Below are 144,179 nucleotides of genomic sequence, written 5' to 3'. Positions count from 1 at the left end.
GGCAGCATGTTGGCCATATCATTGTCGTGTTCTTAAAGAGAAGCCAATGGATTGACTACAACTTGAGATGTTCTTTGGAACAATGTTCTTCACAACTTAACTGTAGCACAACACAAACTCATCATAGATGGAACATATATATATAAATATATATATATATATATATATATATATATATATATGTGTATATATATATATGCTTTAAGAAAGATAAGACGTTACTAAGCGCTGTCCCCTCTTAAAGTCATTAGTGTCAACACTACTTGAAGAATATAAATCCTTTCAAATTCCTTGATCTCCAACGTGGTTCTCCACACATGATGAAGTGGATCTGAAAGTGACGGAAGCACTGGTTTATTCCATTACCGCCCATGCTAACAATATAGGAAAATGGAAATTACTGGGGGATCGCAAGGCCAGACCTTTATACGTTAATTTTCTTGGATTTCTGTTGAGAATTAGCAGAAAGCCTTTGTAAAAGGATACCAGGCCATGTAACTGTTCCATTTATTGATGCCACAAGGCACTCAATAATGTGCTAAAATTCCTTTTTAGGTTGCAAAATAGTATAAAGTTTATGATCCTCAAAATGTAGTCTTTTGCATGTAATTTACCTTACATTTCTGGGACTCTCAATTGAATATTTCCTGTAAGTTAGAAGATCATTCCTTCAATATTTAACATCTTTAAACGTACAAATGTATATCCGGGTTTCCTTAGGGAAGTTCTAAGTTGCCCAGCCGTACCGAATGGCTTCGAATGGCTTCTGTTTTGTTGTGAAGTCACACTTTATGTTTCAGTTAGCTGTAATACCCTTTAGCTTTTTGTGTTTGGCGTTAAGTAAAAATGTTGTTGTGTTTTGTTTTTGCCTCGCTTTATATTGTTTATTTAGAATGTGCCGTTCCCCGTCCAATTAGTGATTCCTCTGTGTGTGTGGTTTACATTGTGTTCCATTCTAAAACTGCTGTAAGAGGGATTAGAAAGCTTTTACATCCGCAGCAAAAATAAAATCCTGGAATTTGCATTTTAAATTCTTCTGTGAATCTGTAGTCAACAATTGAATTTCTTTCAGGATCTACTTAACCCTTATCTACTTATCCAGAGCTCAATTTTTGCAGCAGTGTTTCTGTAAGAAAGATCACAGGATAGATTTTGTCTTTAAATGCCAAAACTAGTCCTTTTTTTCCCTGTTCTGAGGAGCAGTGGTGGGTTGTGACGTAATATGGCGCTGAATAGCCCCAGCAGCTATGAGGTAGTTTGGATGGTGTTGACGCTTAGGATTGTGGTGCTATTGTATCTCACAAAGGGGGGCTTCTCAGAAAATGTACCTTCTCCCAAATAAAAGCTCCCTTGTGGCAGCTGGAAAGCCGTACCTGAGAGCGGTTGCGTTGCTTGCTAATGAATGCATACTGTCAAAAGAACAGCACTGTACTAATCCGGCAGTCTGTTACACAGAGGGGACACCATTGTGTCAACCCTCAAGAGCTGGTCACCATTTTCTCCACCTTCGCTCGCCCGCCATGTAATCCCAAGAGGCGATAGACCTTCTGAATGGTCCCCGGGGACATGCAAAAAAGTACACATTAAAGCTCTGCCGAATGGATTTAATAGGGAATTGTTCTCGGTGTCAGACTTTTTAATATAACAATAGCACACCAATTTCCCGTCAATCTCTGTCTGCAGTAACCAGTTGCTTCCACCTGCTAGTGTGTCCCTGTATGTCCCTGACACCGGTTGCTTTCTTTTCTGAAAAAAAGCTTTTTAAGGACTTTCGTCAACGGATAGAAAGAGAGAAAGTTCACAATAATGTACATGAACTTTTAGGTTTGGTTAGAAATATCGTAGCCAGGAAAACAAGAACAGAGTTACATTTCAGTGATTTAACCAAATCATAGCCATCTCATGGGTATTGAATTGACCCCTCTGGGTATCTGTCCAGAGTTTGCATTAATTTAAAGAAGCTGTGCTTAACCAGGTTACTTACTGCATTTTGTTACCTGGATAACAGCATAAAAGCTCTTCAAGGAACACACTTTATGCTTCAGGTACAATTTTGGTAATATAAGAGAATATTTTATTTTTAGCAACAGAGTATTAAAATATTAGATGGGAGTACATAAAATAAGGGTATATGTTAGCGCTTAATACTTGACGTATAAGATAGTGGGTGTATGTTAAGTCTTCCACCATTAATGGTGCAGAACGATTGCACAAAAAAGGTTACAATATTGAAATATATGTATTTGTGATGTCTCTTTCGGAGAGCGAGGCTGCAGAAGGCGTCTCTGGTATCACCGTGGAAAGCCTTCCTCCTAATTCCTGCAATCTTTCTTATCAGCTCTATGCAGGGTGAAGCCAGATCACAGTAAGCAAGTTAGAATACATTCATTGACAGCTCATCCACACCCCACCACCAAAAGGTGGGCAACCAGCACGGGGGAAATGCTGGGCAATCTCAATATAGATTGTTTACAGGGCCAAACACTGACTCGTTATTACTCCTTCTCTCTCTCCCGATTACTGACAAACAAAGGCTTCGGTGTTACCATTCATCCATGCCGAAGCCTGGCAGAAGTAGGTTTCATTCAGCGGCAAACCGCAGGTGCGGCTCCCGCATTCTGCCGGGAAATGACTGATCGCAGATAGAAGTTAGATACTTATTATTCTGCATTCTAAATGGCGTTGAGGAGGCTGGATGGAGGTTAGTCTCGGAGACTGATGCATACTGGGTTGATTTATAACCCTGACTGCTGTTAGTGAGCTTCCTCCTCCTGAACACCAACTTTATTTCAAAATATACATATATATTAAAGCGAGAGAATAACATGTAGTAAACGTGGCATATAGTGCTACATAGTGTGGCATAATTGTGTTACAGCATTGATTTTGCCTCTCTAGAAGTCCTGTCTTTGACCAGTAGAGCTGTTGTCGTAAAACCACATCTTTCCACTTGTGATACCATTGCTAGTGAGACGTTGTAAATACCTTTGTCTAAGCCGTATAACTGATCAAGTAATTCATCACAATAGTGAGGATCTCTCTTCCTCAACAAGCGCGCTTATCCCAGTATCATTATTTTTTGAGGCTTTATATCAGAGAGTATTATGGTAGAGCCACATTTCAGTTGTTTAGTTAATTAAGTATTTAATTAATTATTTAACTAATTTAAATGAAGTATTTTTGATGAATTAAGTATTTAATTAAGTATTAAGTATTACTCAAGGTTTAACTGAAAAAGGGAATCTTCACCCATGGTCCTACTATACCATGTAGACGTTGGAATCCAAATGGCTCTAGGCAATGTGCATGGTTCCCCTACCTTTGGAACTACCGCAGGAAACAGGACAATACATTACATTTATTTATAAAGGAGAATATAACAAGAGGTTAAGCCATGAGAGGGTAGAGTTTTTTCAAAGGAACAGATGCGTATGCTATACTGTAGTTAGACTACAATTAGGTATCCCAGAGTCTGCCATTTCTTTAAAAGCCAGTGGAAAATGAACTACAGCGAACAAGTATGTGTTTAAATAATTCATACCATGTGACTCCAAATCCGCTTGATCTCTTGCTTTTTCCCCACTGCTCCTGCTATGTCTGAATATCTGCAGTTTTACCGCGTAGATGGTAAGCTCCATGGGATGTCTCTCTTTTTTTCCACTCGACATTACAATTCATTGTAAACATTTTCTTTCTTTTTTATTGTTATCCCGACTCCGGGTTTCTGTGAAAAAGCCATTTTAAATAAAAATGTCCCTTAGATAAAGGTGGCAAATGGCTCATTAGGCACAGGAAGAAAAGCAGTTAGTGAGGTGGCGGGACCTCGATCCCTTCACACATCCTCGATCTCATGATATATTAAAGAGCCAACTGGGTCAGTGTGTTAACCTGCTGCTATTTAAAGGGCAGCGGATAAAACTCATGACTTTGTAGTTAAATGGAAACTAACCGTTTTAGGTTATGCCCCTTTAAACATGTTGGTATTACTTTTCATAGGGGCTTATATGCCATCAGAAGCTACCATCTAGACCATGGTTTCTCTGGTTTTATTTACTCAAAACTCAAATAGTACCCCAGGGAAGTATATACAGATGATTGTCTGGAACACTGGGCATTTTTATCACAGAAGGGGCAACAGCTTGAAACAGGTATCTAGAGAAACACAGAGAACCCGTAGGGACTCAGCACTAAAGCAACACAGGGTTAACACAATATTATCCATACAGTTCCATCTTTGTTCTCTTGAAACACTTATTGATTTGGAATTCTTGGGTACTTGGATACTAATTTTGTGTTGTTCTCCTTTTAGTCCCCTGCCTAGGGTTAGAGATCTGGCAACAGGGCCGAAGACAGTCCTTGCCAATCTGCACAAGGCAGGGCATTATTGTAGAACACCCCAAAGCCGTTTGTGGACTTTGGAGAATAATCTTCCCTATACGTCAGGGCAGTGTTTGGAACGCTGCTGATGAAGCGGCTTCCATGAACACTGTGCTTCTTCAGTAAACATGGACACTTCTACAGCTATTTACACTTTTTGGATGCCATAAAAAGCCGATCAGTACAATGCTGGACAGAGAGTCACTGAGTCTCCTGTATGCAGGAGCTTTGACAGACTTTTGGCACTGGGAAAGCTTGGCATTTTTTATTTCCATGATGGCCACAGCCGTTTCTACACCAGAGTTGCTCATATCTCCCCCTGGACTCCCAGCAAGGAAGAGACTGCTTCCTCAGCAAGGTCATTACTGACTGAGCCAGCAAGTAGGTCAGCCGGCTGCCAGCCTGTCAATGCGACTACCCTTGCGATGGGTCATTGTTAAAGTCACAGTGTGTCTCTCCATAGAGTTCTGGAGAGCAGCAGTACTGTCATAAAGAGGGGTGTTCTGAAGCCCAACGGAGGGGAGTGTGGCAAAGCCGGAGGGAGCGGAGCAGCATATGGGCGCACAGTGTTCTCACTGGATCATCAGGTCCCAAAAAAAACATGCAAATGTAGAATTGGCATTTCTACTGTAGTTTCCAGTTCCCTCCTCCCACGCTGAATCCGACGGTTCAGACTTTATAAGTCGTTGGCCAGATGGTGGGATGCAGAAAGCTAATCTCCAGTTTTAGTGGTGGCGAGAAATCCCAGCAATTGAGTGCATTTGATCCGTGCAGCACCAGGTTTAATAAGGGGATTACAATTCATATACATTTCTAAATCGCATTATGGCCACATTTGACACCCTTGCTTATGATGCATCTCCGGCACGTCATTCGGCCTGGCGGTGGTAAAGTTAAATACTCCCCCTCTGTACTGGAAGCATAAATAATCTTATACCACCTACTGGTACTGCCAAGAGCTGGATTTCTAATGTTAGTAACTGCCAGACGGTAACAACATTTGCGCACGGTGGGGATTTCCCCTTAATAAACAGTGTGTTCAGCCTTTGATGCTGGTGATGACAGAACTGCTTTTTTTCCTCCATTTTTAACGTAATGTGGATAACTAGATATAAATATACATATATATATATAGAGAGGGGGGGTTATAAATACAACTGTAGTTTGCACTCGTCTTAAGTTCTTTGTAATTAATAAAACTTACTGGCGTTTCAGGTTGTCATAGATAAAGTTTCCTCTAGAAATTGGACCATGTAATTCCGGCCGACTTTAATGTGTGGTTCCTTTCTGGCCAGCTTTGTCTTAAGTGACTTATATGCGCTACAAAATATATTTTTGTCTGGTGGAAGCCACAGAGAAGGCGAGAACCAAGAATCGTGATGTCTTCTAAACACTTCAGATAATTGAACACTACCCCAAAATGTTTTCATCTGATCTTAAGAAACAGTCTAGGTGAAAGAAATAAAATTGCTGAGGTATAATTGATTCTGCTTCGAATGTGCAGGCTTTTTCAGAAAGAACTTAGTTCTGAAACGTTGGAATGTGATGACACCTTCCGGGGGTAAAAGTTCTGTTTTGGTGAGACCCAGTGGAATATATGACCCCTTCCTTCCGGTGGCTGTACGGATACCAAGAAGGCGGCCTACAGCGTTGCCACCTGGTATAGTCAGTATCAAAAAATGTTACAATGTTAAAGATAAATAAGCTACAGTAGGAGTACCTTTACGAGATTACAATGTTTGTTTCCTTTGTTTTAATTCTCCAGTAAGAATTTTGTGTGCGTGGTTTTGAAAGGTAACAGAGAACTACACAGGAGAATCTGGTCCTCTCTCCCCCAAAGAGGGGGATGTTTTGGGGCTGATCTGATCCCTCCAACCAAGCACTCTTAATGCGCATTGCCCCTTATGCACGGGCAAAAACATTATTTCTGTCACTATTTGGAAAAACTGGACTTCCATGTCTCTGGTGCCATATTTCCAAAGAACGGGTCTCAAGCAAAGTTCTAAACTTGAAACAATTATTAGGAACAGTTCATTGGTTTCCACGGCAACTGCTTTACATTTAGAACTTCAGTCTACATGGAATTGCACTGCATATATAAGACCTAATGACCCTGGTTTGCGTTTCTGATGAGTCTGATGTTTATTCTCGGAATAAAAAAACGTTTCAGAGCGGAAGCTATTGGAAGAGTAGAGATAACAGTCTTGTGAACAAATGTCACCTGTTAACTGTTGTTTTGCTCCTTTGTCTTCATGGTTTAGTATAGGATGTTAATCTGCATTAGAAAGCTGGAAATGTGTTTAAAGGGACTAGCCATATGAGATAACATTATCACAGTGTGAGCGGTTAATTGGCGTGAGGAAATGCATTTGTTGTCAGAAGGATTGTAGAACAATTGCAGAGCTCTGTTGTTCTCAGTAGAGAAATGCTGGGGGGCCCCCCCATAATACAGCGCCTCCAGGCTGTCAACATGTAAAGCCATTGGAGTGAAAATCAGCTCTACAGGAAAATAAGCTTCTGGAACTGGTTATACCCAATTGTCCCTTCTACTTCAAGCCTCTGGATATACAGGGAAATACCAACAAGAAAAATCATAGTCCAAATGCCCAACTCTTTGGCTGTCAGACTTCACCATCCCGCACAATTCCTGCCTTACCTCCCCCAATGAATCTCATTTCTGTAGTCTGTGAATATACATTTCCTGAGGGTTATCGGGCTCACAAATGCTTTCTAATTACAATGTGATGGAGGAGGCATGGGAAGCGCACGGTGGATAGCCAGGTTAAAAAAGGCATTTCAGTGTTAGAGCAGGTGCTGTGTGTCTTAAAATGTAGGTGCCAGGGTTATCGAACCTCAGCCCACTGGGCTGCCATATTTACAGGTTAGGTCCATATGCTGAAGCCCTGCTTTCATTGTGTCACCATAAAAACGAGGCCACTGGATCCCCCATCATAACATTACTCCATTAAATGTGTACATTGCATTAATTAGTCTAAATTACCTATAACTGAACCAAGGTTAGAGATCATCCCTCAATGTAGAACTACCCTGCAAGGACCTTTGACGAAAATGACTGGACAGTTTAATCTGCTTATATCCTATTTATTTAGATTTTATATATGCATTATCACATTTATAAATGTAATAGCGCATGCACAGAGGACACTCTGTAGCTATTAGTAACTGTTAGTACAGAGAGCATTATCTGGCTGCCTGACCCTTTCCCTTTAAATAGCTGCCTGTTTGTTGAATCTGTCTCAGTTGATGTGACACTCACTTCTTTGCGAGGAAGGACCTCTCCAGTTGCTTGTTGATCGTGGCTAAAAGTAATTGCTTTCTAACGAGCCCTCGGTTATTGACCTGGTGGAGGATTTAACTAAAGTATCTTAGTTTATGCTCAGTCGGTGCTGGAGGGTTTGTGCAAAAACATTAACACCTTCTTCATTTACGTTTGTGAGCCTACCAGTGTACAAGAACTGTTTAGTGGGCATAACGTTCACGAATACCTATAGGAGGCGGTAGATACTTTTAAAGTAAAAGGGCTTATAGCGACAGGTTGTACATTTAGGTGTGTGTAGGTTGTAACTAGCGCTGCAACAACTAATCGATAAGATTACTTGAATCGATTTTATCGAATATAATATGCTCTGAAAAATACCCCTCGTTTTATAATCCAACCTCAAACAGAGGTCGTATGATAACACTAAGATCCAGATCCCCCGCCGCTACTGTCCTCCACTTCCGCCGGGGCTTATTATATATTTATATATATAGTTATTGTATGTGTGTATATATAAAAAAAACACTGACTCTAACCCAACAGTACAGTACACATACATACACATATATACACACACACCGCTACTTAGTGGAGTAAAAAAGTGCTGGGGTCCCCCGCAAGATGTACGGTTGGGACCCCCAAGCCCCTCCAACACGCACAGTAACTTATGTATACACATGGCAACATACTTACACACACAAACTAACAAATGTACTTACACACAAAATAACATACTAACGCACTTACGAACACACATACAATAACATATTTTCACACACACACAGTAACATACTAACATACTTACACACCTACAGTAACATACTTACACAAACATCCTTACTTACACACACCCACTAACATACACACATACAACGGCATACTTACACACAACCTTAGCTTTGTTGGCTTAGGAGGGGGTAGATCTTCTGCTCCCTCTGGTTTCTCACGCGTTATGTCAGACCTCGCGGGGGGGACCTCGGCCTCCTTGCTCTCTCAGTGCACTGGTACTGGTCGTACCCCCCAGATGGCGGCTGTGGACAGATGACATGTATGATATCAATAAAGGGAGAATCAAAGCTATGTATGCGATAAAGTCCAGTTTTTTATTCCATGATACCCCAGTTGTGTTGATTTGAAGGTAGAAGGTGTGCTGGCGGCAGTCACAACTTTCTGTTACTCCAGTAAACTATCTGCAGCATATTTATATATAGGGATGAAAATCAGGCAGCATTGCTGCTAATTAATATTATAGTCATTAAGTTTAATGAGGGCTTGGCGTTGCTTTTCTGAGTGTCAGTTAAACTGCACAGCGTAGGCTGATAGCTGATCATCTCGAAACTGAACTTGGAAAAAACAAGCAATTGATGGTTATTATCCGAATGAATGATTTCCTCCATTATAAGGGATGATTAGACTAGATAATTTGTTTTGGAAGTCAGAATACAGAAGGCAGGCGTGTATGTATTGCCAGTTTAGTCAGACCCTTTGAATGTATGGCCTGTAAGAAGCGCTGCGTGAATAAAAGTTAATAATAATGACAATAATATAAATATTTGTGTGTAGATATATAATATATGTATATTCTTAGAGTTCAGAAGTTGAATTCTCTTCTGGCTGTACATGAAAGGAACTTTCTTGGTAAAAAGTCGTTCTTGTATTTATAGAAATGTAAAATACCATTGGCAAATAACATGCCCTTTTAACAGTTCATCAAAAGAATGACAGCGAGATTGTGTGTATCTCTGACGTACCCCTGGCGCAACCTGTAATTCTTTTTTTGTCTATTAATAAGGCAAAATACCAACAAGAGGATGATTCAGACTACTGACATTTTTACTGTACCTAATATGTTTTATTCTATTGTGGATGAACTCTGTAATGAGGTAGTCGCTGATACAGAGCTCATGATGACACAAAGAACCCACTGGCCCATCTCCTCAGAACTTTGAGTGAATCATTAATTATTTCTCGAAGCTGTCTTCAATTCCACTGGTTTTTTTTTTGCCAGGCACATCTTTCACAAAATAGATCATTTTGGATTTTTCTTGATTTTTATGGTGTTAGATAATCTTGGATTATGTCCACGGGGGAATCAATTCCATTGAATACTGTTACAGTCGACTGTTGTCGACTAAATAAATCGGTGGCCCGTATTATACAGCATAATTTCTCGAGGAGAGGCTACAAGCAATTTTGCCCCCACCATTTAATTGCAGTGACATGTCGGATGATATGGTAGAAAGGTCCCGGATGGGGTTATTGTTTTTTTTTTTTTAAATCTAATTATCTTATCTAATTGTCTTATTTTCATGCTGTTGTAGCCAACTGTGCTCCAGAATATGCTTCATACTTTTAGTACACAAGTGAGACGGCAAATATGTTATGTTGTGAACCAACCCGCGGCTGGTTCTCGTGATGTTCGCCTGAGAGATAGAGTCCAGGTCATGAAAGCAGGCGGCACTGTAATAAATGATACTTCCCATTTAATTTACAATAATCTTTGAAAATGTATAGAAGATTAAGGATTGTCGTATGTTTCTGTGACTTTGAGTAGGAAACGATCGAACGCTTCTAGCGCTTCGTGGGATGAAATCTGGTGATTACAACAACACACAGATCCATAGATTATGTAGAGAAGAAGTGGAAGGTAAATGAGGATGTGTCACCCTGAAACCATACAAAGTACAATATTCATTATAGGTTTATATAAAATGAACTCTCTCTGAGACAGCTGGAATAAGGACATGTCATGGATATCTCTAAAAAGAATGTTCGTTTTTACTTAAGTATTTTTCCAGTAGACTGAATGTTTAAATGTATTTTTCCAGTAGACCCAAAGCGAAGTTATGTTTTTAAGCTGCCAGATCAGACACCTTGAGATCCAACAGTAGTGCAGGTTCTCCGGCTTCCTGACCTCTTGTCCTAAAGGACCCCCAAGTATCCCTTCAGCCCTCTTTGCATGGATGCCCTGCTCCCTCCAGAGAGACCACCGGTCACTGCCAGCCTCCTGATTTAGTGCCCTAAATGATTCACATTGCATAGCTGTGGAGCTGATCTATAGTGCATGCATTTTATGTATAAAAAAGGCCTTTGCAGTCTTAATATTTTGGTTTTGCTGACATTTTTGGCATTTGAAAGGAGAACGAAACGGTGATATAAATGTTACCGTAAAAGTCACCCAGAAAATGAACATATTCTTTCCCTTAATTTGACATTATTAGTGCACGTGTAAAATGGATAAAAAGTGCAGATAGCTACACAAAGAGACGGAAACCTTAGCAGACTAGAGGACTGTGATCCTGATGGAAGGGGGTAGATCGTAACACAATGTGGAGAGATAAATAATAGAAATGGAGGGCATGTGAGCCCGTGTTTAAAGCTGTCTGCGAAGCTAATAGTAACTGCAAGGCTAATGAGTCGAGGTCTAGGCCAATTAATGATGATTTCCTTTGCCCGTCAGCCAAGTGTGCAGGTTTAAAACGTCTCTGTGCCGTTTGAATCTTTTACAAGTCATCAATGACTAATGCGAGTAATCTCACCATGAGCCTCACATAATGCACAGAAGAACATTCACAAAGAAGCAGATTGGAGGGACCAGGGAGAGAGATGTGCCGACGGAATGATCTAGATTACTTACCGTCCTATTGATAAATAATTATTCCCTGCTGCCGCCACCGTCTGACTTTTTAAAGCTGCTCATTCCGTAGACCAGGAGGTAAAGTGGAGGCGTTAAGTGCAGTCATTTTCAGTTTGTGTATATATACTCACCCTTTCAGAAACCCTTGTTTCCCCGTCAATTCTTGGGTATGATTGAGGTGACTCTCCTTGTATCAATAGCAATTATCTTTGCCAAGCATCCCTGCATTGTCCTCAGCTCTGTGAGTCAGCGATGACTCGAAAACCCTTCAGCTGTTTACAAATTTTAGAAAAGCCTCCATAAAATTAATTTTCTGCTCAAAAGTGGATGACGGATTAACGCCGGAGGCATGCAGCAAATCTGCTAAATCTTCTGCTAGTATTCTTACTTACAGAGACATTCTAAAGCAGCCCGAAAATCAAACACAGTGATCAGAATGGAACTCCTGGAGTATACAGTTCTGTTATTTCATTCATCATCATCATACCATAGGTGTTTGGCGCTACCTATCCTCCCCGATAGCTCAGTGATGGTCCACTGGTGTTTATCTATCCACAACTGCCAGCACCCTGTAGCTTTAAAAGTCAACCTTTTCTGGTGAGTTCCCAGTGAAATAATAATTTTAGATGCTATATTTTCAAAGTGAGTATGGTTACTTTGTTTCTTCTTTGGGGATTTACTCATAGGCTACCCACAAATTGAACTCTGCAATAGAATAGACGGTAGCTTCCCATGATTATGTCATGTGAGAGTTGGAGAGACTACAGCTGCATATCACCAGGAAACACTTTAAACTGCAAAGCTTCTGCCATAACTCCCAAGGACAAACACTTTTACCAGTTAAGCAGCTAATTGGAGTAATTTAGGCAATTAATTTATATAATGAATTGAATGTCCTAAGAAATATGAAGCAGGAAGCAGATGCTCTCAGCATTCCAACCAAAGAGTATTAAAAGCTTGTTACACAAGGGCACTCTCGCTACCTTTTCGAGATACTTTGAATTGCAGTAATTAAAGGAATGCATCTGGATGATACAAAGAAAATTAATTCGGGCTTCAACTCTCTCTCCCCTGTCACTGGCCAACGCAAAACCCTTGTATTCGGATGAATGTGTTACAGGATTAGAATTACCCAGTCATATTGTGTGTTACCCAGCTGATAATTCTCTCTAACAAACAGAGCAAACAGTTTCTCCCAGAAATAGGGGAAATTCTTTTGACTGTAAGAAGAATTCTTCGCTCAACCCCCTTTTATTAATTCAATGAATTCTCTCGGAGCTGGTAGCACAGGCGGAAGCTATAGAAGTGTCCCAACGGTCTACAGGTAAATGACATGTCTGCGCCATTAAAGGCCCTGTGAAAGGGTGGTGATTACCTGATCGCTTCCCATCAATGATCACGATGATGCCCTACGTCAGCAACAGCGGATCAACAGAAATTTAGTTGAGTGAAGCTGCTTGATATGATCAAACAAAATCACTTTTCTTCATCTTGACATCTGTTTCTTGTAAGTGTTTTGTGAAGTTGTAGCACCTATTGTTAAACAAAAAGCCTGTTTGTTTCAAATATCTGTTTTCGTGAGCTAAACTGAAGATCTAAAGCAAGTTAATTATGATTAGCACGAGAGACAGAAGCTCTTCAAGGCCACATTCTATAATTAGATACAGTAATTAAACTCTGTTGTCAATTAGCGTGTGAGGTCACATGGAAATTCTCTGGTGACTTCCAAACAAAGAAGTGGCGCTCGTCGGGGTATTATCTGCCATGTTGTCTGATAAATAGATGCAGAAAAACTTCCTTTAAGGTATAGTTTTGCAATAAATAGTTTGTGGAAATAATTATTGGGACAAGCGGCTGATGATCATGTGAGAAAACAAAACTTTACAGAAAAAGGCAATTGAGACCTGGAACTGTCCAGGAGAACTAGAATGCACAGAATACCCTAAAGAATGTCCGTAAAGCCGTCAGGAACAAGAGAGTAGAAAGCAGTTTTAAAATGGTCTGTGGCGCAACACCTTGAATTTATCCGCCATCTGTATTTTTATCTCTAGTACTTTAATAGGTCTCATAGGTAGGATAAATTGTGGTAAATGGTATTTAAATGCAGCAGGTGATGTATCCATGCCCCAAGGCAAAAACAAATGATATTTTGTGAGGCGTGCTAATTCACAGCCATAGTGTGCTAGATTTTTTGTTTTGTAGTGTGTGGTTAAGCTTTTGGTATCAGTTATTCTAATGTACGTCCATCATAGGGGCTCTAAGCAGAAACCAATACAGGCTGTGTTGCTTTGACAAATGTAACGTGCGGTTTACGGTAACTAAAGGCTTGTCACATAAACTGCTCTGTGGAGTTAGAAATACCCCCCCCTCTCTCCCCTTCTCTCTCTCTCCCCTTCTCTCTCTCTCTCCCCTTCTCTCTCTCTCCCCTTCTCTCTCTCTCCCAAGTTCCACTCCCGTTGGGACTCCAGCTTCTCCCATCACTTTATCCATGACCACCGCTGACATTTAACTCATGCTGAGAGATCCCTCCGGTATATGATGCAATATACCAGCCAGCATCATCTGGGAGCCCTTAAATAGCATCCAGTAACTGGAATGTGTTGGGATTTATGGGTATCCAGGGCCCCTGTGGCTCTTGCAGTGTAGTAGCTATTAAGGAATAATGTTAGGTATGAAGCCAGCAATATGGTATATCGCATTATGTATACAACCAGCTGCTTGGTCGCCAGCCGTTTAAAACCGAGGGCCGTGAGCAGGGAATGGGTTATTATTAAAGATTTCTGGCCTTGAGTAGCTCTAGTGCTGTCTTCAGCTCGCTAAACTCAGAGCGCCATTGAGCATCTCTGCATCTATTACATTTCACACAACACTGAAGGGAATAGCGGCATTGTTAAGATCGCTCTCAAAGTGCTGTGTTTACTAGCCAGTACTAGCAAGGATTACCGCATTCGCTCGACCCCACAAAATTTTAATATTAATTTAGAAAGAAGATTTGGGGGTTTTATTTCCTTTTATTTGCCAACCGGCCCTCCAGTTATGCACATCTGCCCCACGGCTTGCTACTCTGCCCCCCAGATATGCCTTATACCCCCCTATATGCCACTCCTCCTCCCTGATATGCCACTCTGACCCCAGATATGCCTTATTCCACTATTTACCACTCTGCCCCAGATGTGCCTTATTCCCCCTATTTGCCCCCCTGATATGTCTTATACCCCCTATATGCCCCCCCCACTTACTGATGCATCCCTAGACATGTCCCTTGTGCTCCAGACTCCCTGGTGTCAAGTGGGGGCCGCCGGTGGATGTCTGCGTGATGCCGGCAGAAAACCTCCGCTGCTACCCAGGTCTTCCGCTTGCTCTTCTATGAGCCGGGGCTTCTTTGAAGGAGTGTCGGGTAGCAGTGGAGAGTGTCTGCGCTCATCCTGCAGAGGCTCACCAGCTGCCAGAGAGAATGATCCAGGTCTCCTGCACTGCGGGGGGATCCTCCTCTCTGGGAGCTGGTGAACGTCGGCGCGATTTGGGCAGACAACCTCCGTTGCTTCTGCCCGGAACCATTATAGAAGCCCCAGCAGAAGTGCCGGCAGCAGAGGTTATCTGCGTGCATCATGCAGACCTCCACCGGCTGCCAGACAGGGGGATCCGGATCTTAGTCTTGTAGTCAGACCTCTATTTGAGGTCTGATTAGAAGACGACCTCGAATAGAAGACAAGGGGTATTTTTCAGAGCATTTGCTCTGGAATAAACCTTGTCTTATAATTATAAACACTTCTGGAATGTAAAAGAGCCCCTCAAAAGTCATCTGATATTGTTACTTCTGCCATCATAATAAAGAAAAAGAACACACGTTGTTCTAATTGTTTAGGAAATTATTTTCTTCTTTTGTTTTATTGCTTAGCATTGAAAAACACAGTCCCCATCTGTTCTGTAGCCCTCCGATCCTCCCTCTCTCTGCCGTGCCAGCTCCTAAAGTGATCCTCTCCATCCAGCCCCAGTATTCCAGGTGGATCCCCCGCTAGATCTCTGCCTTCTCTGTCTGCCTTCTCTGTCTGCCTTCTCTGTCTGCCTTCTCTGTCTGCCTTCTCTGTCTGCCGCCTCTTAGGACCACAGTGCTTTCCATAGTGTTGCTAGCAGCTGGTGCTGTCCGTGGTGCTGAAATTGGCATTTCCATAGAGCAAGAAAACACCACCTAAAATATAACCTCTAAAACACCAGATGCGCATAGAAATCTGATCATGTCATGATATTTAATGTATATGAAAAGTAATAAGAATTGTTTATTGGCAAACATATTAAAACAACAGGTTTTCTAGCTCCCAAAGGAAAACTTTTTTATGGGGGGGGTGACTTTGGACAATAGCTTTTGCATTAAAGCAAAGTCCCCTCTGCACTGTTAGGCAAGTTAGAACTGATTTGCCCCCAGCCTGTGCCAAAGCAGTTTGGGGTAAGAAAGGTAATTAGGCTAGTATTCTCGGCTAGAAGACCTGGAAAAACCATTAAACTGTTATTTACAATTGCAAACAAAGAAATCATTGTTCTCCGCAATGACCCCACTCATCTAGACAAGTGAGATTTAAAAACAGAGCCTCGAATGACGTTGGTCCAGTGAAAGGTATCATCAACCGAGCAGACAGTAATGTGTTGCCGGCACTCAGTCATTACCATTAGAAAGCGTTTATTCATCCATTTATTTAATAAGGTTGTCGTTTAGACTATTGAATAAAGCAGCGGCGTGTTCTCAGAATTTCCCTTTACAAAAAAACACGCATGTATCATTTTTGTGGAGGGACAATGGGATACAACATGTCAAGAAAGCAATTCCCTCCAAGACCAAAGTACAACTAAAATTCTGTAGCCACGGCAACAAGACAATGTAATTAAGCTGCAGTAAAGAATTCCTCTTTGACTGTTGTTGCACAAAACAAACTGATATCTATCAATAGGAACCTGGCTACCGTGGATCATAGGTGTAGAACGAGACAGACATTGACTGGGTGGTGTTAGGGTGCAGGTTACATTCCCCGGGAGTCTAGGAATTATGCAAAAAGCCCATTGAGTGTGAAATAACTATGAATACGCTTACACAGGCTAGTAGTCACGCGTAAGCCTTGTATAGGCGTTGGAAAGACATTCAAATGTGTATTCTATGACACAGGAGGACAGAACATCAAAAGAGATCTACATCTTTAACGCCGTACAAAGCCGTTCTTTCACTCGGGAAATGTGTTACTTGTATTCTGACATATAATATGTGATGCATTGTGACGATGTGAAAGGTCATTTATATTTATGTAGGCCCTTACAGATTGCACGAACAGAAAATCAATGGTAAATATTACTTTTAATAACATGTTATGGCTGTTCTCATTTTCCATCATCATGTGGGTGATGTGACCTGATTATTTAGAGGCACATGCTGTATGAAATATCTATCCATACATTAGAGTCTGATGAGACATTCCCAGCGCCTTGAATGTGCCCACCACAAATAATATCTTTTTATCAAACTGGACACATGCCAAAGTCCTGATGGAAGGATTAGTGTTTCTTTGTTCTCATCTTAAGATAAAATAATAAGGAGTTTGAAGTGTTGATCCCTGCGGGAATGAGGATTAGGAAGATTTTGTTGGCATCTCATCTAACAATGAAATAACACAGTTTTAGGGATAGAAGAAGTGAGTTCTACATCGTAACATTCCCGCACAATCGCATTGCTTGCCGTTATACTTCATTTACCATATCACCCCAAATAAATATTTATTTATTTATTCTAGGTGAAATGGTAAATATATAACGTATGTTATAACGTATGTTATAACGTATATAATATAATGTGGCAGATGCTGACAACATTCTATCAGTCATTGCCTCATGTTAAGGAATGACAGTTTTATGAAGTTTGACAGCTTCTGAAATAAATTGTGTTGTTGTGATAAGAAACTCCACACCCGGGGTATTGCATCGTTCCCACAGCAGGGGACGTGCATTATCCTAACATGTATCCCCGCTTCAGCGATTACATACTGTTAGTATACTCAATATATTATTCTTTGTTACTGCCCCGAAACAGCCAACGTTTAGAACATAGCCCTACAGATGCACAGTGAATACGTTCCTTCTACATTACATTTTATTTATAGAGCGACGGCCGTTCCTGTAGAGAGAAAATGAACAATAACATTAAAATAGACAGTGACATTCACACACATTAGACTATACTGTGCAGAGGGAGAAGTGGATCCTGCTCCTATGAGCTTACACTTTTCTCACAGCAAGTCGCATTTAAGATGTCTGTAGACTGTAGACTGTTCTGTTAGCGTAACGCTGTGTTCTCGCTTATAATTCAAGGACTGAAGGCAAATGTATACTTTCATTTAGTCACATTTTTCAGACATTCAGTGAGCGGAGCATTTAATGCAGGAAAATGCATAATGATGGCTTCTGGCAGCTGCTAAAATTGCACTCGTGTGACTCAGCCGGCCACGAAGAATCCCAAACATTTCTGCTAAAATAAAGCACTCAGATGTGTGATTTCAGATCAGGAAAAGTGGATAGAAATTTGTAGGTGCTCCTGAAATATGCCGGAATGCATAATTAAGCTTGTCACAGCCACCTTGTTACAGCTGGCTTCTAATATACAGCTTCTAGAGGTATTGTTTGCCTGAAAGCTTTAACCCTTTCCAATGTATCTCTGTGGGACTTAAAGCGTTAGCAACAAGTGTCAGTTATCAAGGAGCCGAGGTCCCTGACACATTGGTGGAAACGGGCAGATGGTGCCAGATGTGCTAATCAACTCCTTGGCAGAGGTGAAGAGTCCAGTCACAGCCACCAGGAATAATATTTCCCGAGCCGTTGACCCTCCTCTAATTCCCAATTATCGTGTCGCTGTTCAGCAGCTGAGCCTCGCTGCGTTGGTGACAGAACTGATCTACTAGGATTCTAACGTGGAATCTTCAGTCTCGCTCACCCACTGTGGACACCGACCCAAACCGAAGCACAGGGCAATCCGGCCTCTGTGTGTAAAAGCAGTTGTTATGGCCATGGTACTCAAATTTTCCCTCTGAAATCCATTTAAAGGGCTGCGATAACACAAACACATCAGTATTACAACTAGGATAGTCACCATCACCTGCCCCACCAGGGATCTCCACATTGTTAGAAGCAGACACTGTGTGGGTTTATGTTACTTAGGGAAGGAGACAACCCAGAGACCCTAGACAGAGGTGAGCTAGGTACTGAGAATGGGTCCCATCTGTTGGTGGGTTACAGTGTATATACTGAGAATGGATCCTATCTGTTGGTGGGTTACAGTGTATATACTGAGAATGGGTCCCATCTGTTGGTGGGTTACAGTGTATATACTGAGAATGGATCCCATCTGTTGGTGGGTTACAGTGTATATACTGGGAATGGATCCCATCTGTTGGTGGGTTACAGTGTATATGCTGAGAATGGATCCCATCTGTTGGTGGGTTACAGTGTATGTACCGAGAATGGATCCCATCTGTTGGTGGGTTACAGTGTATATACTGGGAATGGATCCCATCTGTTGGTGGGTTACAGTGTATATGCTGAGAATGGATCCCATCTGTTGGTGGGTTACAGTGTATATGCTGAGAATGGATCCCATCTGTTGGTGGGTTACAGTGTATATACTGAGAATGGATCCCATCTGTTGGTGGGTTACAGTGTATATACTGAGAATGGATCCCATCTGTTGGTGGGTTACAGTGTATATACTGGGAATGGATCCCATCTGTTGGTGGGTTACAGTGTATATGCTGAGAATGGATCCCATCTGTTGGTGGGTTACAGTGTATATACTGGGAGTAGATCCATCTGTTGGTGGGTTACATTGTATATGCTGAGAATGGATCCCATCTGTTGGTGGGTTACAGTGTATATACTGAGAATGGATCCCATCTGTTGGTGGGTTACAGTGTATATACTGAGAATGGATCCCATCTGTTGGTGGGTTACAGTGTATATACTGAGAATGGATCCCATCTGTTGGTGGGTTACAGTGTATATACTGGGAATGGATCCCATCTGTTGGTGGGTTACAGTGTATATGCTGAGAATGGATCCCATCTGTTGGTGGGTTACAGTGTATATACTGGGAGTAGATCCATCTGTTGGTGGGTTACAGTGTATATACTGAGAATGGATCCCATCTGTTGGTGGGTTACAGTGTATATACTGGGAATGGATCCCATCTGTTGGTGGGTTACAGTGTATATGCTGAGAATGGATCCCATCTGTTGGTGGGTTACAGCGTATATACTGGGAATGGATCCCATCTGTTGGTGGGTTACAGTGTATATACTGAGAATGGATCCCATCTGTTGGTGGGTTACAGTGCATATGCTGAGAATGGATCCCATCTGTTGGTGGGTTACAGCGTATATACTGGGAATGGATCCCATCTGTTGGTGGGTTACAGTGTATATACTGAGAATGGATCCCATCTGTTGGTGGGTTACAGTATATATGCTGAGAATGGATCCCATCTGTTGGTGGGTTACAGTGTATGTACCGAGAATGGATCCCATCTGTTGGTGGGTTACAGTGTATATACTGGGAATGGATCCCATCTGTTGGTGGGTTACAGTGTATATGCTGAGAATGGATCCCATCTGTTGGTGGGTTACAGTGTATATGCTGAGAATGGATCCCATCTGTTGGTGGGTTACAGTGTATATACTGAGAATGGATCCCATCTGTTGGTGGGTTACAGTGTATATACTGAGAATGGATCCCATCTGTTGGTGGGTTACAGTATATATGCTGAGAATGGATCCCATCTGTTGGTGGGTTACAGTGTATGTACCGAGAATGGATCCCATCTGTTGGTGGGTTACAGTGTATATACTGGGAATGGATCCCATCTGTTGGTGGGTTACAGTGTATATGCTGAGAATGGATCCCATCTGTTGGTGGGTTACAGTGTATATGCTGAGAATGGATCCCATCTGTTGGTGGGTTACAGTGTATATACTGAGAATGGATCCCATCTGTTGGTGGGTTACAGTGTATATACTGAGAATGGATCCCATCTGTTGGTGGGTTACAGTGTATATACTGAGAATGGATCCCATCTGTTGGTGGGTTACAGTGTATATACTGAGAATGGATCCCATCTGTTGGTGGGTTACAGTGTATATACTGGGAATGGATCCCATCTGTTGGTGGGTTACAGTGTATATGCTGAGAATGGATCCCATCTGTTGGTGGGTTACAGTGTATATGCTGAGAATGGATCCCATCTGTTGGTGGGTTACAGTGTATATACTGGGAGTAGATCCATCTGTTGGTGGGTTACAGTGTATATACTGAGAATGGATCCCATCTGTTGGTGGGTTACAGTGTATATACTGGGAATGGATCCCATCTGTTGGTGGGTTACAGTGTATATGCTGAGAATGGATCCCATCTGTTGGTGGGTTACAGTGTATATGCTGAGAATGGATCCCATCTGTTGGTGGGTTACAGTGTATATACTGGGAGTAGATCCATCTGTTGGTGGGTTACAGTGTATATGCTGAGAATGGATCCCATCTGTTGGTGGGTTACAGTGTATATGCTGAGAATGGATCCCATCTGTTGGTGGGTTACAGTGTATATACTGGGAGTAGATCCATCTGTTGGTGGGTTACAGTGTATATGCTGAGAATGGATCCCATCTGTTGGTGGGTTACAGTGTATATGCTGAGAATGGATCCCATCTGTTGGTGGGTTACAGTGTATATGCTGAGAATGGATCCCATCTGTTGGTGGGTTACAGTGTATATACTGAGAATGGATCCCATCTGTTGGTGGGTTACAGTGTATATACTGAGAATGGATCCCATCTGTTGGTGGGTTACAGTGTATATGCTGAGAATGGATCCCATCTGTTGGTGGGTTACAGTGTATATACTGAGAATGGATCCCATCTGTTGGTGGGTTACAGTGTATATACTGGGAATGGATCCCATCTGTTGGTGGGTTACAGTGTATATACTGAGAATGGATCCCATCTGTTGGTGGGTTACAGTGTATATGCTGAGAATGGATCCCATCTGTTGGTGGGTTACAGTGTATATACTGGGAATGGATCCCATCTGTTGGTGGGTTACAGTGTATATACTGAGAATGGATCCCATCTGTTGGTGGGTTACAGTGTATATGCTGAGAATGGATCCCATCTGTTGGTGGGTTACAGTGTATATACTGGGAATGGATCCCATCTGTTGGTGGGTTACAGTGTATATGCTGAGAATGGATCCCATCTGTTGGTGGGTTACAGTGTATATGCTGAGAATGGATCCCATCTGTTGGTGGGTTACAGTGTATATACTGGGAGTAGATCCATCTGTTGGTGGGTTACAGTGTATATACTGAGAATGGATCCCATCTGTTGGTGGGTTACAGTGTATATACTGGGAATGGATCCCATCTGTTGGTGGGTTACAGTGTATATACTGGGAATGGATCCCATCTATTGGTGGGTTACAGTGTATATACTGAGAATGGATCCCATCTGTTGGTGGGTTACAGTGTATATGCTGAGAATGGATTCCAGCTGTCTGGGTTATAGTGTTATCCATTTGAAAGGATCCCAGCTATCAGTGGGCACACTTTGTAACAGCCACTAATGCCCTGCTGGTCACATGAGCTGTATTTGTTCATTCACATGGAGGTGACGGGCACCGACAAACACAAAAAGATACAAGCGCTGTGCATGCTGCCTACATTTCATTAATACGGGTGCCACAAAGAGCAGGGGTACTGAGGATCACAGATCACTGGGGCCACTGGCCTTTATTATTATTGTTTAAAATATCATATATTGCTAGCTAGTGGCTTTCCATTATCCATTAACTCATGCCTCTCTCTTGCCCTTGTATTACACAGCATGCGGTAGGGTTTGGTGCTGCGTGTGCAGTTAGCAGATCTGCCCCATGGCAAGGTAATAGTGCTGCCTGAGCTGTATAGTAATGGCTCTATAATGTGAGGACATGCTGCGGACATCTGCTGCAGTGTAACTGGCATGGTGTCACGGTGCGGGATGAACGCCGTGGGCTGGCACTATCCCTGCAATGAGATAACGCTGTAGGTGGGCATCGTGCTGCTTCAGTAGACTGGCACTCTCTTCGCACAAAAGGATGGCGTCAATGCATCCACCAACCGATGTAATATACACCATCTTGCAGTATTTCAGTCTAAGAGCATGTATATTTTTTATTGTCGCAGACTAATGTGGGTCTGGAGTTAAAGTTCCCTTTGTGCACTAACGCTATGTAAGCGGCATTTAGGTCCAGCTCTACGCGGCCTTTTAGGTATTTCCCGCTTTGGCACATTGCTGTGATGTTTCTTCCACAGTCTCTTTAAAACGCTGGCTTGTTCTTGATTTAGAAACACAATGCACACAATGTCCTGTTTTCAGGAACAATGATTCTTTTGTTATAAAAGCAGCTCCGTTTGAAAAAGTTGCAATAATTTACAGCAATCAGAAATCCTCTTGTTTTCATGTTTCACCTTTTTGTTAATACCGGGTATAAGAGTGCGGACACCAGCAGGACGCGAACGTTCCGTACAGCTATGAGTGCACCGGTACATTATTGACAATGGTTCCGATTATCTGACAGCAGTCCATTCTCCCATTCAATGCTGGATTATCCAGTAGGAGCGCGCCTGGGTGCCCTGATCTCTGCACCCCCCAGTGCGCCAATTGACAATGTGCCAACGCAACGCCACCATTGGGACACCTTACGTTAATTTGCATTTCAAATGCATGTGCGTGCCTAGGTGCCCCAAAGGGTCTTAATCTGGTACTGGTCCCATTGTAAGGACACTTAAATCTCTTGAGGATAGAGCCCTCTCTGGTGGTAAGATTATAGGTGGAAGAAGGTATGTTAAGCTGTTTCAAGATGATGGAAGGAGTTGGCCTCCTAATAGTGTCTGTACATCACAAGTATTCATCAGGATTACACAGGGAGAGGGTTTAACGAAAGCCAAATACTCCTCAAACGTTATATTAATTTGATAATTATGTCAAGTTAGAGTGTTTGCAGTTTTCAGAGTGGTGTTAACGTCTTGTGATGCCAAGGCTTTTGCCAAAGGTCAGTCCGGAGTGCTGAAGTCACAGTGGATGTTATGGGACATCTATGCCTGCCTACTATACGTCGTCTCCTGACGGCAGACACACAGAAAGGGGCTGGGGTGAGCTGGAGAGCCGATAAAAGTAGGCTGTGTTTCGCTTTAGAAGGGATATACAGGATGATTTGGCGAGTCAAGTTTGTCCCTGCGGCATCCTACGCCTTTGATTTTCCCCTCGCTTCTCCGTCAGATTCATATCTGGATGAACTCCAGTGAAAAAGGGATGAGGATGAATAATTTTCTATTCTTCAGTGTTTTCCCTGATGTCCTTGGGTTTTACAGCGAGTTTAAATGTATGCGTTGAGGGAGAGGATGGCGCTGCTGATGGTGGAGTTCCACCGCTTGCCTCTCATCTCTCAGATCCTCTCATCTCTCGGACAAGAAGCTGATAAGAAAAAGCAGCGCTAGGGAAAAAATCCCTGCAGGGGGGTTTTAAGTAACAAATTGTCTCTTTCTAAAGTAAATACATATTATAATGTTTGCTCTGTCCCTCTTTTCACTTTCTTTGTGTGTTCGTATCTGCCCTGCTTTGCGTATCCCTTTGTGCTATTTTAATGTAAAACCGTGTATTCCTGTTCACGCTTGGATATCCCAGGGAATTTGCCTATAGATTCTATAACGCCCTCCAAAACGTCCCTTTAAATTTGCTCTGTATAAGGAGCACTTTGCTTTGGGGTCTCCTCTTTGGGTCCATTGTAAGCCCTTGTGTTTAGCTCGCTAAAACGTTGGAAACTTGGTCATAGATCACCAGGCTAAATTACCGGCCCTTCACTGGCCCTTCACTGGTTTGGGGTTCTCTTGCTGCAGGCTCCGTAGTGTTCGCACTTTGATTTAGGGTCAGACTTTCTATGCAGAATGTGTCTGGGTTCCGCTACCTTTAACATCGAACGTTGCAACGTCTTGATTCTTTTTTTGGATCTATTAATAAAGGCCGCTTATTAAAAACATTGTAAATGTTGCTTTATTGTTAATATACGATGTGGAAAAGTAGTTTGATGAAACAAAATGATTATATGTTTATGCATGTATATTGTTAAAGTGGCAAATCCGCGCGTTATAATAACTTTCTCTGCTTTCTGAATAATAGGAAGGCTGGTGATGTGTTCTAAAAATGAAACAAATGACTTTATGTTTTGAAAATATAAATGTATGATGCATTGTAATCGCTTTGTAAGCTGCACTGAATAAAGCAGTCATTGTACCCGCGTTCACTAGACTTTCCTACCGATCTGCGGAGTTAAAGGGTTCAGAAGCAATATGCAGTATTTTGCCGTTCGCTTGTCAGAGGGACTCTGTCGTGTTATCTATTCTCGTTGAAGATGAACTTGTGTCAAAAAGTGACATTTGAAAGTCCTGTTTCACTAAATGATCCAGACCTGCCCTTTTGTCCATTTATGTGCAATATTTCTTATTAATTAGCCTGCAAAACGTCTTTGCAAATCATTAACAAAATGTCATTACATTTCTAGGTGTTTCAGAGCTACCAGAGATTCCAATTAAGAGCAAACTTTAGAGTAAGGGGGGGATCCGGCTGCTGAGAGAAAGGGATTGAGGAGAGGGGACGTAAGCGATGGGCGAAGATGCAGATTAAATGGAGACTGTGGCCATTTCTCATCTCGCTTTCGGTAGAACCTTGAACGTGCCCCAGGGGGGTCCCAGCTGATGGTCGTAGATACATCGACCAGTAAGCAAACCCAGTCTCGCGGGTCCCCATGCCCCGGGCTGACACGGTGGCTGATGTGCCAGTGATGCCAGTCAGGGCTTTGAATGTCTGCTGCCAGTCAGGGCTTTGAATGTCTGCTGCCCGCCAGTTGAGTACTTTTTAATTAGCAATTTGAGGACAATCTTGTTTCATTATCCTGATCAAGGTAATTCACTTTTGCTGAAGTAGTCGTTACCACATTTCTTCCATATAATTCTCCTCTCAGTACACAAAATGGTAACAATTATTTTGCCCGGGTGTTCTGTTTATTGTCTTAATTGGTTTGAAAAGATTAAATGTGGTAGATGGCTCTTGTCACATGGCCTTTGACCTCCCTTCCCCGCAGCGGCTGTTTTTACTGGATTTTGGAGCACAGAACCTGATGATTAATGTTTCTAAGGCTACATTTTTTATGTTTAAACAAGCCGGTGTTACAGAAAATTGTAGATAATACAGTTTATTGTGCAAGTAAAAAAAATACAAATCAGTATTATTTGGGCCAACTGAACAGCTTATTAGAATTTATATAATACCAAGTTTCCTTATTATGATTAGGACAGAGGGTCACTGTCACCACATGCAAATTAACTAGTGGCATCACAAATGACATTGTAAAAGTAATATCATATATCTATACACTGGAGTTTTTTGGCTTGCTTAGAGAATATCCATAAGGATGCTGTGAATATAGTTTGGAGATTTTTGGGGACATTTGTCTAGATGTCTGAGTTCCATAATATGTTACATTTTAGTTGTTACATGGCATATGCGTGTTGTGTTTTCCAAACAATGTAGCATATTGTATACAAGTTAGACCTTAAGTTTTTTTGCTTAGATCCCCCAAAACCCTAGAGCCACTGCTACTCAGGGGTGCATGTCGGGAGACCCCTGTTCTTGTTGCTATAGTGCTGGTGGGGCAAACTGCCTGCCCTGGGGATTATCTGGAAGCCAACACCAGATGATTGGCTGCCACAAAGATCTATGACTGGCCACAGGGTCACGTAATCTGGTGCCACATGTCCAAGGGGCCATAATCCAGAGAGAAGGAGTGCAGAGAGTGGGAAGCTGCTTTAAGAGCAGTGTGTGTGCAATTCTTTCTCCTTTCTATGTGATAGGAGGGGGATACCACAGCTCGGTATTAATTCATGAAGCGATGAGGGAGCAGCCCACACCTGGCCATGAAAAAGCTTCTCGGTCAATTGTCCGCTTACTTTGTGTCCCTGGAAAGGAGGGCACTACATATAACAAGTGCTGTAATTCCTTAACTGTTCACCCAGTATGGATGTAAATTCCCTCAAATTAAAGCTGAAAGTCTGCACTTTAATCTCATCCTTTAATTTCAAATCCACCGTGGTGGCACACAGAGCCTGAATTACCAAAGTGTCACTGTCCAAATATTTATGGACCTGCATATAATCTCTGGAGAATTATTTCCTACATGCCTTCAGAGGGAATGTCGTCACCTATTAATTTCCAGAAAGGTGACTCAGGCAGCCTGTGGCTCTTAATGAATCCAGTGTGAGATGGCTACAGTTGTAACTTCAATAATTACTACATTATTGGATGTTAATACAGTATAATTGCATTTTTATCACAATTCATGCACATGTACGTTATCACCTGCTGGTAAATTGAAATGTGTGCAGTAACTTAATTAGCAAGTTTGTTTCCAAGGGGAATTCTATGGGCTTGATGTGTTATTTGGAATACGGAACACGGAATGTGTTATATTTGTAGTTTAGAACATGCATTGTTGTCTGCAGTGTGAAACCAGAATGACTTCTCATGTGTAGCGCTGTGCTGACCCCATCTGGTCCTGCTAGGCAAATACACTAAGCCTAATTTTTATCCACATTGCACCTTGAAGCTGTAAGAGTCGTGAGTTTGAGGTTTGGTACACTGTGGGGTACACTTTTTAAAGATCATCTGTCTGCAGAGGTCAACAAATCAGTGGGTGCTTTGTAGGTACTGGGTTTCCATTAACAATAGTATTCATTTATTGATGTATGGTGTTGGTGGATGGTGATGCTATTCCACAGGCCGTTGGCTACCAGCATATTTCAGTAAATCTGGCAGAGATGAGGGCTGAAAGCCTCAGCGGACTCTGTGATCCCTATTCAGCTGAAACTAACCCACAAACTCGCTCTAACACCCACCCAGACACCAGACACACACGCACCCTCCCACCACTAACCATAGGCCGACCCCTGACATTCTACCACCGTAAGCTGACATACACACTCACACTAACACCATACACCAACACCCAAAGGCTCAAATGCCACATGCTCACACACATGCTGACACAATACACTAACACATGCACACTGTACTTCTATACAGTAACACAATACACTAACAAATACAGTCTACTGCTATATATAGCAACACAAACTCAGTCTTACACCATATGCATACACACATACTCCCTCACCCCAGCACCGCACACTTATTATACACGCACTCTCTCCGTCCCATCATCCATGCAGACCTCTCTCCCTCCCCTCACTAAGCCGGGATATACTTCTGCTCATACTCTGTGTGCAAGCAGCTGCTCATACTCTGTTACGTCAGCGAGCACCTGGTGTCTTCGATAATTATGCGATTTCTATCTCATAAGCATCCACTTAAGTTTTCATTAATGCAAGCATCAGAAAAGACGCAGAGAAAGAAATGACTCCAATAGACAAGGACGGTTAATATACACAGGCTTTTATTTATGTACAGAATTTTACACACTGTTAGTCGCCAGAAATGTGTGTTTTATTTGTGAATCAGTGCTCTTGGTATCTATAATAATATATAAATATACTTTTGGACTATCATAACACAACTTTTTTGTTTTCCAGTTTCGGTTATATTTAATAACATGTAAAAATACAACCTTAAAAAATTCTGTCAAGGGATCAGTAGATAAAGATAAGTTTGCAACTTGTTGCTTTTGTATAGTGCTATAGAGACTATCCCAACCCCATGTCCCAGACATGTCTGTGCCCTGCTACTCGTAGGACCATTACATTGTTCTGAAAAGCAGAACTCCTATTGGCTGCAGCGAGCTGACTTGTCACGTAGCACCGGACCAGTCAGGTTCTACTTGAACACAGTATGTAGGGGGTGGGAAAGCAAACTTTTTTGTTTTGCTTTTCTTCCGAAACCTTTTTTTCGGCTTAGTGCAAATTAGAGTAATGCACAACTTCAGCAAAGCATTATGTCAAAGAAGACCTAACTCTTCTTCAAATTGTATAAAAAAGAACTAACAGATGCAGTTGCTTTACACTCGGCCACTGTCAGTGTAAAGCATTGGAGTTGGACTTGCTAAAACCTGCCCCTCATAACTCCTTAGTTCATGGCTGTACCCTTCAACTGGCAACATCCATCCACACTAGAAAAAACAAGCAAGGTATAGAAAAGAACATCAATGCTGTTCATTAAAATTAGCATGGATGGTTAACGAGTTAGACGGCAACTGAGGTTCCACTGTTCCACCTCTTGGGGGCGATGTTCCATCCCTACCAGGGAAGATCCTTTACTATTGGACACTCTGGGTAAGCCACGCATGCCTTCTCCTGCCTAGCGGGTCATGGTCTTCAGCCCTGAGTTGAATGCATGTCTCTGTCCGATAGGGCTGTTTGATTGCGTGATTTTGGGGCACTGGAAAATGTAAAAGACTTTCCCAAAACGAGAACAAGGCGTTTGTAGAAATACTATGGGCTGCCTCATATCCCGCTTATATCCGCAAACAGCTTTACATTATAAAAAGTTTTTTTTTTCAGCTTTGTTTTAAATACATCTCAAAAATAACTTACTAGAAAAAAAGTGATTCCCCCTTTCCCCTGCCCTGTAACAAAGATACGCACGCCTCGATTTGCTTTCCTCTGTAACAGTTTTTTTTTGTGCTTAACAATTGGGAGGCAATTATGAAAACAGTTAAGAGTTTTTGAGTTTATTGTCCTCTTGTTTTGCAGCAAGCAGTGCAAATCATGAAGCATCTGGAACGTATTTTTTTCTTATTGTTAGGGGTGGAGTGGGTTTAACAGAGAAATGTTGTCCATATTGTGTTCATGTGAACAGTCCTTACACTGTAGGCAGGTGAGATCTGATGTACCTCCAAACAGTCTCTGAACCAAGAGTTTCTTTTGTAAGAAGAGTTGGCCAGTCGCCAGTGGACATGTCCTTCCTCAGGCCTATTCTGTCTTCCAGAGACTACACTGGCATGGTGCAGAACATACCTGAAAAGGCATTTAGGCCATGCAACATCATTCTAGTTGGTTATTTCACGGCTGGTTTCCAGGCTGGGCGGCCGCTGTGTGTTATTTCACGTGCTCGGCTGCATGAGACGAACAGTAATATTTTTTGTGAGCGATAAATGTTGAGAGGCTGCTGAACTTTATGTTGCAGAGACGGCAGTATCGGTGGTTCCCGTTGGGGAGAGTAGAAGTCAGACCTGCCTTGGGTGGCTGCATGGCTTTATCCCCAGGAAGCAAGGCGTTTGTGGCAACTCTGAGTCCATCGTCCCTCCTGGGCTCAGCCAAAGGCAATGAGTTCACAGGGAGGGCTGGTGAACTTGGTAAGAGTGGCCTGGGTGTACTCGTTAAGACTGGGCTACCATTGGCTGATGAGGATGATGACGATGTAGGATCTTTACTGCCGAGATTATCCTTTCTAAGGCTGGGCAGCTGAAGAGGAGAAGCTGACGATAAAGGTGGACTTGGCAAGCTACTCTCTGAAGCACTGCTAGGTTGCACACGTGCAGGCAGTAAAACCTCCATGATTGTACCCTGAAGTCGATGGCCTGGGGTAGGTTTCGCCAACAGCAGTCCATGGATACTTCTAAAATGTTCAAGGAGGTCTCCCCTGATAACAGCATTAAGAGGACAATAGGGACACGAAGCTGTACCAGAGGGGGATACCTCGGACACAGAGGAGTGCTGCTGAAGTAACTTAGAGTCGGGAGTGGCAGCAAACACCAGTGGCTGGATGGTATCGCTTGCGGATGCAGGACTTAGACTTGCTCTTCTCTCAACTTTAACTCTCACACTTTCCTCCCCTGACTTCCCAACAGCAGTTAAAGGGGATTTTATCTTCTGGAGCTGCTGCAGTGCCTTTTGTTGTAAAGGGGCAGCAGGACAGGAGTACTTCTTATGTGCTAGGTAGGTTTCTAACGTGTTGAAGCTAATCCGACATGCAGTGCATTCATGGTAATCAGTCAATGGAACAACTGCAGCTGCTGCAGGCGGTATCGGTGTTTCAACAACCAGGCGTGGTTTCTTACTTAGGTCGATGGGGCCATCGCTGACATCTGGGCTGGAACTAGGAGAGGGCACAGCAGAAGCTGGTATCAGGCCTGGCATGAGAGGCAGTGCTTCTATCCTGGTGAGCTGGTGTAATGAAGGGGGCGCTACCTCTGCTGGTGTTACCCCATGGATTTCATATAACTTGCGGCGTTTTCGCGTTCGAGGAGTTGGCTGAGGAGCATATGGTGGTCCAGGCTTGGCAGCTGCACTACGGCGTAAAGGGGGATCATGCCGAGAAGCACAGTAGTATCGTTTATGCACCACGTAAGTATCATGACGGCTAAAGCGAATGTTGCAAGCTCCGCACACTGTTCGGGTTGGGTCTTCGTCTGGATCCTCCAAAGAGCTGGGGCTTTGGCTACCTTCACTCACATGTCCACTTCCTGCTCCTTCACCTTCCGCACCAGTACCCTCTTCTAGTTTGATGGCAACTGTAGTGCTGGTACTCTCTGCTTCTGCCTCTGCTTCCTGTGGTGGTGATGACCTCTGCTCCTCAACTGGGGGTGCAGCAGAAGCTCCAGAAGTGCCCGATGCCCTTGCTGCTACTACTTTCACTTTGCGGCTGCTGGCTGGACTCTCGTCTGTCGCATGTCTCCCGGAGCAGTACAGCCTTTTGTGTACGTAATAGTTATTGATGTTATTAAAGGTGATCTCGCACTCAAAGCAAGTAGCACCCTTTGGTGAATGTGTCCCTGAAAAGCCAGCTGATGTTATAGCCTGGCCCTGTTTCAAACGACTGTGTACCAGTTCCGACATCTTGGCGAGGATCTCCGAGGCCTGAGGAACTATGGCTGGAGCAGCCTCATGTCCAAAGACGTAGTGTGGTATGAGAACTGTCCCCCCACCTGGTGCTATTCCAACTTCAGATGGGACTGGGCTGGACCCGGGTGTAGGACTGGAGTTTTCAGTCTTCACTTTTACAGCTGGAGATGGCACCAACACAGCTCCATCTCCTGCCTCGCTATTGGCAACTTTTGACTCACTGATGCTTCTTTGCCCCTCTGGTTCCTCTTTGATGTGAATTTTCAGAGGTGGTTCCTCCCTGCTGGAGGTGGGGGAAGATGATGAAGAAACGGGTGACTTGGCATCACCGTTCTCAAAGTGATCGTTCTTTTGTTCAATGTGAGAACCAGATGGTGAATTTGCAGAGAGAGGAGTCAACGGCGCTGAAGGAGCTGCGTGCAGGAGTGTGTGCTGCTGGAGACCGGGAAGGCTTTCGGCCAGGAACCCACACAGACCACATTTCAGGAGATTCGATGATGTAATCTGGCCCATAACTAAAGAAACGAGAGAGAAAGCTGTGAATCAGGGGGTCACGCTTGTGTACAGTCTGAATAATAAGTAATCGATTTGATGAGTAATGAGTAGTACAATTTGCTGCCCCTCCTTCCAATGTGATGCAATGTGGTTCTCCCAAAACTATCTGAGGACATATTTAACCCTTTAGATTTTTCTCATCAATTACATGTTGTGTTTTAACTTTCCACCTGGAACTTCTGTTCTTTAGTGGCATTTAGCAGCCTGTCTACTTATGTTTGTCAGGTTTTGACTCCTATTGATACCATAGTATTACTGCATCAATAATGCCTCTTGCTCTCCCCTTTAAGTACACTCCTAATGGTGGTATGGGGACCAAACCAGTAGCTAAATTTCTGTTCGCCGACCGTTGGTCTTTAGGTGGCTGAGTGTGTTTCGTTCTTTCAGCCTCAGGCCGAGTCTGCTTAGAAGACTTGAAGAGTCTCACCATATCCAGATCATGATGAACTACTTGGTCAGAGATCACTGCACTTTGTAAGGTGTATACTAGGGCTGCAACTAACGATTATTTTAATAATCGATTAGTTGGCCGATTATTTTGTCGATTAATCGATTAATCGGATAAAAAAATACATTATTTTAAATTGAAGAAAAATTGCAATAAAAAACGTACAATTTACACTTTCATCTCTTTATTGCAATGGCCTCTCTCTGTTCACCTTCTTATTTTACTGACATAATAAAAGCTACAAGAACCCAAACACAGTGTTTCTCAAACTAGGTTTTAATACAAAGTTATTAGTAAATATTAATTCATATGTTAACTATTTTTCATATTTAATAAAAACTGAGAAAAAAGCCTTGTTTAAATTTTTTTATTTACCAAACTGCCCCCAGTTATGCACATCTGACCCCCAGCTTGCCACTCTGCCCCCATATATGCCTTATACCTCTTATATGCCAGATTCCACTGTGCCCCCTGATATGCCACTGTGCCCCTGATATGCCTTATACTCCTTATATGCCAGTGGTATGCAACTGAGCCCCCTGATATACCTTTTACCCCCAGATTTGTTTTATGCCCCCCTGATATACCTAATATCCATATGCCTTATACCCCCTATATGCCCTAAAAATTCATAATACCACCCATACACCACTATAACTCACCCATACACCACTCTGGCTCCTCCCCCTCCCATACATTACTCTGGCTCCTCCCCTCCCATACACCACTCTGGCTCCTCCCCTCCCAAACACCACTCTGGCTCCTCCCCCCTCTCATACTCCATTCTGCCTCCTCCCCCCTCCCATATACCACTCTGCCTCCTCCCCCACCCATATACCACTCTGCCTCCTCCCCCGCCCATACATCACTTTGGCTCCTCCCCTCCCATACATCACTTTGCCTCCTCCTCCTCCCATATACCACTCTGCCTCCTCCCCTCCTATACATCACTTTGGCTCCTCCCCCTCCCATACTCCACTCTGCCTCCTCCCATACACCACTCTGGCTCCTCCCATACACCACTCTGGCTCCTCCCCCTCCCATACTCCACTCTGGCTCCTCCCATACATCACGTTGGCTCCTCCCATACATCACGTTGGCTCCTCCCCCTCCCATACATCACTTTGCCTCCTCCCCCCTCCCATACTCCACTCTGCCTCCTGTGAACCTCCGTTTCTGACAAGACACCAGGGAGCCGGGTAGAGAGGCAGAGTGGCGTATGAGAGGGGGAGGAGCCAGAGTGGTGTATCGGAGGGTGGCTCCCATACACCCCTCTGACTCCTCCCCCCTCCCATACACCGCTCTGCCTCTCTACCCGGCTCCGTTACTGAAGGCACTTTCATTGCAGCTTCATAGAAGCCACAGTGTAAGTGAAGGGCAGTAACGGAGTCTGTCTGTGCGATGCAGACCCTCACCGGCTATCAGAGAGGATGATTCTCTGTCAGCCGGTGGGGGTCTGCATCGCACAGACAGACTCCGTTACTGCCCTTCACTTACACTGAGGCTTCTATGAAGCTGCAGGGAAAGTGCCTGTCAGTAACAGTGCCGGGTAGAGAGGCAGATGATGTATGGGAGGGGGGAGGAGGCAGATGGGAGGGGGAGAGAGACGGAAGTGAGAGACCGGCCGACAGTGAGGGGAATCCAGGTCTCCTGCAGCGTTGCGGGGGATCTGGATTCCGGTGTTATAATCCGATCTCTGTTTGAGGTCGGATTATATAAGGAGAGGAGTTTTTCAGAGCATTTGCTCTGAAAAAAACCTCTTTTTATAATCGATAAAAATCGATCCGATTAATCGATGATGAAATTCGTTGACAACGATTTTCATTATCGATTATTATCGATTTTATCGATTAGTTGTTTCAGCCCTAGTGTATACATTGATCAAGGATTCGTATCTAGTCCAGTTGTGGAGTTATAGTTACAGTTACAGTTCTCAGGTCAACTCGCGACATACCTGGGTTTGCTGGCTTCACGACGGGAAGTGCTTTTATTGCTGGGAATACGTCTAACTTGGATCCTGGTTGGCAAACCATGTGGTTAGTGACTAGATGGCTGTACAGGATGTCTCGAGTGGTAGAAATGAACCCACAGCCGTGGCAAACGCCTGCGACAGAGAAAACAAGATGACACTAAGTAGTCTGTTTATTTACCGCATCAGAGGTGTAACTATCCACAATTACCTCTTCTACAGACTCTACAGTAGGTAGCTGGGCTCTATTAGCATGCATGGGCTTGGCGCATGCATGGTCTTGGCGCATTCACTAGTAAGGAACCATGAGGGATTGTTGCCAATCCACTCACAGTACTGCAAAATATCTTTTGGTCTCTGCATATGTCGGCAATTTGGTACAATTAATACATTTTCTTTTCAATCGGACACAAAGCAGCCGTAAGGGAATCAATGCATATGTGGGTATACAAACCCGTACGTGTATGAACAGCATTAAGATTACTTCCTAGTTGGTTTGTAATCCTAGGAGTGCCGTTTGAGTAACAGTGTATCGTACATCAATTTTAAATATACTGAGGTTTTAATTATCTGCTTTTACTGGAAAGTAATTTACAAAACAAAACTTATATTGATGTTGGTAACTATAATGAACTTTGGACGTGCTGTATGATCTTGGTGGTAGGGTTCTGGGTAACTTGACATAGCAGGAGTCAGGGTATCTTAGTATATGGGCTGTAAAGGTTAGACACAAGGATGATGTTACCGTTCAGGGTGTCCGTGTGGACTTTAAGATGGCGCTCACAGTTGGCTTTGGTGGTGAAGGCAGACAGACAGATCAGGCACACAAACGGTCTTTCGCCTGCAGAAGATAAGAGGCTACGTTATTAAGTTCCTCCCAAAACATCTCAACAGTAACACCCTGGGCACCCCTCTTATCACCAAAGCAATACTCGCCACATCTAGTAATGGAGGAGTGTGCTGCGCTATGATTAAGATTGTAAGATAATGTCCCGTAATACTATTAATCTGAAGAGGACACTTTGTAGGTACGGATTGCTGTATTCAGTAAAAATGGATGTTTGCAGATGAAAAGTACATCTTAAAAAGGCAAATACTCTGCATTCTCAAGAGGCTGATAATCTGTCTTGGTTTAATGCTCTTGGTGTGGTGTGTAGGCTGTGGTGTTTTACTAGGAAATCTGTGTTGGACAATCACGTGTGTGCGTGACATATCAGTGTTAAGTTTACTGAAGCGAGGCGTGATACAATGTGGTAGGTGGCTGGGAGAATTGAGCTTTGATAAGGCATTATTCCTTCTATCCGATGGATAGCTAAGGCTAATAGTGTTGTAGTTTAAGACTGGTGTCAGAGTTATACAGTAATAAGAGAAATTATTACGTACAAGTTACTTCTGTGAACCCAGACAAATAAACTTGCATGACCCAAAGTGGGCCATGAGGTGACATGAGGTCATCCCTCCCATCCCTTTAGCCAAACTATGGTATGCAGCTGCTGGGACTTCCATGTCGATGCCGGCTACTGCAAGCCCTTGTGTTACACAGTGCACTCACCACTATGGCTCCGCATATGGATCTCCAGAGAGCTGGCGCTAGGGCAGCTCTTCTTGCATTGTGGAAAGGGGCAAATTCGCTCATTGGGGTAGGTGTCCTTCGGTTTATCCTCTATGGCTGGGGAGCTAGAGCTTTGCCTACTGGCGCAGTAATACATAAGATGAGCCTGCAGGTTTCGTTCGCTGCGGTACCAGATGCCGCAGTCCTTGCACGGAAAGACATCCTCTGTAACAGACAAACATCTCATCAGCGAATCCCTTTAGGTCTTAACAATACGAGATAGAAGGGAGCTGAGAAGAATTAGAAAATGGGGATTTCGATCATGTTTTGCAGGTGGGGGATTCTCCGCTTACTGTTCACGATGGCTGTAGCGAGTATGGCTGCCATGCCTGCCTGCTGGGGTAGCAGCTGGAACTCTGGAAGGGTGGAGGAGCTCTGAGATGTCTCTCCTGGCTCTTCTTTCACAGGGTAATTGGGAATGGCTTGAGGCTCGGCCATCAGGAAAGCCCGGATCACTTCTCCTTGCTCTATATCCTGCAGTGTTCTACACCAGATATGGTCACCTGTATCATGGGCAAAATAGAGATGAAAATCATCTGACACATTCTAGATGAGTAATCAGGATATGTTCTAACGAAGCCTGAAGGTGTTAAATCCTCTGCTAATTAGTATGTTGATAATGAGGAGAGCTGCTCACCTTTCCTGTACAGTACACAGTTAGCGTCCGCTTCGCAGGAAACCTGTGTAACATGTTTCAACCAACAGTCATCATCAACATCCAATGATAGAGCGGAACTCTGTGGATAGAGAGGACACGTATGTTCACCTATCGTGTTACATGTTCTCCAGCGGGAAAAAAAATCATGGCGTCAATGTCGGCTTAAAAACAGCTAAACCGTTAAAAAGCACAGATATAAATGTAATCACACCCTGCTTAGGATATTAAGAGATCTCTCAGCCTAAAGTGCTTTTTCTATGAGGCTCTGTCCACACAAAGTAACTATCGTGAGGAGGGGTGAAAAGACTGACATGCCTGCCGACCGCCACAAGGTAGCGCCAGCCTCCCATTGGATCCAGACTGCGTGGCGCTGCCTGTGACTTATCAGCAGGATCAGGTGTTGTTGTGTAAAATGTCACAATGTTGTACTTTGTTAGGTTTGCAAACTGCCCACCACACACCTAAGAGTTCAGTTAGGGGCAACTATGCGCCTGCCGGCCGCCGATGCTTTCTTGCTGCTTCCAGCATTGCGTGAGCCACAAAGTTTTCTTAAAAAGCAGATTTATGGCTCTTGAGGACAGGGGTATAATGCCCTAGCAATGCCAGCAGCGTATTCACTAAACAGTGGGACATGAGACCTCTGCGTGGGTATGTACGATGCACTAAACCTTTTCTGCAGCAAAACTGCTGCCACGTTTCCCAAAGAACCTGGCTCTAGAGCCAGACGCAAACATCCCGAGAGCTAGAGATATAAATGGAAGCTTTTTAAATGGCAGTCATTATGGTAATAGTAATATGGCAATAATGACGCTCCTGTAAGAGTGCCACTAGCCATTATCGCAGCCCTTCCCGCACCGGACAGAGAGGCAGTGTTTGTTACATTGTAGCATTCTCTACCGGTCAGATAAGTAACATAGGAAATGCAAATATGTATATTAAGGCATTTCCGAGATCCCTTCCCTTTCAGGCTGGATGCTGCGTGTCCGCGTAGAAAAACCCCTCAGCCCAGGGCCCTGGAAGGATTGTGTCTTTCCCCGTCTCTAATGAATATTAATGGGCGCAGAGAAAAGAGAAATTAATCTGGCTGATCCTCTGATGGCTGCGTTGGTGACGATATGAAATCTAATTATTCCTTCCAATATTTCTAAGACCTTCGAACCGGGAGCGATGGCGCTAGTCTGCGCTGGCTTATCACCACAATGGGCCGCGTGTTCGCTGCACGATAAAGAGCCGGGCGCTGCTGATGGTGCAGAAAGTGTTCGCATTGTCGAGCGCTCGCCGACGGCATTCATAAAGGCAGTGGGGCTGTGCAAAATGTTACAGATTGATTCAAGACAATATAAAAGTGGAACAGCGGCCAATCATTACCATAGAAGAATAGTAGAATAGAAAAATAAATCCGATCATTTTATTGCAGCCAATATATACCGTATATATATATATATATATATATATATATATATATATATAATGCAAAAGACTAAAACATAATTGTGACTTTTTTCCTCTCTCATCTTAAACTGGCATAATAACTGCATTTGGGGTTATGCATAAAGAGCAACTCTGGTGGAAGCAGTAGAAGTGGAGCAGTCCCCATAGCGACCGATAGTCTGAATGCTCTGTATTCATAACCCTTGTTGTTACAAGTGATTCTCCAGTGTTCTAGAGAGACCCGTGGAATAGTTACTTGGCTCCGTAACCCAAGGACTCTAGCTCACTCCCTGAGAAAACTCCTTTCCCGCAGACTATGAAACTCTTCCCTACGAGAGCACCCTTTGGTGGCTCCAAGGTCTAATGTAGACCTGGAATAAGCAGTGCCCTTCGTTTCACACCCTTCTGGCAGCTAAGAGGTTAAACGCTCCCTCCATTCTGTGTCTGTGAGGAGATATGTTGTTTTCTCCTTCAACAAAGAGGTCAGTGTCTCTGTTCTGAACTTTGCTTGATAACCATCAGAAACTCTATCTAGACTGCATCCGCTGCTAGGCTTATCCTGGGGAGAGACGGCTCCAAAATCTGGCTGAACTTCCACTGGAATGAGCCGAGGACAAAATGGAGGAGAGGAGCGGGGCCCCTGAGCCGACATCTCAGAACAAGCCCCTTGGTTGTGTCTGTAGCGCTTCACATGGACGAGCATTGGGCTCCTCAGACGGCCATTTACAAGTTTCATGGATTCGTCAGCGAGTTTTGTTTTTTATGAGACATGTTGGAGAAATCCCGTGTGTTCTGTTTGTTTAAACTGAATCGTAACCTTGAGTATGGTTTCCCTGAATACCCAGCACCCCTGTAATGATGTTTTTTGGGCTATGATAGAAAGTTTTTTTCTTCTATGAATACGATCTCCCCAAGCGGCCATGAAAACAGAAGACAGGGAAGGCAGGAGAGCTCCCAGGGGCCGGCAGATGCCCGGATTATGCGGGTTCTAAAATAAATGCCCGTGATTGTGCAGAACCTCTGAATTCTAAGAACCTTTCCCGTTCCAGGACAGAGAATGTGAAACCAAAGCTGTCTTTATGTTTCTTATGTGATATATTATTACCAGTCAAGTGAAAGGGTTAACTCGGGACATCTTCCCTCTGTAAAAGTATTACGTTCTTTTACAAAACTGGACGGTCCAAGGGGGGAAGACGTAAGGCATTTGGGGAAATGAGGGGCGGAAAAACAGCAGGATAGATTTATTTTCCTCAGCCAAGTGAGAGACAGAAGGAGGAGGAATGAAAAGGATGCTTAATGTGTCAAAGGATGACCCATTTCCATCCTGCCCCTCCTAGGGCTTTACTGATAGCAGGGGAGAGGGAGGCAGAGAAGAGCAGGGCTGCAAAACATCAAGACAGCCGATAAGGGCAGGGCGAGCGCTGAAACGTTAGCGAAAATATTTAGACAATAAATGAAGTATCGGGAAGGCAGGCCACTATCTGCGTGGAATCAATCATTTAGCTGTCCTATGTCTGGGCTATTGGCGCCACGAGATCATAGCACCCCAAACGGTGGAGATAAGGGGTTAATCAAGGATTTCATTCTGCAGAGATAACGGGCTCTATCGCTATCACAAACCCAGCTTGCTCTCGTCTTATATATCCAGCTTTAACCTTAAAGCAGAGGAGATAACAACCCTGCCCCCCCCCTTCTCTATGCAAAGATAGAGAAGCTGAGATTTTGGGTTATTTTACCCTCCTCGCTCCTTCCTCCTATTTTTTCTGTAAAGAGTAACTGGTGATAGTGTGTAGCGTGGCTAGAAAACCACCATTGTATTTACTTTACTAAAATGTCAACTGGGGCTAAAATGATGCCGCGCCACCACCCGCCAGGCCAGGATTTCACGATCTCTACACTTTAACGCAGTAAATGGAACAATCAAGTAGGAAAATACTTTGTTAGCCGGTCATCGGCCTGAATTTGCCCGCCAGACAGTGGTAAAACGCTTCACGGACTTACCGTTTCTGTTGGTTCTGGGGAAGACGAGGATCCGCTAAAGTTTCCTCTGTAGGGTCCCCAGGAAAAGCCGTTGGGCAGCTGAGTTTGGGCGCGAACTTGTCCGACCCCGTCTGGGGATGGGATTTCTAAAACCAGCTCGTCTGCGGAAAGACCGAAAAGACTCTTAATTGGAACGCCTGGCAGTAGCAGCATTAACGCTGAAATAACGTGTGAGAGCAGAGAAGTAATACCGAGTAGCAGGCGGAAGGTCGTTTTGTGCGTCCGTTTGAGTTACGTGTTAACAGAGAACGCTTCTGCGTGGCCCTCCCTGACTAATGCGGTAGACCCCAAGGGACAGCCATGAAGTCTAGGATACATACAGTCTCTGGGGCAGATTCATGTGCTAAGAGTTAAGGCACTAGGGGCACTCTTGGTCCACGGCGACTTAAGGGCAGCACCTTTTACTTGAGCGGCTTGTTGATTTTTTAAGGAATATGAAAGGGTTGTTTGTGTTCAGCAGGATAACTTGTAAGAGCGGAGGGGTCAGGGCAACCATGTCGAACAGATAAAAGCTCTTGGGTTGATACTTTCCATGTCATAACATCCATCTATCTTCCTTGTATCAAACCCCACCAAGGAAAACACACAGAGCCGCTGATAAGGACGGCAGGGCAGGTTGGAAGGACAAACTAACAAACACGGCACAGTAGCAATAACCCCAGCAGTTACGTTCCCAGGAGACTGAACTGACTTTAACAGGAGACCGTGCTGGATCCCTGGCGGGGACCACTGCATTCACATCCCTGGTGGCTCTGGGGGGATATGTGTGGCTAGCGGGGCTCTGTAAATACCCCATGGCACATGAAGAGTAGTGTCAGCTAAAACGGGGTGCAATTATAGAAGTCATAGCCTGCACCAGTCTCCTATTTTGATGCAGTAACTACTTAAAGCCCCCAATTGTGCTGCATTTTAACTACTTTCATGTATGTTACATTACATGCCCAGTGTGGTAACACAAGGACACAATAAACACCGTGCCGGGGAGAGATCACTTTGATTTTGCGTCGGGCGCCACACCTGCTACCAGGTACAAACACTGGCTAATCCCATTCTCACCTTAGCTCGTGACAATGAATTGGCACAGGGGTCGAGAACCCGGAAGAGCATGGAGGGAACAGACGCAGGGCTTGTTGATCACTAGCAGTCCTCCTCGCCAGCATGTTATTCTCACGCTGATCCCAAACAAACAATGATAAGGACTGACCTTGCCGTCATTAATATTAAGTGCACTCAGTGTGCTAATAGTTAAAACTAATCTTTCCTTTTTTCCCCCGATTATCACAGAAGGCAAAGTCCACTCTGAATCCTATCTCTGTATCAATAGTGTTGGTTCTCCGTGTCACCACACTGCAACTAATACAGTTTCCCCCGTTATCTAATCTTCCATCGCAGGCCAGCATCTGATTGGCTGACGCCAGCCAGCTGGTCTGCGTATTATCAGAATATTTCCTATCACTGGGATCATTAAGTAAATGTTGCAGGTAACTGGGCCTGTTTGCTCCTGATAAAACCTCCGAGAAATAAAATAATAAATAACAGGCTCCAACTATTAGAGGGATCCGGGAGAGGCAGGCGAAAACATTAGGTCATCACAAGCGCTATCATGAGCTAATGTTTCCTCATACTCCGCACAGACAATAACATCCCATAGCCAATAGAAAGCTGCCATGTCATCTCTCAGTGACGGCCTGGGCCTGATGGGAAGCCATATTTGATCTGTTATATGGTTGTGCTAGACTGGTACTGGCGTTTGATGATTTCCGGTTGCTTTTGGCTTGATGGATGTCGGGCCTGAAGATGGGCAGTAGAAGCGTGAATGTCTGTAGGATTGTGTTGAGGGACAGTCTGCGATGGCTTTGTAACACATCCCTGTTAATAAATGCGACAAAAATTCCCAAGTGCCTTGTTTTTGGATGCTCTCTGAGCACCGTCATCTCCCTGGGGATGTTTATGTGTCCTGTTTAAAGAGTTCGGTACTCCCCATCATGTAATTAACTAGTAGAGGCCGCTAGAGGACCAACAGCCCAATCACACCTCCATGGAGCTGCGGTTAAAGAGTTAATACTTGGACTCATTAGGCTGTGACAATGATCGTCGCTCCCCTGGCAGGGCCGCGGGGTGGATGAGTACACCCCACCTGTGACAATAATGCCGCACAATCTCACTTCACATTTATTGATTTTTTTTGACACAGCACAAACTCAAACCTTTATCACCAACGAACTGTGACCCGCACTAATAGCTCACAGATCTCACCTCCCTGGGAATCGAGCGTACAGATATTAGCAGCGGCCTCCAGCGAACACAAGCGCACCCCACCTTCACACCGCAACGCGCCGCACAAAACATCAGCAACCCCAACACACACAATCCTGCCACAATGGAGCTAAATGATGGCCATGCTCAGGTAGCCCTGTCAGTGGCCGGCGTCCATTCCTGTATTGCCCACAGAGGGACACTCAACCAACTTCACCCCGATGAATGGCGTTTTCCATATACGTTCTTTAGGATAGGATCATGTACATCCGTAGGGTTGTAGTACTTCCACTGGTAGTCTGTTACAGGAGTCTACTACTCTCTTTGTACAGCCCACCAAGTGATACATTTTAGAACTGTAAGTGTAATTAAACTATTTGGGGTCTCCGTCAATGGAATCCCACCTCTGCAGAAGGCCCACTTAGTTATGCTAAGCAATGTCTTCAAATAACTTTTAAAGGTGTCTACTTCTGGGTCTGCCTCCCTTTCAAGGGTTAAACATTGCTGGACTATTCGGACCCCTGGCATCTGTGCCCAGCGCGTGGAATGGATGTTGAAAGCCTTATTTTTCTGCTATAGATCAGTAATAGCCAAAAGCTCTTAATTGTAACCGTTTTACAGATGCGCCCGTGTAACGCAGACACCAGTGGTGCTGGGTGACCGGGCTGTGTGTCTTCGTAATAACGCAGACATCTCATGGCCCTTGGTGAAGGAGAAGCGTAGCATTCAGCTGTGGGCTGGCCTTCCAAGGATAGCGAAACCTCCATTCCCAGGAAACCGGGGCAGGAGAAGGAAGCTGAGTGCCGAGTGATTAGCTCCCTGCGAGATATGATGAGCCGGCCTGATATCCTGTGCCGGAAAAGGGGGAACCACATCTCTGATGTCACCCCAGTCGCTGATAGCCAGAGGAAGCCTGTGAAAAATGGTGCTTCAGCCTGTCGGGGACGGCTGTCAGCAGCTGCCCAGAGACGCCGGGGGGGGGGATGCAAAAGGCAGGCTGGCCATTGGAACGGGAGAAGGCAGTTTAGGGGCATTAGGGGAGAGCGTGACCCAAAATGACTTTTGTCAAGTGGGTAACCAACACTATCAACAACCAAGTGCAAAAGTAACAAGGTATCGGCCACATTGGACCAGAGCAAATCTACCCAAAGTGTAATTTTTCTGCATTAAAAAGCATGAATTTGATTGTGTTTTTGCACACAACACACTTCTTAAAACGGTCTTTGTCCCTTCAAAGTTTTTTCCAACGGCAGAAATCCTCCCTCATTTTTTGGATACGGAGTGTTAATCTAAAACAAATAGTTCTATCTGCCGTCAAAGTAAGTTCTGTATGATAAGGGGAAAATAACTTAAATTATTTCACCCACCCACACATACCAAAAAAAGGCCCTTTATCAAGGCAATCTCTCCCTCCCCTGTCCATCAGAACAGCCTGTGCTGCGGTACACACTACTGCTCCCCTGATAATGAAACCTTGAGGTTTTCACCAAAACTCCAGGCATTTGGAGATTAAGGAGGCAGGAGTCGAGAGGGAGATAAAAATAACTGAAACGGGTTTTCATCATCTTTAATGAGATACTTTTTAAATAAAATTCTGACACCGAGGACATTTTATCGTCTGTCCGGAGGGGCCTTGGGCAACGTACACCTGCGTGTCAGCGTTCATTGTAGCCGTACAAAGTCTGAAAGCCTATCAAAAAGGCTCAGCGTGGTAAGATAAAACGTATCCATGGTGGTGGGACACTATGACCCAATCAAGGTCACAAACTGCAATACACAAGATGTCTAGAGAGAGAGAGAGACGGGGACCTGACCCAAGTGCATCTAGCAAAAGCACGTTGGGCCACATGAGACTCCTGGCTCCTCAGATGGTGCCCCTTGCCGTAACATTTCGGGGGACTGAAATCTCAGGAAAGTTGGTCACTGTTTAAATATCTCTTAGATGGGCTGAGACCAACGCCATGCTCCAAATACCAGTTTATAGACTGCACCTAGAACCCAGTTCCAGAACCTCTCAGTCTCTCATATCCAGTGATTAACCAGCTTTGCCCGGATGCCCAATAACTATTTGACTTGTTTAAGTATCCGGTGGGAATGGCTATTGTGAAGCTGCTTAAACCACTGCTGTCCTACTAAGAATGTCCAGAAAGATTTATGTATTTTTAAGGCTGTGAATAGCGCGTGTTGTATGATAAATATTATGGAAACCTGGTAGCCTAGCGAATAAATCTGGCAGAACAACATACATGCCAACGGCACGGCCCCTGCCAACTTATCTGCAGCCGTTCGCGGCTTCGCTGCCAATGGAAACACGTTCAGACTGCCCCTTACACAATAATGGACTCCTAATGTCTGCGTTTCCAGGCAAAACAACAGAGAGCCCATAGAAAGGGACAGGCAGGGCACACACTACTAAGTGCAGCCGCTCAGAACCTCAGCAAATGAATCTACAGGCAGCAGGAATGGGCTATTCGCAGCATATAAAGCGTTTTATGTGTCGGTTGATACACAAGGCTTGTAACACATGGTTTAGAATAGCGTTAATCAGACAATGCCTGATCAGAGTATTACTGTCAATGCATAATGAAATGGATCGGGAGATTAAAGTGGCCTTGATCGGGACAGCTGTCTGCGTTAAAGAGTTTGTGCAGCGTCGGCAGAAAGTGTGTTGTAACTCATCGTGAGTCTGTACACCGGCGGCCCGTGGGCTGGGAATGAATGCAGGACGCCTGCAGATGTTTGTAACAGCGATCCATGAATACAGCCCGAGCTAACCCTGCAGGCAGCTTCCATCGGAGAAGGAGCTCGTAGTCTAAACACTGCAACCAAATCCAGCAGGAGTTCCTATGGGACTAAGTCTTATTGGAGCCTGTAACAGAGCGCCGTCGGCTTATGTGACCCGTTGGTCTTGGCTGGCAGCATCTTCTTTGCCCCCCCCCTTTAGGTCTTGATTCTTGGAGCGGGGCGACAGGTTGGCACTGACCCTCCCTTCTCGGGCACACTTGTGATAAACGGCCTCTTTGGGCCCCTGGGTAGCCTTCTCTCCTGGGGGGGGCAGCAAGTACACACCGTGGGGGTCCGTCAAAGACAAGAAATCTAACTCTCCCTGTACCGGACTTTAAAGATAGCCGTTTATATGTCACGTGTTAAGAGTGAATTTCATACGTCAGGGCAGCGTCGTTCATCCACAGATCTTTCCTGATCCAGGAGATGACAAGATAACATTTACACAGCGGAAAAGAATGTCCCATTAATGATCCCGCTGGATCTTCTTTTATCCAACTCAGCCAGAATTGTGTGGAAAACGGATTGTTAATGGTTTCAAAGTCAATTCAGCCAAATATTATTATTAGATGAAGGGAAACGGAGTGAAGAAACCTCACATACATTTGCTTTATTAACTGTTTATGAGTGAAATGTGTGAAAAAACTGCCCCCTTTAGATACAAAACCTGGTTACCCCCCTATTAGCAGCAATCATTACGATCAATCGCTCCCCGTAGTCCTCGATCGGTTTGTCACAGAGCATCGGCCAAGAATTCGGTCCCACGTTTCCTTGCGGAACTTTTCGGTTCTTTCCACAACAATTCCAAACAATCAGAGAATGTGAATCGGTAAAGACGAACTGATGCCTTTTAAAGCTGGGATTTACAGCGATTCTGGCCCGAGTTTAACCAATACTCTACAGCCTAGGATATCATCTACTCCGCTCAGGAACTGAAACAGATGCCACTGAAGGAGTTAAAAGCCTCCTGGCACATAATACCCCATTACCCACCGGTGTCACCCAAGTGGCCGTCCTTTGAGCCCATGGGCTTGTTTTACAAGCCGCTCAGTGAAAACACAGGGGATCCAGTGCCTTTTCGTGAGCAGAGAACACTATGGAACCGAGATAGCGATCAGAGCCTAAATGATTCAGCGCGGGCTCCATGCGAGGAGACAAAGGAGAGGGCAGCTTGTAACATTTCTGCCGCCTGTGAAAGGGAACCCACTATATGGTGACGATAACTCCCGACAGAAACAGCCAACGATCCCTCGGCTGAATGCCGCATTTCTGCTCCCGTTACAGAAAATCATGTTTTTTATGTTTTTTTGTCTTTGCCTAGATGCCCCTCTAATGAAATCGCTAACCCAACGCAATCTGTGTAAGCAAATTGGGCTCTCGGGAACTCCGTCGTCTTCACACTGATCTGGAGCAAAATATAGAGTACAAATCTGCTGAACTACGCAGACGGCGACACTTCAGAGCCGTATACGGCAACCATGACATCTCAAATGTTTTACGCACGCCGTTAACTGGTGATGTTTATAAAAGATGATTTGGACATATCCCTGCAGTATACATTGTAAATATATATGTTCCCTGCCAAAGGGTAAATCAGCCGGCCCCCTATACATACGAAGAAAGGGGGGTTTATCACATTATGTAATTGTTCCAGACCACAGTTTTCGAGGAGAGGTAAGTTTAACCTCGTCCATGTTTATTGGCTCTCTGTCTAGTTATCAGGATATTTCATCTAATCTACAATATCTTGGTTTTTTTTCTTCAAAGGTTGTGAAATCAAATTTATACCCAGAGCTGACGGAGAGAAACTGCGCGCAAGTCCGACATGCCAAGCAGCCGCAAAGCCAATGCCAGTGGCATATTTTGGCCAAGTCAGCAGAGACTTAGGATGGGGAACAAGGCAGCCACAAAAACAAAGGGCAGATCACCTTAATAGATGATCAGACTCCCCGGTGGGCTTCTGCTTTCCGAGAAAGATATCTGATGCCCCCACCTAGCCCATTTACACTATAGAGGACTGTGCCAAAACGACACTAGAATGGAGCAGCGAGACCCCAATGATACCTAATTAACATGTTGTTTGTTTTTACCAAAAGGACCCGAACACTTTATCATCATCACCATCATCATCTATCGCGACACAGTCGCAGAAATCCTGCATTGTGTACATTGATATGACATCACCCAGGGTGCACTCGAAGGCGAGGCTGCGGTGGAAGTGAATGTTTCCTACAAGCAGGAAGCCTTTACTGTTGTTTTCTTTTAATAACGGTTTCAGTGCAGCCTACTGTGTGTCTTTATGGCTTATGAGCTCACACCTGAGGACTATTGGTGGACAGCTGGTGGCAGGTGTGGCGGTAACACAGAGGCGTCCAGCGGGGTCACTTAACTTTACATGACCCAGCGCAAGTAGAGCGCTAGATTGCATAGAGAGCGCGAGCGCAGTGTAGACAGGGATCTGCACGAGGTAAGAGAGCTGCCAGTGATGATAGAGGGTTTGTATCTGTATGTGTGTCACTGTATTACCATAGTGTTAATATATAGTGTTACCGTGAGTGTGTTACTGTAGGAAATACAGAATGTGCATATGTGCGACTGTATGGTGTTAGCATGTTAGAGTGTTACAGTATAATGATAGCATGTCTGTGGGTTTACGGTAACACACACACTAACTCTGAACAATATGAGTGTATGTTGGGCAAGCGGGCGTCAGATATCATGCCATGCGGTGGCGTAGCAGTTACATGCGTTGATTAACATATGAATGGTTGTTGGTTGTAATCCCTGTGGCTGCGGTATATAAGTGTTATAGCTGCTGTGTGTACTTCTAATGCTTTTATAGCGGCTGCATGTGAGTATATGTGGGGCAGGAGGGCACCGCGTATCGTGTATCGCTGTATCGATTCTCTGGGGGCATATACTGCGGCGGTGCGTACATGTATTATTATATAGCGGGTGCATGTGAGTATATGTGGGGCAGGAGGGCACCACATGTCGTGTAATGCTGTGGTATAATGGTTAGGTGAGTTACCCGCGGTATAACGCATCGCTGGCTCGATTCCCTGCGCCGGTGCGTATATGTATTATTTTATGGCGGGTGCATGTGAGTATATGTGGGGCAGGAGGGCACTGCGTGTCATGTAATGCTGTGGTGTAACGGTTAGGTGTGTTACCCGCGGTATAACGCATCGCTGGCTCGATTCCCTGCGGCGGTGCGTATATGTATTATTAGATAGCGGGTGCATGTGAGTATATGTGGGGCAGGAGGGCACCGCGTGTCATATAATTCTGTGGTGTAACGGTTAGGTGTGTTACCCGCGGTATGACGCATCGCTGGCTCGATTCCCTGCGGCGGTGCGTATGTGTATTATTATATAGCGGGTGCATGTGAGTATATGTGGGGCAGGAGGGCACCGCGTGTCATGTAATGCTGTGGTGTAATGGTTAGGTTTGTTACCCGCAGTATAACGCATCGCTGGCTCGATTCCCTGCGGCGGTGCGTGTATGTTTTATGTTATAGCGGGTGTTTGTGAGTATATGTGGGGCAGGCAGGCTCCGGATCTCCAGTTGTGCCGGTGGTGTAGACGTTAGGTGCGTTGCCTGCCGTGCGAGAGTTTGCTGGTTCTGATCTCCCCGGAGCCGATGTTCGGGCGCGTGGCCGTGAGTGATTATTATGTTTTCAGGGTAGGTGAATTTGAGTTTATCTATTACGGACGAGCTCATTCTGGGAGCCACAACCATGGTGCGTGCGGTAGGCGATGTTCCTATGATGCAGAAGGTTCCTGGTTCTATCCCCGTGATTACTGACTCACAATTACTGACTCATGTGTGGTGTGGCATATGCAGTGTGGTATGTTCGGTGTGGTGTGCTCGGTGTGTATGTGTGTGGTGTGCAATTGAGTCAGTAATCAAGGGGAAAGAACCAGGCAGTGGCCTTTTGCGTTTTTACGCGTTAATAATAATAAAAAAAATTATATAAAGTTATCACATATATTTTTAAAGACTTGTAATTAAACACCAGAGCATGCGGGTAGAGCGAGTGCCTGCATAACGCATCTCATTCAGTAAGCGGCGTCAGCCACAACGCTCCATTTGCCCACACCACACCGAACCACCAGGACTCGCACCTAACCGCTAGGCCAACGAGATAGCTAGAAAGTGATGCTTCCGGTGGATATATGAGGCCTGCATGCTCCTAACACACATATATACACCCCACCCTCTAAACACTATACAGGATCTGATTGGGCGTGAACCAGCGATTATAAGTAATACATGTTTCCTTTACGCCTCCTGACAGCTAGACTCTCAGCCCCCCCTATGGATATATGATGCTTTACTCACATACTCATACACACCCCCTTAGGTGCATATGAGTAAACACTATATGGTAAAAAGTATTGGGACAGCGGACCATTACACCAACAGGCAGGTCAAGTTCTTCCACCCCAGACTCATTCCACCGTGTCTTTATGGAGCTCGCTTTGTGTGCCGGGCGCAGTCACGCTGGAATGGAAAGGGTTTTCCCCAAACAATCCCCACAGACTTGGAAGCGGAGAATTGTCCAAAATGTCTTGGTATTCTGAAGCATTAAGATCTCCCTTCAGGGGAAGTAAGAGGCCCAAACCCTGAAAAACAGCCCCAGACCATTATCCCTCCCCACCAAACTTTACAGTTGGCACAATGCAGTCAGACAGGTAACGTTCTCCAAACACAGAAAGGAATCCCAGCGCTCCGATCAGCTTTCGATCCTTATGTTACTTTATTCAGAGAAAAAACAAAAAAAGCAACGAGCCCAGATAAAGCGCTGCCCTGCAGTATGGAGAGTGTATAACCAACTGGTTCCCTTCCTTTAGTCTAGAAAAATCCTGCATGCTGCAGGGCAGAAATATCAAAAACTTATCCTGTCACAGTGCCTCCCCCGCGTCCCTACCACCTCAGTGACTCCCCCGCGTCCCTACCACGCGACCCCACCACCGCAGTGTCTCCCCCGCGTCCCTACCGCAGCAGTGACTCCCCCGCGTCCCTACCACTGCAGTGCCTGCCACGCGACCCCACCACCGCAGTGTCCCCCCGCGTCCCTACCACCGCAGTGTCCCCCCGCGTCCCTACCACCGCAGTGCCTCCCCGCAACCCTACAACCGCAGTGCCTCCCCCGCGTCCCTACCACCGCAGTGACTCCCCCGCGTCTCTACAACGCAACCCCACCACTTCAGTGACTCCCCCGCGTCCCTACCACCGCAGTGCCTGCCACGCGACCCCACCACCGCAGCGTCTCCCCCGCGTCCCTACAACCGCAGTGCCTGCCACGCGACCCCACCACCGCAGTGTCTCCCCTCGTCACCTACCACCGCAGTGACTCCCCTGCATCCCTACAACCGCAGTGCCTGCCACGCGACCCCACCAACACAGTGACTCTTCCGCGTCCCTACCACGTGATCCCACCAACACAGTGACTCCTCAGCGTCCCTATCACCGCAGTGCCTGCTGCACGACCCCACCAACACAGTGACTCCTCCGCATCCCTACCACCGCAGTGCCTGCTGCACAACCCCACCAACGCAGTAACTTCCTCACGAACCCATCAACACATCCCCCGTGTCCCTACAACTGCAGTGACTCCCCTGCATCCCTACCACCGCAGTGCCTGCCGCGCGACCCCACCAACACAGCGCATCCCCCGTGTCCCCACCATCACAGTACCATGCTTGAATTCACTGAGCTCCTCTGAACAACCTGTGTGTGTTACAAATGTTTGTAAATGCCAGCTGAACAGCGAGGTTCTTGATCTTATACACCTATGGAAATGGGTCTGATTGGAACACCTGAATTCAATAAGTAAGAGGTGTGTCCTAATACCTGATTGCTCCAAACTCACACATACTTATATGCACCGCCGTGGGTATTTGATGTCATCATGTTAAAGTGACGGCATGTATGTATGTATGTATGTATGTATGTATGTATGTACACAGTATGGTGATAATATGTGGGAGTTAGTATTTGATTGATGTGTAAATCTCTGAATGTTCAGTCATAGCCGGGGCTGTGTTAATAAATGGAGTAAAAGTGAGTCTGGAAATGACTACGTGATGACCCCAAATAAAGCCCAGATTCAGAATAAATGGATACGTTCAGACAGACTCAACACTTTCACTAATTACACTCCATTTACTAAGAACATAGTACTCAAAGACCCCCATGCTGTATCACAACATAAAGACAATCGATCATCTCTCATTGTCTGCGTGCAAACTGTCCATAAATGGGCAAATCCATCAGAAGCTGCCCCTGCCAGCGCATGCCGCTGATAACAAAGAGAAGAATAAAATAGTGAATAATATTTTGTCGCTTGAGTTGTGTTTTTTTTTAAACTCTCTCCCCTTTTCTCCGGGGCCGTCCCTGATAAGTGAGAGTCTGCAGAGGAGCTGATAGAAGGGCTATCAGAAGGCGCTGTGTGAGAGGAGAAGCCTATCGCTGCTCTATCACAAGGCCCGCGACGTACTCCCTGCCACATAGAAATTAATATCGCTCCAATTACCAGAATGCAGCCGGGCTGGATACAGCCGATAGGGAAATATCTTCTTACCGAGAGGATGTGGAGACGGCAAAAAATAAAACGGGGGCAGAGACGGCTCGCAATGCGATAAATTATATGTTAGGTCACTCCGGAGACCCACTGGGATCAGATGCTACTTTGTATCACAACTAGAACAGCCACCAAACGCAAGCTTCTATACACCACGTATGTTACATGCATTTAACCAGATCCTCGCAGTCCTATGGCCACGGTGCAGAACACGTCTCCGCCATAGCAACCGACAGAATGGGGCAAACATTCCGGTGGTTGCTGCGGTGATAAGACTATTCACAACGAACCCAAGGGTGTTAAGGAGCTCTATTCCGCTCCATGCCAATAAGTGGGACCCTTTTAACAGCTATTATGTGATCAATGGCAATCTCTTAGTGGTTGAGTTATTAACGCACTAAGTGCCAGAACTTTCTGGCTCCATCCCTCATCAACAATGAATAGAGTGATGTGATTAGCTTATCTAATCAGCAGCAGCGTGGCCCCAAGGAGTGAACTTTGCATGTGTCAGTTTTGATCTTCATGAGAGTCCACGGGGTGATCCTAACGAGCCAGTAAAGGACGTGTGAAGTCTACTCGAGGCAAAGGTGTGAACTTTAGCACAAGGATGGCTATTAGCTTATTCTTTCCAGTCCAAGAAGGTTTGTAGACCAGAGTTCACATAATGTGAAGCGGGATCGCTTTCGAGACCCTGAAGCCGTTGGCATAAACGCTGGCCCACTAGGAGGTCCAAATCTACTTAGACAGCAAAATACTAGTTAAATGACAAGTTTCTAACAGAAGCACAAACCCTGCTGGCAGATAAGAGTCATTTGGCCACCAAGTCTGTCCATACTTCTTCCTGCTGTCACACGTTACTTGCTCCTGGACCATGTACTATTGTTTGTTTTTATCAAAAGGACCCGAACACTTTATCATCATCACCATCATCATCACCATCATCATCTATCGAGACACAGTCGCAGAAATCCTGCATTGTGTACATTGATATGACATCACCCAGGGTGCACTCGAAGGCGAGGCTGCGGTGGAAGTGAATGTTTCCTACAAGCAGGAAGCCTTTACTGCTGTTTTCTTTTAATAACGGTTTCAGTGCAGCCTACTGTGTGTCTTTATGGCTTATGAGCTCACACCTGAGGACTATTGGTGGACAGCTGGTGGCAGGTGCGGCCGTGAGTGTGTTACTGTATGACATACAGAATGTGCGACTGTATGGTGTTAGGATGTTAGAGTGTTACAGTATAATGATAGCATGTCATAGTGGGTGCATGTGAGTGCATGTGGGGCAGGAGGGCACCACATGTCATGTAATGCTGTGGTGTAACGGTTAGGTGTGTTACCCGCGGTATAACGCATCGCTGGCTCGATTCCCTGCGGCGGTGCGTATATGTATTATTTTATGGCGGGTGCATGTGAGTATATCTGGGGCAGGAGGGCACCGTGTGTCATGTGATGCTGTGGTGTAATGGTTAGGTGCGTTATCCATGATATAACGTATCGCTGGCACGATTCCCTGGGGGCATATACTGCGCCGGTGCGTATATGTATTATTATTATATAGCGGGTGCATGTGAGTATATGTGGGGCAGTAGGGCACCACATGTCATGTAATGCTGTGGTGTAATGGTTAGGTGTGTTACCCGTGGTATAACGCATCGCTGGCTCGATTCCCTGCGGCGGTGCGTATATGTATTATTATATAGCGGGTGCATGTGAGTATATGTGGGGCAGGAGGGCACTGCGTGTCATGTAATGCTGTGGTGTGATGCTTAGGTGTGTTACCCGCGTTATAATGCATCGCTGGCTCGATTCCCTGCGGCGGTGCGTATGTGTATTATTATTATATAGCGGGTGCATGTGAGTATATGTGGGGCAGGAGGGCACCGGGTGTCATGTAATGCTGTGGTGTAACGGTTAGGTGTGTTACCCGCGGTATAACGCATCGCTGGCTCGATTCCCTGCGGCGGTGCGTATATGTATTATGTTATAGCGGGTGTTTGTGAGTATATGTGGGGCAGGCAGGCTCTAGATTTCCAGTTGCGCCGGTGGTGTAGACGTTAGGTGCGTTGCCTGCCGTGCGAGCGGTTGCTGGTTCTGATCTCCCCGGAGCCGGTGTTTGGGCGCGTGGCCGTGAGTGACTATTATGTTTTCAGGGTAGGTGAATTTGAGTTTATCTATTACGGACGAGCTCATTCTGGGAGCCACAACCATGGTGCATGCAGTAGGCGACGTTCCTACGATGCAGAAGGTTCCTGGTTCTATCCCCGTGATTACTGACTCACGATTACTGACTCATGTTTGGTGAGGCATATGCAGTGTGGTATGTTCGGTGTGGTGTGCTCGGTGTGTGTGTGTATGTGTGTGGTGTGCAATTGAGTCAGTAATCAAGGGGAAAGAACCAGGCAGTGGCCTTTTGCGTTTTAACGCGTTAATAAAAAAAAATATATTTTTATGTAAAGTATAAAGTTATCACATATATTTTTAAAGACTTGTAATTAAACACCAGAGCATGCGGGTAGAGCGAGTGCCTGCATAACGCATCTCATTCAGTAAGCGGAGTCAGCGGGACTCAAACCCACAACGCTCCAATCACCAGGCACCGCACCGAACCACCAGGACTCGCACCTAACCGCTAGGCCAACGAGATAGTTAGAAAGTGATGCTTCCGGTGGATATATGAGGCCTGCATGCTCCTAACACACACACATATTCACCCCACCCTCTAAACACTATACAGGATCTGATTGGGCGTGAACCAGCGATTATAAGTAATACATGTTTCCTTTACGCCTCCTGAGAGCTAGACTCTCAGCCCCCCCTATGGATATATGATGCTTTACTCACATACTCATACACACCCCCTTAGGTGCATATGAGTAAACACTATAGGGTAAAAAGTATTGGGACAGCGGACCATTACACCAACAGGCAGGTCAAGTTCTTCCACCCCAGACTCATTCCACCGTGTCTTTATGGAGCTCGCTTTGTGTGCCGGACACAGTCACGCTGGAATGGAAAGGGTTTTCCCCAAACAATCCCCACAGACTTGGAAGCGGAGAATTGTCCAAAATGTCTTGGTATTCTGAAGCATTAAGATCTCCCTTCAGGGGAAGTAAGAGGCCCAAACCCTGAAAAACAGCCCCAGACCATTATCCCTCCCCACCAAACTTTACAGTTGGCACAATGCAGTCAGACAGGTAACGTTCTCCAAACACAGAAAGGAATCCCAGCGCTCCGATCAGCTTTCGATCCTTATGTTACTTTATTCAGAGAAAACAAAACAAAAAAAAAGCAACGAGCCCAGATAAAGTGCTGCCCTGCAGTATGGAGAGTGTATAACCAACTGGTTCCCTTCCTTTAGTCTAGAAAAATCCTGCATACTGCAGGGCAGAAATATCAAAAACTTATCCTGTCACAGTGCCTACCACGCGACCCCACCACCGCAGTGACTCCCCTGCGTCCCTACCACGCGACCCCACCACCGTAGTGTCTCCCCCGCATCCCTACAACCGCAGTGACTCCCCCGCGTCCCTACCACGCGACCCCACCACCGCAGTGACTCCCCCGCGTCCCTACCACGCGACCCCACCACCGCAGTGACTCCCCCGCGTCCCTACCACGCGACCCCACCACCGCAGTGACTCCCCCGCGTCCCTACCACGCGACCCCACCACCGCAGTGACTCCCCCGCGTCCCTACCACGCGACCCCACCACCGCAGTGTCTCCCCCGCGTCCCTACCACCGCAGTGCCTGCCACGCGACCCCACACCGCAGTGCCTGCCACGCGACCCCACCACCGCAGTGCCTGCCACGCGACCCCACCACCGCAGTGTCTGCCACGCGACCCCACCACCGCAGTGTCTCCCCGCAACCCTACAACCGCAGTGCCTCCCCCGTGTCCCTACTACGCGACCCCACCACCGCAGTGCATGCCACGCGACCCCACCACCGCAGTGTCTCCCCACGTCCCTACAACCGCAGTGCCTCCCCCGCGACCCCACCACCGCAGTGACTCCCCCGCGACCCCACCACCGCAGTGACTCCCCCGCGACCCCACCACCGCAGTGACTCCCCCACGTCCCTACCATCGCAGTGCCTGCCACGCAACCCCACCACCGCAGTGTCTCCCCCGCGTCCCTACCATCGCAGTGACTCCCCCGCGTCCCTACCACCGCAGTGACTCCCCTGCGTCCCTACCACGCGACCCCACCACCGCAGTGTCTCCCCACAACCCTACAACCGCAGTGCCTCCCCACAACCCTACAACCGCAGTGCCTCCCCCGTGTCCCTACCACGCGACCCCACCACCGCAGTGTCTCCCCACGTCCCTACAACCGCAGTGCCTCCCCCGCGTCCCTACCATCGCAGTGCCTGCCACGCGACCCCACCACCGCAGTGTCTCCCCCGCGTCCCTACCATCGCAGTGCCTGCCACGCGACCCCACCACCGCAGTGACTCCCCCGTGTCCCTACCATCGCAGTGCCTGCCACGCGACCCCACCACTGCAGTGACTCCCTCGCGTCCCTACCATCGCAGTGCCTGCCACGCGACCCCACCACCGCAGTGCCTGCCACGCGACCCCACCACCGCAGTGACTCCCCCGCATCCCTACCACCGCAGTGCCTGCCACGCGACCCCACCACCGCAGTGTCTCCCCGCAACCCTACAACCACAGTGCCTCCCCCGTGTCCCTACAACCGCAGTGACTCCCCCGCGTCCCAACCATCGCAGTGCCTGCCATGCGACCCCACCACCGCAGTGTCTCCCGGCGTCTCTACAACTGCAGTGCCTCCCCCGCGTCCCTACCACGTGACCCCACCACCGCAGTGACTCCCCCGCGTCCTTACCACGCGACCCCACCACCGCAGTGCCTGCCACACGACCCCACCACCGCAGTGTCTCCTCTCGTCCCTACAACCGCAGTGACTCCCTCATGTCCCAACAACCACAGTGCCTGCCACGCGACCCCACCAACGCAGTGACTCCCCCACGTCTCTACCACGCTACCCCACGAACGCATTAACTCCCCCGCAAACCTATCAATGCAGCGCCTCCCCCGCGACCCCACGAACGCAATGACTCCCCTGCGTCCCTACCACTGCAGCGCCTCCCCCACGTCCCTACAACCGCAGTGATTCCCCCGCGTCCCCACCAAAGCAGCGCCTCCCCCAGGTCCCCTGAACAACCTGTGTGTGTGTTACAAATGTTAGTGAATGCCGGCTGAACAGCGAGGTTCTTGATCTTGTACACGTGTGGAAATGGGTCTGATTGGAACACCTGAATTCAATAAGAGGTGTGTCCTAATACTTGATTACTCCAAACTCACACATACTTATATGCACCGCCGTGGGTATTTGATGTCACTATGTTAAAGTGACGGCATTAATGGATGGATGTATGTATGTATGTATGTATATATATATATATATATATATATATACACAGTATGGTGATAATATGTGGGAGTTAGTATTTGATTGATGTGTAAATCTCTGAATGTTCAGTCATAGCCGGGGCTGTGTTAATAAATGTGTCAGGGTTCAGCCCCAGCCTTGGAAACTGCCACGCGCGGCTGCCCCTTTAAGAGGTCTGTCTGGAGTTAAACTCCTCTCCACAGCTTGCTGTCCTGTTTATTTCTGTCTGTATTTTATGTACATTTGCCCTCTTCCCCTTATACATCTCAGCTCCTCACTCCATCCTGTGTTCTTTGCCTTGTTGCCTGTTCTTTGTGGCATCCTGTACCATGTATGCATATCTTGCTATGTATATAATTGAATGTGCTGTGTATTTATGTTCAGCTGTGTTTTGTTATACCATTACCTTGCCTCCCTCACCTGAAGCCTAGACGACTCACACCTGATCTGACGAACAGGCTTTATATCCCTGCCTCCCAGTAACAGAGGTGTGAGTTCATTAAGTTCTTTGGAGCCACAGTTCATGCCAGACGCTGGATCTGCCTGCCTGCCTGCCGGGTTTCCCCTTTTTTGCTTGCTACCTGTCCCAGACCCTTTTGAATACTTGCCTGGACTTTTCTACCCTCATATGCATGATATGCCTCCTACTCTGCTGCTTCTGGTGAGATGCCTTGCTTTGCTTTTGTAATATAACCTACAACCAAACATTCTGCTTGTGTCCTTTGTGAAGTTTATTTAAATCACTGCGCTCTGGACTCCAACATCCAGTTAAGGGCTGCAATATAATGAGCCTGACAGAATGAACTCGCCATTATGGAGTCCGCAGAGTTACGTAAGATGCTCGGTACCCTTACCCTGCAGGTGTCGCAGCTATCCCAATCTCTTCATGAATTGCAGCGGGACTTTGCTTTATTTAAAGAGACAGTACACCATACACAGGAACCTGTATATCCTGAACCTGATGTTGCTCTACCTGAGAAATTCTCTGGCACTCGCTCTAAATACAGCACCTTTAAGATGAATTGCGAGTTACTCTTCTCCTTAAAACCACGCACCTATGCTACAGATTTTGTTAAAGTGTGTACTGCTATCACCCTGTTGTCAGGGCAACTGAAAACCTGGGCACACAAACTGCTAACCACCAAAAGCCCTGTTTTGGACACCTGGGACTCCTTTTTGAAGGCTGTGGACTCTGTTAGCAGGTTCCCACCATCCCTCTGTTCCTTGTCCTTCTACTCGCTCCCGCAAACAGCGCATTTGCAAGGACTACATTGCTGATCATGAGAGCTCAAAAAGACATAAGCGTGACCTAGGTTTGCCCTACTATATTGACCCGTATGAGGTGTCTATGGATACAGAAGTTCCTACAAGTACTCCTATCATCCCAGAGGATCCTATAGGCACACCTACCTTGGACACTGAGGAGCCCATGGAAATTGGGGTACTCCGAACTACACTGTCCCTTGAAGAAAAGGCTAGAAGACGGAATAATAGCTTATGCTTTTATTGTGGTAAGAAGGGGCACTTAATCACATACTGCCCTACACGTCCACCTCGGCCTCAAGCTCTTCATATTGGGACTGTGTTTGTCCACCCTGCCGCCTCTTCGCATCATGTCCTAGAGGCAACTTCTTTGCTCCCATCTGAGAAGCCTGTGTCTAATACCCTCACTGGAACTACTGTGGCAAGTACCAGCAATACTTCTTGTTGTGCTAATGAAGCCTTGCCACCTGACTGTATTTATGCCTCCAAAGGCACCATAGTGCGCAAGCACCATCTGGAGGTATTCGAAAAGGCACTGAGGGCCAGGAGTACCACATGTGTAGACCTCCCCAATGCAAAAGAGGGAACTGCTGGGGGGATAGTGGTTATTGTTAACGGTGATGAGCACCCTCCAGCTGTGCCAGAGACTGATGCAGTGGATTCCTACGATGAATGGGACTCCCTAACTAGTAGTGAATCTGACTTGGAGGATTATATCACACCAGGTTATTCTGTATGCGCCCAGAGGGTGCTTTGAGGAGGGGGTACTGTCAGGGTTCAGCCCCAGCCTTGGAAACTACCAGGCGTGGCTGCCCCTTTAAGAGGTCTGCCTGGAGTTAAACTCCTCTCCACAGCTTGCTGTCCTGTTTATTTCTGTCTGTATTTTATGTACATTTGCCCTCTTCCCCTTATACATCTCAGCTCCTCACTCCATCCCGTGTTCTTTGCCTTGTTACCTGTTCTTTGTGGCATCCTGTACCATGTATGCATATCTTGCTATGTATATAATTGAATGTGCTGTGTATTTATGTTCAGCTGTGTTTTGTTATACCATTACCTTGCCTCCCTCACCTGAAGCCTAGACGACTCACACCTGATCTGACGAACAGGCTTTATATCCCTGCCTCCCAGTAACAGAGGTGTGAGTTCATTAAGTTCTTTGGAGCCATAGTTCATGCCAGACGCTGGATCTGCCTGCCTGCCTACTTACCTACTTACCTACCTACCTACCTACCTACCTACCGCTTTCACCCGGACTGCCTACTGGATTTCCCCTTTTTTTGCTTGCTACCTGTCCCAGACCCTTTTGATTACTTGCCTGGACTTTTCTACCCTCATATGCATGATATGCCTCCTACTCTGCTGCTTCTGGTGAGATGCCTTGCTTTGCTTTTGTAATAAAACATATAACCAAACATTCTGCTTGTGTCCTTCGTGAAGTTTATTTAAATCACTGCTTTCTTACACTCCTGCGCTCTGGACTCCAACATCCAGTTAAGGGCTGCAATATAATGAGCCTGACAAAATGCCACCAAGTCTGTCCATACTTCTTCCTGCTGTCGAATGTTACTTGCTCCTGGACCATGTACTATGTTCAAGCAATACATGCTGTATAAACTTCTACCACATCTGCTGGCAGTCTACTCAAATGCATCCACTGCATACATATCTTAAGGACGTCATGCCTTGACAAAAGAGCTCTGAATTCCATCATGGAAGTTCCACCAACAGTTAGTGAGCTGAAGTTTAGCTGAATGTACCCGATGTAATTTGCGTCATAAATCCCAAATAAATGGTTAGAAAACATCGCCGCTGAACTATGCGTTTCTAGCACTGCTTCATCCAAGAAGACGTCGCGCTTGGCAGAAGTCATTGTGTCTGATGCTCGGCATTCCCAGAATAAACAGGGAGCGATTAATAAATTGCGCTACGAATGGTGTTGGTGGTTATGGTTGCATCAGAAACGGCAGCCTCTAATGCTGCAACCTAATATCCAGGATAAAAATATATCTCTCACTCATCATAGTGTCAAGGAGTTGCCCTCATCCTCACTAGGACGCCAATAAGGGGGTGCAAGATTCTAGTCGCCACCATGTGATCGGAGAAGATGACAAAAGCCACTATCACCCCCAAAACACACAAGCACAATACAAATAGCCGGTCCATCGGCTCGCAGCCGGCTGCTGTTTCCTATCAAACACTTGACTTCCTGTTTATGTCATCTCGCAGAATTCCAGAACATTCCAGTATGAACGGCATCCCCTTCATGCTCACTGCCAGAAAATGCACGGCCATTTCCTAACACCAGGGTCTGCGACCTCGCTCCGACTAACTCTGCGACACGTGAACATAATGCCGACGGAAACATACGTTACAACAAACAAACACGCACAAAAGCATCTCGCGGGGCGCAAAGCTCATCAGCGACAGGGATTATTACGATTGAAATGAACGTCTCATAACATGAAATCTCTGCTAGTTTAGTGCACCCGGTGTGTGCCGCCCAGCAGAGGTGGTCAGATCCGATCTGTCCAGAATTTCCCGTTTTGTGCGCTGTGCGGACGTCTGTCGTGTGTACGACGCCATCGGGTGAGGAACCTTGTTTTTCTCTTCAACACATAAATACTCTAATAAATGTCCATGCACGGCACGGGGACCTGGCGAAGCGGTGTGGCCCCAAACAGCACCTTGTTGTTGTGCGTTGATGACATTCCATGTTACAATTATAATTTAACATCACGTGTGTTTTTAGATCACTCCGTGTAGTGGACATTGTGTGCAAGAATAGATCCCTACCTGGCCATGCCTCACCCATAGTGCTCGGCTGTGAATCCCCCCCCCCCCCGCCCCCCGCATGTACTGGGAACCAGTAAGAGAGAACGGTTTAACAGACTATGACCCTACCTGGTCCATTCCATCTCTGCGGCTCCCCGGCATCCTCGTTACTGAATGGGCTCCCAGGAGCTTTCAGATCCTCCTCTTCCCCCAGAGACTCGGCCTCTACAGGAGCGGAGAGAACATTAAACAGAGCGATCATCATCAGCCCTTCCTCCTCACACACAGAACGATAAATAACAACAAATAAACTGAAATCGTACGCTTAGCGCACCCACTTTGTGTTCCTCATATCAGCTTCGCGTGTTACTGGGACCTACTGGAACCCCTGGGCGACTCTTTGGGACATCGGTTCCTACAGAACGCTTTCTTTCAAATATCAGCCAGAATCACCATTTTTCTACAGAAAGCGGACGGAAAGAATGAAGATTTCCTGCCCAAAAACCCAAAGTAGCCATTGAATGAATGATCAGCGTAGCGTCTGCTCCGCACCTATCGATGTTTTGCCCCACATTTCCAGACAGGAGGTCTTTAGTCTCTCTGTATCTCCGGCATCCGGAGGCCAAATGACTATTAGCGGGACGGAGAAGTCTTCTCCATGACGGCAGCCCACGGGTTAACAAGGTGTTTTTGCCTCCGATTCCCTCCTCGGCCCATTCCTAGCAACGGGCTGATAATAATTTTCCCCATTAGCTGCGTTTAAAGATGGAGCGATTAAGTTATCTGCATATGACAGCGCTGCTGATTAGTGCACAAAGGGCATGTTTGCATACCAGCCGGCAACGATAACCAAACCAGCCCAGATCGATACGGCCCATAAAGGCCGACGTCAGGATTATTAATAGCAGCCGCGGCAGCGTGATTAACATCGGATCGATACGAATTAAAACTCCCCACCCAAAACGTTTCCGACGACGAAAACAGCGGCAAAGAATTTCACTCGCGGCACCGGGATCAGAAAAGGCCGTTTCCAGAGTTTCTCCTGAAATCCTGACCGTTACGGCCGTTTGCATTGCTCTGATACTGAGTTTCCCAGTATAAAGACCCCATGTGACCCCCGTATTATAATAATTCTTCATGGTATTACAATTCACTTTCCGACCTCATTCCTGATTGGTTGCTCGCTAGTTGTTTTATAACTAGTGCAGGACTCAAGAACAAGGAGGTATTCACAGAGAATAGAGCAGCCACGCATTAGGGGATGTACTCGCACCGATCATACACATGGAGAGTTGTGGGGACGAGCTGGCGAGACACGGTTATTCTATGGATTTGGAGGATACGGGGGGGACGGGGCTCTCCAGCCCCTCCGGTGAGTTATCAGACACCTGCCAGGCCACTGCCTGATTGTTAGGAACCCCGGCAAAGGCCGGCTCCGTATCACATGAGATCAGGCAATCAATCTACGTCAGCGGGGTGGGCAACCAGCACGTGAAGAACACACTGGGACAACTACTGGGGGATGGCTGGGGAGGAAATATATTTTAATAAGAGATTTCATCCTCCCTGGCACTTCTTAACCTAACCTGATTCCTGCACCAGTTATATACCAACTACTTAGGCAGAATGGAAAATATTATAATTTTACAGCATTTACAGTAAAAAGTTGGGATTACTTTCAGATTCCCCTCACCCCCAGAGCTTGCAATCTAGTGTAGGTACCTGAAATACGAGGGGATGAAGAGGCTTCAACAAGTTCACATCCCGATGGTCCTGGGGCAGCATCTCCGGACTCTTCGTCCACAAGTTGTGTCACTGAGCTGCTTCTGTCTCCTTAAAGCAATAAAAAAGTCATGAGCAATAAAGCTGACGCGGTGTCGATGCGACGATATCGTGCCGTCAAATCAGTGAAATAAACACATGATGAGTATGTGATCCGCACAAGAAATTCCCAGGCGCCCGGAAAACCCCGGATCCAGGGTCTAAAAGGCAGGAACGACGGGTAATATTACGATATTATTATTATTATTATAAGCAGGGTTCTGGGACTGTATCCACTCATAAATCACGAGCCTCTAAACAGACGCGGCAACACGTTGACGATTTATTGTGTTTTCTTTACGCGGGGCGAGGATATCGCCCACCGTTCTGCGCTTGCAGCGCCTTTCTCTTGTGCTGCATCCAGAGCGTTAAGTCCTCCCGACTTGCTGCCCACTTTGTACTTTTTTAGACTACTTTACCGAGAGGGCAGCAGATAAGTGGAACATCCTCCTGGCAGAAGCGGTAGAGGGTAATACAGTGAGGGGATTTAAACATGCATGGGATAGGCGTACGGCTCCTGAAGACGAGGTTAACGAATCATTGAAGTCTAGCTGGGGCCGATGTGCCGACAGGTTCTGTGTCTCTAAATGAATATTTCATTGTTATAAGGAGGTTATCGGATTACCTTCATGACTGTCGCTGTAGGATGGGCTGGACGATCCGCCATCAGCTGACATCTCCTGGTCAGAGGTGGCCCCGTCTTTTTCGGAAAGGCTGGTCTCCTCTGTGAAGTTGCCTTCTGTGTCTTCCATGTCGCCGAGGGAACCTGGAAATACAGAGCTGGTTACTGGAAGTCTGACCCGGCACATCGGAAAAGCAGAGGTGGTCGGTCCCAACGGGAGACAAAGGAGCTTTCAGCCGCGGAAAGCCAATTAGCACCCGGTGAAAGGAAAGGCTCAGCGGGAGTTTTCACTCATCGGTGCTGCGCATTCGTATGCAAACAGGTTAATAAACAAGAGAAGAAATATTATTATCATGCTGTTTCACTCGTCTTTATTTTTATTTTGTAAACAAAACCCTCCCTGACGTCTGTGAGAATCTAGAAGCTCCTAATCTCATCATCACAACGCTATCGAATCGGTTCACTTGGCAGAATCACGGGGGCTCCGCCGTCACAATGCGTGTCCCGCCACGTCTTCACCCGCGGTAAGGGAGCCGAGGCGCGCGTCTATGGAGAGGACCGGGTGGTGGTGGTTGTGCCGTTTGTGCCGAGGGACGGGGCGGCATTTACCCCGCAACCGGTAATATTTCTTTACATAAAATGAACATTTCATTCTTTAACAAACACGGCCCTGACATAAGAGCGAGAAGAAATACGATGGAGCCATCTCTCCAAAGAAAGGAATCTTGCGCGTTACGAGCGTACGGCTCCTGGAGGGGCATTTTAAGCTCTTCATTTAAAGAGAGGGGGCAGTTTTTCAAAGTGGTCATCAAGCTGCCTGTGGCGCGACTGCAGGTCCCAATATCCTCACCCGGAGTCCAACCCGAACAAGAAGCGGACAGTCTATCCGACAGAAGACGCTGTCGGTGCAGCATCCAACGTATAAGGGGCTCGGGGTTATCGGGCGCCTGGCTGCCCCTCCGTTACCCCGTTTAATGGGGATGTTTTGGGGAATTACGGCTCTCTGCGGAGGCAGCAGTCAGACCTCAGAGATTGTAACACTGCAGGCATATATATTTACTGGCACAGAACAAAGGCTGCTTAATCTATACATAGCACACAACAATAAGCGTGGAGAAAGGCACCGCCAGACCCGGCGCAGGCAATTTCTCTAATTCTGCTAATTTCAGTTCCAGCACAATTAAAGCCATCGCTGATAATACTCCGAAACAATCAGCAGCCAACAAATCACTTCTCTCTTCTTGTAAATGTAATGTCGTTAAGCTAATTTCTATGTTCACGGCTGCACGGCTCCTGGGTGTCTGATAAAATTAACCCTTGGCTTCCTGGTCACATGATCTCAAGACTTCTTCTCCTAGGGCGAGAACCGTACTGTATGCTAAAACACTGGCCGCGTGTGTCACTGCCTATAGCATCACCTCATACTAAAAGCATCAGCTATAATACTATTACTACCAATACTACTACTAGTCATAATACTACTACTAGTAATAATGATAATAATAAGGCAAGCCAAAGAAAATAGATTTTAACATCACTTTTTGACATCACAATGATGCCATCAACAGATAATGACTTCATGATGTCAAGTGGCGACACCGTGATGTCAAAGGAAGTGAATTAAAAAAAAAATCTCCCCTTTTTTGTTTTTTCTAGACATCCGCTTCCCAATGAATTCATTTTTCTAGCTATATGGCCGCGTTGGGGATTATTCACAAAAGACAATACCTTTTATCCATGCATTATAAAGAATCAACACGTCTTTCACCTCACCCAAAACTCACACCTTAGGGAATAAACCCCTTTTGTTTCACCGTTTTACAGGATATACAAGATAACAAAATGCATCAGATTAAAAAAAAAAAGATTGTTCTAATGATCAAAAAATGCAGAAATCAAAGACAAAAGCGATATTAACCCTTTGTACTGCCTGGTATAACTCTAGCCGCGGAGGAGGTTAAGTACCATTTTATAAAGCAATATTTTGTCGCCCCTTTGGAATTCCTGCTCAGTAAGCAGGCTGTAAGAAAACCGCTGGGGAGATTTAATGTGGGATCCCGACTAGGGGAACAAAGGACCTTTTCAGTGGACTTTAAATTCACTCCTGATTAAGATCTGAGATCAAACGGCTGGCGTTCAGGCCCCAGATCAATGCAATGAATTTAGTCTTCTGGCAGACGCAAAAAAAAGATTAAAAAAAAGAGAAAATTGTGATATCTGACCCAAATTTCATCCACTTTTGCTTCCCCGGCTTTCTTAACTTGCTGAAGCTATAGGATTCCCTTCCCAATATCAAAAACAAAGAACTATGCCAGCAGCTCCAAGAGCCCTTCGCTAGGTTTTGGGTCCCTGGAGGTTATCTTTACGCACCGTGAAGGTGTCCCTATAAAATCTAGTATATATATATTTCTGGATTCAAAGAGCATCCTACAAAGTCGCTAGCTTTACCCTCGCACCTCGTGGATGATAACTTCTGTCCCTCGGTGTCTGGGGATTGTGATGACAGTCAGAGGACACTGAGTGACAATCGCTCCACATTTACTGAACACACGAGGCTTGTCTGAGTCCTGGCTACAGTCAGATTTACAGATACAGAGGCGACCGTGGGCCATCACTGGACCAATGGGAAAATAATCGGCCCCATTTACTGATGGCCCGTGATAGAGAGTTGAGGGCAATGCCCTACCAACTAAATGAATACAAGATAGACAACACTCGGCATTAGCTCCCTGACCCTGCTTTTTCTATGTGTGGCCCTCTAGGGCCCTTTATGCCTGTATGGCTGTGCTGCAAAAACCTAGTCTTGTGCTAAGTGGAGTAGTCACAGTACTGATGGTCGCCCTCACACCCCATGCCAAGGGCAGCTGTGATGTTTAAAGCAGCCCATCTGCGGGTGTTTGGGGCGAATAAGACGCCGGGGCTGTTGGCGGGGTGACGAGGACAGGGCTGTGAGTCTGCCGGGTAGCTGGGAGACAGGCACACTTATCACCTCGCCCAGGCATCCTCAGACACACTGATCTGTCTATTCTTCATTAAGCAAATACGCTGAAATGGAAATGAAAACATAATAGCTATTTGATTTGCAGGGAGATATTTTGCATATTGGTTTGTCGCTGATAGCGGAATTTCATCAGCTCCGTTTTTCATGCTTTAAAAATCTAAATTACTCGGCTGGTCACTGAAATGTGGTGGGGGGGGGCTTTACAGCAGAGCTCGAACCATTAAACTGGGTATATTCAAACCATTATTATTTTATAATAGCAAAATCTTCCCATCCTCCCCTGTGCATAGTGACAGCACCCAGGGATTTCATAAAAGGAGATGAAGCTTCATTAATCCCTAGAACAGCATCCGGGAAAATTAAAGCGCAAGCTCTGTGGCACAGAAGACGTCTTTCCCACTAACATGCCTTCCCGAGTCATAGCCCTTAAGTGGCTTTGTATGTTGTCATATGTTACAATACATACTATACACCGATATACCGGAACGTGCACTCAGTTCCAGGCAAAGAGGATTATGTAGGGAGGTTAAATGGCCTGTGGGTCTTAAAGTGGATCGATGGGCTTAGGCTGTGCGTCTGATACACAGAAGAGGCACGGAGGGTTTACTGGCTCAGCCCCATAATTATACGGAAGTCGGTGCTAACAGACGGATATAGCTGCTAACCGTTCTATTAAAACTCCAACAGGAGATGGGTCCCAGGTCGTGGATCAGCGCATAGGGTTTCTACATTGTATTTGCTGCAGCGGTCACTTTAAAAGCCCAGGCCTGTTTGCTCCCGGTGTACAGCGAGTTAAGGGGACAGGAAAGATAGCAAGAAGAAAATGGGGGCAGCCACGGTTCAGAGGACAAAGGGATTCCAAGCGATTGTCTGAGCGCTTCACTCAAATTAAAGTCACATTAACTTCTTTCAACACTGAAATAATAAACCGTTTCTGAAATGCTCCTCGTTTATCCACTAAATTAAAAAAAAAAAAAAGTTGTTGGTTAAAGGAGAGAAAGAAAGAATTCCAGGCTGCCAAGTGAAAGACCCTGGAGTATCAGAGCCCAGGCATGCAGACAAGAGCAGGCCGATAAGGGAGGCCGATAACAGATAGAAAATAGTAACACATGAAAACTTTCCCACCAGCTTTCAGATCATGGGAGGATGGAACAGAGGGACTGATAGCAATAACCTCCACCCGCTCCCACCACCTTGTGTCCACGTCTATCTTCTCAAGTTCATCCCTGCGGCTCCCCTGCACCTTTACCGCCCGAGCATGCTTCACGTGGCCGTGGTCACTGTGTTCAAGGGAAAGTTTCAATCCCTCTACAGAATTTACCATGCCTATGATAGGATGTTTTTCCTTACAGCTCTTTACCGTGTCTAACAGCAGCTTTTGGGTCCAGTGGGTAGGTCCAAGGTGACCTTACCTCTCCTGAAGGCAAGCAATGGAATATCAGACATCTTGAACTCAATCAAGATGTGCAATTGTTAATTTTTTACATGCTTTTGAAGACACGTATATTCAGCAGCAGTGTCCCTTTGTGCTCAAAGTAAAGGGAAGAGATGAAACGAAAACTGAAGTTGATAAAAGTCTTAGAAGCCGGACACAAACAGTCAGGAGCCACCCCAGTTATCATGGTTTGTAGCATCCGAAACCCATCGCCACAAACAGCCAGATCGGCTTAACTTACAAACAATATGGCAGCCACTTCAGCTTCCCCAAAACCATTCTAAGAGGATGAAAACAATTACAGCTTAATGGCTTTTTGGTTCGATGACCCCATATAACCCCGAGACTCCAACACGTGATCAGCATCACCAAGAAAACATGTCGGGCAAAGGAGGCTGCCAAATGGCTCTCCTGGAAGGGACTTTGATGTCTTACCCCTCTGCCCCTCTGGGTGGGTATAAGAGCCTTTATTTATTACCCACTAAGGGAATACAGTTTGAAAATGGCTTCGAATCTCATTGTAATTTATTTATATTTGCGTGTAAAAACATTTGGGAACTGATAAAAAAAGCTTTACTTAAGAAAGATAACTAAAATCATCTCTAATATCACCAAAATGCCATCGCTGTGATTTTCTATTTTATTTTTTAGGCGCAGACAGGAACACGACGCAGGGATTGGTTTACTGATTTCAACGAAGATGAGCACATCTTTTACTGAAATAAATAAGTAATTACGGCTTTCAATTATTTTTAAGCCACTAAAAGTCAGTTTTTAACCATATTCAGTCCATCTCTCTTGTGATAAGCAACCCGAGCAATTTAAAGGAAATATCAAAATACGAAACAATGCTGCATACGAATAATTCAGAATAAATGAGGAGTCAGACGGAACAGAGGAAGAAAACGTGAGCCAAACACAAAACTGAACGACAAATATCCAGGAACTGTATAAAAAGAAACCATATATAGCTTTACATTATGTATACTGCCTGACGAGTTTGGCGTGTAAGCATGAAGGTATCCTGCAATGCACGGAGAACCCGCGCTGCGTCATGCGTGTACGTGAGACTTTTTACAGGTCACAGTATAGTACAGACTACCACAGCAATGCTATAGATAGAGATGGGCAGAGTGCCCTTACCCGGACACCGGTGCCTGTGACAAGGCATTGGTTATGGGGCATTAAGGCAAATGTCCTTTACAAAGAATGTTGCCATCTACCCCTGGGATGCAGGTTATAAATGCCCCTGTATGAGGACATTTTGAACTATGGATGTAGTTTGGCTGGAAGAATACGTAGATGAAATGGTTCTCCGTACGCTGCCTCTTCACTTCTGCTCTATTAATAAGGACGGAACGGAACATTCCGTAGAACTTTCACTCATCAGTAAAGAAATCCGAAAAATCCCATATTAGTTCTCGGAGGTTGACCCTGAAGCAGCAGGAGGACAGACCTTCTTAAAATGATGTCTAAAAAAATGAAAATACCTCCTCCCCCTTCATGCTTCCTCACATCCCCTGTCACTTGATAGAAAACAGATAACGGCCCTTTCTCTTAGGAAACCTTCAGTTCTTTCTTTGGGCCAAGACCCTGAATTCATCTTCAGTGTATTAAGTCAGGGAGTGCGGAGATTCAGCGGGCAGATGCTTCCCATCAAACCCTTGGGAGCTTAAATAGGAGTTTGCTGCTTGTAAAACAAGGGTCTGATGTTTATCAATCACTTTGCAATTAAAGAGCTGGGGGAGAGCGTATTATCTGCCTTCTCAAACCACTCTTCCCAATCCAAGTACTAAGGAAAGCTTTTGAAAAGCTCAGGAGTCTTCTTAACAAAAAGATGATTAAAGGGCACCTCCCCCGGCCGGAGACTTATTCCACCAAAAACCTGAAGGTTTGGAGAGGTTATAGTGATCATGGTCCGACGTTAAAGGGGGACCAGGCATTGTATCTTTCTGGTATAGACCTGAACTGTACGCAGAAAAAGGGCACATGTGGTGACGATGATACCTTTGTTGGCTAACTGAAGTATAACAGAGTGCAAGCTTTTAAGACTATCTAGGTCTCTTCTTCAGGCATATTATACACCTGAAGAAGAGACCCGGACAGCCTCGAGAGCTTTAACTCTGTACTAAAGGCTCCGTAGAGTTTATTGAGTGGACGTCGCAGACCGTTGCCCGGTGGAGAAAGGTGGGCAGGTGTCATTATGTTTAGGCACATTTTCTCCCAATATTTTCTATCCTTATGGTCTAGGTATTCTTTGAGATTTGTTAACGAGGAAGGTGACAGATACGCAGGCTTCACGGCGAGTGCTTCGCACCCAATGGCCCCACTTTTACCTTCATAAGTCACCTCCTGATTGAGCATTTCGTTTTTGCTCCTGTGGCTTTATGTTGCAGCGTCTACAACGTTGGATTTGGTGTTTCAGAAGCACAAAGAGTTAACGCGTTTTCCAGCAGCGTGCGGCGGCAGACAATTTATTTAGATATTCTGAGATCCCATGATTGCCGGGACACTAACTGGGTAATAACCGTGTCCCTTCTGCTGCCTAGAGTTATCTGCCAAGAGATCTGGTTACGGCCTCATAAAGCAGAGAGCCGGTTTAGTTATCTAAGAAAGACCACAGCTCAGACCTAATCTCTCCCAGACACAGAGCGCCTGGCACAAGTGCGAGAGTTACAAGGCTTTCCTCACCAGCAGAATAAACACTCCATTACTAAGGCTATAAACGATCACTTCCACCTAAACAGCTTAAAACAAACACACTTTCCTTCACGTTCCTACAGGAGCTGCCTCTCCGAGAGGACAATTAATGGTCTTACAAGCAGAACGACGGAGCTAATCCCGGCCTTACCCTGCGGCACCGTCTACAGATCCATAACAATTAGCCGTACATGTGTCGGACACGCTGTAGCAGAATGCTTAGCAGAGTGCGCGGGTCAATGCCGAATACCGCTCAGTGCTCCCTCTGAGGCGAGCGCACCAGCACTCAACATGCATCGTGTAACTGTTTGCACGCCTGGCGCCTCGGAGGGAGCGCTGACAATATAGCGCAAGGGATAAGGGCAGCCCGTATTCACCTGAGAGAGGCTGTTAACATGACGCCAAATCAACGCATCTAGGAATGGAAGAGAAGGGAAAAAATGCTATTTCTTACGCTTTCTTTTAAATGGTAGAATTTCCATTCGCCGGAGACAGTCTGGAGTTACGTACTGCGCGAGGGTGAGATACATGCGCATCCGAGGGTGAGATACGTGCGCATCAAAGCTGCCAGGCGGTATTAGGAGGGGTATTAGTGGCGTTGGGGGGAGGTCATCAAAATGTCATCAATGCTTTCTGCCCACGGAAGCTCCCAAAATAATCATAATAATTAAAAAAAGTCAGTTGCGGTCTTTTTGTCATGTGACGTCACATCATCATGTTGCCTTATGACATCATGTTGCCTTATGACATCATGTTGCCTTATTCCCACAATTACTTTTTTCACATATCGACCAATCGCTTCTCAGTCTATAACTAGGGTTTAGGAGCTCTGATGCCATGCTTGAGAGGGTGGTGGGTAATTGGAATTGTCTTCCAGAGCGAGTGGTAGATGTTTACATTCTGAGAAATGAAATATTTGCAAAACAAATAATGTTTTAAACAACATTTTAAAAACCCCAAAACATTTCAAAACAAACCTAAATATTATCAGATGTAATAATCATGAAATGATTATCCGGGTGCCAAATATTAATTGGTCGGGGGCTCTCCACTCGTGATGCCTCCCCTCCCCCCGCATTACGCATCTGCTGTGGCAGGCTGATAATGGAGGACTGGCCGAGCTGCCTAACTGGGAACAGTACCTATCTCTAATTAGTAACCCTTTTCTATCCAGATAAGATAAACTCCAGCTGACCTTTCCTTTTGGTTGCCATAGGGACACCATTACCCTCTTGTCATTAATAATTTTAGAGATTAAAACAGTAAACGGCGGTGGAGGGGAAAGGGGAAGGAGGGACGGCGGAGAAGGTGAGGGGGGGAGAACCGCGCACTTCCCTTCTCTGTACCCTAGAAAGAACACGTGATTGGGGAACACGTGAGACACCAGGCAGGTGCTGTCTTTCACACGAGGTGATGCTACTAAATGTGGGTGCAAAGAAACATGAAGGCTCGGTGGGGGAGAGACTTTCTGGACGAACTATGTTCTAGATCTCTACACATCACCGTTCACTAAAAGCTATGGGTCGTGCTCTTTAGAATGTTTCATCTCTCATATTCTAGTGTTAGGGCCCCGGATACCAAGTTAAGGTGACAAATATCCAGCTGAACCCTCCAAAACTCAACACAACCGAGTCAGACATTATTCCAGACTCATCATCTCAGCACACGATGGCTTTCCATTGAATTCTGCCGCCTCGCGGGGCCCTATTTGCTTTAGAACTTGCTAATTTAAGTCTGCGTTGCCCTCAGGCCACACTGGAACCAGTTTATTTTTGTAACCCAAGTAGACAGTCTAATGGTGTTACTGGTAAAATATTACCTATGATGAGTTGACTTGGCCCTATCCATCCATCTCATTTGTGCGTATCCAAATATACAAGTACTGCGCACCCTTTGTCTATTGTGGACAGCAGTAGAGCGACCCCCTTGACCCGGATCCTATTGAAACCAATCCTTCTTTGCTGGCCCTACATCATTACCTTCCCACCTTGAACTTGAACCACTATGATCCAGAGCCAGTTTCTCCAATGGCGGCACACCACCGTGAATAACTTTCAAACAGCTTTAAAAGCCAGACTCTGCCTGAAATTCTGCGCATGTATTCAGAATCACTTTAATTCCAAAAAAAATGTTCCGTTCCCTGAAAGGAACGTTCACGTTAAACATACAGAGAAAGCCGAAGGAGAAAGAGTGTACAGAGAGACGAAAACCGAGCGCAGAAAGAGACTGCGAGCGAAGACAGAGGAGACGACACTAAACAATGGGGAGAGAGACGCACTGACGGAGCAGGGAGATAGGGCAAGGAAGAGATAACAGAAAAAAAACGCTACTGAAAAGAAGGGAGACGCAGAAAGGCAAGATAGAGAGACAGAGGTAGGACGACAGAGAGGGAGCCTGAGAAAAAACAGCTCCAATGATATCTGGGAGATTGGTTACAGACGAAAACGCTCCTTCTGCCAAGTCTATCTCCATGTAACTGGTGTAGTCACTTAACATTCATCACTGGCTGAACTCTGTAACTTTATCAGCTCTGGAGCATGGCGCCATCACTAGGCCTGACCATTCTCGGCTCTCTGATAAAGCAGATAAAGCTCTGATAGATTACAGCAGATTGCTACACTTCACGGGACACAATTACTAATACTAATAGGGAGCAGGAGGAGGCGGGGGCGGAAGGAAGAGATAGGAATGAGTGAATGTGAGCCGCCGTGGAAAGCAAAATAAGTGGAGGGGACCAAAGAAAGTTAGGGGTATCTCAGTAGTCCGAATTTTCGGAAAGAGGGCTTTCTTTTATATAAGATTGCCCTAAATGTGTTAAGTAGATGTTCTTTCGGGGTGAGCTGCTTCGGGGTGGATCACTCAGCCTGAGTCACTTTGACCCAACCACCTGTGCTTAGTCAGGATGATCTACCTTCCTGGTATGCCTTAGATACGTGGGATCGGAGATAATCGTAATGATTCCATTTTTAAAAAGCCAGTTAGTAAACAGACCTATTACAACACATTCTGAATCCTGAAGGCCGTCATCTACCGTCCATCCATCAAACATAACTGCACAGCAACAATCTCTCACCCTCCGACCCTCGGCCGCGTCCTCAATGGGTTACGATCAGGTGGCAGTACTTCAGTGTCTTACAAACGGTCTTGGATATAACCAGCGGCTACTTAATCACAGGGGGTCACATGCGTGGCCGGGAGAGGCGCATGCGGAGCCCCATAATGGGAGGGCACGCTATGCCTGTGGACACACAGGGTGGGTATTTACCCCCGTTGAGACAGAGAGACATGGACTGAAAACCAAAACAAACAGCTCTGCGGAACATCATGTAACGAAGTCAGTCACATATAACACAGAGGGCAGTCTGTCTGTCCGAACGTATATGACACAGATATTAAACGTTTGTATCGGCCTCTGATACATCGTATACGTATTACACACAAGCGTTATATACACAGTAACGACACACAGAACCCTGCCATAGTTACAATGTATGAGTGTTTGTGTTTATAGAACTTTAAAAGCCTCAATCTTCTGAATGTGAATTTGTTTGCGAACAAAGAAGAAAATACTGCAAAAACAGCAGTGCTTTTCTTAATTTATTGTTAACATTTTATCGCTGGGTCCATGAATTATCAAAGTAGCGCTATTCTCTGTTCCTGGCATTTTGGTGAAGCGAGATAAGGGTAAAAACAACAGCGTGTACTGGGAGAGTGAGAGCCGGCAGATAGATAACATTGATAGAAGTCCTACTCCAAACAGCCCCAATGCTTATCAGGGCTTTTTATCGCTCCCTTCCCTTTCCCTCCTCTCCTTTCCCCCCTAAACGCCCCACCAGGAATGGACCAGCGCTTAGAAACTGAACTTTACTCTGTTTGTAGAACCGAGGTGTAAATAACAAGCCCCGATTGCCCTGTGATAAGTGCGAGATTAATTGTAATGGGCCAAGATAACCCGAGAAGGACTTCTCTGTAATGTGCTTTGGTCTGTTGGCCAAGACAGAAGCGTGCACTCCAACCGGCATGGATAGTGTTAAAAGTCATAGATTACAATCGCATTCATGTTGGGAACGGACAGATATCACAATGTTACACTGTAGAGGACTAACCCGACACGGGCCGTGGCCTGAGAAACACCACATTCTGGAACCTATTCAACATTGGCCAGTGTGGTTGATCTCATAAGTATCATGGGAGTTGTAGTCGAAACGTACTGGAGCAACAAATTAGGCCCATTCCTGCCGTGGGGACAAATTCCAACCCTAAACAAGCCTGCACAGGGGCCGCCAGATGACCCATAGGGGACACCAAACCCCTGACAGTGACCCATTGGTGACACCAAACCCCTGACAGTGACCCATTGGTGACACCAAACCCCTGACATTAGTCCTGTACATTGTCTTAGGGTCTGGTGCAGTCACAGTCAGGACTACTTGCCAAGCAAATCCTGCCTGTCTCAACCCACCCCGGGCAAACAACAGATATATATATACTTTAGAAATTAGTAAATAACAATTTGGTAACGTGATCCTCTTTTAGGGTTCGTGGATAACAATACTAGAACCCAAAGACAGACTTGGATTATGAATATTTTAATAACAAAAAGACAAATGTTACACAGTGCTACAACTACAAAAAACAAGACATACAAAATAAAAACAAAACGGCAACAGTTCTTAAAACGATGGGACTTAAACACAGGACCCTCACTCACGAGTTTCTCCAATACACAGGACCCTCACTCACGAGTTTCTCCAATACGCAGGACCCTCACTCACGAGTTTCTCCAATAAGTAGGCCTGTGGGAACTCCTTAAGTCCAGACGGTTTCTTATGATGTTGTTCCGATCAGAGTATATCATGGAGTTCTGCTTTGAGGTCGCTGCATTGCCCCTAAATCAGGCTCTTTTGCAAGAAAACGCCCCTCTGACCACATGACCAATTATATGACAACTTTCCCAAAAAATTGGTTCCCATCTTTGATGTGCCGATAAGTTATGGTGGGGTGAAGGTGATGGAAACCCCTCCACTTAAGATAGGAATGGAATTCCTATAACTAAGGATCCTTATCAGCTGGGCCATGAATCTCCACAGGGGTCCTCTGAGAAGATGACACCTCCAGCCAGAACAGTGCATCATATGAGTTATAATCATGGCAGGGGCCACTAGCCAACAAATATGCACAAGCAAGGACATAAATAATGAGGCCAAAGGGGGCTGTTGGTGCTGAAGGCATCTGTCATTTCAGTCCCCATGACTGTGGTGTCGACTTAATACGAGTCATCGGTGAGATTAGCGGCGACTGAACTCAGGACACATCAGGCTGTTTGGCCTCAACAGTTATTGTTTTTGAGAGAACAGAAAGGACTGGAGCGTAAACCGGTGAATAAACCACTTAGCGTGAACCAAGTTTCAGAAATCTCCGATTTACTTAAAAACAAACAAGAAGACGACACATGGGTTGTTAAGAATGAAGCGCTAATGTGTGATGTCACGCAATGAAGAAGCTGAACGCGAGACAATATGGTGTCACGCCATTTTATCTCATGGCGCCGATTCATTAAACTGGAAGATAATGGAGACACTGATGGAATAACACAGTATTAAATAATACTCTTATCACGCAGGCGACAGATGATGAATTCACCTCCATGCATTCTTCTTATGTCAATGGGAGCGACTGACTATATTAACCGTTCGCATGCTACAGAGGGGGATCAAACCCAACCGTTTTCATATAATGGATCATCATAGAAAAATCTAAAGCAATTCGTACGCTTACACAAAACATTCCATGGTATCTAATATTCATATTTCGCATGTCACTGGATCTACAAATTAGTCGGGTAACCTAACCAAGCTGGGGCGGTTTTAGCTTCCATCATCCTTACGCATGCTGTGCTTTCAGATGGGAGTAGTAGTCCGACACTGAATTAAGGTGACCGTTCCAAATTCACAGAAAACAAAGGTAAGATGTATTTAAACTGTCTGCACAGACGGCAAGAATTTCTATATAGGCCAGCGACAAATACCAGTCTCAGCAGACACTGTGTTCTTGTGTAGACATTACTGCTCAGCAGTCAGGCACGGCTCCTACTACTCTGTAAGGCCGTGATTAGTCTGAACAACCACAAAGGTAGCAAATCAGCCCCCGTGCAAAGAGAGGAAACAAGCAAGTTCCACGTTACACAACAGCAGTAATGGCCCCGGAGACCGGCGAGCCTGAGAACACTGGGACAAAGCTGCAGGAGCCAAGCGCTTTGATGGAACTTGCGCAGGCGCTCATGTATCTTCTGCCGGGGTTTTGAAATCACTGCCTGGAGATGTTGCAACCCTCAGTGATTCAACGGGAAAGCACTGACCACCGCAATGTCTGATACCGTCAACAGGAGACGCATTGTGATGCCAGGCAGAGGTTACCATGACCCGTAGCGATCACAAACACAACAAGAGCCTTTATACACTAACCCTCTGCGCATGAACCAAAGCCTCGCTCACCGCTCCTGCTGACCAAAAATCCCCCCCCTCACCTTCCACCCCGTAAAGCAATCTGTGACCTGCAAGCACTACATTACAGCAAGTCCCTAATAACTTCATTCTCTGCTGGAAATACATGGAGGCCAAATGAGGTGTGACCGAGACAAAGAAAGCGTTCACAGGTGACGAGACTCACATCTACCGGGAGAGAAGCCTCTACCCGACCAGCACGCGCGAAAAGTACGAGCTGCGACCAACGTCAAAAGCAGACGTGTTAGCCGGCCGAGGCTGCCCAGAATGATGGCAAAAGACACACGTTTGGGACAGAACATTCACTGGAGCCCACGATACAAATACACGGCATGGAAGCCCGGAAGCCCCTAACAGCTCTGACCGGCGACATTGCTACTAATGCATGGACTTTAGTAAAAATGATTGCACCGTATTTCATAGCCCTCTCCTTCGGTGTGCATTTAACGAATGAATACAATTGTAGAGCCGATGAAGCTCGCGCAGGGCATGGGTTTCCCACCAAGTTCACAATCGCTGTATTTTTCCTGTACCACGCACGTCATTTGGGGATCCAGTTTATATGTGAATGAAAATCGTTATTGGAAAGATCTGTATATATTACGCCTATGGGTCTTATAATTAAAAAAATCGCAGCGCAAAAAACCCCCGCATTTGATTCGATGCAATTGTTCCAGCGGCGGTCACAAACCAGCCGTGTGAGGAGGGTATATATGGAAATTACAGAATGATAAAAAAAATCCCTTTATTTTATTTCACTCCCTTTCCCCTACCTCTCTTTGAAAAACATAATTTATCTGTGTATTATCAAGAAAGCCAGACACTTTAATCAGTGAGCTATGAAGCCAGAGTTTCCATTGTTATCTGGTGGAGGAGTGGAAATGGGGAACAGATAGGCAGCTCCCAGTCCATCACTGGTGGAGAATGTTAATGGGAGAAGCGGCAATAAGATTGGCTACAGCAGGACGCCTATCGCCCCCATTATCAATCCCTTATCAAGTCAACCATCGCAGCTCAGTAATGGGGCCAGTTCAACTTTCGGCTTTATCAGAGACTCTGATTCGAGCCAGAGGGACGCAGGCAGCCGGGAGAGAGAGAGAGAGAGAGAGAGTCAGCATCTGGCTTCTAGTGTATTTAGAGAGGAATATTCTATTCCTGTACACCGTGATCCTGCGCGTTAAACCCATTCACTCCCACAGAGAGAAAGACACTGTATATGCCGGGGCAAGGTCATGCCAAGCAAATGCTCCGTGCTTACTGGGATTTAGGAAACCAGGACACGTGACACATGTTTTAACACTAGGTCAAAACCCACTTAATGTCCCAGGCCGAGCCGAGCCAGGCTGATAGTTTAATGTTAAGGGTTTAGAACATTTTGCTTAAAGACACCGAAAAAAAGGGTATTTAGAATATATATATATTTATCTGAAAAAAATGGTGTAACGGGGAAAAGCAAAAGAACGTCAGCAAATAATATTACGAGGGGTGATTTTGTGGAAATGGGGTGGAACTTATTGTTTTTCAGAGATCGACATAAGATATTTATAATAGTAGAAGCAATAAGGAGATGACAGTGTGATTTTGTGATATGGCTGATAGATATCCAGCAGCATTTTTAAGGCTTATTTGTAACGAAGGTAATTATGATGATATAAAAAATAATATAGATAATACTGTGTCAGTTAAATATCTGATGTTCCCTTAATGATTGCCGGCTGATTCCCAAAGACATTAAACATATTGGACACCAAAGCACAAAGCAGAGCCTTAGGTTTGGAGGATTCCAAATATCTTTCTATATGCTAAGGATATTTGAGCGCGAGCGCATAGGAAAGAAGAACAGAACCAGGGGGATGGGGACACGCCAGAGACCACCGAGGGCAAGAAGAGAGAAAAGGTTCACTTTGCCGATTCCATCCAGGAAAGGGTTAACAATGAGCGGCGTGCGGAAACTCTGCAGCTGAAAGACAACACACAAGGAACCCATGAAACACACATGCAGCAGAAACATGAAAAGAATGGCTCGGTGTATCGCCGGCAGAGAGGAGAAAGCTTTGTATTAATCATGGTCAGGCAGTGACCCGCTCAGGAGCCCTTTCGTCTTTTGACTTTTTTTTTTACTGTTTGTTATTGTAGTTCAATCCTTCCCCAGCCTGTTTGCTGGAGATAAGGGCGCTTTATCTGGCTCTGAAATCTTTATCACGGCACAGATCAGCCGTATGACTTATCAGAGGTTTACATCTACTGGAAAGCCAAGAGGAGAGGAAAAACAGGCCAGCCAACTCCTGTACACAGACCTAACGACGTTGTTTCCTATTTTCTTTTATTTGTAGCCGAGTTCAAACCGTTCAGGGTTGATCACAACGGATTTGTGGCTTTTCTCCCCCAACCTAAATGACTGTGTTACTATTTAGCTAGAAGCATGTTTTTGGGTTGACTTAAACTTCATCCAGACCCAACGGCTCCCCTTGCAGATTGTAAGGTTTTGCTTTGGCGCAATCTATCCTAGAAGCCCATTTCTACCCCAAAGACGTCCAGCTGCACCGCTTCATACCCCGTTTCATACCCCACACACTGTCACACATGGCAGGTAAATCATCGAGACAGATAATCGGGAGGAAATGTCTCGCCTGTCTGTGATCAGTAGCTATGATCTTGAAATTAACTTGCATAGAAGAACAGCAGAGACAGCTGGATGATGGGTACGTTGTAGATGTGGAGATATAAACTCACATTAGACTTACAGAAATTAAAGAAGGAACGAGGCCAGTGGCAGCGATGAGTGAGTGTTGGGGCTAAGTGCCCTCTCCTAGCGCATGGCTTTTAACACAATGAAGGCTTCTCAGTCTACATGCCCAATTGTTAGGCAATGAAACTCGACACGGTATAAGGAGCCAGGATCGGGTTTCACGGCCAGTTCCAAAACTAATGAAGCAGCTCCAAGCCAAAAAGTGAAGGTCTGTGATCCAGGGAGCACCAAACCAGCATCACTGTTATACCCGAGCTGGGGATGGAGGGTTTTCAACTGGACTATACTGGGGTATCAATCACGAAACCATTTGCCGAAATCGCGAACATCGGCACTTGGGGCAGAGAGGACCCAGAACTACCGGCTAAGGGATGACTTAGAGGCATGCTATTGTCTTGTTGCTAAATACTGGGGATTCCGTCTCAGAACATGTTCCAAAAATATACAATGCCAGATTCCCCGTGTGACACGTTAACACCTGACATGATTCCAAACATAAAGAATAACAACTAAAAACAATGTTAGCAATACTGGGGTTCACATGGAGCGATGTAGGTGGGCAGAAGGAAGCAAACGATATCATTGTAGCAGATCTAGCAGATTACAGTTAAACACATTTTTAATGTCACTCTTCGTACCTAAGGGTATGTCTCATTATTTATTTGGTATACGACGCCTGGAATGGGTTAAAGCCCTTGATATATAAAGGTTGAGTGCACCCCCCCCATCGCTATCTGCCATCTGATCATCCTGCGGCTCTAATCTGCACAATCTAACTGAAAAGCCATGACACCAAGCCCCTCCCCTATTCTCCATCAGCCAATCAACACACAGAACGGGCCTCCACAAATAAACGTGTTTATACCCCAAGATCAAACAAGGCAAGTATGCAATAACACGCGCGTATGTTTCATACGATACGTGTGGGGCAGATCAAAGGCATGATGTCTACAGAAATAGGTTCTGTTTAGTTCACATGACACAAGAATGGGCTAAACCCACGGAAAAGTGCAAACAATAAAAGAAAGATTTTACCACGCGTTGTTCAATAGCAGTTGTTTTTTAAACTACATTATTGCTACTGTCACGCAATCAAGGCTTTTTTCTCCCCGCAAGCACTTAATCATTAAGACGACTTCAGCATACAAGCAAGAGCCGGGTCACAGACAAGCCCAAGAGCCCATGTATTTATTTAAACAGCAATGGAGAAAAGAGCTATTTCGGCATAAACATTCCACTGGTTTCCATGGTGATTGTCCCATATTTATCACCTTGGACCAGTGTTTCTCAGGTTTTGCCGCGATAACCCAACGGTCCACCATCCCTACCATGTGCCGGCAAGGACCCTGCGGTACAGAGGTGACGGGACACGCTGGGATACATTAAAAATTCCCCCAAAAATGTTAAAAGAGAGAGAAATGATGGCTTTTTGCTGCGTCCGATCACAGAATGGGTTACTTGAAGCGTCAGGAGCTGGTGCCGTCTCAACATAGGAAACTAGAAACAAAAGTTGAATATCTGGATGATTTTTGACAATTTTGCTAGGTTTTAAGTTTCGACAGCCTTGTTGGCTGCTATCGCGATAAGATAAACAGATATAGGAGCGCTGTCTGCAGCGTTAATTAGAAACACTGACAGCGATATGCCAGAGATAGCGAGAAATGACGGACGTTGAACTCCTGCTCGCTATTAAAGTGCTGTTTGCACACAATAGAGAGAGCTCTGGGCCGCATCCTAGAATCCTCGCGCCGCCGGCTCTGTGCAGACTGGGGGGGGCTACTGAACAGAAAACTAGCTTTAGGTGGAATTCTAGAAAATACATTGCGATGAACGCACCATAAAGGTGTGTATATATATATATATATATATATATATACAGACACACGCACTCGGGTGAAAACATTACTCACGGTTCAAATAAAGGCCCTTATCCGCTGTAAGATCAGAGGCATTCTCCTTTAATCACATTGCCCTGTAAAGGCTACTGACTCCCATCACGCTCTTCTACACCACGAAGCGTCCGGTCAGTTTCATATCCCGCCTACAGCCCCGCGCAGCTCCGGGGAGATTCACGCAAACCTCAGCAGTTCTGTGTTCAAAATACAAATCTCTTGTGCAATGTGTACGATAAAAACACGAGTGGCTTCTAGGATTTCACGTTTGCTAAACGGTGGAATGATACGCCTGGGACACATGTATAAAAAGTGTTTTTGGTGCAAAGTTTGGAAAAAAAAGTGTAATCTCCATAGTAACCAGTGGAATGTGGCAATAAACATGTTATTGGTTGGCACAGTGAGAAGACCAATACATTCAGGAATTGCATGCCAAAGGGCATGGTATACTAAACGGGAGCCCGAGTATGTGCTGGGTACAGCGAGCAGCGTCTCGAGTTACACGGCACGTGTATATACAGTGCTCTATATGTATAGATTTTATATGCAAAGAACTAGATGTTTTTATAATCAAACACAAAATGTAACAATTTAATATATCTAGTAAGAATGTTTCGGATAAATATTATGCTTACTCCGCAGTAAGGTCGGAACCGGTGGAAAGCGATGTAAGAGTAACCAGCACTGAATTATTTCCGCACTGCCGGACCAGGCAGACATTAAATTCACATACAGATCCGCGCATGCGCAGAAATGTATATGTAATACGGCTGGAACGGGTTTAATAAATGCAAAGTAGAACAAGTCTGCAGAACGCTCGCGGCCTTATCAGCTTCGCTAATCACATTATTCGCGGATCTGCCCTCGGAGGCTCTACGCGAATTTCATGTCAAGTAAAGGGTGGAAGACCAGAAGTAAAAAAAAAATAGGAAATAATTATTACGGCTAATAATTATCTGAAAGAGAAGCCACAGCGCCTGCCAGAGACAGAGCACAATGTACAGCTTCTAATTATTATTAACGCCGAGCACATCGTGAAGCCTCTGGGCGAGATCGGCTGGGCTGCTTCTTCTGCTAGACCCAAAAGTTGGAGGAGAAGAAAGAGTTTGGGGCGCGTAGGAAGTCTGCGTATGACATCACACAACGAGAGAGCAGAGTATGATTATCATGAAGCCTACGGGGCGTATGGAAACCCATGCCAGCCATGCCAGCCTCACCCAATCTCCACCGGGCTGCCCCCAGGAGCCATTCGCACCCAAACAGCATTAAGAAAACACCGACATGCGTTATACGAGACACAGCGCTTATTTACGCATGGAAAGCATGATGGGAACTGCAGTCCGGCTGATGAAGGGTCTCAGCGCCCTGGCCCTGGATAATGCTACGGCTTGCGGTTAGCGTACGTCAGGCTGGCACGGGGTGTCCTGCGTCTCCTAGTGAAGATACCCCAGGAATCAGGATGATGCGCCGGCTGCAGACGGTATGGCTGATGGGCTCACTCGCTGTCCTAGTCCCCTAAACTCACCACACAGGGGCCCGGTTAACACTTTCATGGCTGGCACCTTAAGCATTCTTAGCTGTGCCGTGTAATCTTCCAGGACCGGACGGCCAGACCTCCTCTTTGCAATCATGTATTTTGGGGCCTTTTTGGGCTCCTACATCCATACTGACCTGACCTCGGTACTGCCCAACAAATCTACCCCAGGGAAACTAAGTAGTTAAAGTGAGAGGCAATATACAGAGAAATAGAGCAGAATGGACGGATGTGGGGGGCGGGGGGTGGATGAGGAAGGAGCCAGATACAGATTTATCAGTTTAATAATCGCTCCTGGAAAAACCCAGACAGGTAGATAGAACTTCAGGACTGCAATTACTTCCCCCGTCAGATAAAGCAGTTTTATCAGGCACTTATTTCTGACATTCTTAAATCGGTTTTCTATCTACAGCCGAGATCTAAACCAGCCAAGACTCAGAGGTGCGCATCCAACAATGGCGGAAAGTCCATGGCCCCCGTGCACACGCGGACATGTAACCGGCACCCAATCCGCACCAATCCGCAGCCAAAAGGGGAAAAAACAAACATTTTGACAAATCTGACAAAACATTAGTTTTTTTTCATGTACATGTAAATAAAAAAATATATCTCTCTCCACGGCCATTTCCATGTACATGCCCCGCTTCAGAGTAATATCTAGCGAGGCAGAGATAAGATCGCAGCAGCTGGGAGATCTCAAAAGAAATACTTTGGGATGCACGTGATCCATTCAATACAATGACTGTGAGAGTCACCAGATAAGATCAGCATTCAAGCCTGTCCCGACTCTCTGATTCTATCAGGATGTGAGCGCATAATGGAATATTTTAAGCTTATCTGGCTTCACATCGCAGCTCGCTCTTATCCTGCGCACAATCTGGGTGGGAACCAGGCTTCAGAAGATGCACCTTTCACATTAGTCCTCCCCTCCTCATCCTACGTATAAAAATGATTCGCATGATGGCAAGCCGTGTCCTCCTGGACAACGGGCAGCCTCCGTCTCCGGCAGGGATCTGGCCTGTGGAGATAACATTGCGTGTGACCGTAGGTACAGGCAATATTCCTTCTGAAAAGCAAATGTTCCCAGTGCCGGCGTCACGGTGTCAGCGCCGGTAACCGGCCAGGCAAACCCATCTACCCGAGCAAAAACCTCGATCACCTTTAACCTTTCCAGGGCCAGAGAGGAGAGCAACGCTCCATGCGAACGGTTACTTGCCAATTGTTCCTGATCCAGAACAAAGAGATAAAGAAGGGATCCAAAAAGACCTGAACTCATGCAGACCACCACAAGAAGAAGCAGCGTAAAAGTATAAACCATTAAAGAAAAGCCGACCAAATTAGACTCAGCAGCAATAAATCCCTAAAAAAAGCTACAAACTATTTATGTTTTGCCAAGTTAAGGACCCTTCCTTACTTTAAATAGCTGGAGTATTGTGGAGTATGGAGTGTAACCATAACGGGTATCGTATTTCTAGCGGTCATTGGGGGGGAAGTCATCTTGTGTTCCTAGCAGATTACAAACACAACGGGCAACCCAGAAATAAAGGAGATATTCTGTTTATTGAATATAGTTTAATGAAGAGTATTAAAGGTTGACTGGTTTCTACCAACTCATGGCGTCCGCTGTAAACGCAGAATGCGGGCAACTAGCCAGATGTAACGTGCGCCTATGGCCAGCGGCATGAGATGAAACACGATGGCTTGGGTTTGGTTCCCGGGCTCTGCTTGCACCTGATGTGTTTCATCCATTATTATTATTATTATTATCTTTTATTTATATATCGCCAACAATTTACGCAGCGCTTAACATAATATAACGGCAGATAATGTTCATCACAGGTGAGCTCTGGACTCTGCCAGCCACAGAGGGATGATCCGGTGTGACTCCGGCCACCCACCGGCACTCTGACCAAGACACGGAGGACAACCTACAGCCACCATTACACTATAACCCCCCGGCACGTTGGAAAAAAGACTGTCCAGAACTGGCTACAAGGAAGCCGAGCGGCCAATGAGAGACTGCGCTGCGGGTGCCATGTATATCCACAGTAAAAAACAAAAAACATACAGCGGTTTATTTATCATTCTCAACATGCACAGAACGTACGCATCTCAACAAATGTATCCACGTGCCACATCATAGCATCCAAAACTTATAGGGACACGCCAGTCATTCTCACGTCCGGCTGTCTCTGCCCACGTGGTGTACCCGCCACCTGCCAGCGCCCGCTCTATGCGCATGCACACAAAGTAGCTTTTCTCATATGTATTGGCTGTATTTTGTGATATAAGTTGCAGAATGCCCGGTAAAGTACATGTGGCCCTTTAAGCAAGATTCTGTTCCAGTCCGGCACCTCTGTGTTCTGACAGCTCGGAACCGGTGCATCAGGAGGAATTGAGCTCCGTGACCTCAAAGCCGGTGGGATGAGTTCTAGAAAGTGGTAACAGTGGGCCCACCGGTCCCGCGCCCCCCAGAACACACGCAATACCATTACAAGCAAAATCTGGAGATGCCCCTTTAACACGGCTCACACCAGGCCAATTTATTATTATTTATTATTAATATTAGTAAGCACTGGATTCTTGCTTGGTTTTGCGTATTTATTGGCCGGCCCGGGAATCTGAATGTGTAGATATATTGTGTGCTGTGCGTCTCTTAGCATGGAGCGGCCCCACCTACAGCAGGTGTCTCATTAATGCTCAGGGGAGGTTTGAAATTGCTTGACAGTCTCTTTTGGGTTCAGATGTGAAGCGGTCTCGCTGATACAGCTCCCTGGTAAGCCATAAAGCCGTGAAAAATGAGACCGGACTCGCCAGGTTAGGGTCGGGACTCCGACGTGCCGTCGGCAGAGCGATAGACGGCCTATACCTGTGCGTCAGATATATGAATAGAGTTCACTGGGTGTGCGCTCTCGCTTTATTCTCATCACTCACAGCCCTGGCTGAAGATGGGTTACTGCTCCCGGCCACCGCGGCCCCGGAAGAGCCTGAGGCCTGGCCGTCGGCATGGAATGGAGGTCAAAAAGTGATTTTTCTATAGATCTGTTCTCTCCTGACTCTATTCACGGGGTGATGATAGGACGCGGACATCAGCCAACAGCACATGACTTGGACAGCTGATAGTCTACACAGCCTCACACATGGGACTCTTAATGGTTCACGGCGCAATAAACAAACGCGCAGCGCTCGCCAAAATGCACACGGCGCTCTTAACCCTTTGAGAACCAGATCACTGAATGGTGAATTCAAGTCAAGACTCTGTTCAGCAAACCCCCTGCCTAGCACTTCCCACCAAATAATATAAGCTTAAGCATAGCCCCCCCCCCGGTCTTTTTGCTTCTGTTTGGAGATATTGAAAGTCAACACAATGACCAGCAGCTTCTCGGGAGACGCGATGAAGTCAGCACATGCGCGTAACCCATTTGCTCTTCCTACACTTTTTGAGCACGTGTGTTAATAAGCACACACGTGACGTAAAAAGCCATTTGACCGACAGATCTCTTACTTGCTGATTCGGCGCCCCGTCCAGTATCTAAACGTCTAAACAAACAGCGGCTCAGCGGACACCTGGACTTCAGCAAAGACAATAACTTGTAGAACTCATGGCATGTAGCCCCCTTCAGCAAGGCAGAAAGACCACCCATCACGGGCTCTCAATACTGCCAGCGGCAAATGTTCTTAAAACTTCTAACAAAACGAAAGAGATGGCCAACCTGTACCTAGCCAGATCCAACTCCCACCACGCTCTGCCAGAAAACAAAGGCCTTCGTCTGAAGACGGAAGACGTTACACCTACAGCCCTGGCAACCCTAGAATGCCACACGGGTTCAAGAAAACAAAAATCAACGCACTTCATCATTTAAATGAAAAAAAAAATCAGATTGTTGAGCGGTATGGGTGACCATATGTTTAACCCCTTTGCTGCCAGGTGCTCGAGTGCCACTTACAGAAACGTTATAGCCTCGTTTAAAAGAGGGCAGTGCCAACCCGCAGGGACGCTCTTTTCAGGGCAACAAAGGGTTAAATCAAGCCAGCTGAACGACGGCCTGCAGTCCTGATATAGTCATATCTGGACAGCAGAAATATCGTGGACATACTGTTACACGCCTGGATTGAACGGTTTAGGGCAGATAGGTGCTATTGTGCCCCTGCCGAGTGACGGGCATTGTTTGATTGTGGCACGCCAGGCCGTCTGTCCAAAGCATATGGCAGCAGTGACCACCACAGGGGCAATAGTGACGTCTCTAGATTGTAAGCTCGTTTGAGCCGGGCCCCCCTCAACTGTTGTCTCTGTTAGTCAATTTGTTATATTTCATGCTACTTGTTATGTCCTGTCCACCCACTGTACAGCGCTACGGAATAAGTCTCATAAATCACCCGCCACGAATGCTATGTTCACCAACCCTGTGCTTAATGTACAGCATACTGCACTCTCTGCCACACAAAACCCCAATTTTGAGTTCTTTAGCCACACGGGATGGCAAACTATAGTTTTCAGAAGTTAAGGGGTTAATGTATTATTTGGCCCCTTCAAGCAGCCCACATGAGGCTTACAGATATTTGCACCCGGAGAGGAAGGCAGCATGCGCAGGGAGCCCAAAACTTACCGCTGGCAAAACTCCATGGGGACTGGTAACAGAAGATGCCACCAGTAACTACAGCCTGAAACCCTTTCATTGCCAGAGTGGGTATTAGGAGCAGTAGCCATGCAAACAGGTTATCCCCTGGACCAGAAGAAGGCACAGCTGGCAAACACAAGGCATTAAGGCTGGGGCAGGAGGGGCAGAATGGGCAGGAAGGTAACTTACGTTTGATCTGTCTGGGGTTGCTCTGTTTTCTTCTTGACATCTCTTTTCGGTGTGCAGTCGGGGTGGCCGAGCAGGGGGAGGGCAGTAGGTGGAAGGCAGGCTCAGGCTGTCCTCATGCCCACGCAAGCCCTCTACCCTTGGCACAGACAGGGGTTGGCAGCAGAATCACGGCACAGCGATAAGCCACATGGGAGAGGAGGAAGGGGTCCTGCTTGAAGCCCCGCCGGGGGTTAGATGCCCTCCTGAGAGTCCGGTGCCAGGCTTAGGAACCTGGGCAGTCCTGCGGTGCAGACCCGTGGGTATCCAAGCTTCCAGTATGTTGCCTGCCAGTATCATCCAATAGAGCAGCTTACTGGGAATGAATGGGCACAGCTGGCTGATGTCCCGGGGGCGGCAACACCCCAGACTGCCCCAGCTGCGGAGTATCAGGGGGTCCAGAGGGTGCTTTCCGTTTGACTACTTCTACGTTAACACAGGTGGATCCCGATTCCCCGTTTTTTTCACGGATGCCCTGTCTACCAGTCCTTTAAACGATGCGGGCCAGCTGGGTACAGGCTCGGGGTAGGCTGCTGGCTATGCGTGCCAAGCGATGCCCACCGGGCGGACGCTCCACAATTGTTACTTTCTCAATGGAACCTGATATGTATCGAACCCGAGGAGTGCAACATTCCAAACGGGGCGTGACGAGGGAGGGACGAAGACGCAGGTAGGAGGGGGCTAAGCCTCAGTGCCATCCCACCAGGGCCGCCTAGCTGAATGCGTAATTACGCAAGCACAATGCAAAAAGATAGAGCACTTTCACAATCGCTGCTCACTACGGAAGCCGGGAGGAGTCTGCGCGTTTGTAGCATGAACTCATTTGGCAGCGCATTGTGAAGCGGCCGGTGTAGGCACACTCCTCACTCTTCATTGTTTGATTTGTCTGGCTTGTCCTAAGTACCCTAATCTCTGTGCCCCCTTTTTCTCCCCCTGATGCCCCTCTTTTCTAGGAGCTCAGAATGTCTCAGGGTTCTACAGCCCCCAAAGCCCCAGTGATGTGTATAGAAGCAGTTCTGATTGTTTATATACAATCTTTACATACAATGAATACACTTACACTGAGTGTTGTGTATATAAACAGCAGAGAACGTGTTTCTAAACATGCCAGTAACATAAACAGATAACAAAGCCCTGCCCTCCAGCCACATCTCTATCCTCACCCCTCGGACATGAGTCTCCCTCTTGCCCAAACGAAATACAGACCGGGCAACCCGGGCTAAACTTTACCCTCCGGCCTCGGCCAGTCCTTGAGAAATTAAAAGTAATCTTCGGGGTTTTGAAACCAGCGAGATTTCGATTTGGCAACAAACAGGGTTTGCTTTGGCTGCGGCCCAAATGGTATTAGAAAATATTTTATTGTGTTATATGATATAATGCAATAAAAAATGAATATATAAACGATATATAATTATATGATAATGCTGGGCATGGGGGGAAGGTGCGTTAACATGCTGCACAAAATGAATGGCAGTAGCCAATAGTACAGCGCTGCAGAATAGGATGGCGCTATATAGATCCATAATAATAATAATTATAACGCCTTGTGCCAAAGGGTCCCAAATTCTGGTCTCTCCCTGCCGTCCTGACACACGGCGAGAGTCTTGAGCAGCTCACCCCCTAGTGGTAAAACCATCCGCAGCCCAAGTGACTGCTTCAGCGGGCAATTCCCAAATTTACTAAAGCAATGCGAAGTGGAAAGATAAAGCGTAATGTCGCTGTATTAATAATGCTGGAGGAAGGGTCTCTTGTATCATCTGATAATAACTGGAGATTTGCTCAGCTCGGAGAAACAATTATTTCAGAATTCAAAGAGACTTTTTGCAGAATCGCCGATCGGCCCCATTCGGCCCCTGTCTAGTCACCAGTTTCTCCTGCTGTAACTTTAATCAGTCGTTGGTCTCATCTTAAATTCAGGAGCCATGTGCCTACCCCATGCATGTTTAAATTCCCCCACTGTATTAACCTATACCACTTCTGCTGGGAGGCCGTTCCCCATATCTAGCAAGCTCTCTGACTCTAAGGGCTTGAATGACACCAGAGTTTTTCCTCTGAGAACAGCTAATGATTAGAGATGAAATTTTCTGCTCACCACATGACATCATAGGCGCGCGGGTTTTATGAAATACATTATTACGTCTTTAAAATGGGACTGATTTACGAAGACTCCCAGCCGGCCTTAGCCTTTGGTAATGCGTGGCAATAAAAAGACTTTAATATGTACACAGCGCTTGTTTTTCACACACTGGGCCGTGTTTATCAGGCGCGCGATACGATCTTCTGCGGGATAAGATCTCTGCATTGTGTGGGCTGATTCATCAAGCAATCCACCTCATATATACTAACCAAGCCTGATAGCATCTAGAAGAAGATAATATCGTGCATCTGACGTGTGTACTCAGCCGAGTTCCCACTTCATTAACCCCGCTTGTGCCGACGGCCATTCCAAACCCTACTGTTGGCACCAACAGGTTACCCTTGGCAGCAGGGCTCTGGACCCCCCGTCTCGAGAAGATTTATCAGAGCGTTAGCTCTACTGCACCCCTCTCCGGCACGTTACTGGTAAATACAATAAGAGGCAGCGCAGAACTTCCTCTTTAAGGTGTTATCTCGGAGAAATAACTTGGTGATATTACACGGCACCAGGGAGTCTGATTAGACAGCCCACGGAACGGCCAAATCTATGACATCTCCAAGGCACATGACCTCAGCCCGTATATATATATATATATATGTATATATATATATACCCCCCCCCCGGGCTTCACATATATGTGCACACAGGAGAAGCCGATGCTTCCAATACCATCTTACACCGCAAATAAATAAAATATTTCTCCTGATATCTATATCTATATATATATCTATAAATATATATATGCTGCATGTATTCCGCTTTACATCGGTGTATCTATCACCCAGTCGGTTAATAAACTAATATAACCTAATATATATAAATATATACATGAAGAAAATGTATCGATTACATAAAGTAAATCATTTATCTCTAAATGCCTTATTTAATGGTGTAAATGATTAAAAGTCACATAAAAAGTCTTGGTAAAGCTCTCCTCCTCGGCTCATCCCCTACAATAAATATATCCCTTTCTGAGCGTTTAAAGTATTCGGAGGGTATGTAGAGTTACTGGGGGCAAAACTCCAGGGGTGGCAGAGGGGGCATCTCCTCGGCCCGCTATAAATGCAGCCTCTACTGCCTAGAATATATTTTTTCTAGTGCTTCGTTGTTGGCGTGTGAACCGATCCACTGGAAAAAAAATATTCCCAATATAAAGGTAAATAATAATAATAATAATAATAAGTTCTGTTTTGTTGTTAGTATTATTATGAATAATAATAATAATAACAAAATGGAAGTTTTTATGGAAATGGTTGTTTTCGGCAGTGAAATTTAAGTTGCGGTGTTAGTTGTTCGGGTTTTGAGGTTAAAGTGTGATAATAAGAGGGGTACGATGCCGTCCGCGTCAGCCTTTAATTACCGATGGATGCCCGTCGATAACTCTCCTGCCTTCAGGAACATTAATGTTATCGCGGCATTTACAACGGCCGGGAGAAAGCACGGGGAATTCTCTCAGCCGGCACATCGGATTGTAAATGGCGCAGGGCAGTAGTCGACTCTTCCGTCTGAACATTTTTAATGCAACATCAAAAGAAAATGCCTGCCAATCAAAGCTCCAGAGAACCGGAAAGCTTTAGATACGGGAAAAAAAAGGCAATAAAGATTAGTTTTATTGTGAGTAGCGGGTAGAAAATTAGCTTTCTTCCAAGCACAAAAACAAGATTAATAAGGAAAAATAAAATGGTATTCCCCTCCGTTGTGAGGAGGGCTGCGGATTGGATTTACCTCGCTGGGGCAGATGTGCCGATGAAAGTTTAGCATTATGGAATGACGGGGTATGGAAGAAGCCGGATGATACAGCGAGGTTACGATTTTGCCGCAATCAGACAAGTAAGCTGGTAATCGTGTGGCCCTTGTGCTGTAGATGGAAGGAGAATTTAAGGGTATTTAACCCTTCAAACGCACAACTAGGTTATCATCTCTCCATTAGATATAATGCTCTGAAAGGTCAAGGCGCCATCCTACATATCGCCGAAGACCAAGACTTTCTGTAACACCCTCATTCCAGGGGAAACCATTAATATTGTAATTTCTGCAATAATTCATGGGGTTCTGTTATCAGGACAAAAGGCCAGCGTGCGCAGGTATTTTAGGATATACCGCACCTTCACGTCAGTCTTTAATTCATCGAGTGGTCATGGGGGGCAGGTGTGGGACACGGAGCACAATAACCCTCAGGTCTTCAACGTGTACTCTATTGTCAGGCGTCTATTGTAAGACCGCTATGTATTCCAACTGGCTACATAGGCCTATACTGGACTATACTTACATTTTAGTGCCCGCGGGGAGCCCACTAAGACCACTGGGACCCTCTAGTTTGCATCTGTTACACCAGAGGTAGCCCTTGTCTTGAGAAATAGCTGTCAATCACCAGTGAATGGAGATTTATGACATAGAACTATCTTCAGAATCCAATGACCTCGCGCGGCAGGCTAATGACAGATATATCGTAATAATGGGATATAACTGGCGAGAATGAAAAAAACCTTTCAGATAAGTAAGGAGAGGTGGCCTTTGTGCTCGGTGTTGTGCCAGGAGACAGGGCTAAGGGGCAGAGCTTTACTGAGACTTTTTAGGCGACCTCCTGACCTCGCACCTCCGGCACAGAGCTATGGCTGTTCGGAGCCATTGCGATATATATAGAAATATAACATGCATACCTGCTATACTGCTGTATCTCATACACCTGATATGTACCGTTTCATAAAGTTTCCTATAATTTCCAGTGTCTATCGGTAGACGGTGAATTCTCTTAAACGGGGCCTGGAGGAGAACAGAAAAGAGATCTGACCGGCCGGTACAATACAGAAGCAGAGAGACGAATGTATTAAACGTATAAAAACTGGGGCCGCTGCTGCCGCCTGTTGGCGAGAAAACATTAAGCATGGAAAGGATCACGGGACACGCATGGGTCCTGTTTTCATGTGGCTTTGTGCCACAATTTCCATTTTGGTGCTAAAAGACAATTTATTTGGCAACAAGAGGCCAAAGTCTGGAAGGGGGGGGTATGTGCCGGGGGGGGGTATGTGCCGGGGGGGTGTGTGCCGGGGGGGTGTACATTTTTATGCAAATGCCTATAGGTACACAGCCTTTAATTAACTTGCTTGTCACCGATCCAGTGCATCCATCCAATGATTCAAAGATGGCCCGGGAAAGTTACCCTGCTTGAAAGCAGGTGAGCAATCACAAACTCCTCAACCTAAATTCAAGAAGGACATTAAGCCATACACAACAACGCTGACGACTGCTCACGCTCAGGATGAATTATTCAAAATAACACCTTTTACCATTTTACGTAGAAATTACATCGTTTCAGCTCATATTTTATTTAACAACATTATAAAGAGGCGTTTTGAGTCATACAAAATTACAATATAAAAAAAGGCATTTATGCATTTACTGCTTTTTTGGACAAAAAAATATCAAAATAAAATCTTTTGAATTATGCATTGCACCAAATAACTAGAATTATTATTATTATTTTTTTTATACAATAACAATGTACTTTAATGATACATATTAACAGGTGAAAGCCTTGCGTGTTTCTTTGTTCCTCAGGATCTGTGCAGAGTACTCAGTGCCTTAGAATGGTCATGTTACCGTAGGACCAGCGTAAATGTCCGTTGCACCTGAGTTTGGATTTATCTTGCTGACATAATAATATTACTTAAAATAATAATAACAAAAAATAATAAAAATAATAATAAAATCAGAAAGATTGTGGATTAATTGTAACACTGTACCGGCACCGGACAATTAACATTTCAGTCTTTTTTTTCACATTACTTGTCCTATGAACAAATAGCACCATGGATTTTTGTTTTTAAAGCAAAGGATTCTGGGAGTGAGTTACAGTAAGACCGACAAGCATATGGTAGTGTTAAAAAAAAGCATGTTACGTCCTACTAATGCTATGGGCGCTATTACGCGTTAACGGGTTAACCGATCATCTGCTGGTGGCTTTTTTTTTTAGGGTTTTGGCTTCCGTAGCAGTGAATGTGTTAACAGCAGCTGGGTTGAGTGTGTGTGTGTGTGTGTGTGTGTGTGTGTGTGTGTGTGTGTGTGTGTGTGTGTGTGTGTGTGTGTGTGTGTGTGTGTGTGTGTGTGTGTGTGTGTGTGTGTGTGTGTGTGTTAGAGAAATACGGATACAGTCTAAATGTTTACAGTGGTCACAGGAATGGAGGATAAAGATCAAAATACAGTAGAAGTATGAGACCAAGACAGGGGTTTCTCCAAAAGAGCTCTCGCTACGTTATACGCTTAAAAACTATTAAAGAGTATTACAAAATATTCACCGTCTAAACAATTATGGAAATAAAACACATTTTATTTGCATTTGATGTTATTTGGACTGAGAGCTAACGGGAAAGGCTGTGCCCGCCGTGGCGGCAGAGCTTGCGTTTGATCTGGGTACGGCGTATATTGGTTTCTTTGGTATAACGACCAGTTGCTGTGGACTACGACACCCAAGACGCTGGAGAGCCAGCGAAGCCTCTCTTTGTACGTTGCACAGTGTGGCAGAGAGACGAGGCTGCCTTGGTTACAATCATTGGATAATTTTGCTACATTTTTGTTTAATATCTTGGCTTTTTTTTTTTTCCTTCTTTGCCAGTAACGACTATCGCACCATTTAGAAATCATACATAAGAATACAAGCACCAATTCATTCCCTTCCGAGGGTATCAGAAGCATTTGTTACGTTAGATAAAAAGCACCGTGTGTCACGTTAAAGCTGAGGGGTATCGATGTAAAGATTAATGCATTAAGCCAGAGAAATGTTAGAAGGTTCTGTGTTCTCGATGTGTTAGTAGTGAGAGAGGAGATCTTGAATAATCGCAAATGGCCAATGATCCGTCTCCAATGACGGAGATCCCGTCAAGCAAGAAAAGAGTTAATAAACATCACACTGGAATTTCAACCACACTCACTTGCATCATTAAATGTAATAATCAGTCCAGCTCCTTTACGAACCTATAAGTGCATTTGACTTTAGTGAGTTTTCCATGTCGGGATATTTTCGGTGCAGAGAGTTAATGGCTACCAAGAAATGACGCAAGAAGTTCGCCAGCGTCTTAGTGAAGTTCTGAGTATAGCCGGGAACGTTAGCCCTTCGCCCAGAAAGAAAAGGAACGAGGAAATTATGTACAATGGCGAATCCGACGATCTGCCGGTCCAGAGCTTTGGGAGATCAAATCCCTCACTGAAGCTGCAATACGATGAACCGAGTGCGTGGAAGCAGATAATAGCAAACTGAACTATTTTACACGGGCAGGCGGCAGTGCAAAGTTTGGCAAAGCTTGACGGATAAAATAAGGTACAAAAAGAATCAGTAATTTTTTTTTATACAAAAGTTTGTTGATGTTTCGTTTGTCCATAGTTTTCTTTCTTCTTCTATTGCGTTCCTTGCTTCCGTCACAGGGAAGAAGTGAAATGGTCCGGTATCATTCTGTAACATCCCTCCTTAGAGGGATTTTAAAGCTTGTCAGTCTTTGCCCAAAAAGCTGACTTAGCAAATTGTTCTGTGATTCGGCGGTCCTGTAACTCGACGGCTCAGTGACTCTCGTGCTTTGTCCCAGTTTGCGCTTTTGCGAAGAGCTGTTCAGAGAAAGGGCAGAGCTTTTAGGCGTGAATGGCTGTAGGGTTTTAGTCTGGAACACCTTTTTGCACTTGTATTCTCCGTTACTGGGTCGAGCGCTGACTTTCTTCTGGTTGTGTGAGTCAAACAGGTTTTTTTTCATTTGTCCGCTGATCCCCCCCGTGTGAGGCTTGTGGGACAGCCGGCCACAAGGTGCCTCCTCTTTGCTTTCTGACTGTGGGCTCATCCATTCTGTTTTCTTCACGCTACCAGATGCCTCATTCTTCCCACTCCCCACTAAATTGATCTTTTTTTTCTTTACCTCTCCAGCCATGTTCTCCCGGGAAGCTGAGCACCCTTTGTGAGCTGATGCCTTGTGCTCTTTACGCTTCTTGGGGTGCAGCTTGGAGGGTAGTGTCGCTGAAGCTCTGTCAGCTGACTTAATGGATTCCACATCATTTTGCTTTGAAAGGCACACAATGGGTTCTTTTTTGGAGAGCTTGTGGTGGCTTTCAACTGTCTCCTTCAAAGTGCACGAACCACTATCCTTTGTTACAGAACACGTCTCAGATACAACCTTCGGCTTTGGTGTATAGGATTTCACTCCATCCTCACCTCCCGTTGTGGTCCTGCTGTTTACCTGGTTGGCTAACTTGTTCTTTCTTTGACCTCTTGAGTCTCTGAGGGAAACACTTACATCAGGAGAGTCTGGCTTTGCTTTACACAGTGCTAGATGTATATCCGATCCATCTAATGGAAGTGATTTCAGTGCATCCTCTTTTTCCGGACCCACAGTTTCATTTCGAGAGCAGCATGAGTCTGTAAGAGAGTCCTCGGTGGAAGACACGTCTTTGTTGGATGCAAACACTTCTTCCTGCTCATGGGACAGCAGGTGGCAGAGAACGTCATCTGAACCCACCAATGGAGATGAAATTCCAATTTCAGAGATTTCAGCTTCCTGGGGTGATGTTTTATGCGTGGCTTCAATACTGTCCTGGTATGTTGGGTATAAAACCGGTGGTTCCGTTTCTTTGGAAACTTCAGAATCTTCAATGATAAACGTTGTCTCTTTCTCTGTTTGAGCAGAAGAGGCTTCAACATCTGACACGTTCATCTTCTCACGAGCGGACAGCTTTTCACCATCCTCATCTTCTTCTGGCATCTCATTAAGTAGAGGTGATGCGGGACATGAATCCGTTGGCATCTCCAGACTATTCTCGTTACTATCCTGGAGATCTGCATTGTCTGTGGCCATATATTCTGTCTTTACGGTTATTTCATGTGCGTTTTCTGCATTGTCTTTCAGTTCTTTATCCAAGGCTATTGCGTGTAAGAGCACTGGGGTCACACAACGAGACTGCTCGCTGCTGTCTTTAAGGTCTGTGTCAGCTATGTCAGGTTCAGAATAATGGAAGCGTTTTTGTTTTTTGCATGGAGGCATGCTCTCATTTGGCGAGGACCCTTTTGCTTTATCTTTAGCTTCTTTCCCGACACCCGGCCTCATGACACCTCGAAATTTAAAAGTCATGCTCCCCCCAATCAGATGCTTCTCCATGTGTCTGTCGTACTGTTCCTTCTTGGAGAATGTATAGTTGCACGTGCTACAGATGAAAGACTTCTTAATAACATGCATGACATCTGCACACAGTTCACACGCATAAAGCGTGGTGTGTTTTATTTCGGTATCCTCGGACAACTGATGGTCGTTGTTAAGGTGGCTCCTTAGTTCATGAACTTCTTGGTAAGATTTGGGACACTTGTGACATAAAAAGATTTTCTGGAGACTGTGAACCACCAGGTGCCTTTGTAACTTGAAGGGCTTTGGGAATTGTTTTCCACAGTGGTGACAATCCCTGGATGGATCTTTGCAATGGGGATGGATTGCTGGATTTTTGTGCACAAGGTCATTCTTTTGTGTATTTTCCAAAGAGGGGCCGACAGACAGTTTGGCATGAACAGAGCTCTTTGGTGTGCAGAGGGTGCTGTGCTCTGCTTCTTTCTCACTTACGTCGTCCTTGTGGTCTTTTTGAGCTTGTTTTATAGCCGCTGGGCTTTTGTCCTCGGATTCCGAGGTTTTTGAGGACCTGCCGGGGGTTCTATAGATGAAGGTGCTAAGAAATGTTCTCACCATGGTGTCTTCAGCAAAACAGCCCGGGATGCCCATCACGGTTTTCTGGGCCTGCCCTTTCCGGGCAAACTGTGTGGCGTGCTCTCGTAAGTGCTCATTGTACATCCAGACGTCAGAGATTTCTTTTAAGCACATTCCACATATCCACAGGCCGGCTTTGTTTTTTGCATGCTTGTCTTTCAGATGATCACGCAGCTGCTCTCGAGAACTAAACTTGCGCTGAACACACATGTAGCAGGTAGGTGGAGGCGAAGGGTTGTGAGTAAGTTTATGGAAATCCAGTTCACCCAGCGTGAGGAACCACTGGAAGCACACTTTGCATTTGTACTGCTTCTCCTTTGTTTTGATATTCACATTGCTGCGATTTCGCACCTGCCTTTTGCCGTCCGGTTTATTTTTGCTCTGTCCTTTATGGTGATCTGGCTTGTGTGGGATATCTGTTCCATCCACGTCCGACTGGTCAGAGTCATCTCCACAAGCGCTGAAAAAAGACAGTTCCCTCATATCGAATTTAGCACTAAGCATTTTCATGTCAATTGTAGGAAACTCGGGGAGACTTGCGCCTTCGCTTATTTTGCAGTCGTACACCTCATCTAACTCTGAATCTGGTATCGTTGAATTCAGATCTACAATGGAATCTTGCGATTCTTCAGGTGACTTGAAAAGGACATCTTCAAAGGAAACATCTAAATCTTTTTGCCCTTGGTGTTCACCCATCAACATTGGAGCACTAACATTTTCCAACCCCTGGTTTTGTTGTACAAATGGTATGATTTTGTTATCGACGGCAATCATTTCCTTCCCGGCACTAATCTGACCATACTGCGAGTCAGGTTCTATTAGAGACAAACCACAGCCCATCAAAGCAGAATCAACCGAAAGGTTTCCAAATCCAGGTGGAAAATCTTTTATTTGGGAAGACCGCTCCGGTTCAATGAGATCTATATTTTTAAAGTCCGTTTCAAATGGCGGTGTTTGTCTTTTAGCCCTTTTGCCATAAACGCGTGTGCATTTCCTCCTAATAAAACTATCGTCTCTTGGAAACAGCTGGGAAAATGTGTTGTCATCATCAAACAAGCTATGGAGATCGGGTACCACATCTTTCTGAACATTAGACACTGGAAGATCTTCTTGACCGTACGCTGATTCTGTTACAGGCACGCGTCCACCTACAATATTTTTTGAAGCCTCTTCATTCATTGGGGTTTCTTCTTTTGACGGCAATGCAGACTCTATTTCACAAACATTGTTTACTTTGTGCTCAGCTTGGCTTTTGAAACCTTTTACCCACGTTGGTTCTCTGTTGATCTCCATATCCAAAATGCTGTTTACCACAGATTCATCTTCTGCTAAGTATTTTTGAGGAGAAACGTCCTTTCGGTTCGCTTCTGCCAACATTTTGTCGTTATCTGTAGCTTGTGTCCATGTAACCTTTTCTTCTGAAGCTGGAAAGGTATTCGACTGACCAATTGCCTTCAATATATTGGTTTTGAGGATATTTAAAATATCATCAGAGGGAACTTGAGAATCTGTATTTTTGTTTGGCACGGCCTTCGACTTCCTTTTTTTGCCGTTACCACTCGGTTTCTTTTCACAAGTGACCTCCATGCCACTCGTGTCATCCACCTGCCCTTTACTCTTTTTTTCTCCTTTGGATTTTGTTGACTGAGATCTCTGTTCTTCGTCAGACATAAAATATGGGGGCAGGATTTTACTTCCTTGCGTTAGGTGCCCTGTGGTTGCATTTTGGGAATTAGAATCAGAGCGTTCAGGGATTTTTACATTCTCATTTAATGCGCCTGCTTTGTGTGATATCGCATTTCCATCATTTCTCAGGCTATGCTTTGCAGCTTTGTGTCTTGTCAGGCCTGGCTTGGACCTGAACGACACTAAACAGATATCGCATGTTAGCGATTCAATGGCCTTCTTTTCTTTTACAGGACTGTTTCTGGCAGGAATACCAATCCGTTCCAGTATTTCTTTGCTCTTGTCACCATCTAGAATGCGGAGTACTCCGTCAATAACAGAGTCCATGTCATTGGTGCATTTTCTCTCGGGGTCACTAAGACCATTGCGTTTTTCATCAATCAGGCTGTTTTTGGAAACTTGAGCAGTTCCTTCCTCTGTAGCCGCTAAAGTCTGATGGCTGTTCAGTTCAGCCAAACCTCCCTCAGTAATGTCCATCAGGTCACAAACCAGGGCGGCGTTAGACCTATCCTCACTGGGGAATGGATGGTTTGCATGGACACATTTATCTTGGTTGACCCATAAACTTTCATCTTTCTCACAACACAGTGGCTGCTCTGTAATATTTTGCATAGCTTCTGTGAAAAGTTCAGTGTTCAAAGTTGAATAATTCTGGCTCTGTGATGTCGTATAAACTAGGTAATCATCACCACTGGGCATTGGTTGACCCTGAAGGAGGATATCTGCTACGGAACCAGTCTGCTGTTTGTAATGAGGACATTCCAGTTCAGAGCAGACACACGGGGACAAAGTCCCATCAGCCTTTGGCAACTTCAGACCATCGATTTTTGTTGAAGGCTTTGGGCACACCTCAAAGGACGTCATACATCTATCCTTTCCAAGGTAAAGCAACATTTCTGCTCTGTCCATTGAATGTTTTTCTGATTGGTCTTTGGTGTCATTCATTTTTTCTTGAGACTGTTGGCCGTCTGTGACTTCTTCTCCAGGACACAATATATTTTGTTTTGGGATAGACTGCTTTAATGGAAGATGTGCCAACAGATCAAAGTCTAATGGCGAATGATTTGTAGGACTGATCACATCTTGAAACTGTGTTTCATAGTTGATGTTGGTTTCGGCCAAAGCTTTCTGATGGCTGAAGTGCATAGAAAAGTGTGTGGATGATTCCTTGGAATATGCGGAGGCGTCTGAATTCTCTTTGCTCAATGGAACTACCTCTGTGCACAGGTGATCTTTTTCTTGAAATACATTAATACCCTCTTTTTGATTCTCTGACCTTCTAAAACCAGAGGCATCATCATCCTGAACTTGGGAAACTTGAAGGGTTAGGGCACCTTGAAGCTGATATCCATTCGACATATCCGTTGAGTTGATTTCCATCGCATCAGGTACGGTAAGGTTATTCTTTGAAATTATGCTAAAAGCTTCAAATGTTTGGCTTATTTTATGTTTAGCTGCCTTGTTCTCCTCCTTCTCATCAAGATCCTTTACCAGGTCATCCAATTTCACTCGCTGTTGAAATGGAGTCTCGGTATCTTTGTTGTGAAGCAGCTGCCCATCTTGTGCTTGTCTGCTTGTATCAATATTTTTTACAGCCGTTCCCATACATTCATTTTCTGTGTCAAGTGCAATGTTATTTTCTGTCCCGTTGGTAAAGGATTCAAAAATCACAGTAGAACTAAATTCATTGTTCCCTTCTGCATCCAATTGTTTAATATTTGCCGAATTCATGTTTGTTTCTGGAAGATTTGTTGTTCTTTCAAACTCGATCAAGCCTATGCTTTTGTCCAACGTCTCCTTTGAAGAGTCACTTTCTAATTCTAGATGAGATGATCCTGCTAACGACATTGGAAAGCATGGCATGAGCATTTCTTCCTCGTTATTTTTGGCTGTCCTTGCCACAAATAATTGTAGCTGTTGGAGTGGATTGTCTGATGATTCTTGAGCAACTGGGGATTTCTCAGCAACAGTGCCTTCTTCTTTCTCCAAGACAGGCATGTCAAGGTTCTTTTGGAGTCCCAGACTGTCTGTAGGTACTTCTTTCCCATCCGTAGTTGAACTATTTTCAATGTACTCTACTGCTGGCAGACAGCTTGCCATTTCAGCATGGAGTCCTGGTTCACATAACTCCCTTTCATGTGAATTCTCATTTTTCACGGACGGGGTGCTCATATTTAATACTGAAACCCCACCGTCCTGCAAATCGAGTTGTGAATTTATCTCTGGAACACTCTGAAATGGCTCCAGCTCAGGTGGCTCGTCAAACCGTTCCTCTAGCTGTTCTTTTTTAAGAAATAGGTGTTTAGGGTCTTTGGGCTCACTGGTGTTTTCACCAAACTCTATATTCTTTTCACTATTAGAAAGCAGAGTCCCAGCTGTCAGTGCTTCTGTGACTGGGTCATCTCCAGAGAATGTTTGACATTCAGGTTGGTTTCCGACATCATGCAGGCAAGCATCAGTCGGCGATTGGTGGCCGCTATGTATAGGATTTATCTCTTGTAATGACTGCAGATCCTTTACCCCTTCTTGGTGCTGGTCACTTGGCTCAGTAGGACTAAATGCTGATTGAGGACTTGTTTGTGGTTTGTGGCACTGGATACTGGAACTAAAGGTGTCAAACTGAACCGGGCAAGTCCAGTTTCTTTTGAGGCTGCCACAATTACTGTCAACTTTCCCAACAGCGTGGCATTCCTCGATGGTTGTATCGATATTAACTGTGTGATTCAAACCACTTAGATGATCAAGATTTTCTTTGTAATATACGTTCTTGGTGTTGCTTTCGAGGGCGTTTACTGCTGAGTGTGAAAAGTGGACGGCCGCGTCAGCGAGTTCGCTATTAACGTGAGTTTTGGAGCATTCCGGTGAAGAAACATTGTTCTGCATTTTGTTTGTTTGAAGCTGATTTTCTAGCTCTGTTACAAGCCTTTTGATTTCTAGCTCATCCTCTGAGATGTTGTTTATGTATTGAGCATTGTAATCGGACACGGATTCTGACAATGTCATGGGCATTTGTCCAGATGATGCGGACATCTGTTCTCCGTACTTCCCTGAAGCTTGATTTTCCATCACTTGAAATGGGGTGATGTTGTTGGATGACATAGGTTGACCGTCTTCTATGATGCCCCAGCTCTTTCCTCGCAAAAACTGTGGATACTGTTGCTCAAAGTGGGGTGACTCAGTTGCTGGATCACTGGAACATGTATAAGGCATGTAATTGTCTTTTGGAGCTGGAATATTGCTGAACAAAGGCGCCTCAAAGTCTGAAATTGGCAGCTCGGTGAATATGGATGAAGAGTCAAAGGAAAGGGGCGATGACACTTTATTATCGTCGTCATTTATATGGTAAGTTGGCAATTCTGAACATTTACCTTCAAAAGAATTACTACTGTTGCTGGGGTTCGTTTCACTGAGATATAGCTGTCCGATTTCAGAGGAATCCATGGTTCTGTTTTTCAGAAAAGGGCTATTACTGTACAGATCCGGCAGGTTTTTGGTTTCTGGAAATGAGTGATTTTCGCTGGTGTAGGCCTCGTGACTTTTCACAGGGAAGATGGCGTCTGCCGATTTACCACTGTAACACGAAACAGGCATCGGAAACTCTTTAGGATCCTTACAAATTCCTTCCTTTAAGCCGTTAGAATCAGAGTAACTTCCGCTGACTTCAGAGTTAAGTTCTGGAGGAACAGAAGGCGAGACATCGACCTGCTTTGTCTGAAAGTCTATTGTATCCGCGCGGAAAGAAGAAAATGGCTGTGCCACATTGTCTACACCATGTAACAGATCAGGTGGATAATTGTCATGCGATAAGTTGCTGGCTAATATTTCCTTGTGGTGCATGTTTATCGTTTGATGCTCATCATGTGCTCCATCGAAAAACTGTCCATCTGCACTTTTTATGCAGTTTTCTTCCTGGAGGTAAGCCTTCTCGTTTTGTTGCTGTAGTTTTTCACTATCCATAAAATGTGTTGAATTGTTTAACTTGGATGGGTATACCTTTGAGCTTGCAAGTAGGAACCTAGCAGACCCAAATCTCTTGGTTGTTTTGGAAAGTTCCGCTTGGTGAAAGAAAGCTTCGGAAACATTTTCTTTGTAGAGCGGTCTTACGAGATTTCGCTCCACTGTTACATTTTGATTGGACGAGGTCAGGCTTTTATGCCTCACAACAGTCTCCGGTTCATTTTCAGAATCAGTCCGTTCAATACTTTTGGGGCTTGACCAAGTTTCGCTTGAGATACTTGTACTCTGGTCGCTGCTGGTTGAAGACTGGCTGCTTCTTCTTCTAATCCTGCCTGAGGTTTCTTTTTTTGTGGTTCTCAAGTCTTTACTTTGCAACTGGAACCTTGTGGCTTCTCCCATTCTCCATTCCTTCTCTCTCGTCCTTCCACCCCTCGTTGGGTGATCCCGATTAAAACTGTACTTCAGTCTGCCATTGAGCTGGTTTTTGCCATGTATATCTGCTTCATCCCCTGAATCTGAAATGTAGTCATATTCCCCAAAGGTGTGGCCTTTAGCTGGAGGGAAAAGTCTTTCTGTCACCAATGAAAACTGAACATTTTTGTTGCTCTTTACGTGTAATTTATGAAGTTTATTTTTCTGTTGCACAATTTTATGGATTAGCTCCTTACTCCATGTCCCATTATGTGATTTTTTCCTCTTGGCATCCTTCATGCCAGGCCTACGTGGCTTCTGGTTTAATGTGGCGAGAGACTCGATCGGATCTGCTTTTGCTCTTCTCCCTTCAAGAGACACCTTGGTATCTTTCTCTTCATAAAATTCAGCATTACTTAGACTTTTGTCAATATTCCTTTTCTCATCTAATTTGGTACAATTTTCATTGTCAACATTTTTTAGCAGGTCACAATTATCTGATATCATTTGTGGTGGGACATCCTTTGTATTGTTTTTCTCAGTTTCCAGAGTGTATGGACACACAGTTCCAATTTCGGCATTTTTATGTTCATTCTGTTTTGTTGTATATCTGTTGCTTAAAGGAGGTTCAGGCTTGTTATTTTCCTCATATATATGCGAGAACAAATTATGACAAGTTTGTTTTTCCTCCACAATACTTGGTCCTTTTTTGGTTTCTGCGGAATCCTTCACCTTGTAAGGCTGGCCGGTAGCAATACCTTTAGATGCAGACAGCTCATCGTCGACAAAAACATCAATAAAGCTACTGTCTATCTCTGGGTTGTCCACTTGAAACTCCAGACCATTTAATGCTTCCGTGATTAAACTGTCAAGTTTGGCATCATCCATTTCTAGCGTGTCACACGCTGTCAAAGGCAAGGAATTTGATATTAAGCTGTGGAAAATATTAGCTTTTGCAGGATCATCTTTGGGATCTCCCTTGACTTCGCTATCAAGGAGATAGTCGATTACTTTATTGAAACCGACCAGGTGGGGGTGAACTTCTGCCTGTCCTTTGGCCAAGGGTAACCCAGATATCAAGTGAGATGACTTGATGGCGTCTATAGTTTGTTTCTTGACTTCTGCGCCTTGTGTGGAATCCTGAAGAGTAGAATTTAAGCTACAATACTGTCGGTGCTCAAGGAAAGATGACAGATTGTTGTAGTTCTGATCACACTGTTTGCAGGTCAGGATGACATCCAGCTGGTCCAAATTTGTACTGCTCAGTGAACTTGCCAACAAGTGGTGAGAGGAGTAAGGAGGTGGTGGTGGAGGCTCATTTTCGAAACCATCCAGACACCCTCTTTCAGTTTCAGTGCTTTGTTTTGGGTATTGGTTTTCTTGAATGTTTTTAAGAAATGGTTCCTCCTTTGAGGCATCTGATAAATAATTGCAGTTCTTTAAGGATCCTGGATTGGGGTATATTAGAGATCCAGAACTTAATGGATCAACTACATGGAATGTTTTGCTTTCCACGGGGTGACATGGTTGATGGAAATACGGTGAAGATGTAAGTGTCGGTAGTATCTGATTGTCATCTGAACTTGGATTCACAGGGCTGCTGGACATGGGTGAGAGTGAGGAACATGTGCTTCCAGAGATGGGGTTGGTGGCAGGTGACGGCAGAGGTGACTCACAAGGAGAATCTGACGCTGCTTGGCTGGAATTATTTCTTAAAGATGATGTTTGCTGGATTGGTTGACTCAATCCAAACAAAATGCCCTTATTTCTCGAGTCACATATTTTAAGGCTTGCTTCCTTCACACCATCATATAAAATGCCATTAGTTGAACTGTAGCTTCCACTGCCTGCCTCAGACCTCTGTGAGGCAAGTCCATCAACTGTTGTGTGGTTTTTGGTGGGATAACTTGGTGGGATCTTCTGCGACAAGTTGGTGTTTGGCCACTCAGAGTTCCCTAGTGGGTAGGGTAGTTTTTGGCTCCCAATTTGCCTTGACACTTCAATCCGGTTTTGGCTTGGCATGGCAGATGTAAGATGGATCTGATGCCAAGGCATCTTGGGGTTTTTTAGTGCCTGTCTCTGATCAAGATTGGCCTGGCACTGGTAGGGTAAAGTATTTCCAGATGGGCTGGCATATGATACAGAACTTTGGTCCAGGGGTGGGAAAGTCTTACTTCCTGCATCCCAAGTCTGAGGTATTCTGGAAATGTTCTTATCAAAAGGCACAGACCCTTGGTTTACACTGTTGTAGACCTTGACGGGGAAGTGCACTTGGTTTAGAGACGTCTGTGGTATGTTCCTTCGTAGTGTGTTCCCTGGAGTCAGAAGTCTTTGACTGGGTGCAAAATCTTTAGCTGGCAGTTGCCTTTTTTTGAGTAACGATGGCACGTTATTACCATGTAAACTTAATTCACCATGAATAAAATGGGTTTGGCTTTCATGAAAAGTGCTTTGGGTTTGATCTATAGCACCAGAAGAAGTTACAGCAGTAGATGAAGAAATAGCACCATTGTGATCAGCGGAAGGATCGTTCCTTCCTGTGTAACATGGAGGTGTGGGCGGATGCTGTGCCCCCTGGGGTGCATGCAGGAATGGAGATTGCTGAGAAGCAATACCATATGCACGGCTGTCTGGCAAAGCATTACTGTACGATCCGTTGCTCTGTGGATCATCTGGTCCTTCTCTTGAAGACGACTGAAATGAAAATGTACCATGTGCCACCTGGCTTGCTGGCAGTGAAACATCTAAAAAGTCCTGGCTACTGGAGTTGTTGCAAAAAGAGTTCCCAGATGGCTCCTGCAAAGACTGAAAAGGGTATTGCAATGGCATGGTGCCAAAGCAATGAGAATCTGGTTTGTTGCCTTCAGGAAATGGACAGAGTTTTTGACCATAGTTGGTGGCACCAGAGAAGTTTTTTTCAGATGAACCCCAAGAGTTTCCATTTGGTTGAAATTCCAAGAAATGCAGCTGCCCATTAGAACTTGCTGTTTCGTGAGTGTTTCCTATCTGTGACTGTAGGTTTATGCCATGATGAGTCCTGGAAGCTGGAGCTTTTTGTGAGGTATAGTTGGTGGAGGTAAGGCTCGGACTGGACTCTTGGAAACACCGATTGAAGTTGAGATCTTCCTGCTGCAGCTCCGCCTCTCTCTCTGGAAGACTTGGGACATGAAAACGATAACTTCCCGAGATGGGTCCTCGACTAACTTCTAATTTTTTAGGTGGCGTCACCTTTTGCTGGGGGTAAGCAATCCCAATGGTAGGATTAGACCTTGAGTTGGTAATACTAAGTCTGTACAGCTGGTGCTGAGTTCGATCTCCCTTTCCAGACCTTTTGCTTTTGTCTTTTCCTCGACTTTTCCCTGTGGGGGACAAAGGGCTGCCTTTACTGTTTGTCCACACAGCATCGTTGGAAAACTTTGATCTGTTGTGGAGGGATTTGAAGTCAATCTTCCCGGCTTGTTGTGGTCTGATTACCGCCTCCCTTTGACTGTGAGTCTCTTTTTCCCTGCTACCATTTAGCTGAGGTGCCTTGTCGGTTCCACCACTGACGACACTTTCAGAACTGTCCGACACCCCACCAGCGGAACTGTCCACTGCATCATTCTTGGGGAACTGTTCATAGGTAGTGACTCTATCAGAGTCTTTGGGGCTGGGTTCTTTGCTGTTGATGACATACACATGCTTTGTCTCTCCCGTCATGGTATTACTCAAAAAGGATGGACGGCTCTTGGCACGTCAGTCACCTTTGCTGTACTCATGTTCCTTCTGCGTGGCTTGAGCTCATTCATACTTCATGAAGCCTTATGTGCTGATGGCAGACAAGGGACTCCTGTTTTACTCTCATTGAAGTTGCTTAGAAGGCCAGGTCGAGAGCTTTGGTTCCAGTAGGTCCAGGTGAGACCTAAACACGGAAAGAATATTTATGAAAAAGGTGTACAGACAACAAGCACTGAGCAGCAAAGATAAAAACAGAATACACAGGCAATAGGGAATACTGTAACCAGAGCTTCTCCTTCAAGCAGAAGGCTCCCTGACCAAACCATTGCTAATATGCCAACTATATGTCACTATTAGGTGTGGGATGAACATTTCATGAACTCTCACTTTCATATCCTGATCTATTATGATTGTGGAACATAGTTCAACTCTTACATTTTTTTCCCTGGAGGCTGTGCCACGTACGGCCTGTTGTTTAACATGGGGATGTCAGCTGAGAGTCTGGAATATTTTTGTAACTGACAATGCCAATGAAAATTAAAAGTGATATAAATCACCTTTGCCTAGAACTCTAGTGAAGATGAATTAGTTTGCCAACATAAAAACTAATGATCACCAACTTTGTTTTTTTTTAAGTAATAAAAAACAATTTATGAGAACAACTGCAAACAAACCGCATATCCTATAAAAAGACACAGCTTGCAATGGCTCCATTGCTGTTATTGTAAATGAATGAGGAAACTTAAACAATGTCATTGCTTCCTGCAGCAGCTGACAGTCCCTTGTTGTAGAACCTTGGAATACAGATACAAATGGCTACAATTTATACGTATAAAAAAAGTAAATCAAAGAATAAAAAAAAGGGTGCATTGGAAATTCCAGTAAGATCTTTCGGAATGAATGTCTTTGCTGGGTGAGGCATGATGATGCCATTGCCCTGGTAGGGTGTATTCACATATTATTTAATGCGAGATAGACGTGCTTCACAGTTCTTCATGCTTTGGCTGCTGCTGAATGCCTTCCCTGGGAACAATCAACAGATACTCGTAAAAAGCAAACACCTATAATTTCTACGCTTGAAATGCGATTCTGGGAAGCATATCATCCTGCTCTAGGTAAATACAGCTCACCCCCTCTGCTTTTCCATTCATTTTAATATCACCGCCACGGCGATCTCCCCCTGGAGTTATCACTCAGAGTTTCAATGCTATCCCTCCAGTTACAGGTTTTCTTCTCTCCCTGCTGAGTTGACATAGCTGAATCCACAGGCAATCAACGTGCATGATATTAACTTGACAACAATCCCCTGCTTATGGCAAATCCAGCCGCGACTATAAAGTCTGTTTACTGCTGCTCAAATTTGCAAGGGCGTCCTGCCAAGATAAAATAGACAGACCTGGTCCCTGCCATATTATCACAGTTGCGGCCATTCAATGCTATAAAGAAGGTATTCGGAGACTGAAAGCTCAATCGCACATCAGGAAAGTAGAAAATAAAAAGCTGTAGTATTTCTCTGATTCCTGATAAAAAAAAAAAAAAAAAAGAAAGATTTTAATGCTGTGATGTGCCAAGATAAACATCTGCCTGACGGTAAGGTTTAAAAGAAAGTTTCCTGATCTGACAGCAAGTGGGAAAGTCAAAAAAATGGAAGGCTGACGGCTATTTGGTCATCAATCACTGCGGTTGGATGATCCTAAGAGGCAGCATGCACTGGCTCGCCAAACGTTAACCCTTTAACCACAGCTATTTTAAAGCCCAATTATAATTGTTTTTTTAATAAATATATATTTAAAAAAAGATAATTGCCTTTTTACAGCATGTAGCTATTAAGTTGCCGTTCACCTGTAACAGTAGGGGTGTTATGCAAACTTTAAGTACTTTTGCCCTGGAAATGCAGTGGACTAAGCCCACCACTAGGTGGCACCCAATCCATCACATTCAGCAACACAGCATAAAAAAACATAAAATAAATAATTTTATGATTTTCTTTCAAATAGAAGCTACAGTGCCTGTCAATGTCATATTATATCTACACACTTTGTATGGCTGTATTACAATGGTGTTTAGAATACAGCACAGGCCTTAACTGGCCAATAAAGACTACATTCTGCAGAGGTTTCTACAGGTCCAGCTCGAGAGCTAAATCCGCGTCTCTTGGACATATGCAAGTTATTATCTAAGGTGTACCGGAGACATGGTAATGCAATTTAAATCCATCAAAATAATACAGGAACATTACCCCATGGGACAAATTTTGATACACACACGTGCCATACATACAGAGATTTAAAAAAAAGTATCAAAACAGCACGGAACTAAATAAAACCATAAAACAATAACAGGCTGTGTTTTGAAATGGCTGAAAAAAAATTGTTTGCAGGGAATTATTTATATATATATAAATATATATAAAATGTCTCAATATCAATGCATTTGTAAAGTGGTAAAGTGGTGTGATTCCCTGATCAAAGGACTGAATTCTCATCCGGATTATACACAGTGGCGGGTTCAGTGAGGGTAGCTGCCAAGTCTACTGCTTGACTGCAAAAATTCACTTCGCCCTGTGAAATGACCCCATCCCAAAATCTGTTTTTGTCTTCCCTGCCTGTAACGTAGCAATGACCAAAACAGTAACCAAACGCGTCTCGACACCTTGACTACAGACTGGCGTCGCCCACCGGCAGCGAAGGTAGGGACTGGAATAGGATACCGTCGTCCTGCCTTCATTAGGAAGCTGGCCCTGTGTAATTCTCCAACCCCTGATTTCACTGTCCTTACTGTGTCAACCAGGCCATTGTGTGTGCTGTAGAAGAGGATGCCAGGGATCTGTGAGAATATCCAGCCTGCGCAGATGAGATAAAGATGTTAGATGGGATGTTATTGGCAGGCGAGTGTGAATGCTCTCCATCATGGAACGTCCAGCTGATCTGACAGTCCAGTACCTCTGATCCCACCTTGGCAAGCGCTCGGCCTCGCTGTAAAATACGAATTCCTTTGGCCGGTGTAAAGGTGGAAGTATGTGAAGAATCTCTGCTGAGTTTGGTGTTAGAGGCCTCCACGGGAAAGGCGCTTGGGAATGGACAGAAACGCCCTAATTGGGGTAAAATTGGAACAAAAGGCCCCAGTTCCCTAAACTTGACATTTAGTACAATAATTTACAGGAGAGCAGGTGGATTTGTTCTTAACAGACATGAATCTGTCAGAGCAAACCCCCATTCCAACTAAACCCAAACGGTGACGCCGCCATGTCTTCCACGAGATGGTACATTTGCACAAATCATTCCAGTGAAACTTTTTTACCCAACTGTGTGTGCAGGTTTTTCCACGAAATCTGGCTGTGAATTTTGAGAACTATCATTTCAGAGGAAGACGTTTAATTCAACAGTCGGCTTATATTATACGGCTAGATTATTGAAACATTTTACATCGCCATGCGGCAGAGTTTGTGGGTCGTAAGGAAACGTTTTACGGAATCATTTCTGTATTATCTGAACGAGTTAACGATGAAACTACATTTTGCACAGACGTGGGTTTAAGTGCAACATTCAATATTCAAATTGTTAACCCTCTAAGTGCCGTGGGGGGCCTCCATGACCCGCTGGAACTTGAGAGTTAAACATCTGTCCATAAGATCAATTACGTGAGTGCCCTGATAAATCACGGGGTAACGCGACCCGTCTGCAGATAGCACGCAGACAGATACGTTTAAACATACCTTCTAAGCTATCTCCTGCATTAATCTTAATGACTTGGGTAAGAGTATATCCTGACAACCTAATCTGCGTTGGGTCTGCACAAGTCGCATGCTTTAAATCTCTGCGAGATAATTAAAATTTAAAGACTGGGGGAGCCACAGAGGTAAGAAGTACAAACCTATTACCCCCGCACTGCTGTAGGGGGCATCATTCTGTACTTATGAGAAATGACAACAGGTGACACCGCAGAGAGCGAGGGCAGACAAACTGGGCATTAGTTCCCTGTGACGGGGGCAAGCTGAGCATTCGCTTTCTAATTTATGCCATAAGAGTAAAAAGGAAAAATCTCTGTTTGAAAACATCACTTGGTATTGGAAACGGGTCGATTGATATTGTATTATATTATATTTATATTATTCCCGCTGTGCATGGTGTATATAACACAGCGCATATCCTTTCAAACCTTCCTAATGGAAACTGATTTCCTTATATTGGCAGAAACGGAGATTATTAGTTATCGGGCAGGGATCTCTGTTTGCGCATGTGGAGGGACACCTGCCTGAGATCTAACGTCATCTTCTAGTCACCTGAGCCACAAATCCCAGCCAGGTGCAGGACTGGCTCTCCTTAGCCCCGCTTCTTTATAATTATACAAATATAGGAAACATTTAAAACAAATATATATATTTTTGTTAAATGCTTTAAAAAACAAGAAAAAAGGAACCGATCTCTAATTATTTATGTTTTAAGACATATGTTTGATTTATTACAGGCATATACAGCCTGTTAAATTTACATTAACTAACTATATCTATCGTAAGTGTACAAATATTCCTGGGAAGAAAGCCCCTCTTATATATATATATATATATATATATATATATATGAAAGGATGCCATTCTTGAGCCCTGTCATATTATTTCCTTTCAATCTTTTCATCTCCTTCCTGGTCCCATCTAGTATGTAATGGGTTAACCAAAAAAAAAAGCCCCTTGAAACGGTGGAATATTTGGACAAGTGGTGCTGATTAAGATGGCATGGCCCCTTCTATTTAAAGAGCCCGTAGATAAATCAGCCCATTGTTCCTGTTCTATATGCGCTAAGAAATTAGATTTACTGGAAAAATAACATAGACATCAGATTGTATTTTTGACCAAAGCAGGGTTTTTTTTTTACTTTTCTTACTCACACGCAATCCCGCGGGTTACACGGAAGGCAAGACAGAGAAAGGTGCTCTGAATACATTTAATATTTGAGTTGCAAAAGTTCACCTCTCTGTTTTTTTAAGCCTATAGACTACTAAAGACACCTCTGGTAACATATTTTTAATATGCACCGAAATATGAAAGCGGCCCTTCATAGTCACAGGTGGTGAGACGATGTCCCCCCATTAATTAAAATACAGAGCAAACTGATTCACTTGTGTTCAAGAAGGTCTTGCTAGCGGAAGCTGCAGCAGTGAAGAGCCCTGAGTATCAGCCAATCAGAGAGTTTCAAGCCTCACTGCTCATACAGTCTGAGCTCATTTACGATTTATGTTTGTTAGATATTGTATGTTATTGTCGTTGTGTGGAAATATTTGTATGCTGCCTGCAGAGTAATGTATCTAAAATAAATAACAATATATAGATGAATGTTTTGACTTTCTTCAGTTAATATACAGTGAATATATTTCTATGAGGTTCACGCTTTATTACTGAATATTTAATACAATTTCCCCAGCTATACGGATTACTACAGACTGAAACATTCACGCAGCAAACGCCACAGAGTTACAAGGGCACAGCTGATCAGTTACATTGTTACAGGAGCAAAAGTACACACTTTATCCAAATAAAACTGCCTGGGCAGGAAGTAGCATTAAGACCTAGCAGGAAGTGAGGAGTGCAACATAAACTTACTTCCCCCAGACTACTGGGAATAAAACAATTTTAAAATGTAAAGATATAAACTATTGAACCAAATCATTTCTTGGAGTTCATATTTTGTATGGTATTTTCCCTCTAATCGGGGATTGAATGGGGGACGTCAGATTATGTGCCTAAGCAGCGAAGCAGCTCTGACCGATGACTGATGGCACTTTCAAAAGCTCCTTTTACAGCAGCATTGTGCATTTTAGCTCAGGCATGTAGGATGAAGAGCAGTTAAGTCACTCATTTCACTTTCACTTCAAGGTCATCCAAACCAGTTAGAGTTCACTGACAGCCCAAACACTTTACGTTTCCAGTATGTAATCATGTCAGTGCCGGGGGGAGCACATTTTGGCTCATACAGAATAGCTCTTCTATATTACGTTGTTACCTTTTGGACTGCGTACAATTTTTGGTATACTTGAATCCACTGGATCGATGGGTCAGGGTTAAAGAAATACATAGATGTGTATCTTTCATGGCCCTTATATGAGCTCAGAGAGTGCTAGCTTTCTAAACGACTGTTGTTGTGAAACACCTTTTCAGCTCAATTTGTAATCTATAAAGTAGCTTGCTGCCTCGTAATGTGATTGCTAGAAGGCAAATACATTTAGCCCCGGTCACACATATTGATAATATATATATATTAATTAAAGGAACAATACATGCTTTTTCAGGTAGTTAGCAAGTCTTGCTATGTTTCTGCAGTTCTCTGTGACATCCTGTAGAGGGCGCCAGTGTAACCCAAATGAATTGATTTTCCATATGGTGCGGCTATTGGGTCATTCAGTGATCTGGTAACATTTCAAAGCCAGACATACTTAATAAGTACATCCAAAAGACCCATCTCAAATGATGATCTGACCACATTATGACTCAGAAGAATCAGCTCGACAAGGACAGCAGACACAGAGCGCACCAGATGATCCTGAGCTAGATCAGCAGCCAATTGCTGCCCGAGAGTTATGTGATTTAGAGTTCATAAACGATGTCTGTTGGTTGCCAATTGCTATTGTGTACATTCCAGGGGCATTTTATGCCCATCTGTTAAATATTGTACACTTCATAATTTCATAAGTGGTTAAAAAGTAGTCTTCCACATCTGTTAAAGAGAGTGGTGGATGAACGGACAGGCCACCCCGCAGAGATCGTGCTAGCCACTTCAGCAAGCGAAATCAAACAACACAGCTGGGAAAAACAAATAAAGCTATTATAACGTTAAAGGGAGACCGAAAGAAATACCTGTGGGTAACCCTTTAGGTGCCAGAGCCATGAGTCAGTCAGATGGGGGTTAAGAAAGCCGCACATGTCAGACACACTCCCCAGGCAAGCTTTGGAAAACGGATCCCGTTGCCAATTTTCACAGCTTGCAGCGAGAGATTTGAAGCCGGCTCCTGTCTGGCCGTTCCTTTTACTGTCTATTTATCCAACAAGGTCTTCTTTAACGACAGCCTCTATTAATTGGAACGTGGCCCTCCCTTAAACAAAAACACATACATACCTCGTTCTATGGATGTGACTGGGGAAAAGACACTGACAGCTTGTGCCTAACGCAGTGGTGTACAGGGCAGGATGAAGGGTCCTAGGCCCTGGGCGATGGTCTGTCCTAAGACATATACACTCACTTCAGGTCACATTAGCACATTCGCATAGGTCAGCACTGCTATTACACATCATCACGTGGCCTACGTAGCTGCCTAGGGTGTCTAGGGCCTAAAGCTTTACTAAACCAGGGGCCACCGAATCCCTGATGCCGACGATAGAGGAACCAAAGCATTTCTTTATCACATTTAACCAAGATGTAAGTGACTGATCATTTTGTGGCTTGTCACAAGCAGTTGGGGGTCTGCAGCACACAGGGATGGTTCCTATTACCTTCCATACAGCGGAGATGGAAGTAACAGATTTATATACACCCCCTCTCGTCCTGGGACCAATTTCCAGAAAAGACGGATGCTCGGAACGTCAGGAAAACACAAAAAAGGCAGAAAGAAGATGAACAGAACAGACTGCCAACACTGTCATGAAGATTACTCGTAATCCTTTATTCCAGACGGCTCTCAACAATCCGCAAAAGTAACTGTTCTGTTTGATCGTTTGCGCCCAAACTAACGGATTTAAGCCCTTTCTTACACCACTGTGGCATATTTACAGATATAACACACCGAGAGAATAGCTGTCTCAGATTCAGTACACGAGGTTTTCCCGTGCAGCATCTGACGCTATGTGTCCACCAAATAATCCAATTCCACAAGCTTATCAAAACTCAATATTATTGGAAGGTTATTTTACCGAAAGAAGTCAAATCCATGGCTTTATTATACTGTTATAATGTTAAAAGCCTTACATTGTATGAGCGGTAATTTTTAGGAAGCGTATTTCTGCCCTGATTAATAGACTCAATATTTAAGTGCGATGACCCAATGGTTCCATCCATATCGAGTGAGACAATCTGGAACGAGTCAAGCCATTCTTAAATGGTGTTGCATTCTAGGCTCCTGTGCAACAAACCAACCTAGGAATGGGCAAGCATGTGAACTTTGACCTGTGGCCACAAATCCTGGATGTCTTGGTAATACACCTTAGGGGAGGTCAGGAAAGCACCGCTGTCTAGTTTACACAGCTGGAGCAAAAGGATTTACGGTGGAGGAGTGACTTTGCTAACAATGTATTGCTGATATGTTTCCTCCTCTTCATTCAATCACAATAAATGTCGTCTTGGACGTGTTGATTGACCATACAAGACAGGAAGCCAACAGAACCGACCAAAGTGTTTGTGGAATGCGTGCGCCTGATCATCAGAGTTCAACTCCTTCTGTAAATAGATCATTCATATGGAGAATGTCCACTGGAAAAAAATAGGTTACGGGATGGGGCAATTTGGGCATCCTTAAAATAGATTGCTAAAGACAAAATAGGGCCACAAACACGCTGCCCACTTACATTATAAATGAATTATAAACATATAGGGATGAGCAAACTAACCTCGCCGGGGCTCTTAATCCTGTTACCAGGTCATACAATATATCAATGCCAAAACAAATAAAGAAAACAATAAACTAAATGCTATTGTCGCAGCTCCTTGGTGTTTCAGGTTTAAAAAGATACAGAAGGAACAGCCAATCAGAGGCCAGCTACTCACAAGGGGAACACAATGCTTGCTGGACTGTGGTTATTAAAATCAAATGTGTTGTTAAGAAAACCTGATTTTCTCCAAATTGCTTGCAAATTGTTATTTTTTTGGTTTGATCTCAATCACTATTCACGCTCCATTTTTGGGGGGCAAAAAGAAGTAACAGTGTGCCTCGAAGTGTGGTGGGCCCTGGCCAGCTGTGTCTTTTGCCCCCAAGTGGAGCAGATTAAGCGGTTTTGCCCCCTTTAAAAATAAGATATGTGTTGGTTCTCCCCCACCCTGTGACCGTCTGTATAGCTTCTTCCCACTCCGGGCCAGAATAACTGCCTGCAATAAATAGTGGAAAATATTACAGAGCACACTCTACAAACCGAAATTCTTTAATACATAACTCTTCTCTCGAGAGCTCGAGAGGTTAAAAGCCACCACGGGCTTGGCAAGAGAGGCACCAGACCGCATTTCTATAAGCAGGACTGCTTCCCATAACTGACATAGAACATCCTTTTTACTATAAGCCGTTCCAAATTTCTCCAGGAGAAGTAAGCATTGTGTTCGGGTTTCCATGCGCAAATCAGCAACCACACAATGACCCAATAGGTGGGCATGTCTCCCACCCCCCCCCGTGTGTTTTCTCTTTTCGCGAGTTAAAAAATAGAAACAGAATATTTCTGGATGGCGGATGCGGATCCCTGCTGCGTTTCATATTCAGTGCTGCCTTTTCTAAATGTGAATTGATGCCATGATGAAAGATTTCTTTTAAAAACCAACTATGGCGGACTCCAATACTATGGTACCCGGCACTGGCTGATTATTCGGTATCAGTGCCTTCAAAAACTGGCCCTGGTTTAGAAGGCTTGGTCAACCTGTGTCCTCTGGACCACAGATGTCCCACTTGGTCACTGCACAGACCCTCGAATGCAAAGATTAAACAGAATAACGTCAGACGGCCTCCTTGATTTACATCCAAACCCATTTTCTTTATTCGGGTGCGCCAGGAAGAGAGTCTTCATATATTCAGCAGCGTATACAGATAAAAGGCATAAAAGGCTTGACATTTCTGGACTCCCCGGTGTATGTTCTGCACTTGCATATTTCATGCGGCCGTTTCAGTTTGATTTATCTCTATCGCTAGGCCAAGGGATGAAAGCAGCCCTCACATGTTCCCTGTGAAGGAGGCTCTTCACGGAGAACAGATGTGCAAACACAGGAACTAAGCAGAGATAGTGGAGACTCTATGCAGCGAGTGGGCGAGCTCGCCCAATCCTAAACTGTGTGCCGAGGTGGGAAATATAGAACTTGTATCCGAAGAAGATACCGGGTGGGATGTGGACAGCTTGGAGTGCGTTTCCTGAACTTTCGCAGGATTTACCCTTTTTGCCCTGAACGGAACTCTAAAAAAAATCATCAGAAGAGACTGCAGGGTTTGTTTTTAGACAGCAGAACTAACTGCGGGAATAAACAAGTCTCCGCACATTTTTGATTGATCTTTCTGTTATGTGTGTTTGCTTCTTATTTTCACCCGTCGTGATGCAAATTTACGAGCAAGTCGGGGGGGGGGGTCAAAGTTGTAAATGCGGAGCAGTCACCCTGGAAACCGGAGACATATCCACCAGGATTACTCTTTATAAATATGGTCCATTTTGTCTTTACATTTCTGTAGAGATTTTCCAAATTCCCCTGATTTACAAGGCGCAGAAATAATAATTCTTACCCTCAGAAATGTTTATTTTCGAAGGTTCATGTATATATGTGTATTTCCTGGACACACAGAATCCTGGTTACACAGAGGAATGAAAGGGTCATCTGTCTAGCCTATGGGTTCGCCCCTTGTTAAGGATTATTCCTATTTGGGAAGGTCACGCACCACTTTCAGTTGTGGTTACAACAAGATACGGCATTAAATACACTGAGATCGCAGGCTTCATTCATCTGCAGCTGGGAATAAGATTACGGATCCCACGTGAAGTCATACTAAAGAGGGTAGATTTAATGGGATGGAACTAGAAATAAATGTCGATGGCTGCACCAGGGGTTATAATTGATTTTATTGGTATGACTGTATGTGGGATCCTGAGATTTGTATTCAGGTTCTTTTGTCTCTCAAAACAGACGTGGCCAAAATGATGGGTATCCTGAGCACTGAGGCTCGACTCCCTTATGTTACTTTGTCCTGTCTCTTTAACAGTAAGTAACAGTAACAGTCTTACGAATATGTCTCTGTATTGTGGACAATATATCATAATCTGCCATCAGCCTACACTTCCTCGGGACCAACACAGCTGCTCAAATGATTAAAGCTATTAAGATACATGGTGGCAGCTCAATCATTTCTGTAGGGGCTATAGGAGCTGAAAGATACAGTAATTGTCTGATGACAATGGCTCTTCTTTCACTCATGATAGGAAAAACCTCCCTGTCTTCGAGGTCAGGGATTCCCTGGCTCTGTCCGTAAGATCCAGACACAGCGGCTGCAGCGGAACTCTCTAAGGATGGATTTTTTTGTTGCTGTCAAAACCAAGATTACACAAAATATGAATGTGGGAATGAGCATCACGCAAGATGACATCATAGACAACGATTAATCTTGTGAAGCCACAGACAGTAACGATATCTTCTTCTTTCCACTCCATCCCGACGGGACGTGGCCCCATGAAATGTCAGAGGTTCTAAAGCATCCCCCTCAAGGTGCAATCTCTTAGCTAAATGATCTTATACATAAGACATGGGATGGAATCGGTATTAAAGGTTTGTTACAATGCTTAAAATGCAGGCTCTATAGAAAGGAACCTTGTAACGTAAATGTTGAAAATGGCATTTACAGAGTTCCTGGGCTCTAGAACCTTACACCAGACTAAATGATACAAAGGTGCTTTCGAGCCACACAGCAGGGGTTTATAATATATTTTCTGCTGTTCTCTGACATTAATACAGGTTCAGTGGCGGTGATTTGATAAATTACAAGCCAACACACGTACTACTGACTTGGAACTGTCATTACAATCCACTAGCGGGGCCCGAGTTACACAGATCCAAACTATTCTTAACTAAACCCCAAAATTATAAGGTCCTAAATCCTATCCTACAGAGAATAAAGTCGGACCCCTCCCTATCAGTAATAGGAAGATTAAAATAAATGTAGCCACATCTGACAAAAAAGAGGAGACACTTGTAATCATGAGAGTTTTTGCACAGGACGAAAGAGTGGCCATACTGCCTCTTTGATGTGGCGCAGGCCAGCTCAGGACAAAGTCCCCCTTCAAAATTACGTCTCTAAATAGATTGCAAGCTTTCAGGGCCAAGGAAGCTTCAACAAGGATGTAAAGCTGCCAATTTAGTAAACCGCTATATTTTATGTTCAGTTGTATTGTTAGACATCACAATGACAGGTATCGCATTGCAGACAGACACAGATGATTATGTTCTTCAACAAAGAGTTGGAAGCTGTCATTCACGGCTTTTAACTCCTTCAGATATGGAAGAATGGACATTGGACTGGCATTCCAGAAAGAAGTCTGCAGTAGATGTAGTAGAGGTTAAGAGTAGAGTGATAAAAGCTAAAAATACTGTAGCACTGTAGTGATTTGAGTCATGAAGACCACTCATCCAACAGAGAGACCCACCATAGGACCACTTTATTATTGGTAGGAGAAAAATTACTGACGCCCCAAGCGTTCCCAGGTTTCCTGAACAAACCCAACCCAATATAAATATAAATAACTAATAAATAATAAATATAAATATCTACAGGCCACCTACCTCTAAAACAAAAAAATAAATCCTTTCATTGGAAAACGTCAGTGCTTGGAGGTAGCAAAGAGTTAATAAAGCAAGACGGGAAAGAAACCTCAAGTGGATTTTGGAGGCTAAATGTGAATACACAGACATCAACACTATATATTCCCCCCAGCTGTATAAACAGGGGAAGAAATAGCACTATATTTATAAATATATACAGAAAGTATATAACCTACAAATGATCCGGCTCTGCTGGACATCTGTATAGTCACCTCTAAACTAGAAGGTCTCTGCCACTCACACATAAGTGTTAAAGAAAGCTCTTTTAGAAACCAAATGCCTTTTATACAACCAAAACATCAGTTTTTTCTTTTAAAATAAATGCACCAATTTTCACATTACATGGGCTCCCATACATCATTGTACAGGGCATTTTTATTCAGCAGCAGGGTCTCCAAGCTTGGTCCACCCTACGCCATCATGAAGATGCATGGAACAGACCCTTGGAATACAATGCTTTATAAAATAATAAAAAAGAATAATTGTTCCAAGTGCACCATGCTGATTGCGAGGATCTCCTGTGATGTTCCGTGACAGAACCAGCAGTGTTTCAATCTATGTAGCAGGTCCATCTATTCCAGGGAAGTCCAACACCAGCTCTCTTGTGTTGCAAGGATGGTACACGTTGCACATCAATGCTCGACGATAATTTCCTGATTACAGACTTTGCTATATTATGTCACTAGTACATGCTTCGAAGACCGAGATATTCTGTGCGAATACAATTGTGTCCATGGGAAAATGGGTGATAATGGGGGGCAGGATTAGCGTCCTTTGTATGGCCCGCTTATGCACTGGTCTCAGGTGACCCCAGACGCGTTGTGCCAGGCTCTTTAAAACGGTAGTTATCCCTGCTTCATGGTGACATCAGCACTTTGATCTATGACATCACTACACATACTGCTCTCTCTCACTGACTAGTAGGCATTGCCAAAAAATAGTAAGAGAGCACGTAGAGACCTCCAGTCTGACAGCGAGAGCTTTTCCAGCTGCACAAACCAGCATAACTTTTACAAATCCCCACCTTGACTTCATTCACATAAATACTTTCCCTGTAACAGCTGGTTCTTTTCCTTCCTACTTTTGCAACTCCTCAAATTGTTATTAGTTTATTTAAACGGTGCCAACATACTCAGCAGAGCTGTACAATATTCAGATGCAACACACTTGGTCATAACGGGCCCTTATTACTAGGGAACAGGGTTCGGTTGCATTGGGCGGATTATAAGGGAAGTCTATAAAAAGTTACAGTTGAAAAATATACATTGTTAATACTGAAGGAGCTATGCAAATGAAGTCGCTGTTACTCCCCAGAGGATTAAAGTATCCGTTAAATCAGACACGGAGGGGGTTAAACGGCCCTGCAAATGTAATTTCCTCTGAAGCATTTGCTTCCACTTACATTCCACTGAAACTTAAGACTTCTGGCAAGGCGGAAAAAGTACGTTTCCGAGTTGCTACGTATATGACCAAATACAGCTAATTTGATGGGAAAGAGGCATGAAATAATGGAAAAAATTTCTGACGGGAATTTGTATTTTTTTTCTTCTTCATTGTTTTCAAACGTAAACATTCTAATTTTCAGCACCATGGGCTTTGAGGGGTAAGGCTGGAATCTACAGCTGTAAGTTTACATTTGGGGTTATTGCAGTGCGACAGAGCAGGTGGATCTGTATTCTTAAGTAAGTCATTGTAAATGCCTCTAATGCACAATCCTTCAGGTAACCCCACAAAATATCCTGGCAAGGTGGCTAGCAGACCATCTATCATTTCAAAAGGCAACACCGGACCAATTTTGAGTTATATGGAATGAGGTGTAGATGGGGAGGAAAGAGCAACAGATGGGATTTGGGGTCCCAAACAGGCTGAATGTCCATTCTGAAGAAGGGCACTTTGAAGGGTAATAGATTGAATAGTAGTTAAGACTACTATCGATATGTCTGACAAAAGACCAAAGAGAGGATTCACTGCAGAAACCAAGCACTGCCTCAAGCACCAAGGTTCACTTTTTCAAGCCCACCAAGTAGCCAAAGGTTTTTTAACCGCAGTTTGTTGCTTTCTAGCCCCTAATGTTATCAACTGCAGGTGAAGAACCACATATCGCTTATGGGCTTGAAGACTTCTCCAACTTGATTTAGAAGAAATCATATTAAAAAATAAACCATCTGTTCAAACATCCTGATCATAAGTAGCTCGGTTCCCATTGGCCGTGGTGCAGCCTCGTACATATGCCTTACATTACAGGCAATAACCCTCAACTGACTCTCCATCTGGAGAGAGGCATCATACATGGAACCAACTCAAGAGAGCGTATCCGCTGCCAGGCAAGTGATCGACGTTCTCCATATCACCGCGGCTTGTTCCCCCTCCAAGTGGAAGACGCCCAGTGATACAAGGTCACAAAACATAATCAGGGACACATTTGTGGTTCCTGCAAAACCAAAATCTATTCTTCTGAGGGAAGCTCTGTCCTCGTCCAACTGGGACCAGCTGCTGAGCTGGCTCAAAGAGCGATGCGCTCATACATTTTACTTCACGTGCACAATCTGTCTACCCTGTCCATCCCTTCAAGGTCATACTTTCTTGTAAGCAGGACCAAATTTGAATTGTTAGTAAGATCTGTTATTCGTATATAATTCAAGACCATCCCCGTCCATGAACCCAACGATGGATCTCAAAGTGAAGATCCAATGGCTGCTCTTCTCAGGACATGTTCCTCAGTCTTATCTATTTGAGAATATCCAACCTTACGTAGGTATGGAACAGATTTATACTTTTGGCGCTATGGGAATGTATACTTTGCAGATTAGGCATGAAAGGTGTTAAAACCCACTTCTCACATTTAAATCCCCGGTGAATCATTCTAGAGAAAGTGATCTCTCTTGCTAAATCCAGCGCATATAAAAAACAGATGCAATTTATTCTGCTAAAACCGGCCCAGACGGCTGACAGGGATTTGCAGAGGAATCAGACAAAGGCACTGGCTTCACCTAATAGAGGCTACTGTTGGGAATCTCCCCAGTAAGCTGATATAAACTTACACGGCATCTATATATCACGGAAATGAGGGATGTTTGACGGTGTGCCCAAAATGGATCAAATTTTTTGTTCTCACTCTTTGCGGATTCGCTGGAGAACTGGAAAGCTACGCTTTTTTCTATTTTTGTTGAAAAGCAAGACGCAGATGGGGGGTCTGGTCCCCTCAAATGGACAAACTGTTCTTTCCCTGGGATGATGTTCCAAAACAAAAAGGAGAAAAAAATACAGTGATGTATGAACATTGGTTCCTTAAAATTTCTGCCTGCTCAGCTAAAGAAAACAACAAAAAATAGTCTGCGTCTGTCAGTCATCATACTTGGGAACTCTCATGGTCTCCCAGGCGTCTTGGAGGCATTACCCAAATCTCTGGGAGGCAGGATAAAAGGATGTATTCTCTGGCTCTCAACCGCTATAAAAGGGCTATAAAAGTAATTGTATGGGACCCTTGGCCCTACGGTTAATTCCAAGGGCCTCTCATCCACAGCATAGGGGTTAGCTATTTGAGATACATTTTACAAGTTATCATATGGTATAGAAGATGTATATGTAGGTTCATTGAAGAATACATGACACATTGTTGTACATCTGTATATGAAACTTTGCTGAGCTTTGGTCCTTATCGATATGCAGTAACAAAGCGCAGCTCAGGGAACCAATCACCTTTTACCCCCTGTGGAGTTGGAAGGAGTCCTGGTTGTGTCTACAGAAGTGCAGTTACAGTGAAGCTAATTTATCATTCTTAGGACCAGCGTTTACCCCTAGTCCATGGGTTTCTTGGAGTATAGGAGAGGGACAAAGGTGCCAACTGAGGCTCGGACTGTACCCCTGAACCTGCCAATATTTTGTGTCGAGGGATGTATAATAATTCCCCTGGAGTAGCAAAAATGTCTTGGCCGGGGTTTGGTATGTGGAAAGTACTGGCAGAAAGAGGTGTGTTCTTCTTTGTAGCCAACACCTAGGGCCAAGGACCATTTATTTGGAGAAAGAGCATCCAGTGATGAACTGTGATTTAGAGGGGAAATAATTTGATAGGGCCTCGTGTGTCATATTTTCCACTCTTCGCGACATTGGCAGCCCTAGCATCGAACAAAACTACATTTTCAAAGACTTTCAAATAAGGCAATCTAAACGTTTTTACTCCTTTGGCTGCAGCCCGATCGGGGAAGCCACCATCTGCCCCAGTCCCCACTCACCCAGCTTTTGTGATGGAACAAATTTACTCCTGTGCGACGCGAACATGATATTTCACACCTCCATAACAACCAGGTGGAAAGGATTTCCTGAGATATGGGCAAAAGGGTTTTCCTTCACGATGGCCAACGTTCAGCAGCTTTCAGAAGGTAATGGCTTCATGGTGTTGTCCCAATGCCAAGACCTGCAGAGATTTCCGGTAATGCACCCTGACATTTCAGATGTGCTGCTCTATCTATAGCTGTTCACGGCAGTCATAAGAAAAGCTTCTGTTTATTTGTGCTGGCTCCGAGTCACACCATCAGAAGCCGTGCTCAAACTACAATGTACGTGCGGCAAAATACAGCATGGCCAGTCTGAAAAAATCCATCTCTCATCTTGTAAATCCAGGTCTGGAAAAGAGAAGCATCAATAGTGCTGGCACCAGAATATTGAGAATCTTTCGCTTGGCCATGTCCCGATGATAGGGCTCTTTATATCACCGTATGTACTGCAGAGTGGAAATCTGTCACCCGGTCCAGCAATGGATACAGCTATAGACATTCAATTGCAAATGCAGATTCTGGCATAAAGAATAATAATAATCCAGAAATGTAGGATTCTGAAATCTCTGATCTGAAGGACACTTAGCTCATCTTGTGATGGAATAGCGTTACCCCGATACAACTCATCAGAACTAAACCTCACCCTTGTGATTGAATGGTTCCTTGGACTACATTATTAGTAGGGGCCGTCATGAGATTTCAGCAGGAAAGACCTGGGACCTTGTGGCTACTTGACAGGATCAGTAACTGATGGCGCGTGGATATGATGTCATATCCCTGCGCAGCCCTTCACTGAGAACGCAGAGCCGTGAACTGCATAAGGGAATAATAAAGCTGTAGCTATAGAGGAAAGGTCTCCCAAGGACCCTCGAAGGAGAGCTCTCACTGCAGATGTCTCCATTGACTTTTGGGTGTATCTGACACCAACGAGAAAAGCTTTAAATATGTAATAGGGATATAAAAAGGACATGGAGGTTTGTGCAATAGAACTACTGAAATATTTGAAAACCTGTAGAACTTGTTTTTTTTTTCCCAATAAAAAACAGTGTTTTATGCTTTGTTGATTAATGTCAAGTTCATTTTATGTGACAGGTCCACTTAGGGATGGTTGAGCTTCTGCCGCGAACGTACAAGAAGTTAGTGTGCAAATAAGAGTTTGGTTCATAGTAACAGAAATGGCATTCAGAAAAAAATGATGCTTTTCTCAACAAATCACATCCTCATTCCCAGCGCTGGAAATTCAGATTAAAGCTCCCGTGATTTATTCAACCGACGGCGGAAGACGGTTTCAAGCAGCCATTATATCGTGCCCACATTTTTATCGTGAATGAATCGACTGGCGTCTGTTGATTTATCCCAGTTGATGTTTTGGGAAATTTATACAGTTTTTTTTCTGCCAATTTCACAGACACCTCTCAAAGGAGAATAAAAAAGAAGAAAAAAAGGCGAGCCGAGCATTATCCTGTAAGACTGAAACTCACAGCCTGGAGGCCTTTCGGATACTAATTTGGGTTTGATGTAAAGACACAGCTTGCAGGAAAACCACATGAAAGACAAAATAACAGACCTGCATTGGATTGCTAACCCACCTCAAGATGTTTTAATTTTAGTCTAAGATTCTATACTACCATCTCGGGGTATTGCGATGAAATGCGTGTATAGTCCCCGTACACCATGTGGAGGGTCACAAGAATATGAGAAGCGATATTTTTATATATCCCGGCTTATATAAAGTGATTGACTGCTCTATGGCTGGTAGTATTTCCTTAGAAATGATCTACAGGCTGGAGTATCAAGTCAGATCTTCAATCCTCTAAGTGGAAATGAAGCTGAGGATGTACGGCAGATGCCCATGAATATATAGTATATATATATATATAGACCTGCGGGTGAAGTGTTATTGACACTCATCTGCTAAACACACGGCAACGTTCCATAATCCGATACGGAATAAAATGTGGCTTTGATTGTAGGCAGGATGCATTGGGCCATTTGACTGCTGATGGCAAAGAGAAGGATGGACAGACTGGAGCCCAACCACATGGTTATTGGCCCTATAGGACAAGTCCACCGTATCCTCTACATCTAATTAAACAGTAGCTGCTAAATGCCAATATGTGGCCTAAAGCCAATGAGGATCCCACTACAGAAGTAAGAAAATCATTTTCACCGTCGGAAGGATCTTATTTATCCTTATTTTCTGGGAAATGTTCTGACATGTTGTCTGGCAACTAAAGCCGATGGACAAAGTCAACAGAAAAACCAAGGAAAATATTACATTTAATTCTAATAACTTAATTTTAAGATTTCATTAAAAATGACAGCATAGATTGGAAGCCCTATAACCTGATTTCTCAGGACCTAGCCTACTCCTAGGTTTTATGCGTCATAATCCTTTATACGTCTCTATTATAAATAGATCCTTAGACATATCTTCTGTATCTGCCATCACCTCCCCTCCAGCGATCCTCTCCTTTGTTGATACAGAAATCTCTTCTTCTCTAATCTCAAAAGGCGACCACATGCTATTTGCGTAAAAACTCCTTCCCCCTCCTTCATCCTGACTTCTGACAGCGTGAATGATAAACAGAACAATTCGATGTCTGTAGCTTGCTGGAGTTGCGTCCGCCCATGGAAGGGTTAAGAAAATATTTTGCCCGGTACGGGTTGCTCGTCGGTATTAACGCAGCAGATAAAGCGATAATGAGAAGGGAGCAGAAAGGAATTTAGGTATTAACAGAGATCTTAACAGAGGCTTTGTGGAAGTGTTTTCCTTAAGAGGTCTGTAAAACCTTATACCTTTCCCTTGCTTATATCATCCTGTTTTCCTCTCCTCCGGGACCAGGGTAAGCCCCAACACTACAAAAGCCCCCTGTATAAATGAAAAGAAAGGGCTCACGTTCAATCATCTCACATACCCGCCCGCACGCTGGAGATTACTGTTCCTCGTCTGGAAAAAGAATATTCTTTCCAATAATAAACAGTAGCTTTTCCTCACGAGCAAACCAGAGCTGTGCTCGTATATTAACCCGTGCCGTCTGCAAGAGTCTGAGACACACAGCTGGTCAAACTGCATACTCCAGAAAGGGTTAATGCAACAATCAAGTACTCTGCCATATAGCTATGCTTAGTATCTACTACTACAACTGTATTGGGAATATATATACAAGGTTTAATCTGTTACATATTCGCCCTTCTGACAGATAACTCTCACAGCTACTTTTAAGAATGGGGGTTTATTATCGGCTTTTAAGCCTTTAAGCCAGCAAGCGAGGCCAGACCTGGTTATTGCTGCCCTAGGTGAGCTGTGTTTGGTTGCCAGACTCATTAATATCAATCTTGACCGTCTGGACAGAGTGCCCCCTACAGCTCAGCCCTAAGAGTGCTTTAATGATTGGCCAAGTCCTGGGTAAAAGGGAATAACTTCAGGTTACAATGTGACATTGAGAATGGGCAGCATGTTCCTCCAAACTGATAATGTGTGATTTTCAAAAGCTATTAGAACCGGCCTTGTGGCCAGGATGTCAGGCATTCCGCTACAGAACATTTAATATTTAATGTTCCATGAACTTAAAGCTAAGGTTTGAATAAGACAGCGCTAGATTATTCATCAATCCAGTGCAATGCGTGTGCGTGTATCCATCATATCAAGGGAAAGTTTAAAACCTTAACTGAAACATTTTAAAATCAATTAAACAAATACCAGTCCCCAAATAGTATAACACAGCCAAAAACCAATGTACAACATACTATCATTTTTATGTGATAAAAGACACAAATGCATCCCAATGAATTAAACGCCATCCTTGTCTATTACAAAGAGGTTATTTAATTACAAAACAAGCACTACTGCCTCCTGATTTTGACCCTTTTTCTACCTCTCTAACCCAGACCTCGTAGACATGGACAAATTCTTGAATTATTAAAAAAAATAAGGAATCCTAAAGCTGTAATTTAGGTCCAAGGTGGTAATTAAACAAAGAGAATTGACAGTGGGGTGACAGGAAGGTCTTTAAAGGAACGTTAAAATTAAATAAGCAGTTCAGAAAGAAAGGTGTGGTTTGGAACTCAGTAATCCCATTCCAGACTTGATCTATGTAATGATTATCATTATCCCTTTTCATTTCCAGTGCCACAAAGCTTTGATTTAAAGGGAAGGCCTCCTGCCATGAATTAACGCAAGTTCCAAAGAGTCCAGCCTTTCCTAAACAGTACAGGTTTTCCTAAAAGACTCCATCCATTCCTAAAAGACTCCATCCATTCCTAAAAGACTTCAACCATTCCTAAAAGACTCCATCCATTCCTAAAAGACTCCAGCCATTCCTAAACAACTTCAACCATTCCTAAAAGACTTCAACCATTCCTAAAAGACTCCATCCATTCCTAAAAGACTCCAGCCATTCCTAAACAACTTCAACCATTCCTAAAAGACTTCAACCATTCCTAAAAGACTCCATCCATTCCTAAAAGACTTCAACCATTCCTAAAAGACTCCAGCCATTCCTAAACGACTTCAACCATTCCTAAAAGACTCCATCCATTCCTAAAAGACTCCAGCCATTCCTAAACAAATTCAACCATTCCTAAAAGACTCCATCCATTCATAAAAGACTTCAACCATTCCTAAAAGACTCCATCCATTCTAAAAGACTTCAACCATTCCTAAAAGACTCCAGCCATTCCTAAACGACTTCAACCATTCCTAAACAAATTCAACCATTCCTAAAAGACTCCATCCATTCCTAAAAGACTCCAGCCATTCCTAAACAAATTCAACCATTCCTAAAAGACTCCATCCATTCATAAAAGACTTCAACCATTCCTAAAAGACTCCATCCATTCTAAAAGACTTCAACCATTCCTAAAAGACTCCAGCCATTCCTAAACGACTTCAACCATTCCTAAACAAATTCAACCATTCCTAAAAGACTCCATCCATTCCTAAAAGACTCCAGCCATTCCTAAACAAATTCAACCATTCTTAAAAGACTCCATCCATTCATAAAAGACTTCAACCATTCCTAAAAGACTCCATCCATTCCTAAAAGACTTCATCCATTCCTAAAAGACTTCAACCATTCCTAAAAAGACTTCAACCATTCCTAAAAGACTCCATCCATTCCTAAAAGACTCCATCCATTCCTAAAAGACTTCAACCATTCCTAAAAGACTCCCTCCATTCCTAAAAAGACTCCATCCATTCCTAAACAACTCCATCCATTCCTAAAAGACTCCATCCATTCCCAAAAGACTTCAACCATTCCTAAAAGACTCCATCCATTCCTAAAAGACTTCAGCCATTCCTAAAAGACTCCATCCATTCCTAAAAGACTCCATCCATTCCTAAAAGACTCCGTCCATTCCTAAACGACCCCAGCCATTCCTAAAGGACTCCATCCATTCCTAAAAGACTTCAGCCATTCCTAAAAGACTCCATCCATTCCTAAAAGACTCCATCCATTCCTAAACGACTCCATCCACCTAAAAGACTTCAGCCACTCCCAAAAGACTCCATCCATTCCTAAAAGATTCCTTCCATTCCTAAAAGACTCCATCCATTCCCAAAAGAATCTGGCTTTTCCCAAAACAGTTCAGCTTTTCCTAAATGACTCGACTCCAACCATTCCTAAAAGAATCTAGCTTTTCCCAAAACAGTCCAGCCTTTCCTAAAGAGTCCAGGTTTTCCTTAAAGAGTGAATCCTGTCCTAAAAGACTCCATCCATTCCTGAAAGACTCCAGCCTATCCTAAGACAGTCCCAGTGGATGTGAATCCAGTACTTATATGTATTACATATAGATGTCTAATGACCCAAATATGTATATATATACACACACGGTTGTTACTGCCCTTGCCTGTCTATGGCTTATTCCAATATCTCTCTAATCTTTTTGACTTTCAAACATCGAAAAAAAAAAACATTCTTCTTCAAAGACTTCCCACCTGTAATCCTCAAACAATCTGTACTCTTACCTCAGCAAACTTTGAGCCTGCCTTAACTGTAACCCCTTCCTAAATTCCCCCCAATCGTAACTGGGGCAGCCTTGGAGCCTCGCCATAACCTATTTTTAACATCCTTCCACCCGTACCTTACTCAGCCATTTTGTGTACATATGTTATTTTAGTTTCGGCTACTACTGTACAGCTGTACAAATCTGTGTTACAGGATACACCGTAGCGTATGCATCCAGGACAATGACAGTCTGTGTATACTGAGAAAAGTGGTCCAGAGTGCCGCGTGGGAAGGGAGAGGCATAAAGACCTTCAGAGAGAGAGAGAGAGAGAGAGAGAGAGAGAGAAAGAGAGAGAGAGGGGAAAGATCAGAGAGAAAGAGAGAGAGAAGGGTTGTAGTAGGAGTAGGAAATGAGCCGAGTGCCCTCACTTATAAGCAGACAGTCCTTATCACATCCTGGGAGTGTGGGAGGGTATGAGGGAAGATTTAAGATGGGAAGGAGGTGAGTGTGGAAAAGTGGCTTCTGGCGATATGATAAGTACGGGCATGCGATGACAGCTCACAGCTGACACTTAGGAAGTAGTAGCTGAGCAATGGTGATCAACATGAACCCAGACTTATAATAGTCTATATTGGAAGAGCTGCAGTAGGAAGCTGCAGAAACCCAAATCAACAGGTAGACCTAGAATTGGGCGGCTACCATCAGGCAGGTACTATGGCACTCTATGGCAGGTACTAGAATGATAATAAGCGCTGAATTTGGTGAATTTGTTTCTCTCACACCAAATCCCCATCATTTCTGCGACTCTTATAGAGATCGGTGTAGTATTTTCCAGCCTTGACTCAAAACAAAGTGCTCAGGCATGTCAGAGGTTAAACCGTCATTATTTTCCAGGAGAACAGGGTGCTACTGTTCCTGGAATTCAAACTGTAAGCCATTGGATATCCCGAAGACGATATTTCCATTTAATTAGTGGCTTACTTAATTGGTTATTATAAAGGGTGTACATTATTTTTCTTAACAACAGAAGCATGCAAGGCATTGGCTTTAAGTGGAGAGAATGCTTATACAGCAATCATCGGGTTAATTGTTGGAGCACAATTTCCCCACAAAGCTTATATTTTCCCTAAAAACAGCACTCTTTTCTTTTTTTGGTCTTGCGAAACAGATTGACAAAGTCTTTGTCACATAACTGACGTAACTTTATTAAGTTATAAGAATATGATTTATAGAGCTTCCCGTGTAGTGTATATTTTTAACCAAAAATCGACGTGGTATAGGAAAAAAGAGTTGCCTAATTCTTCCTCTATTAAGGTTATTCCAGCACTGATCGAGTTAAAGAGCTTTGATGGGACGGTTGGGGATGCCGCAGGCAGTGACCCTGATGGACAGATAAATGCCTCATCATCAGGCTTATTCTTCAAGAGTCATTCTCAATGTTTTGATTCCCCCCCCCGCCCAAAAAAACAGATTCCTCCATCATAATCAAAACAGCAACAATGTATCCAAAAAAAGGAAACATTCTTTTCAGACAAACACAAACACGTCACCGCTGATCTATGTGATAATCCCAAAATGTTACCCCAATGACTTTGTCTTTACATGAAGTATTAGATGCAAAGTAAAGTACATTTAGGAAGCAATTCTTGTTATTTGAGTATAAGTAGTAGACTCACGGAAGAGCCTCCCTCACTGAAGATACTCAAGTTACTGACAATTAGTTCATTATTACGGGAAATGATGGTGCTAGATGCTGGGCACATGGTCTGAGGGGACCAGAAATGACGAAGAGCAGATGTGCACATGTAGGTCCTATAGTGAGGACCGTGATACACGCACACACAGGTTACATACATGTAGTTTGCTAACTGAAAACCCCTTCTTTATTCCCCATGAGCTTCCTTTCATGTGAGCGGGCATGGCTTGGCCACACTTTAGAGTGTAAGCTCTGCAGGGTAATGCTGTCTCCCAGGTTCCCAGTAACACTTCATCCGTAGTATGAGATGTAGTGACAGGGGAAGGTCAGACACGGAATACGAGGAGGTGCTTTAGGGCAGGATTGAGTACCGAGGGAAAGTTAAGTGTGTTTGGGAACGGTAACTTAATATCAGGAGGTGCTGAGGGGCAGAATTAAGGTGTATTTTGGAAACACTGACCTAACTGTCCGTCTATGAAAAATAGATCAGTTTTCTTCAGAATATATTTCCATTATGCAAAACTGAGGGGGGAGTAAACGTTATCCAAAGGGGCCATGCGAAGAAAGGGAGAAAGGCCATTGTGAAGCATTCTTAGATTTGTTTCCTTTTCATTTTGCAGGACTAGTACACAAGCCATGGTTGATTGCTGCCATCTAAAAGCCGGGTAATATTCCAGGTCCGAGGAGTATAAGACGCAGAAAAAATGGGCAGACTAGACGGGCCGAATGGGGCTGATCTGTCGGCAAAAGTTTCTGCCTGATGCTCTGCAGAGGATAGTAATCTATGTATCCATATGGAAGAAGAGAAAAGAACATTAGAGGGGTTTAGAAGTTATCATTCTCTATGTGTGAGAATCATTTATACAGAATAGGCACGGGTTATATGTGCGAAGCCAGCGCGCCGATGTCCTATATGCTACTGGCAGCAGACGCCGTGCCTTGTCCTTAAGTTTACGAGCTAACCCCAGAACACCTCATTTCTTAGAGAAGGAACAACGAGAGGAAAAATAAATGTTAAATGGAAAAACTCTCATCCCACAAAACTTGGTCTGGGGCCGGCCCTCAAGGCTTCTCAGCTGAAGATTCCAATCTGTCGCCTTGCACTGAGACATGCGAGTTACCTGCGCGATCTCAACAAGGTCAGGCTGATTCATGTCTGAGGAATTTCTATTCCGCCAAAATCAAGTGAAATCCCAGGACACGCAAAAATGTGCACATCCACAAAATCGGTGCATGCCGCTTGCCAAGGGCTAAGAACGACATCACACCGACAACTGAAGACGAGACCTATGAGGTCCCGAAAGCTTATATAATTCATCAATAAAAGGTATCACAGGTATCAAAGGTATCTTCAACTGTGGCTCCTTCTGTTTCAGCAGATCAGGTATACCGCGGCTGAAAACTGATACAGCGAATTCTAGCAAATAAGACGGTGTCTGTAGAAACTATAGCCTTCGACTAACGAAAATGAGACTTTTTGATACAATCTGACAATCCAAGGAGGATACGCTTGGAAATGAGCATACTTAGACGTCTCCCTCGAGTCAAACAGATCCAAAGGATGCCAATAACTGAAAGCACATAACAGCATATACTTTTAAATACCAAACTGTGTTGCCCATTTAATTACCAGCTGCATGCCCACACTAGCCATCTGACACATGCCTGTTGGGCTTGTGCCCAACAACGCTCCACACGCGTGCGGCTTGTCATTAGGTGGCCGTCGGCCTTAAGGTGCCAGAGCCGCTTCATTATCCCAACCCTGGCCGGCTGTATACTTAATGAATTCCAATACCAATCAATTCTTTGACACTAAAAGGGTCAGTAAAGAAAGAGTCAGCGGATGAATATGCGCTCCTGCGTAGATACTAATAAAGTCACAATTTATTCTGTTTACATAGCTTTAAGTGGCAAACATAAACAGGGTCCGGGGATTCACGTATCCTCCGGCGGCTGGGTCTGGTTTGTATATGGCTGTCAGTTACGTCAACCCATTACCTCGCATCGCTGCCACTGTAAGGGGGTCAGGATTTTGTTTGCCCCACGCACTGGCAGAATAATGAGGTGCAACTTGTCCCTGTTTCACAATTTGTAAGACATTTGGAGACAGCTGAACATGTTTTAGGAGTAAGTAACACTTTGGGTTTGAATGCCCCCAGTCCATTTGCGTTACTCTGGACTTTGCAGGAATAGCAGAGCTTTAGCGAGGGGCATCCCAGCGAGCTGTGCATGAGCGTGGAATCGCAGCGCGCCCGCCAGTTTGCTCACGTACGATGCTAGGTTCATTGAAAGGCTCTGTCCATCAAATTCACCGGGGCTCTATCCGCGCTGGAGCTTTATAAACTGCCCAAACTCCTGCCAAAGTCTGCTGCCGGCACTGCCGCCAAACTCCTGATACCTACCTGGTGCCCTATTACAAACCACAAATGTAAGCCATGAACAAATACCCATACACACCGCACTAAACCTCCGTGGCACAGCGAGGGTTAAGTTGACTGGGAACCACTGCTGTGTCTGGAGGAAATTGGGGAAACCACAGGCTCTGCTTTGCCCGACAGTAACTGGGAATTCACTTAAAGGCCCTGCCTTATTACAGTCCTAGCATCCAGTGCAGATGGCCGTAAATCCCAATGGCAGCACCGTCATTACATACCTGTCAGCCCCTGCTTATTACTACGCTGGAAACCTAAGCATGCTTATGTAGGCATAAGGGCTCTATGTCTTTAACCCTTTCCCTGACCTATGTTTGAAAGCACAGATTGCAACAGTATCTGCGCCACTTCTTGTATGATGGCAGGGCTCGCTGCACGTACCCCAAAGGGTACCCCAGTAATACGTACGCATTCAAACTGGATTAACACACTGGAGTCACAACTGAAGGGAAAGAGTTTATGAGGTCCCTAGAATGTTGGGGTGCCAATTTTTTGTTGCTGTTATTGAAGGACTTAGGCACCGTTTTAAGCCAACCCCAGCAGCGAAGAGGTTAATTTAGTTGCATCTCTTGCTCAGGGCTGCCAGTAGCAGGCTATGAGCATGGAGAAAGGAATGCCCGTAGAGTTTGTAAGAAGCGGCTCTAGTAATCGGAGGAACTTCTCTGAGAGACAGCTGCTTTTTTTCTACAGCTGATTCTCAGCCCCCCCTCCTTCTCCAACCCACAGACCGAGCTTTAAAAACCTGCCCCTTTAACCAAATAAAATAGCACTATTTTAACAACCACCTGGGGCCAAAAATTAAGATACGACAGCGAAAAATGCAAAACACGAAATGACAACATTTCAATCTGAACCCATAAAAATCATGCAACAAATTATCGATCCAAGAAAGTGATAATATATGTCAGACAATCATCACAGGGTAAAGGTGATTCGGGAACGTGAGCAACGTCTTTTGGCAATAAAAGTAGGTCCCATAAAAGAGGAATTTCAGAACGCTGTCATTGAAGCTTTACATCCAAGTATTGGAAAGGGTTACGCTTCTTTGAGGAACAGTAAAAAAAAAATAAAAAAAATAAAAATGAAGGGAAAAAAAGAAACTTCCGAAAAAGGAGGCAGGGGGAGCTAGCGACAGCTTCAAAATATGTCATCTACAGCTGTCAGCGCACACAGGTCCTGCAGAACGGCCATGCCTTCCGTGCCAGGGAGTGGGTGGGATACGGAATGAGCCAAGCATGCATTTGGCACAGAATGGGCACATCTTTATAAAGGACAAGGTACAGGCGCCTCGGTAAGTAGCGGCCGCAGACTAATCTCGAGAAAAAAATACATATAAATGTAAAGCACTCCAGAAATGTCACGTTGTGCTGGGCACGTTAAGGCTACGGGCACAGCTCTGGCTGCAGACCATGCCGTGGCACAGCCCTTTAAATTAAAGGCAGACAGAAAGGTGGGTATGATATAGATACTGATAGATCATTTATTCGACTATTGGAAACAACTTGGATGCACAAGCTGCAAAACGACAACAGACAGCTACGAACACGTTAAAGCCCACAGCATCCATTCTGCTAAAGCACTATACCCTGACATCACAGACAGGTAAGCACCCGACGACGTCCAGTTCCGCCAGTGTTATATCCACATTGCATACTCTGTCATCTCAAGAAACAATCCAACAGATGTTCTGGGAGAAGCACTTCCCAGGTGTCTCCTGTCCCTAGGAGCTTACACCCTAAATACAGTAAAATCCTCGTATAGCCCTTTCTGCGCAGAGCTCTCTCTCTCTGCTTTCCAGGAGTTAAAAATCACATGCAATCTGACAGCGTACGTTCACACAGGCAGCAGTGCTGGTGACAGCAGCGTATATAGGCTGAGAGATATGGCTTACCTCACAGGCAGCGTGCTGTATAATGCATATTCCCCGGCCTGAGAAGTAATTGCAAGTGAGGGAGAGAGAGGAGCAGTGTGTTAGTTCCCTAGTAATGTATGAACGGACTGAAAGAGCTTCATTACTGAGCACATTCCCTGGTACTGGAGCGCACGCCCTCTCCAGCTGAAGCAGCCAGTAGCACACAGAGCTCTGTGTAGAGACAGTCAACCAAAAAAAAAGAGCCCCCTCTCGCTCCTACACTTCCCTGTCTCTTCTGCTGCAGTGCCACTTACTACAGAGCTCTACTGTCACAAGCCACTCGCTGCAATCCAACTCCACTCAGCTGCCGCCCGCTAGTCCGTCAATTCTCGTTTACAGCCCACGTTAAAAGTACAATCCCATTGTAAAAACATAAGAGCCAAGCATACTCCAGATGGAGTTAAAGGCGGAACAAAATGTTCGGGTAGAAATGGGATGCTGCTCAGATTGCAGTGACCTCACCGCAGGAGGGTCCGGTGCGGAAAGAGTTAACAGCCACTGTAGGATTACGCGCAGGGCATTTAAGAAGCCGCACTAAGGATCTCATTCAGAAACCACCATCTCCCTTAACAAGGCAGGCAATGTCTGTGGTTCAGGGTTGAAAGTAAAATCCAGTGCCAGGGATTCATTGATCTCAGAGTCCACGCTCGGACAGAACTTTAGTAGAAGTGCTGTTTTCTTAAGACTTTAAAGGACAATCATAGCTTTCAAATGGCCCTTTGGTAGAAATGCACAATAAAGCGGAGTTTAACTGGTGGAACATCTCAACATCTTTTAAGTAGGCGATGAATGAAATCATTTTGCTTGGAGGAAGCCTTATGAGGATGTGAAGGTGGCTTCTACCTTCTCAGCTATGATGGCCTTTGTTATTCTGGACAGAATTAGGTCTCCTTATCCAGGACTATTGTGCTTCACACTCGAGAGCCAATATACCATCTGGTTGCCATAGCGGCCGGGCACAATCAAACCATTCCTTTGAAGAACGTCCAATAACCTGGAAACAGAAGCAGTGCCGTCCTGCGTGCCCAGAGAACGCATTATGGCCGATGACATTCAAGCCAATAAATACATCACAGGCCCATTAGACAGTTGCCAATCCATTCCATCACTTAATCAGAAGGACAGAAGATGTCTAATTCAACCACAATATAATAAGAATACGATCAACAAACAATAGCATGTGGAGTTACAACACAAGACAAATGACAGATCAGCTCAATATTTCGGTTTTCAAAAGAAAGGGCCTCTCTGCGTCAGATCCGGCAGGTATGCCTTTGATGCGGGAGATAGACCTTAAATGTGTCACGTTGTTTCCCCATCTGTGAAAGGGATGTCTTACAGGACATACATTCCTTGAACACTAGAACCACATGGAGCATCCTTCCCTCCTCGTTCTCTGCAGACAGGGCGGGCAGGAGGAATACGCAAGACCCCAGACAGCAATCGCACGGAGATCTATCTCACCCGCACCTGATCTATTCTGTACGAGGAAGGTGGTTGCATAGCACCGACCACCCTCATTTTCATAGGCTTTGGGAATATAAACTGGAAATATTAGTTGATTCTGTCTGATAATGAAAATACACCTTTCAGAACACCACCTCCATAAATAGTGAAAGGCTTTAGGCCATTGTGCTAGACCCCATACCGGCTTGTTACATTCCTGTTGTGTGACATTTACCAAGTGGTGGAATCCTAGAGAGATAATACTCCACTGACAATATCCGTGTTACTTTCCAGAGTGTTTTACTTGCAAGACTCTAATCCCCTGAAGCCAAGACGGGCCACCATGCGTTTGCCAGTAGTTGGCCCCGCACTGACCTAGGCTGGTGGTCCAGATTCTTGTTACCATCAGAACCATCAGGTTCTGCAACTTATTTTCTGTTCAGCGGCAGAGTTTATTAAGAAGCGGCCACATCAGGGTAACACACAACACGGTGTGCCCCATCCCATGGAAATGTACTCAACATGTTCAGCACTTCCATGACGTGAAGCAGAACCATGGAAATGAGAATAAGGGCCACATACAGTATGAGTAGCCCCGTTCACACATTGGCTTTGCCAGTTCTGAGCCTGTGGGATCCCTTCAGAGTATTTCTCTTACGCACAGCTGTTTTGTCTCATTCCAATCTCATTTCCCAATGCACTGAAACCCATTCTCATCCCTATATGTTTTTTTCTCTTCAAGTAATATGCAGCTGGACAACACAGCCACCACATGCGCTCCTGAACCCAGATGGGACCCTGAGCTGCTGGCCACGATCACGCACTCTGTACACAGCACCGGCCATATGCCTCGAGTCTGACAGCTCCAGCTGGGAGCCCACCTGCACTCCCTGACACTGACTCCCTGACTCCCTGACTCCCTGACTCACAAGCGTCCTGGTGTGATCTGGACACCACATAACCCACCTGCGCCCATGCGCTTCATGCGCTTCACATGCCGTGAGCTGGACTGTGCACACACCTGAGGCTGAAAACCCGCAGCCCCTGTCTGCCGCCTGCATTAAAATCCATTGCTTTACTCTCTCACTCTGTATGTATCATAATAACTTTAACCTGCTCCATGATATCCACCATGATATTAACGCTAGCGCCATTTTTAATGTACCAAAATTGGGGTGGGCGCCTTTTACCTGGGGGTTAAGTGTTTTGCGTGATACGTCTTGCCGAGTCTACGGCACTCAATCTACCGACGCAAGTATTTTACAGATGAGGCTTTTCTAAAACTAATTGTAGGATACAACCGTACAATACCTCAACAGCAGTAGGTCGTATGATCAGTGTGCGTAGAAGAAGGGAGAGCGTTTCTGAAGCATTTTTGTTATGACCATTGTAAATTAGCTGTGTCTGGAACATATATTACTGACAGACGAATTACTATGAACAGCGCATTACGGCTACTGTAATTTATCTGGAGTTAATGCAAACCCATTAACATACTCCGTCACTCCGCACGACTCCGGACTGTCTGATTGCAAAATACAATTTATAAAATACATTTGTTACAGTTGCTGACATGCACCACCGCGCAAGCATGGTCAGGGTGTTTAAAAGCTGCTTGGCGGACGCTTGTTATTAAAATGAATGGATGCATGCACAGATTTGCATGCAGTAAAACGCACTGGAGTGCATGCAAGAATGGGTTAGTCCATGCATTTTTTACTGCAACGGGGCCGGAATGTTCCTTTAAAGTAATCCAGATCCTGCAATCTGGTTTAGATCCACACGTCTGCTGGTGTTCTGGTATATGGGGGACTGTGTGCCGGACTCCGCCAAGCTCTCTGCTTATCCTGCCCTAAAGATGGCGAGGGATGGGCATCCTTTCTGCATCCCAATCCTAGACGTTCAATTGGAGATTCCTCTAATGAAAGAATAACACCGCAGCCCGGGGAGCAGAGAGGCCCAAGGTGTGGTAATTTAAGAAGGCAGGGCAGCAATCATGAATAAACCCTTTCACTGGGGTCCAACTACGCAGGTCACTGCCACAGAAGCTGAAGAATTTGAAGGATTCCACCGCTACAGCCAGGCAGATGAAAACATTTCCAGAAATATGAAGACACACAGCCGGGGATTTTTTTTTTTCTCTTCCCATCATGCAAAATATTGCAGGAGAAAATCTGGAGGATCAATCCATATTCCCCAAATCTTCTTCCCCATTCTGGTGGTTCTTCAATAGAATGGTGCTTGCATGGAACGGAACAAGCATACACCTGTCCTCCTACCCCACAAAACGTATGTGACAGCCATATCTAAAAGCTGCTGGACAATCCACCCAAATATTTATATCCTGTACTAATCAGAAGATACCTGAAATACCAGCTTTGGAAGACTGGTATGGGGTCAATGTTACAATATCAATACATAGAGTTCTAAAAGAACCTTTTAGATTTGTTGAGTTAACCACAGGTTGGCAACGATGTCTGATGGCTAGCAACTCTCCCAAGTATGCTGGCATTCACAGTAACTTAGGGGTTAATCTATTTGTTCCTTTTAAACTGGTGCAGAGCAAAATAGCCGCCTTTATCCAATAAGGGCACTGATGGACTGAGTATTTTAACAGAATATATATATATACATCTCAGTGAAATGTCTGAGAAACAGCTGGGCCATTGAAGTGTATTGTGAGCCTTATACCCCGTGTATATATAAACACACAGATTACTGCAGTAAGTATGAATGAAAGGAGTGTATGGAATAACTTTCTATAACTGTCCCTGGCGCGGACTCATTACTCTGCACTCAAATAGCTCACTCTGCCGTGTCTGTCTCCAAACTCCAGTGAAGGGATCGGATGTGTTAGAGAGTTTTGGGAGCAAAGAAGTTTCAAAATAAATGATTAAAAAATTTAAATAAATTATAAAGACCTAAAATATGATGGTGGTTGGATTAGGGGTCTATAAATGGTTCTAAAACCTAATAAGATTGTAAAGGTTAATTTGTAGCTGTATTAAAGTTTCCCTTCAGCTGTCTCATCTCTGGTCATCCATGGTCAGTAGGGGTCCATTCTGATGCGTAGGATGTTTATAACATACTAATGATCAGTCTGGTCTTATGACTGATTTACTATAAGGCTTACCCTTAGTGAATAAAAGTTTGTTATGATGGATACAGTTTTGAAGGGCTTCCTGCACACGGAAAGGTCAATAGCTTGAAAATGGCAGGGGATAGAAAAAATGCTCTCAAGGAGCCTGATACAGAGTTTATAGATTCATTTAAAATCCATATATTTTAAAATAAATATGGATGTCAGGCTTGTGTATTAAATGTGTCAATCACCCGGACGTGTTCACATAAACATGCCACTAACACGGCTATGCTCTGGTCTTAGGAGGTGCTGTGTTTCGGGGGAGCCCCTATCCGTCTGATGGCTTCGGTCTTCTAGGTAGGTGCGGGAATCATAGCAACAATACGGAACCCTGAGAATAACTTCAATTTCATCACAAACGCTTAAATGTTGCTAGGACTGTCTCTTTATCTAGTCGATATCTACTTTTATTTGACTGTGATCCTTTCTGAACAATGTCGGCCCCCTTGGAACGGGGTCCTGCTTACTAGCTGTCCCTTGCTATGACCTGTCCTCTGCCGAGTGCCCCCTACCATCGGAGCAGTGAGACTGAAAGGTGCACGAGCCCAAGAGGCTTATAGAGGCTTCTGTGTTCTGCGTCCCTCAGGCACATAGATGCTATTATATTTATCTGGCCCCAGATCTCTGCCCTAATATTTTTTTTAGCAGCGAACTAAATATTTTTAACATATGCAAACACGCATGAGTTAAGCAGCTACGGGTTTGGGAGCACTGTCTCTCCGACGCAGCCAGGACAATGCTCGCTTTCTCCTCCGCGGCATCTGCCGTCACCCCGCTCGGTGGGAAGCAGGAATGGCATTAAACCTCGTTTGTGCCTCGACTGACACCAGCCATTTTTTTATGGGCACGGCCGCGCTCCCCACCTGCTCGCAGGAAAATGCAGCCGGGACGTAGGTATTTTCTTCCCGAGCAATTAGATACATTTTTTTTTTCAAGGCTTTTCAAGAATAATTTTACGCTCTTGAAAAAATAAGGCCGTTTGGAATTCCAGAGAACAAAAACAAAAAGCTTCAGAAGCCAAAGTATCTCATGAATAGTCTGTAAGCTATTTTCAAATCAGTTATGCCGATGCACGAGCCATGGCTAGTGGTGTCCGCAGCTCAAACCTGGACTTCATTTTATCAACAGTTATAAAAGAAACAAGAAATATTTAAAAACCTGAAACATGGACAGTCAGGAAGAAGCCAGGAGGTAAGTATGGGAGCACTGAGCTAAAAAAAGGAAACCGGCTAACCCCGTCACAGTCACATGGCAGATAAATAAATCCTTGGTACAGTTTCATTTGGACCACCATACTTGTCCCCAAGAGGAAAGCAGAGCTGTCAGTCACCAGTATGTGGAGCCATGACACAGGCAGGAGGTAGGGGCAGTGACTGGCCAGGATATCTGGGCATTTTTTCTGTGTTTTTGGGGTCCCTGGCTGTTATTAAAATCATTGATAACGGAGATGGTTTTGCTTTGTATTTCTGACCATTTCAGATGTATGATAAATCTGCATGCATTCTGCTTGAAATATTTTTACGCCAGAGCATTATGAAGAAATGTGATACGGGCAGAAAAGAACACCGATGTTATTGCCCCTGTTGTCTGGTTCTTTATATTTGTTCAGAATTCTATTAGAACAATACATAGATCAAACAATTGGGAGCTGCGTCTGATCCGACGTGCTTTAATAATTCAGGAGCTGCCGAAGAGGAGCGTTTACCTTTCATTTCATTGCCTTTCAAAGCTTCCTCCCTCCTGCAAAGTGTAAATGTGCATTTCACAACAACTAACGCAAACAACGTGTTTATGTAGAACACAATCTGTTACAGGATCACTCTCCATTTCTAGCTTTTCATCTCTATTTTGCAAACACCCAATTAGTTTCCTACTACCAGCGCTGAGAAGTACCCAGAGGCCCGGGGTCATGGTTTGGGCTTGTTAAAGTCTATGTACTCCTCGTGATTTAATACCATACGCCATCGATTCTGTTTGATCAGCACCTTCCATGCCGACACCAGTAAATAATTTCTGCAGGAGACACACAGGGTATGGCATGGAAGAGCTTTCCGTCTTTCCTGGGTATGGAGACCATATGGCCTCAGATCATCTGAAAGAAAGGAAAAGCCATGCTGGTTGTGAAAGGGGCAGATTTAAGGAGGTTGAGGTGGGGCAGGCCACGTGCAGATATAAGCCTGGCTTTGGTCACACAGTAATACAGAACAGGAACGTAGGTTGACGGTGAAGTTTTGCCAATAACTTGGAGTTTAATTCGAAACACAGAAATATACTCCTTTAAGACACCGTGTCGGAAACATGAGTGGTGTTTGTCAGAACCTATAACAACATATCTGGCTTGTGTGAACCGTTCAGTCGCCTGTCAAGCTACCATAAAGAGGACAGTGTTTGTGCTTCCACTCCGGCCCTTAGTAACACTGCGTCCCTAGAACATATGAGTGGAACCAGTAACAACACTGAGTTTGATCCATTAACAAACTTCCTTTTCTGTATAATAGCTGCACCCAGCCTGGGGAATCCGATGGGTTTGTGTATTCTTTGGAAGTTTCATATGCTGTGGTGGATGTGGCCATAATCTCCGGGTGACTTTTGCGGAGAGGGAGGTAGCTTCTTCAAAAGGCACAGCATTAGCACGTGCAAAAAATTGATCATGGCTGGTAATACAGATAACCTAACCAAAGATGAAATCCATTGATTCCTGTTTACAGGCTCCTCTGTTGCTCCTCTGTTGTTCCTCCAGCAACACAAAGAGCAGAACTCATTTCCGTCAACACTTTTTCTCTGTGACTGCAAACATAACCATGGCTGGTCAGTCTGATGGAGTCATGACTTTTCTGAGCAAGCTCACTCTGCTTCAGTGAGGCGGTGTGAGTGCCGTCTAGCCCACGCCTTCCACTTAAATCCGCAGCCTTACAGAGCGTGCTGACCTGACATCTTGTCTACCCACCTCCTCCTGATCTGGAGGGACAGCCTTTCATCTCGAGCGATGGGTGAGCAATGGGCTACCAGTAGTCCTTCTAGTAGTCTATCTTGAGTATCTCTTGAGGACCTGTCAGCTTCACTAATGATTA

General features: G+C 44.8%; 2 protein-coding genes across 2 annotated transcripts; both read right to left on the bottom strand.

The window, feature by feature from the left end:
- Positions 1 to 27,833: 27,833 nt before the first annotated feature.
- ZFPM1 (zinc finger protein, FOG family member 1) lies at positions 27,834 to 88,720 on the bottom strand. The gene is made up of 11 exons (XM_053448903.1): positions 88,054 to 88,720; positions 63,435 to 63,575; positions 62,711 to 62,821; positions 61,118 to 61,213; positions 39,868 to 40,007; positions 36,415 to 36,514; positions 36,071 to 36,280; positions 35,718 to 35,942; positions 34,911 to 35,006; positions 34,151 to 34,300; positions 27,834 to 31,708 (listed from the first exon to the last, which is right to left on the bottom strand). Exons 1-11 carry the CDS (start codon positions 88,091 to 88,093, stop codon positions 29,448 to 29,450), a joined length of 3,570 nt encoding a protein of 1,189 aa, XP_053304878.1. The 5' UTR covers positions 88,094 to 88,720; the 3' UTR covers positions 27,834 to 29,447.
- Positions 88,721 to 95,603: 6,883 nt separating this feature from the next.
- Positions 95,604 to 107,880, bottom strand: ZNF469 (zinc finger protein 469). The gene has a single exon (XM_053448654.1). It carries the CDS (start codon positions 107,701 to 107,703, stop codon positions 95,668 to 95,670), a length of 12,036 nt encoding a protein of 4,011 aa, XP_053304629.1. The 5' UTR covers positions 107,704 to 107,880; the 3' UTR covers positions 95,604 to 95,667.
- Between the last annotated feature and the right edge of the window lie 36,299 nt (positions 107,881 to 144,179).

The sequence above is a fragment of the Spea bombifrons genome, chromosome 10 (genome assembly GCF_027358695.1).
Source record: "Spea bombifrons isolate aSpeBom1 chromosome 10, aSpeBom1.2.pri, whole genome shotgun sequence".
NCBI lineage: Eukaryota > Metazoa > Chordata > Amphibia > Anura > Pelobatidae > Spea > Spea bombifrons.
Note: the sequence above shows the minus strand (reverse complement) of the source record. Positions and strands in the feature narration are given on the sequence as shown.

Coding starts and splice junctions, on each gene's coding strand:
- ZNF469 (XM_053448654.1), bottom strand. CDS start 107,703: ATGACGGGAGAGACAAAGCATGTGTATGTCATCAACAGCAAAGAACCC.
- ZFPM1 (XM_053448903.1), bottom strand. CDS start 88,093: ATGTCAAGAAGAAAACAGAGCAACCCCAGACAGATCAAAC. Junction 36,515..39,867: donor CCCCAGAACCAACAGAAACG/GTAAGTCCGTGA, acceptor CTCTATCCACAG/AGTTCCGCTCTATCATTGGA. Junction 35,943..36,070: donor CGCTACAGCCATCGTGAACA/GTAAGCGGAGAA, acceptor TGTCTGTTACAG/AGGATGTCTTTCCGTGCAAG.